The 144179-nt window shown below is 40.2% G+C and overlaps 7 protein-coding genes, 5 long non-coding RNA genes and 1 pseudogene across 14 annotated transcripts; 7 read left to right on the top strand and 6 right to left on the bottom strand.

Annotated features, from left to right (window-relative positions):
• Positions 1 to 4456: 4456 nt before the first annotated feature.
• Positions 4457 to 11014, bottom strand: LOC120436789 (tripartite motif-containing protein 16-like). The gene is made up of 3 exons (XM_039607650.1): positions 10804 to 11014; positions 10606 to 10669; positions 4457 to 5380 (listed from the first exon to the last, which is right to left on the bottom strand). Exons 1-3 carry the CDS (start codon positions 10987 to 10989, stop codon positions 4785 to 4787), a joined length of 846 nt encoding a protein of 281 aa, XP_039463584.1. The 5' UTR covers positions 10990 to 11014; the 3' UTR covers positions 4457 to 4784.
• On the top strand, positions 10632 to 12733 carry LOC120436799 (differentially expressed in FDCP 6 homolog). The gene is made up of 4 exons (XM_039607663.1): positions 10632 to 11156; positions 11279 to 11477; positions 11574 to 11664; positions 12499 to 12733. The coding sequence occupies exons 1-4, from the start codon at positions 11014 to 11016 to the stop codon at positions 12699 to 12701; spliced, it is 636 nt and encodes a 211-aa protein (XP_039463597.1). The 5' UTR covers positions 10632 to 11013; the 3' UTR covers positions 12702 to 12733.
• Positions 12734 to 14663: 1930 nt separating this feature from the next.
• On the bottom strand, positions 14664 to 18118 carry LOC120436795 (serine/threonine-protein kinase pim-2-like). 3 transcript variants are annotated; one of them, XM_039607658.1, is made up of 9 exons: positions 17005 to 18117; positions 16385 to 16620; positions 16135 to 16260; positions 15918 to 16012; positions 15732 to 15779; positions 15429 to 15647; positions 15160 to 15340; positions 14903 to 15073; positions 14664 to 14813 (listed from the first exon to the last, which is right to left on the bottom strand). In XM_039607658.1, the coding sequence occupies exons 2-9, from the start codon at positions 16431 to 16433 to the stop codon at positions 14722 to 14724; spliced, it is 981 nt and encodes a 326-aa protein (XP_039463592.1). In that variant the 5' UTR covers positions 16434 to 16620; positions 17005 to 18117; the 3' UTR covers positions 14664 to 14721. The 3 variants fall into 3 exon arrangements, with proteins under 3 accessions (XP_039463592.1, XP_039463594.1, XP_039463593.1); XM_039607660.1 differs by lacking the exon at positions 15732 to 15779 and having other exon boundaries at positions 17005 to 18118; XM_039607659.1 differs by lacking the exon at positions 17005 to 18117 and having other exon boundaries at positions 16385 to 16782.
• Positions 18119 to 34120: 16002 nt separating this feature from the next.
• On the bottom strand, positions 34121 to 35265 carry LOC120436798 (annotated as a pseudogene).
• A 2072-nt stretch (positions 35266 to 37337) lies between these two features.
• On the bottom strand, positions 37338 to 55098 carry LOC120436790. The gene is made up of 5 exons (XM_039607651.1): positions 54939 to 55098; positions 54643 to 54779; positions 54244 to 54447; positions 46110 to 46203; positions 37338 to 37345 (listed from the first exon to the last, which is right to left on the bottom strand). The coding sequence occupies exons 1-5, from the start codon at positions 55096 to 55098 to the stop codon at positions 37338 to 37340; spliced, it is 603 nt and encodes a 200-aa protein (XP_039463585.1).
• Positions 55099 to 55122: 24 nt separating this feature from the next.
• Positions 55123 to 62976, top strand: LOC120436791 (differentially expressed in FDCP 6 homolog). The gene is made up of 4 exons (XM_039607652.1): positions 55123 to 55265; positions 55386 to 55584; positions 55684 to 55774; positions 62912 to 62976. Exons 1-4 carry the CDS (start codon positions 55123 to 55125, stop codon positions 62974 to 62976), a joined length of 498 nt encoding a protein of 165 aa, XP_039463586.1.
• A 2328-nt stretch (positions 62977 to 65304) lies between these two features.
• Positions 65305 to 66333, bottom strand: LOC120436792 (serine/threonine-protein kinase pim-1-like). The gene is made up of 5 exons (XM_039607653.1): positions 66328 to 66333; positions 66163 to 66210; positions 65859 to 66077; positions 65589 to 65769; positions 65305 to 65502 (listed from the first exon to the last, which is right to left on the bottom strand). The coding sequence occupies exons 1-5, from the start codon at positions 66331 to 66333 to the stop codon at positions 65408 to 65410; spliced, it is 549 nt and encodes a 182-aa protein (XP_039463587.1). The 3' UTR covers positions 65305 to 65407.
• Positions 66334 to 72231: 5898 nt separating this feature from the next.
• LOC120436802 lies at positions 72232 to 73018 on the top strand. Its single transcript, XR_005610608.1, has 3 exons — positions 72232 to 72251; positions 72788 to 72875; positions 72977 to 73018. It is a non-coding gene; the product is annotated as an uncharacterized LOC120436802 (long non-coding RNA).
• Positions 73019 to 77240: 4222 nt separating this feature from the next.
• On the bottom strand, positions 77241 to 79629 carry LOC120436794 (E3 ubiquitin/ISG15 ligase TRIM25-like). The gene is made up of 2 exons (XM_039607657.1): positions 78747 to 79629; positions 77241 to 77377 (listed from the first exon to the last, which is right to left on the bottom strand). Exons 1-2 carry the CDS (start codon positions 79533 to 79535, stop codon positions 77360 to 77362), a joined length of 807 nt encoding a protein of 268 aa, XP_039463591.1. The 5' UTR covers positions 79536 to 79629; the 3' UTR covers positions 77241 to 77359.
• Positions 79630 to 90263: 10634 nt separating this feature from the next.
• Positions 90264 to 91022, top strand: LOC120436806. Its single transcript, XR_005610612.1, has 2 exons — positions 90264 to 90505; positions 90677 to 91022. It is a non-coding gene; the product is annotated as an uncharacterized LOC120436806 (long non-coding RNA).
• A 9099-nt stretch (positions 91023 to 100121) lies between these two features.
• Positions 100122 to 102003, top strand: LOC120436803. The gene is made up of 3 exons (XR_005610609.1): positions 100122 to 101408; positions 101516 to 101606; positions 101986 to 102003. It is a non-coding gene; the product is annotated as an uncharacterized LOC120436803 (long non-coding RNA).
• Positions 102004 to 102305: 302 nt separating this feature from the next.
• Positions 102306 to 103050, top strand: LOC120436804. The gene is made up of 3 exons (XR_005610610.1): positions 102306 to 102449; positions 102560 to 102650; positions 103033 to 103050. It is a non-coding gene; the product is annotated as an uncharacterized LOC120436804 (long non-coding RNA).
• Positions 103051 to 111001: 7951 nt separating this feature from the next.
• LOC120436805 lies at positions 111002 to 113135 on the top strand. Its single transcript, XR_005610611.1, has 5 exons — positions 111002 to 111016; positions 111853 to 111882; positions 112323 to 112391; positions 112600 to 112674; positions 113070 to 113135. It is a non-coding gene; the product is annotated as an uncharacterized LOC120436805 (long non-coding RNA).
• Positions 113136 to 144179: the final 31044 nt, after the last annotated feature.

Below are 144179 nucleotides of genomic sequence, written 5' to 3' on the forward strand. Positions count from 1 at the left end.
ACAGAGGGGGGTGCCTCCCTGCACCCTGGTGACACACCCCTCACCCCAAGGCCCTGCATGTGTGGGTGACTGTGGTGGAGGCGAAGAGGGAGGCAGCTGGAGATGGGGAGGGAAGGAAGGGAGGGTCAAGTGACCCCTCCTGGGGCCAGCTCCCCGCTGACCCCAGTAGGCACCCCCATACTCTGCAACCCGCCAGGAAAGGGGGCCCAGGCCCCATCGGACCGGGGCCCAGTGCAGCAGTGCCGCCCTGCCCCACAGAGCCCGGGACAGTCCACCTGACCCCACCACAGAGAAAACTACACCCACCCCATCATCCACTCATCTTCCAGACTACACAGGACAATAGACGCCCAGGCTGAGATCTTCCTCCACCTCTCCTGTATCTCCCCTCCTGCAGAGAGAGTTCCTGAAGAGAGGAAGGCTCCTGCAGGATGTGACAACCTCCCCACCAGTCGAAGAGCCCCCAGGTGGTTCGATGCACAGGCGGCACCCTGCGCCAGGACTGGGCCCCCATACACCCACCCGCCACAACCCCGGCAACACACCAACCAGGACCCAAGCCCTGAGGCAGGCCAGGGCCCCAGCCCAGAGACGGAGTGCCCCCAGAACCTCACGCCCATCCTGGACCCACCCAGGGGCAGCCAGGCTACCAGGTCAGTAACCCACGTCCGTCAGCACAGACCCTCCCTAGCCCTGCTGCACGCAGCCACGAGGAAACCGTCACCCAAGAGCCAACAGAGCCCCTAATTGGCCATGACCGCTACCCGGGTTGAGCCCCCAAGGAAGATGCTCCCGGGAACCCCCGATGCCCTAAGCCTGTCCCTACCCCACACCAATCACAACAGTGAAGGTGGGACCAAACTAAGACCCCCACCCCCACTAGGTGATGGAGCTGATCAAAGGAGCCCAGAGCAATTGATCTGATGTGGTGGCAGAGGCTGTATCAAGACTAATGTGATCTAATAGATAATTTCTATATTGGTTAGAATTAAGATTATTTTATTTTTCCAGTTCATGAGGACTGTTTTCTTGGCTATGCATAGGGCAGTGAAAACCATATGGGCTATATTCTTTTCCGTAGTGACATTATCTAAGCTGCCCAACAAACACACTAAAGGGAAGTTGGAATGTTACATTTCAGACACTTTGATAAGTCTTCACATATCTCGCGCTAAAACTTCTGAACTGGTGGACAGAACCAAAGAGCGTGGATATAATTGTCCGTGAATTGGTTTGGCAGTGTGAGCAGTTGTTGGTAGACGTAAAGCCCATCTTGAACATCCGATGACCTGTATAGTGTACTCTATGTAGTATTTTGTATTGAATTAATTGAAGACTGGGATTTCTAATTAGATGAAGGTTTTTGAGCAAATCTGAGACCAGAAGTTTTGGTCAAAGTTAACTGATAAATCCGCTTCCCATTTTGCAATAGGAAGTGATATTGATTCATCTGTTTTAGAAAGCATTCTGTATATTTTGGACAGTAATTTGGGGTTTTAAGAGTCAGAAATTGAACCACACTTGGTGGTGTTTGTAGTTCAACTTGACCCGGTTTAAATCTCTTTTTACTATGGATTTAATTTGTTGATATTCTAAAAATCTTTTCTTGCTGATCCCATATTGTGTAACTAGTCTGTCAAATGAAATAAATTCTGTTCCTTCTAGTATATGTTCTAAATATTTGATTCCTTTACTACTCCAATCTGAAAAGTTTATCATATTATTGTTTTGTAATATATCAGGGTTGTTCCAGATAGGTGTACGTTTGCATGGGATTAATGAAGACTCTGTCAACTTCAGAAACTCCCACCATGCTGTCAGAGAAGAGCTGATGTTGATGCTTTTGAAGCATTCATGTCGTTGGATGTTTGAGCTGATAAATGGTAGATCTGAAATCTCTAGATTACTGCAAAGTGCTTGTTCTACATCTAGCCAAGGTTCATCTAAGAGGGTATGTTTTGCCATCCTGAGATGAACTGAAGCCTGTTGGCTAAGAAGTAGTGCTGAAAGTTAGGTAGTTCTAATCCTCCTTTATCCTTGGTCTTTTGTAGTGTTTTTAAGCTTATACGTGGGGGCTTATTTTTCCAAAGGAATTTGGACATATATGAATCTAGAGATCTGAACCAATCTTCTTGGGCGGTTTAGTTGGGATCATTGAGAATAAATAATTTATTTTGGTAATACCATCATTTTTTATAGCGGCAACCCTTCCCATGAGTGATATGGGTAGACATTTCCACCTAGCCAGATCACCTTCTACTTTCTTTAAAAGTGGGATATGGTTTAATTTAGTTAGATCTGCAAGCTTGGGAGAAACATTAATACCTAAATATTTTATATTTCCCGATTGCAGTGGAGTAGAAGAGGAATTATGGAAGGAGCAATTAATCGGAAGGACTGTAGATTTTGACCAGTTAATTGAGTAATCTGATATTCTTGCAAAAGAGTTTATCAGTTCAATCACCCCAGAGATATTGGTTTGTGAATTTTGGAGAAAGAGTAATACATCATCCGCATAAAGGCTGATTTTATGTTCCACGTTCTTGCATTTTATGCCCTTAATTACTGAATTCTGTCTAATTGCTGCTGCTAGTGGTTCGATAAAAATTGCAAATAGTGAAGGGGAGAGTGGGCATCCCTGCCTGGTGCCCCTCAGGAGACAGAAGCTGGAGGATGTCTGGTCATTTGTTCTGACACAAGCTGTTGGGGAATTATATAATATTTTTAACCAGTTGATGAAAGAAGATCCAACACCAAATTTGTTTAAAGTTGTAAATAGAAATTTCCAGTTAACTCTGTCAAAAGCTTTTTCTGCATCTAAAGAAAATATTGTAGTTTCAAGGTTTTACTGTATGAGTAGTCTATCAAATTAAGTAATCTACGTGTATTTGTTGATGAGTGCCGACCTTTTATGAATCCAGTTTGGTCAGGATGAATTAAGAGGGGGTTATTTTCTCTAGTCTCTTCGAGAGAGCTTTGCAGATAATTTTGAGGTCTACATTTATAAGGGATATTGGACGATAGCTTGAGGGATATACAGGGTCTTTGCCTGGTTTTAGCAGGAGATTAATGTTTGCAGAATTCATATGGAAGTCTGCCATTTTCTTTGATTTCCAACAACGTTCTGTAAAAAACTGGTGCTAGAATCGTCCAGAATTCTTTGTAGAATTCTGCAGGAAAGCCGTCTGGACCTGGAGCCTTATTATTGGGCATACTTATCAGGGCTTCCTGGAGTTCACCTGGCATCAGTGGCGAATCCAGTGCCATTGCTTGAGAGTCTGATAATTTTGGGAGAGTTGTGTTGTCTAAAAACTGATCAATTTCCTTTTTAGATGGGTTTATTTGTGGTGAATACAACGTTTTATAGAAATCCCTGAAAATGTTGTTTATTTGTTTTGGTTCATATACTGTGTTCCCAGATGAATCTTGAACAGCACATATAGTTGTTTTTTCTTTATTTATTTTTAGCTGGTTTGCTAGAAATTGACCGGATTTATTACTATGTTCATAATTTTGTAAGCGTAGTCTTTGTACTAAGAATTTTGTTTTTTTATCAATTATCTCATTTAATTCTAGTTTTGTTTTGCGTATTTTGTTCTCAGGCTTGATGCCACGATGCAGTGTAGAAACCTGACAACCCTCTGACTCATGTTCAAATGTTCAAGGACATTTCTCAGGATCATGTATGACCCCTTTTTGAAATTTGGACTTTCATTAATAATATTTGTGTTTCTGAGTCATTTTTGTGGAGACTTCTGTCCAACGTAGTGTCCAAATGAAGCCTGAAGCTTTTCTTCAGCCTCTTGTCAGATGGTCAGCAACAAAACTTTGTTCCAACCAATGTCTGATAAGAGATGAGACACAGCAGCTGAGCAAATGATCATTTCATGCTGAAGACATCCTCAGACAGAATTAAATACATACATAAACACAGCCTGGTGCCAATAACACAGCTAATGACACTGCTGTATCACTGGCTTTACTGATTAAAGACCATATCTGAAGGAAATCTTTGAACACAACAGAAAGTGACCTTTTAAACCTGCGACACTGATGCTGCATTCAAGGACCATTAAAAACATCTGAAAGGACTTAAGAACATCAAGAACATGGGACTTGTTTCTCTGTAATGAAGCTGTTTTAGTGAAGAAAGTTGAAAGGTCACAGAGCGACTGCTGAATCTTCTGCTCTAAACATGAACTCTGAACTTTGTGATGCTTCAGGAGGAAAACTGCTTCAGTTATTCTCTCAGATTAGTTTCATATTTTCTGCATCAGATTTGAGTGAGATCCTGGAATGAAGACAGAAGAAAAGACTTTGTTCAAAGTTTGATTTATAGTCAAACCTTCCAGTTTATTCACACAATAAAACATTAACACAATATATGAATTCATTCATTAAAATCACAGTTTTTCCTCATTTGTTTGATGATTTTGACAAAACAAAACACAACACACACACATGGTCTGCCATACTCATAAAGAGAAATGTCGACATTTTTCAATACAAATATTCCAGAAACATTTAGAGGATAGAGAAGTTTACATTTTCATGTGGAGAAATATTTTAGTAAATCAAAATGATGATGAGCAGTGATAGCCTCCATAAACAGTCACAGGAAAGATCTCCTTTAAAAACTCAGAAACATCAAGAGAACAACTAGAAGATGTGGAGGTACCACCCATAATGTTTGACTGACAGCTGATCTCTGTGCAGAAATGATGGAGAGAAAATAAAATGAAACTAAAATACAGATTTAAACCCACAATATGAAAGACTTCAGTCTATTTCACTTTAATTAACTCAGCTGTGGCTCCATATTTATAGTAAAGCCAAAGTCCAGCATAGAGCGGCTGAGTGAATGTGGTCTGGACTCTGTGGAGGAGAGTCATGGTTTCAGAGACGCTGTAGAAGGACAAAATACCTGCTCTGTGATCCAGGTACACTCCTACTCTGGAGGAACGAGGACCTGAGACAGGAGTTTGGATGTTGTTGTACAAAAATGTATAACTGTTGATGTTACAATCTAACGACCAAGATTTGTCATTAAGTCCAAATCTACATTCATTCACACTCCCTGCTCTGCTGATATTCTTGTATGCGACTGCTACATCAACTCCTCCCCCTCTCCACTCCACCTCCCAGTAACAACGTCCAGTCAGACTCTCTCTACTCAGGACCTGAAACCATCCAGTGAATCTGTCTGGATGATCAGAATAAGACTGTTGTTCCGTTAATGTTACTTTTCTGTTCCCCTCTGATAATAACAGATATGTGTTTGCTGTGTTTGGATCCAGTGTGATTTCACATGAATACTTTAAGAATCCAGCTCTGGTCTTTGGCTCTGGTGGATCTGACAGTGAAACATCCACTTCAGTGACTGTCAGTGAGATGTTTGTCCATTCCTCTCTCAGAATGTCCTGTAGTTTATCTCTGACCTCTGACACAGCTGCTGTCACATCCTCAAAGTAGCTCAGAGGACGGATATTGATGCTGGATGAGTCTGTAGACTCACTGAGTGCTGACAGTGAGGGGTAGTTGTGTAGAAACTGGATGTGATCCTCTGTGTGTGAGAGCTGCTTCAGCTCAGCATCTTTCCTCTTTACGATCTTTTTATGAAGACACAGAGGCAGAGTTATTATTCATCACTTTAAAGATGATATTCGTTATATGTTCTTCACTCGTTGTCTAGTAAAGTCCAGAGAGATCGATCTCTCTCTCTCTCTCTCTCTCTCTCTCTCTCTCTCTCTCTCTCTCTCTCTCTCTAGCACAAGATTTAATTAGGCGCCACTAATGTTATCAGGGCCCTGGCTCTTGTTCACATTAACTGTATGAAAGGCCTTTTGGACATCGCTGAGTTCGGTGATGAAGTGTTGAGTATCTTTCAGTTTCTGTTTCAGTTCAGAAGAACTAAAACGAGCATAAAGCAAATTCAAATCTCTGTCTGGCTTAAAACCGTCTACAATGATCTGACTGCTGCTCTGGGGATTTTGAAACCCTGATATGGTTTTCATACAAGTCCAGGCAGACCCAAAACGTTTTGCAGCAAATTTGCTTTCAAGAAGCTTTTTGTGGATCTGTTTTGCTTTCAAGAGCTCGATTTTCAAGTCTTTGGTGACTGCCTGAAAGTCAGTAACAGCCCCCTCTTTAAAAGCCTGTCTCTTTTTCCTTAAACAGGATTTGATGCATTTGGTGACCCATGGCTTATTGTTAGGGTACACTTTAGCACGCTTAAGGGGTATAATCATGTCTTTACAAAAAACTGCATATGAGCTAACATCCACCAAAGCATCAAGACTGAATAAAAACTTCCCAATCTGTAAATTTAAAACATTCCTGCAAGGTAAGCACAGATTCTTCTGACCACATGATTGATTGATGATAACATAATTTAAGGAGTTGGCCGTCCGACTGCGGTCTGGAGTGTGGGGCCTCCTGCTGCTGCTGCGGAGTCGGGGCGGTCTGCCTCTCCCACCGCAGGGAAAAAGGGTAACACCACCTGGGTCTGGGTGCAGTTCCCCCTCCAGGGGCAAGGGTACCTAGACCCGGTTCGTAGAGTACGCTTGGGGAGTGTGATCATGTGTACAGCGTCTCTTTATGTTTGTCTCCACGTTGGTTGAGTGTGGAGTAAGTGCATATGAGAGCATGAGGGTGGGAATGGATGTTTGTATCTGTGTGTGCCTGTATGTCTGTGTCTATATGTCAGGTTGGGTATCAGACGCCACCTCTCTGGGGACATCTCAGGCCCTCCAAGGTTTGGAGGCCTATCTCCCCCACCACCACTTCCCCTGCCAGTGGCGGACTCCCTCAGACATCGGTGCGTTGGTGGTTCTTTGTGTCTGGGGATGGGCGCCCAGGTACACACCGGCTCACTCCTTGGCGGCCGCTTATCGGGGCCTGGAGCCTGGGGCTCGCTCGGGCCACTTCAGAGGTGGGGTGCCCTCAGCCTCTCGGCCTGGGGCTCGGTCACTCAGGCACAGCTGGCTGCCGGCGGAGCTCACGGGCACGTCACTGCAACCCCTGGCTTCTGCTCGCGGCTGCTGAGTGAGCCCTCATCTGGGACTCTCCTCAGCTCTTTCTGGGACAGTGGCTGGCTGCCCCTCTGTTGGTCTTCCTTGGTCTCTTGTGTTCTGAGGGCTTCTGGATGTCTGGAGTTTTGCTCTCCTCCATACCTGCGTCATGCCCTGGTGGACGGGGCTGTGGCCCCCCCACCCTCTAGCAGATCATTACATGAAGGAACCTTTTAAAAACAAGCGCGTCCATGCTCACAGGTGTACACACGGGTGATCACACCCACAAACTACACCCTTTTTTGGCTCCTACCTCAAAGCACACTGTGTGCTGTCGATCTTACGTGCTGCACAATAATGTTTAATATTTAGTATTTACTGTCATATTCCATATATCATTGTGATGTTGTTTATTCTATTACTCTTGTTTTCTTCTGCTTGTTTTCTTTTTTCTTTCTCAACAGGTGATCCAGGTGATCGATATATGTATTTTTTTTTCTTTTTTTTCTGTCCATTCTGTTGGTTTTTGTTTTTTGCCCTTCTCCCACGTCCCTCTTCTCAGCTGTTTCTCTTTCCCTCTTTCTTTCCCCCAGTCAAGTCTGTCCCGTATTCAGCAAGTGAAAATAAAATAAACAATAAAGGTGAATGAAATGGACCATTACGGCAAGGCTGGGATGGTCAGTTTGGTAAAGTAAATCCGTTGGGCATCTTTCTTTGCCTTTAGACAATAATTCTGATGGCAAAAGACCCAAACGGGACAGGCAAAAGAAGAAGAAAAAAGATGATAACATAATTTTTCACCCCAAAATTCATGTTCAAAGCAACATATCAGCCCGATATCACACAGAACTGTCACATGACATCAAACACAAGCTGTCAGCTCTGCAGAGTGGGCAATCATAATGAAGCAGTTCATTATAAGCTGCAGACTCAAGCTGCTCTTCATATATTTGTCCACCAGATGTCACCAAAGAGGACTGTGATGAAAGCTTCCAGTAATGAACCGTTTTTCATTACAAGCTTGGCCAACTGACTACAATCTACAATAAACTAATATGGCTTTTCAATCCTCTCTTCAATCACTTGGTACCACCAGGAACCTTTAAATGGGCACTCAAGCTGCCTGGAGACTGTTTTGTCGTGCACATCAGAGAAACCACAGGTAAGACAATCTTATCCAAAAGGTCAGTGTAACAGTATTGTTTTCACCAGCTTAACCAAACTTCCCACACTAACTGAAATTTCTTTTCTCAGGCAAACATTAAACAGCAGCAGCTGGAAAATGGAAAACCTAAAGCCAAATAATCAATAAAACATAACAAACTTTTGTATGAGTGAGTATTGATAAACTGAGCATAATTAAACCTCAGTGAAACCACATATAAGTTCTGGTAACTGGCACATATTTATGTTTAATATGTTGTTTTATATTTTGATCAGTTTCAGGTGTTTGTGCGACTGTGTTAACCATCAGTAAAACCACATATAAATCACACTTCTGTGTTTAACAATTACAACACTTGATGCTGTTTTTCTGATTCAGGATTATGTGTGTGATGAGTTGGCCACACAGTTCTTATCTTTCTGCTTCACACACACACAAAACTGCCGAGGTTGAAGCTGGCTTCAGTCTCTTTCTACCCCAGGTCTCACCACATTTCCAAAATGTAAACTCTGAGTCTCATAAGAAATGTGGTTCAAAAGATGTGCTGATCTATGAATGCATCCTTACTGAAAGCTAAAGATGTCCAGCAGACAAAAACAGCAGCTGAATGAACAGTTATCATGAGCGAGTGTACAAACACTATCACAGGAAATAACAGAAATAAACTGTAGTTTCCATTTATACCTGTAGTATTTTTCAGCATCTTCCAATATGTCAAAATATGATTTCATTGTATCTGAAACAAATACAAACTTCTTTCTTTTCCCAGAATTTAGACAAATGAACAAAAAATAAATGATTATTTATTTAGGTATTAAAATAGGAAAAATCAGTTTAAATTAGAGTTAAAACAAGAAATTAGCACAGAAATGCCAAAAGACAAAAACAGAACAATAAAGTGTCATTAAAAATGATTCAAAAACAGTTGTAGGAGCAGTTTTATGAACCATGTTCTGTTAATACAGGGAGTGCAGAATTATTAGGCAAATGAGTATTTTGTCCACATCATCCTCTTCATGCATGTTGTCTTACTCCAAGCTGTATAGGCTCGAAAGCCTACTACCAATTAAGCATATTAGGTGATGTGCATCTCTGTAATGAGAAGGGGTGTGGTCTAATGACATCAACACCCTTTATCAGGTGTGCATAATTATTAGGCAACTTCCTTTCCTTTGGCAAAATGGGTCAAAAGAAGGACTTGACAGGCTCAGAAAAGTCAAAATAGTGAGATATCTTGCAGAGGGATGCAGCAGTCTCAAAATTGCAAAGCTTCTGAAGCGTGATCATCGAACAATCAAGCGTTTCATTCAAAATAGTCAACAGGGTCGCAAGAAGCGTGTGGAAAAACCAAGGCGCAAAATAACTGCCCATCAACTGAGAAAAGTCAAGCGTGCAGCTGCCAAGATGCCACTTGCCACCAGTTTGGCCATATTTCAGAGCTGCAACATCACTGGAGTGCCCAAAAGCACAAGGTGTGCAATACTCAGAGACATGGCCAAGGTAAGAAAGGCTGAAAGACGACCACCACTGAACAAGACACACAAGCTGAAACGTCAAGACTGGGCCAAGAAATATCTCAAGACTGATTTTTCTAAGGTTTTATGGACTGATGAAATGAGAGTGAGTCTTGATGGGCCAGATGGATGGGCCCGTGGCTGGATTGGTAAGGGCAGAGAGCTCCAGTCCCACTCAGACGCCAGCAAGGTGGAGTACTGGTTTGGGCTGGTATCATCAAAGATGAGCTTGTGGGGCCTTTTCGGGTTGAGGATGCACAACAGGTGTATCTAACAAAGATGTGGCCAGTGAGTGTACATGGTACTTTTAAATGGACAAAATGAACTGCACTGGCAGCTGCCCAGTGCCACTATGAATTAGTTAAATAATCACTACCATGGATAGTTTGGTGCATGATGTAATTAAATAAATATTACAAAAAAGATTCTTATAGCCCTCACTTACCTTGATAATGTTTTCAATCTCTAAGTCCTGTTTGTCTTTCTCTTTTTCTGTCTTCTTCGTCTCATGGATAGTCAAGTCATCAGATTGGCTGCCCTGCTGCTGCAGCTGCTGCGGGCGCTCCCGCTGCGTTCCCGCTGACTGTTTTCCCGCTGGATCCGTCTCTTCAATTTGAGTTCATGGTGAAGGAAGACTTTCCTCACTCTGAAGACGGAGGGCAGTTTGAATGGCTGAATACCAGATGTAAAATCTTGGGTGTACTTTCCATTTAACTTTCCGAGTCAGACTGAATAGGATGGGTTATCTTAAAAAAAATGAGGACTGGTGTAGCTTTACAGAGTAATTGAATGCATGTTTCAGAAAATATGTTAATCCTTTTGGATAAAGTGGCTGACTGACCTCCACCTGCCGGAGCACCTCTCTGAGGGGTTCAGTAGCCGATGCCATCAGCTCAGTATGGAACGCACCACTGACTGGGAGAGTTTTGGTCCCGCATGAACTTTAGGCGCCGAGAGTTTTCCTGGAGGAAATCCAGAGCCTGAGAAGTCAAAGAAGACAGCAGAAATGACAAGAGCAGCTCTAACAACTTTTTTGATGGTTGAGAGAAGACAGAAAAGAGAACACAATAGATTCACGGTATATTAAAGCAGCAAGAATATATGAATGCATTACCTGCTGGTGCCCTGCAATAACCCTGCCATCTGGAAACAGGTAGTTGGCCACAGAGCACACAGGATTCTCCATCCCCAGACTCTTGCAGTGCTCTTTTGCCTGCAGACAGGCATAATTATACTGATCCTGAGGTCTACCAATGACTGACAGCATCCCACTGGGAACCAGTTCTGAGGCCTTCTGCATAGTCTCCGCTCGCACCAGGCTGAGATGCAGGTGAAGGAAAAGGAGGCTGAACAACAGAAGAAGAGGATCAGGGAGCTGGAGCTGACACAGCAGCAGCTGGAAGTTGCCCTTAATATGGAGATCCAGGCTCGGCTGGAGGAGGAGAGGGCCAGACTGGAGCTTGAGCGGTAAAAATGGATTTCTAACTCTTATTATGGCCCTTTATTATTTTATTTGTGATGGAGATCTGATATATCCATGAGAAGTATTAACATTTTCAGTTGCTTCTTCCCTTTTTCCCCTCCTTCAGGTTGCTGCAGGCTGAAGATGAAAAGAGGAAACATTTCCAGCTCCTCCAGGAGCAGCAACGTACAATGCAAAACCTCAGCCCCATACAGGAGCTGTCAGATGGCAGTCCCGATGAGGACACCCCCTCAGCCCTCAACTCTGCCTCTCAGGAGCTCCAGGATCTGCAGGCATCTCGCCAAAGAAGCCACCAGCGTCTGGAGGTGAACAAGTTTGTTTTGACTGGCTTTGTGAGCAGCATCTTATTTAGTGCTCTTCTAAAACAACACTGAGGATGCCTGCATGATTTTTGTTTCCAGGAGGTTCAGGAGAGGCTGAGGAATGCCAGTCAACATGTACGGCACTGGAACATCCAGCTGAACCGACTGATGACCCCCATTACTCCTGCAGGTGCCGTATTCACTTTGCCTCTTTGCAGCACAGACTTCTGGAACAGAGTGTTAGTATAGTTAATAACAGTGTAGACCATATAATCTGTCAGATAATTGCATTAAAATGCTACAAAAGGCACCTACCCCCAAACATGTCAAGAGATTCATTCAGTGACTTGAATGAAAGAATCTGACTGACCTCAAGTTAATTAAAATTAAAACTAAATCTTATTATGATTTAAACACGGAAATCTTAAAACTAAAAATAACCGCATGCACAGTTGTTACAGGCTGCAAACATGTTTTATACTGCTTTGAAGTCTGGGACAGCATCATAAGAGACATAACTGATCTCACCGTAGTCCCATGAAGACTCAAGATGAGTGTTTTCACGACTGCCATCTTGGTGTTTTGAAATCAGGCATGATGAATGAAGGAAGAACTGTCTGTTAAGGTTCTCAGTCGTTCAGGTCATCGAGTCTAAGGAGCTTGAAAGAAAAGCATCTGGACTTCTTTAAGTTTCTTGAAGAGCGTTTCACCTCTCATTCAAGAAGCTTCTTCAGTTCTCTGAAGAAATTCTGAACTGAAGAAGCTTCTCAGATGAGAGGTGAAACATCTTCAAGAAACTTAAAGAAGTCCAGATGCTTTTCTTTCCAAGCTCCTTAGACTGTAGTTAAACTTCACACACTGGACTTGTCAGTCACACATCCTTCGCCAGTAGGCATTCCCAGAATGATCTTTCCCCTTCTGACGCTTAGAATGACCAAATATGTGCAAAATGGACAATTCAACATGCCACCACGTCTTGCTGAGATAACAAAAATAAGAAATGTTTTGTGAATTTTCTTTGCAGAGCGACTGGAAAGCCGGCTGTTATCAAAGCCCACATGCCCTAAAAAGGAGGGCGCGCTGGCCAGTAATGAGTTCATCACTAAGTTTAAGATAAGAGTTGATCAGAATAGAGGCGATGATGAAAGTCTGGAGCATCAGTTGGAGGCTGCCAACCTGTCTGATGAATCGTTCGAGGCCCAGACAGAAGTCAACGGACTAATATGATCACAGACATTTAAAAAACGCGAGTTGAGAGTTAAGGGGAAAAATATTGTAATAAGTATATATTTGAATTGCACACTAAGATATAAAGTGATGGCAGCGAGCACAGTGTTGCAGGATTTAATTAAAACACATCTGACTAAGACCAACTGAAATTTAGAGTTGTGTATAATAAAGTTTATTCATGATTAATAAAACAAATCTGTAATATTTTTCTTTCTCTTTTGTCCATTTGAATCTCGCTACAGCTTAAATAAAAGAAAAGAATGTGTTTTGAATAAATTAAACTCTCTATTCTCTCTTTTCTTTCTTTTTTTTTTTTTCTTGGTGGGTTTTCATTTGCAATCAAACGCAACATTATACAATTATATAGTATAGTAAGAAATATCCTTTAACTTAATTTAGTATTTGTTTTTAATTTTTGTTTTTATTGTTTCCCCTTCAGTTTTGTGCTTATAACATGTTCTAATCTGACATATTATGCAGTAAATTATTTTTGCAATAACTTAACAGGCCATTGTGGGAGCCAACATTCACTTATCAAGGACATATTTGTATATTCTGTGGGCTGCTTTATGGTTGTGTCATTTAGAAACATAAGCCACAACAGACTTCCACCGGAGAGTACTTAAAATGTATTTTTATGTAAAGATATTTTAATTAACTACTATATTAAGAGCGAACCTATTGTTACATGGATTAATTGTACAAACTGTAGAGAAATAAGTTTAAGTGTGCAACTTTTTATTCATTTTTAACTGTATTAATGTTTTTATGTTGATACAGCCGCCTCATATCTGTTTCCTCAGTGTTTTTTTAAACCATGTACTCCATCTATGAGTAAGAACATGAATAAATTCCTTTCCAAATTTGTAGTTCTTTTTCCAGCTGTTTTTAGTATATATGTAACATTTCTTTACACACAAATGCAGGTATTCTTTTGCACCAAGACGTTAAAGAAATGCTAAGAAAAAATGAAAATACTACATTGCAACCTGTGTGTATATATATCTTTATCTATATAGATATAGATATATGTGTATTTGTACCCTTTTTTCATCATCTAGTTTCCTGTGCCAGATCTTCTACTGATCCACTGAGGCAGACATGTAAAAAAACATGAACTAAAGCATATTTCTGTATATAAACAGGACTTTAAATCTTTATCAACAGCTACTTTAGAGGAAATTCTTCAATAAACTGCAACCAAAGGCTCAACTCAGAGGACAAAATAGTGTGACAGCAAACTTTCTCTTGTGTAAAGTTACAAATAGGAGTAATTATCCACAGGAGCTTTTATACATAATGAAGTTATAATTCGTCCTGTAGAAATTGTACATTTAAGCTATATAGTTCCCGCTGTGATAACTCTGCTATGAATGCCTCTTATTAACTTTTATGCTTTTACAACCCACTATGAGCAAACACTCAGCAACAGTGGGAAGGAAAAACTCCCTTCTTGAAGGAAAAAACCTCTGGTAGAACCAGGAAATCTGTCTAAACTAGTTGGGGTTAGAGCAACAGATGCAAGTCTTCAGATCATTTGCAGTGTGACTGTCTTTGTGCACACTTTAACCTGATTCAGTTTTCTTATTTGTCAAAATGCACCATGGGTAAAAACAAACAAAACAAAATAGTAATGAAGGAGAATCCTCAGCAAAGATGAATTAAACAAGTTTTATTTTGATCAAATTTTACTTTAAGTAAAACACATCTTTATTTTAAAGTCATCAAATAAAGACAGTTTTGATGGAGCTCTGACCCAGCCCAAGCTCTCTATGAAGACGAGGAAAAACTCCCCAGGGGCCAGATCGATGGGAAGAAACCTCGGGAAAGCCCATTCAAAGAGAGATCCCTTTCCTGGGATGGCTGGGGGTTACAGGAACTCCAAAAAGCTAAATTTTTATTTATTTATTTTTAAGATTGACCCATTCTATCTATTCCTGTCCAACAGAAAAAGAAAGGAAGTTACTACAATGTATCATACTTATATGATAAGGTGGGAATTGTGTGTTTGTGTGTGTTATCTTAGCCAGGGGTGAAGCTGGAGCTCCTCCAGTGTTGGGCGCTTCTCCGGGACTATAGCTAAACATGCGTCCAAGAAATTCCGGCATTCTTGAAAGAAAGAAAAGATCAAAAAGATGAAGATGATAGTTCTAGTGATCCAAGGCATCAGTGAATCTGGAAGTGTGAAGTTTTCTTACCTGTGGACAGACGCTTTTTGATGCTCAGTTTCTTTGTGAGGAACCTCGCGGTACTAAAGTATCGTGCATGAAGCGCTTCATACAACACCACTCCCATTTGCCACACCGTGGTGGGTCCACACCTGTAGCAGCTCCTAATGTACCACTCGGGAGGGATGTGAAGAGGAGTGCCTAACAAACAGACACAATTGCAATTTCTTCTAAAACAAAAGACACAAATTGTTACATCTGTGAAAAGCAGGAGCAGAATATGTTACCATAGAAGATGCGATACAGAGATCGCTGTTTAACAAAGCAGCTCAGTCCAAAGTCAATGATGCGAACACGAGGCACATCTGAGCCGGTCTCAATCAGAATGTTTTGTCCCTTGATGTCCCGATGAAAGATGTGTTTATCCTCAAGTTCCTTTACAGCATCAACTAGTTGCTTCAGAATGACCTGGAAAAGATGAAAACACAATAATGAGTTCATGCTTTTCTGCCTTGATTGAATGCTGTACAGTCTAAGGTTCTTCCAGTCAACCTACCTTGGCCTTGTCCTCTGTTAAAGTTCTTCCATTTTCTGCTTTGTATTTTTGCAGGTCCACAGCGGGGACAGGTCTCTCCAGCACCAGGATCAGCTCTTTGCCAAGGTCGAACCACTCCAGCAAGGACACAGGTGCAGATATTCCCACTGACCCTTCTGCTTCACCTGCAAGTTTAACCATAATGGCCACTTCCACTGAGAGCTTCTTCCCGCTTTCATCCTGAAATATTACAACAAAGTGGATGATGAGGAACGCCGCATTCAATCCAGTAATGTAAAACTGATTCAAGTGTTGGACGCTTACCGCCACTTTGCAGTAGACTTTATTTTTGGGAATGTGTTTGATGGCAACCTAGAAGACACAGAGCATTGGTGAGCATTTCCTCAGTATGACATAATGAAAGGTGGAAACACAGCAGACGTCTCAGTTTACGATATTATCCATTATCTGCGTTACTGCCTGTCTTACTACCATCATCTGAACACTTACTGGAAAACGATCTTCTATCCGGTAGCCAGCAAACACTGCTCCGCAGCCTCCTTCTCCGAGCTGGTGCTCCTCCACATATCTGGCTTGGAATTCACCTGAACAGACAAAACAACAAATCTTGTTTTATTACAGCTGTGACACAAATTACTCTCCTCTGTAGCCTAAATGTTCCTTTTGCCCTTCCCTGAATATAAAACCCAAGCTGCTTGCTACTTACGTTTTGGTCTGCCACTGATTTTTTTGTCCTGGTCCACATTCTTTTTTTTTTTCTTGGGTGACTCTCTGTTGTCTCCCATGGCCTTTCTTTTGCCATTTTTTGCGCACACCTGTTTGTTATTCAAGTCTGGAGATGTGGAAAACACCAAAAGCACATCAGCTCACTGGATGATAGACACAAACACTAAACACTAATATCTTAAACCTAGCAACCACACTTAATCTACCCCTTATTCAACTAATTAGCCTACCTTTACCAGAGTCCAACAAGGAGGATGCTTGCTCCTTGTCACCGCTCATATGGTCGAGAAGTTTAGCCTTCTTTGCTTTCTTTGTTGTGCCCTCTTCATCTTGCACAACCTTGCGCTTCACTCCTTGACCACATCTGAGCTGGTGGAAGGACCAGCCTGCTCAGCGACCCTCCTCCTTTTTATTGGGGTCTTCTTTTCAGGACTGGCCTTTCTTTTAGCAGTCCTGCTCTTACAATCTATAAACGACAACAACACAGTGGTGAAAAAGAGTCCCCGACATCAGGACTGGAAGCAGTTTGGCAAAGAATTTGAAATTGCTTTTGCTTAAATTATCACAAGTTTATTCTTGGGATAAAAAAAACTGACCAGTGCGAATTGATACTAGGTTTACTAAGTCTTAGATCTTGATGACACTTGTTGGTCTGTTTTACTGTTGAGTCCAAGAATAAACTTATTACATTATTTTACCAAAAGACGGTAACCTTTCTTTGATTAGACATCTTGTATTAAAGCTATTTTCAATCAAACATATGATTCAGTTGCTCTAAAAATGATTCACACAGTGTCAACATTTCTAGGATTTGGATTTTACCAGGATTTGATTTTATTATTTTACTTACCTTGATCTCCTGAATCTTTCTTATCGGCTGGAGTGGTAATTTTCTTGTTTCCTTTTCATTGTAATTTCGGAGAACTTTTAAACTCGAAAATGTAAACCGTAATGAGTTAATATTGAGTTAATATTCCTTCAAATGTGCGCCCTTCAAATGCTTGACTTTTCTAACTGAATTCTGTAAGTGAGCTTTATAAGTAAACTCTGGAAACTACGGCAACACAACATAGAATCTTGCCTTTCAGTGACTTCACTGACTGCCAGTAGTTCAAAGTAGTTTACAGAAAAACACTCTGGCAGACAAAGCCATAATATTTCATATAATTCAATCATTTCATATCAATTAAACAGTTTCTTTCATTATCTTTCATCGTTTGTATAAAGACCTCATGTATGGATGACAGTATGAAGATTTGTGGTTGACCACACACTAATAAACACAGTGTCAGCTACATTGTCATCTGATTTAAAGTATTTATTATTGTACATTTAACTGTCATGGTACTGAGTCTGTGACCCAGTGTTTTGTGTTTGTTCATTTATATTCATTGATTATTCTTATGTATGTTTTTGGTTCTCTTTATTGTTTTCTTCTTGTGTTATATTCTTAGGCTTTAGGTTTCTGTTACTTTGCCTTGCCCCTGTGTCCCACGTGTCATGTCTCTGTGTCAACTCTGTGTCTTTGTAAAAGTCTCTTGTTTGCTGTTTTACTTTGATAGTCTTGTGTGCTATGTTAGTGTTTTCATGTCTGTGAAGGTTCTCAGTCATCTAGGTCATCGTAGTCTAAGGAGTTTGGAAAGAAAGCGTCTGGACTTGAAGTTGCTTGAAGATGTTTCACCTTCTCGGATGAAAAGAACTTAAACTTTGCTTGAACGTCTTCAAGCAACTTAAAGAAGTCCAGACGTTTTCTTTCTAAGCTCCTTAGACTATGTTAGTGTTTTCAGTTTTCCTTCCCCATGGTCTTGTTGTTTGTGATTTCTGGCAGCTGTGCTCTCATCCTGTGTCTTATTCCCTCATTTATCCCTCTGTGTATTTAAGCCCATTGTTTTCCTCTGTTTGCTGTTGGGTTGTCTGTGTATCATCCATGACAATTAAATAAAATAGCAAATGCAACTACAATTTCAATCAGATTCATTCCTGGCATTCTACTGCGGTGGCTGAAAGTAGACACCAAGCATTATCACTGTAACTGATGTAAATATTGGACTTGGAGGATTCATCTGATAGACTGATGCAAACATTACTGTGAGGAAAATTTTGAATCTCCCAATTTTCTTTTTTTCTGAAAGAAAGAAAGTCGGTTACTGTATCACATTTGTATGGCAAGATGTGAATTCAGTATGCGTGTGTGTTTGTGTCAGAGAGGAGTTTATCTGAGCCAGGGGTAAAGCAGGAGGTCCTCCAGCATTGGGCACTTCTCCAGGACTTTGTTAAAACTTGTTTTCAAGACGTCTGAAATGAAAGAAGGACAAGAGATATCGAGATGATAATTCCAGTGATCCAAGCGATCACATTGATTTTCTGCAAAATTTTCTTTTTGAGAGTCATTCGGCTGGGCAGGGGGTATAACACATCTGCAATGCAGCAACATCTGCTCTCTGGGCCTGTGTGAGAGTGTTATCTCAATGGCGGGAATGAGGATGTTGGAATTTGGCATCTCAGGCACCAACTCATCTCTTTCCTTAACCGGGCTCACTAGAGATTGGTTTCAGCCTCTCTCCATGCTTTAACCCTTTAAAGCCGGTCGGAGCGGGCACGCTCTGTTTTGCGTAACTATTTTTAAATCCCGGTACCTCTGCAACCACGTAAGCTAGCGCAATAATTTTTTTTGCATATGAAACCGGAGAAGTTGTACTTACATCTTATGCCATCAGCTTGTCCTAGGTCACGGTTTCCTTCCACATATAGCTTTGCAAAAACTGCATAAAAAGCGCTTGCAGCAACAAAAACATAATATTCCAGAAACACGCTTTGCCGATCCGATCAGCTGTTCATAACACTTCCTAGGTTGGAATAGAGGTCAGCGCGAACTTTCACATGTCCGCCATGACCTGCCCGGAACCGGAAGTGACGCCATTTTCATGAAATGTAGTCTTTTTACCATCAGGGCCTCATGAGCCTGTACTGGTGTTTTTTAAAAGTTATCTTTGACTTTATGACTTTCTGTGTCGTTTCTGGGATGCTTTGGACTTATTTTGCACTGTTGGAAATAGTTTATTTTGATGCATATGCTGCTTTTTTGTAAATTTGCACTATAATTTTTATTTTCGTTTTTCCTGCAATATTTAAAAATTGGTGTATCTCAAAAATAAAACTATGAAGACACTCAAAATAAATTTCCTGTGGTGGGAAACTATTTTGTGCAACTTTTGTATTTACAGTTTTGAGGATAAGCCTCTTAAATTTCTCTAACTAGAAATATATGTTAAAAAACAAAACGATTTTCAATTTTTTTTTTGTAGTTTATTGCACTTTTTGCAATTTATGTAATTACTATGCACTTAATCCATACATATTATTAAAATTTGGGCTATAACGGTTGTATTGATGTATAGCAACTTGAAATGCTCCCAAAAATGGCACTACAGCATGTAAAAATATAATATAAGCTCTGGCGGACTTGTGTGGCGATCGTGGCTCAAGAGTTGGGAGTTCGCCTTGTAATCGGAAGGTTGCCGGTTCGAGCCCAGTTCGGACAGTCTCGGTCGTTGTGTCCTTGGGCAAGACACTTCACCCGTTGCCCACTGGTGGTGGTCAGAGGGCCCGGTGGCGCCAGTGTCCGGCAGCCTCGCCTCTGTCAGTGCGCCCCAGGGTGGCTGTGGCTACAACGTAGCTTGCCATCACCAGTGTGTGAATGTGTGCATGAATGGGTGAATTACTGGATATGTAAAGCGCTTTGGGGTCCTTAGGGACCATAAAGGCGCTATATAAATACAGGCCATTTACCATTTACCATTACTTGGTTCTATGGTAGGTCTTAAAGGGTTAAGGAGGTTGAGTTGATAAATCTGACTGGCCCCTCCCCTGTCTGACCATATCTCTTCATAGTCAACACCAATGTTCTCACCGTGTGACCATGAACGGTCCTTACCACTTGGCAAGTAATTTCGAGCTAGAAGAAGGGAGTAAGACAAGCACTTTATGTCCCTGTTAAAATACAATTACATTTTATCAAATATCACTAAGCAGTCCTTACCTTTAAATACAGCCTGGTTTCTTTCCCTTTCTTTCTATATCTCTGAGTGAAGTTAGCTCTCATTCTTTTCTCTTCCGGTGAAATACAGCAAGTGGAGCTTTAGCTAGCAACACACTGTGACACAGTTAGTGTTTGTTGAGGTGATAGAAATGCTGCATTTGAAATTACCTGCCACAACATTTTACTCCCTTTATGTTCACTCCTTTTTTTCTGAAGTACCGCAAATTATGGGCACGTGGGGTTGTTCTGGTGTTGTGCTAAAAATAAATCAATCAAAACTACGGTACATGGTTTGCTCTTTCATCTCTACTGATTTAAACGCGACTGCCTTTCATGTGTCACTGTTTAGGCTCAAATCTCATTGTTTGAAGGCCTGCAGTGACGTGAAATATTAACTTCCCCCAAATGCGTTAAACCCAAAGTAACGAGTTTGTTTTGAAAATATCTGAGTGGAAACTACAGATATTTGTTTAAAATGTAGGGAGTAAAATTAAGTACAGCAAGGAAGTTTTTTTTAAACTTTTTACTTCCTACCTGTGGAGCCAATTAAGCTAAATTTAAGAAGCGCATGTCTGTGTATACTTAAAAGCTCTTATAGTTATTTTCACTTTGTAGACAAATTAAAGCACAGAAAAGAAAAACACGATACATTAGAGCATGACATACTTTGACCTGAGGTGGCGCTGCAGCGTGAAAGAGCCTGAACGTCAACCGGAAGAAGACGAGAATAAACTCCGTATAAACAACATGGCGTCTCCCTGTGAGGTGTCTTTTTTTTTTTTTTTTAACCTTTATTGAAAGAGATTTTCCATATACAAAGCAAGTCAAGGAAACAGACCAGAATTGTAACAATTTACATTATAAAGATGGTGAAGCAAGTCACTATAACTTTACAGGAGAGCAAAACAAAATAAAAATAAATTAATTAATTAAAAAAAATAAAAATAAATATAAATTCAGGGTAGAGTAATAAGGAACATAGACCTTTTGACACAAGCAGGCAAATTAGAATAGCAAGTATTTTGTGATTTTAGAGTATAGTACAGCAGTTTTTTATTCATAGCAGAAATAAGCTTAAGTGACTTAAAGTATTGACAAAAGTAATTCAAGAAGACAGTAAATATAGGGAGGCATTCTTCCACTTACATACATGAATAAAAACTTACATAGCACTATTACAAAATTGACAACATCTGAGATTTCAGAATCTAGATTGTCCATAAAGAAAAGAACATCCTTAGATGTGAAGGAAGGTATATTGGAAATCCTGAGTGAAACCCAACAGTGTATTTCAAACCAAAAAGCATTAACATACTGACAAGTGAAAAATAGATGCTCTAGTGTTTCTGGAACGGAAGAACAGAAAGCACAAAAGTCGGCCTTAAAATTAAACCTTTTACACAGGAATTCTCCTACTGGATAAATGCCAGATATGATTCTGAAGTGTGTTTCTTTCATTTTAGGGGCAAGTGGGTATTTTAAGTAAAAAGAAAATGACTTTTCTTTCAACACGCTATCAAGGTCATGTCTTACATTGACATTATAGTTACAGAATACTATTTGCTTGAAGGTATTAGAGATTAACTTATTATTAAATTGTTTGTCCTTTATTGAGGTATTACCTATCGTCAGTGAAGGTAAGCATGTTCTTATTAGTGAATACTTTAAAGTATTTACGATAAGATTTAACAACGGTTTGGGTAGTGCTTTACAAACCTTGTTAAAATTATTAAATGAAACGTCTATTTTATGTTTATCAATAAATTCTTCATAAGATAGCAAGTTTCCATTTTTATCAAGCAGATCAACAACATAACACACACCACTATTATACCAGTCTGATTTAAATAAGGACTTCTTATTGATGACTATAACCCTATTATTCCACAGCACAGAATTGTGAGGTGAATAATTGTGGGTGAAAATTAGTTTCCCAAAACTCAAAGCTTGCTTATAGAAACTAGACAACTTAAGAGGAATCTTAGATATTTCATAATCACATCTGAGCAAAAAATCTAACCCCCGACCTTATTAAAGAGTTTGTTTGGAATATGGTACCACATAGAATGAGGATAGGAAATGCAGTCTTTAATCCATCTGAGCCTGAATGCAGCAATAATGGATTCAAAGTCTAAAGCTTTCAAGCCCCATTTTCATAGTCTTTAACTAATTGGGATTTGCGTATATAATGTGTTTTATTCTTCCAGATAAAGCTGAATATAATAGAATTGGACAGTTTAATCGTTTTAGGAGATGTAAAATTGAATAACAGGGGTATATGAATCTTGAGAGTCCTTCTGCTTTAGACAGTAAGATACGACCTAATATGGATAAATCACGAGTTAGCCAATGATTAAATATTTTTTAACTGCATTTAATCTGGGAGTTATGTTATTACTCTCTCGATCATTAGTATTTTTACTGATTATTAAACCAAGGTATTTTACCTCCTCTTTACTGGAATATTGTTAATAATACTTTGGTTACAGCTGTTTACAGCTAAGATTTCACATTTTGAAGATTTAGTGTTAAGTCGGATGCTTTTGAAAATGAAAGGATTTTATTAATTGCAATAGAGACCATATTTGCATTCCTTAGAAATAAGGCAGTGTCATCAGCAAATTGACTAATTTTAAATTCTTTATCAAGAATGTTTATGCCTTCTAGATCTGAAGAGAGTTTGATATAAACGGCAAGCATTTCTGCTGCAATAATAAACAATAACGGGCTAATAGGGCATCCCTGCCGTATGCCAAGATTAATTTTAAAACTATTAGAAAACCCTTGATTGAGTGCAGTACTACTTGTTATATCTCTGTACAACATCTTCATTATACTAACAAATCTGGGACCAAAACCCACAGCCTCCAGAGCTTTAAATAAAAATTATGCTCCAAAGAATCAAAAGCTTTAAAGAAATCAAGAAATAAAATGAGGCTATCATGAGGAATTAAATGATTGTAATCCAACATATCTAATACTAAACGGGAATGATGATGGATATGACGTCCTTTTATAAAGGCTGACTGTGTCTCATCTATTATTTGAGTTATTCCTGTTTTTAATCTGTTGGCATAGACATGAGCTAACAATTTGTAATCACAGCAAAGAAGTGTGATAGGTCTCCAGTTATCTAAAAGGATAGAGTCCTTGTTAGGTTTAGGAAGTAAAGAAATTATTCCTCGTTTCATAGTTGGAGATAACATTTGATCATTTATACATTCATTAAATACCTCTAGTAATAAATCTCTAATATCACTCCAGAAATACCTGTAAAATTCAATTGTGATTCCGTCAGGACCTGGTGATTTACCACTCGCCATTTGGGAAACAACAGTATCCAATTCAGCTAAAGTAATTTCAGACTTATTGAGATTTTTAAAGTCTGCGTCAATTTGAGGAATTTTTTCATGGATAGAGCTAAAGAAAGAAATAGTCTCCGAACTAGAATAATTTGTAGAGTAGAGGGCTGAATAGAATTCTGTAATATAGTTGTTTATAGTCTGTTGGTCTTCAGTTAGGGTATTATTAATTTGTAACTTCATTATAGTTTTTTTTGTTTGTCTAGTTTTCTCCAGATTAAAGAAATAAGTAGAATTCTTTTCCCCTTCCTCAATCCATTTAGCCCTTGAACGAATGAAGGCACCTTTTGCTTTGTCTATGTAAAGTTCATCAAGTTTGTACTGCAGCTGGTTTAGTTCTATAGAATTTTCCTCTGTCAGATGTGATAAATTGCACAATGAACTTATTTTTGCGGTAATTTCAGCCTGTTTCTGTCTCCTTTTAATAGCCATTAATTTTCCTTCTTGACTGGCAATTTTTTTGACATTAAACTTGAACCATTCCCATTTACTAGTAGAAGAAAAATCCTCCATTGCTTTTACCTCTCCTATTAAGGATTTAATTTTTATACAGAAAGATGAGCTTCTTAAGAGGTTACTGTTAAACTTCCAGTGAGAATTCTTCGGTTCTGATGATCTATTATCCGGGGAGATTGAAAGTGTTATGGCACAATGGTCAGTAACAGGGGAATGAAGAATCTTACAGTTGGATGACAGGGGGAAAAGACTACCAGTTATTAAGCAATAATCTAGTCTTGAGCGTTGAGGCGTTCAGAATTACTCCAGGTGTAATGCAGTTTGTCTGGGTTTAACTTTACGCCAGATATCGATTAGGTTGAGGGTGCAGGAGAAATCCATTATTGTTTGGTTAAAGTGAGGAGAGTTATATTTAGTAGGAAATCTATCCTGTTTTTCATCTGGTACCATATTAAAGTCACCTGCAACAACAACCTTTTCAATTGAATAGATGATCTTCCATTCTTCTATCATTTTTTCCAAATCAGAAATTAATTTCCGGTTTTTGGCTCTATTGTTGAACCCATAAACATTTACTAAAATGTACTTAGTATCATCCAACTCTATGTTAACCATTAACCAATGACCTTCCTTATCACCTTTATGATCAATAACTCTTCCATTAAAACGATGTAGAAAAATAGCCACTCCTGCTGAATGAGAGGTACCATGAGATAAATAAATATCACCGCTTCCCCACTGCTTTCTCCAAAATATATGATCATCTTCACTACTGTGTGTCTCTTGAAATAAAAAACAATTAGTGTTAGGCTGTTCCTTACAAAAAAGAAAAATTGCTTTACGCTTTATGTTATTTCTTAAACCTCGAACATTTAAAAAAAATATTGAAAGAACCATTGAATATAGCTTGAGAGTGCTTTAATAACTAGAGTAGGGCAATGGAACATTTTACCTCCTATGAACTAATAGACTCAGTCATATTTAAGGACCACTGAGCAAGTTACCTGCTTAAATGTAGTTGAACAGTTATACCTTCTTATCTAAGTCGTTATAAAGTTCTTTCATTCTTTGATTTGACGACCATCGATGACAGCATATCCTTCCTTTAGGAAAGCTTTGAGCCCTCTGCTCCTTGCTTCCTCCACCCTCGGCCACAGACGTTTGCGGGCTTCTCTGTCTTCCTTACAAAAGTCCTCTCTGAACCGAATCTTCATCTCCTTGCAGAACTTCGCCTCCTTGGACATCTTCCACACTAGGTCTCGAACAGTTCTCATGGCAAACTGTATGACGATCAGCCTGGGTTTGTCACCGACTCGTCCCTTCTGCCCCAGCCGATGCACTGTATCTACTGTGTTGTACAGCTGCTCGGCGTTTGCAGGAATTATCTTGGTCAGAATTCTGATTATTTCTTCTCTTGTGTTCTCACCCTCCTTTTCGGGAACCCCAGTTAGCAGCAAAGACCATCTCCGTTTGTATCTAGCATGCTCCAGACACATTTCACGAAGAGCCTCGTTCTCTTTTTTCAGCGCCGCCATCTGCGTTTTAATACGCTTCACATCCTCCACCACAGATTTAACAGCTTCCGTATTAGCATCCACGGACTCCTTTACTTTTCTTACAGCGCCGGTGTTTTCTTGCAACTGGAATTCATAACTCTTTAAATGCTCACTTTGGGTGTCGAATTGACATACCAACTTTTGGATAGCGTTGAGGAGAACTGTGTTTGAAACTTCGTTTTGCGTCTGCGATTCGATAGCCTTCATTTTTTAGGATTTGGACTTTTAACCGTGTGTGGTGACGATCAGTTTGCGGTTTGTCTTTGCGGTAAGTCGTGCTGCTGTTCCATCCATTCAATATCTTCTTCGTCCGCACGCCTGCCGAAGAGCCGCTAGGTGGTAGCCATGATCTTTGTTAATGTTAGCCATTTCGTAGCTTCGGAGAAGGTGGCCAAAAATGATGGAGAGAAACACCGGGAGGAAATTTTTGAGTCTTAGAGATGAAGTATAACTATTCTGTTTCTAATTCCGGCTTACTTGATTGCGGTCATGACATAAAGGAGGTTATTTTCAAGAAAAGCCTCGGAGCCCACTCAAGTTGAACCGCTCACTCCGCCATCTTCCCAGAATCCCCCTCCCTGTGAGGTGTCATGCCGAGCAGATGTCAGAGTTGAGTTCAAGCAAAGTTGACTCTTTCGGTGATTACAGTTTGTCCGGGCGGGCTGTGCGTCTTATTTCATCCGCAGACACGTCGTTGGATGAGGAACAGCTCATGTTGGCATCAGTGGCAGTCAGGATGACAGCATCTTCCAGAGGGAAGGTCAGGTCGCTGGTCTCTCTGAGCAGGACACTGTCCACCAACAAGCCCGGTTCCGCGGCTGGAGATTACCCTCCTCCGGCTGAAGCCCCGCTTCTCCCGAACAGCGAGCCAGCCGCGGCGCCTCAGCGGAGACCCAAAAAGACCCTAGCGGCTGCTCCGTGCTCCTCTTCCCCGGTCAGGGCAGCCAGTTTGTGGGCATGGGCAGAGGACTTTTGAAATACCCCAACGTTAAAGAAATGTTCACCGTAGCCCAGAAGATCCTGGGTTACGACCTGTGTTCCAGATCTACTGGCGTTTAGATCTACTGGCGTTTAGATCAACTGGCGTTAGTCGAACAGATGTGTGGCAGTCTTGCGTTTCAGGAGCTGCTACCGACAAACCAGCAAAAACGCCAAATGTGTCACCTGTGACACTTGTGAGGTTATCTCAAACACACTCCGTCAGTCTTGATGCTGTTGAACAACAAAATGTTTAAAAATGTGGCGAGTTTACCTGGTGATATCCTCACGCAGCGACGCGATCGCAAAAACAGCAAACAATTAACACCACGCCGATGTTGTTCACAGGACACCAAGAGTAAACGATCGGGAGACTCTTGTCGTCGTTATCGTCCCTCGCACGGTTTATTTCTCCGAATTCAGCGTTTTGCTTCACAAAGCGAGCAGTTTACTTTTGTGCACTAACATGGAGTCGAGTCAACCAGCGCCACCTCTGGCCAAGTGCCACAGCCTACAGCCAGATCAACTTGTGACACACATCTGCAGCATGTTTGAATTCGTTTCATGCACAACACATTTGTACCTTTCAATTGTGTCTGTTTGTGCGTCATGCAAATAAACCTTTGAAAAGAATGAAATGATATCATATATTTATTATTGGCCTACATTTGTTCAAAATTCCAAATTATATACACAAAGTCATAGAAATCACCACTCCAATTGGTCATCATGATTTTGATATTCTCTTTTCCATAACAATGAAATATGCCTTGGACAAATATGACACATCAATATTTCATTAGTGTTGTCACATCACATCCTATAAGCAGGGTCTGCCTGTGTCTTTTCTCTGAAATTAATATTTCCAGCCAATATAGGCAATCCATCAACATGGCTGGGGAGTTGGTAGTTATATACAGTCTGTATAAGTGTGGTTAATCCAATGAAGATTTGTAAGGAGATGGCAGTTACTGTGAATTCACAGCAGTTACACAGTGATTAGTAATAAACAGAGCCAGTGAGAGTGAGTGGATTTAAGAAAGTCAGTGACTCAGGTGTGTCACTTGGTTTGTCATCTGTTTGTGAGACTGGAGGAGACGTGAGAAATCTTTTGTTTTAAATCTTAGTTAGGAAGATTCCTGTTTGAAAACAAGCACTTTTTGTGAGAAATGCAAGAAGTACATCTGCAGAAAGCACACAGTTACATTCTGTCCATCATGTGGACAAAATTGAAAATGTTGAGCATTGAAAAACTGAGAACGTTGGGCAAGTTCAACAGAAATGTGTTTGTAAGAACGAAAAACCAAATTGTTCTTAAAATAGTTATGGAAAGTCTAACTGTTGTATGTCTGTGTTCTACATGTTTATCTGATGGAAAATAACGTTGCTATTGTTTTATTGCAGTTTTTGGATAATTCTGAGTGGATTTACACAGTACATATCTAAATGACCCGCAACAAAATCAATGTCATTTTTTTGTTTTTCAACATAATACAAGGGTTAATTTCCAAAACGTGCATATGATCTTCAATTTGTAGCAGATCCACTATCACATAGCAGCTGGAGCAGTCTCCAATGGAGGTCAGTCCACTGCTGCCACCTGTGGCCAAGTACCACAGCCTACTACTAGATTAACTTGTGACACATCTGCACCTGCTGCTATGATCACATTGAGTAGAGGCTGAGTGGCTGCACTTACCCTGGTACATCCAAATCTACCCACAAACATGTTGAAAGATGCAATGGCAGCAATGTGGATTGTCAACACTAAAAACAATCAGTAAGCAAAGACAACAGGGATCACTTTTTTCTGTTTATTTAGCACCCACAACATTTGTAGTCGCCTTCTGCACAGGGGAAGTCCACACACTGTGTGGTACCACTTTCCACAGAAGGTGCATTCAATCTGCAAGACTGAATGAGATTGTCAGGGTCATTGTCTGACTGTTTATTACTAATCACCTGCTGTACATTCACAGTAACTGCCATCTCCTTACAAATGTTTATTAGATTAACCACACTTATACAGACTGTATATAACAACCAACTCTAAAATGTTTGTTCGCAGAGAAAAGACACAGACAGACTACGCTAACGACATGTGATGTTACAACACTAGTGAAATATTAGTGTCATTTCATTCTTTTCAAAGGTTTATTTGCATGACGCACAAACAGACACAATTGAAAGGTACAAATGTGTTGTGCATGAAACGAATTCAAACATGCTGCAGATGTGTGTCACAAGTTGATCTGGCTGTAGGCTGTGGCACTTGGCCAGAGGTGGTGCTGGTTGACTCGACTCCATGTTAGTGCACAAAGTAAACTGCTCGCTTTAGTTGTGAAGCAAAAACGCTGAATTCGGAGAAATAAACCGTGCGAGGGGAACGATAACGACGACAAGAGTCTCCCGATCGTTTACTCTTGGTGTCCTGTGAACAACATCGGCGTGGTGTTAATTGTTTGCTGTTTTCGTGATCGCGTCGCGCGTGAGGATATCACCAGGTAAACTCGCCACATTTTTAAACATTTTGTTGTTCAACAGCATCAAGACTGACGGAGTGTGTTTGAGATAACCTCACAAGTGTCACAGGTGACACATTTGGCGTTTTTTTGCTGGTTTGTCGGTAGCAGCTCCTGAAACGCAAGACTGCCACACATCTGTTCGACTAACGCCAGTTGATCTAAACGCCAGTAGATCTGGAACACCTGCAGTCTCTGTGTCTGGAGGGCCCCGAGCCGAGGACGAGCTTTCTTCATACATTCTTATATAGTTCTATATTGTGTATTGTGTATTTTGTTGTACAGTTATTTTATTTTTTAACTTTAATTTATATATTTTATTTTATTCCTTCCTAGTTAAATTTACCCCTTTTTAATTTTCATATTTATTTCCTATCTTATTCATAGCCTTTTCTTTTTTCTTTAGGTCACGAGCAGTTGTCTAAGCATTTCACTGCATATCGTACTGTGTATGACTGTGTACATGACAAATAAAATTTGAATTTGAATTTGAGCTGCAGAAAACGGTTCACTGTCAGCCGGCGGTGTTTGTCACCTCCCTGGCTGCTGTGGAGAGACTCAACCAAGAAAACCCCAAAGTAAGTGCCAGATAAATGTCTGGAAAAAGGACAATAACTGCAGGTCCTGCCTTCTTAAATGTGGCCATTTTATCTTTTTAAAAAAAAAAAAATACTGCTACAGTAATATTAATTTATATTTAAAATGTGCGCACATTATGTATGAAGGTGTGGATGAATGATGCTTGTTGTAAGAAAGCATTTTGAGTGCCCAGTAGAAGAGCATCTTTCAAATGCAAAGTTTCTCATTTCAACTTTAATTACTGCACCTGATTAAAGCGATAGAGTAAATAAGGCTTCCAACAGTGGTTATTTCTTATTATCACATCTTGTTTTTATTGTTTTTATCAGTAGATTGTTGTTTCACTCCCACCAAAAACACCACGTAAATAATCTTCTGATTCTGAATGACCATTTAAAAAATAAACAAATTGTTCTGAGTTAATTTCAGTTACGGATGTATCAGTGACATAAATGATATATTGGTCATAATCGGGAGGCTGTTACATTTTTATTTTTATTTTTTTGACTTGTTTCCTGCTGTACACAGGCCATTGAGATGTGTGTCGCTGCTGCAGGTTTCAGTGTCGGAGAATTTGCTGCTCTTGTCTTTTCTGGGCGATGAACTTTGCAGAAGGTAGAAAGAGACTTTTTTGGGGTTTTTGTGCATTTGTAAAAGGTGTTTTAATCACAACTTTGGTTAATATTCTGTATTTACTCCTTATGCTGCATAAGGAGTAAAGGCAGCTCAACTCCCAGTCCTACTGCCAGTTTCTGGAAGACACCTTCTTCAAGCAGTGGTACAGGAAGAAGTCTGCATCCTTCAAGAAAAACATGATTTTCATGCAGGACAATGCTCCATCACACGCGTCCAAGTACTCCACAGTGTGGCTGGCAAGAAAGGGTATAAAAGAAGAAAAACTAATGACATGGCCTCCTTGTTCACCTGATCTGAACCCCATTGAGAACCTGTGGTCCATCATCAAATGTGAGATTTACAAGGAGGGAAAACAGTACACCTCTCTGAACAGTGTCTGGGAGGCTGTGGTTGCTGCTGCACGCAATGTTGATGGTGAACAGATCAAAACACTGACAGAATCCATGGATGGCAGGCTTTTGAGTGTCCTTGCAAAGAAAGGTGGCTATATTGGTCGCTGATTTGTTTTTGTTTTGAATGTCAGAAATGTATATTTGTGAATGTGGAGATGTTATATTGGTTTCACTGGTAAAATAAATAATTGAAATGGGTATATATTTGTTTTTGTTGAGTTGCCTAATAATTATGCACAGTAATAGTCACCTGCACACACACAGATATCCCCTAAAATAGCTAAAACTAAAACCAAACTAAAACTACTTCCAAAAACATTCAGCTTTGATATTAATGAGTTTTTGGGTTCATTGAGAACATGGTTGTTGTTCAATAATAAAATTATTCCTCAAAAATACAACTTGCCTAATAATTCTGCACTCCCCTATATACTGACTAACCAGCAGCAACACTCTGACTCAGTGTTTCCATCTGTGTTTATTTCCATCTTTACAGTCAGGCATAAACATCTCACAGCAGCTGGAAAAACCAGTGAGCACACTTTAGAGGAAAAAAGTGAAAGTTTATGTTCAACTGTAAAATATTCTCTGTAATGTAAATTGTTCTGCTCTCTGACAAACCATCAGAGGTGCAGCACGTGTATCATTTGGTGTTTGAAGCAGAAACAAAAGCAAAGAGTTAAAGGAAGACACATTTGAAGAAGAAGGAAAATGAAAACAAGACGTCACTGAGCAACAACCTGACAGAACGCGAGCCAACAGTTTACTATCAGAACTGAGGCTGATCATTAACAGGGAGCAGCAGGTAACAAGGTCATCAGCAGTGGAGGAAAGTATGGAAGTAATACTCAGCTTCATATTTGAAGATACTCGAGTATCTTAGCTGCAGGTCTGGAACAATGGTTTTATTTCCTTTCCCATTGAACATCTCACACAGCCCCTCATCTGTGACCCTTAGCAAACCCACTGGATATCTACCTGTACATAAAGGAGATCAGATCAGTTCCATCTAGACCAGCTGTAACAGGAAAATGCTGCTTACACTTTGATGCATCAGTTTCAGTTTGTCATATAAGACAATATATCAGATTGAGGCATTATTTTCCTGCAGTGAGTAAATCTACTTTGTACTTTACTCTTTTCTTTTAGGTAAAGGGTCTAAACAGTACTTGTACACTGTGGAAATCCCATAAGAACGTCTCCTGAACTCTGAAAAATAACAAAACAAAGACTAAAAGGAGGTCATGGGTGCTGATGATGATGATGAGGAGTAGCATGCATTTAAAAAGTGACTGATGTCCTAGAATACAACAGAACAGTGTCTCTACAAACTTATGAAAACATGACAGTCTTCCATTAGTTTGTATTCTTATGGTTTCAAAAAACGAGGGAAAAATCTCCTTGAAATCCACAATTCCTTTTTGTTATTTCTTAGTGTGTGACGTATTTTATTGCCTTTATGATTGGTGCAAACAGTTTCCAGATTCATAATGGAAATAGATTTTAGACACAGGAGGAACACGCAGTGATCAGCAGGAGCAGCTTGAGTCCAGTCTTCTTCACACTGAGGAGGGACATATATGCAGGAACAGTTGTCATAACTGTTACAACCACCAGATGGCGAAAGAGTCCCACTGCAACTTTAAGCCATGAAGGATGTGTCTTGATGTTTGCTTGTGATAAATCTGCTTTATGTGAGTCTTTTTCAGAAAGTAACAGTAATATGTCTGATTATATGTCTTTAATCAGTAAAGTCTCGCTTTGCTAGAAATAAATAAATAATAAAATTGTAAACATGCAGCTGTATGTTAGAAGTCAAAGGGTCCTTAAGTCTTCTGTAAACTGACGGGGATCAAATGAACGACACAAGTATCTGTTCTTACTCTAATAAATGCTGCTTTAATATCCAACAGACTATTTTCCTTCCTCATCAGCAGTAAACAGCTCGACTCCGTCTGTGCATTTGTGTCCTCCATACTTGTTCACACAGACATCTCAGGCTTGATGCCACGATGCAGTGTAGAAACCTGACAACCCTCTGACTCATGTTCAAATGTTCAAGGACATTTCTCAGGATCATGTATGACCCCTTTTGAAATTTGGACTTTCATTAATAATATTTGTGTTTCTGAGTCATTTTGTGGAGACTTCTGTCCAACGTAGTGTCCAAATGAAGCCTGAAGCTTTTCTTCACCCTCTTGTCAGATGGTCAGCAACAAAACTCTGTTCCAACCAATGTCTGATAAGAGATGAGACACAGCAGCTGAGCAAATGATCATTTCATGCTGAAGACATCCTCAGACAGAATTAAATACATACAAGTTTGATTTATAGTTAAACCTTCCAGTTTATTCACACAATAAAACATCAACACAATATATGAATTCATTCATTAAAATCACAGTTTTTCCTCATTTGTTTGATGATTTTGACAAAAACAAACACAAACACACACACATGGTCTGCCATACTCATAAAGAAAAATGTCGACATTTTTCAATACAAATATTCCAGAAACATTTAGAGGAAAGAGAAGTTTACATTTTCATGTGGAGAAATATTTTAGTAAATCAAAATGATGATGAGCAGTGATAGCCTCCATAAACAGTCACAGGAAAGATCTCCTTTAAAAACTCAGAAACATGAAGAGAACAACTAGAAGATGTGGAGGTACCACCCATAATGTTTGACTGACAGCTGATCTCTGTGCAGAAATGATGGAGAGAAAATAAAATGAAACTAAAATACAAATTTAAACCCACAATATGAAAGACTTCAGTCTATTTCACTTTAATCAACTCAGCAGTGGCTCCATAATAATAAGGCAAAAGTCCAGCATAGAGCGGCTGAGTGAATGTGGTCTGGACTCTGTGGAGGAGAGTCATGGTTTCAGAGACGCTGTAGAAGGACAAAATACCTGCTCTGTGATCCAGGTACACTCCTACTCTGGAGGAACGAGGACCTGAGACAGGAGTTTCAATGTTGTTGTACCGAAATGTATAACTGTTGTTGTTACAATCTAATGACCAAGATTTGTCATTCCATCCAAATCCACATTCACTCCCTGCTCTGCTGATATTCTTGTATGCGACTGATACATAAACCTGAATCCCTCTCCACTCCACCTCCCAGTAACAACGTCCAGTCAGACTCTCTCTACTCAGGACCGACCACCATCCAGTGAATCTGTCTGGATGATCAGAATAAGACTGTTGTTGTTTCATTAATGTTACTTTTCTGTTCCCCTCTGATAATAACAGATATGTGTGTGCTGTGTTTGGATCCAGTGTGATTTCACATGAATATTTTAAGAATCCAGCTCTGGTCTTTGGCTCTGGTGGATCTGACAGTAAAACATCCACTTCAGTGACTGTCAGTGAGATGTTTGTCCGTTCCTCTCTCAGAATGTCCTGTAGTTTATCTCTGACCTCTGACACAGCTGCTGTCACATCCTCAAAGTAGCTCAGAGGACGGATATTGATGCTGGATGAGTCTGTAGACTCACTGAGTGCTGACAGTGAGGGGTAGTTGTGTAGAAACTGGATGTGATCCTCTGTGTGTGAGAGCTGCTTCAGCTCAGCATCTTTCCTCTTCAGCTCAGTGATCTCCTGCTCCAGCTTCTCCTCAAGCTTTTGACTCGACTCACTTCAGTTTCCTGCTGGGATCTGATCTGCTGCTTCACATCAGAGCTTCTTTTCTGGATGAGATGGATCAGCTCAGTGAAGATCTTCTCACTGTGCTCCACTGTTTGATCAGCAGACTGGATTGATGGCCTCCACCTCCTGTTGAAGCAGCTTCACATCTTTCTCTCTGTCCTGGATTCTCTGCTGGATGTGTTGTCGACTCACCTCCAGCTCTCTCTGCCTCTCAGTCCTTTCTGCTGCAGCTGAGACTGTGTCGTGGCCTTTATGTTCATCCACAGGGCAGAGATAACAGATACTTTGCTGATCAGCACGGCAGAACATCTTCATCACCTCATCATGACGAGAGCAGATGTTCTCCTGGAGCTTCTTGGAGGGCTCCACCAGCTTGTGTTTCTTTAATTGAGCCACATCATAATGAGTCTGAAGGTGTTTCTCACAGTAAGATGCCAGACAGACTAAACAGGACTTGAAGGCTTTCATTTTCTTCCAGTGCAGACATCACAGGCCACATCTTCAGGTCCAGCATAGCAGTGATCAGCAGGAGCAGCTTGGAGTCCAGTCTTCTTCAGCTCCTCCACTAAATCTGCTAACATGGTGTTTTTCACCAGGACAGGCCTCGGTGTGAAAGTCTGTCTGCACTGAGGGCAGCTGTAGATTTTCTTCTTTTCCTCTTCATCCCAGAAGCTTTTAATACAGTTCATGCAGTAGCTGTGCCCACAGGGAATAGTCACCGGATCCTTCAGTAGATCCAAACAGACTGAACAGCAGAATTTTGTTTGGTCCATTTGATTCATGTGCTGTGCCGTTTCACCGTCTCTCAGTGACTGTCAGACAGTTTGACTTTCTCTGAACAGAAACAACCTCTGTGCTCTGAAGGGAAACAGATCTCTGCTCTTGTTCACCTCCTACAGGAAATGAGGCTCACCAGCAACTGCATTTACACCATGTTGTTTAGGCCCATCCTGATACAGACACATCTGTGAAAGGAGGCACTAAAGAAATATTCTTACAGAGCGACCAAGAGCCAATCACATGATGCAGGCTGTGGTATGTTTGATTACAGCATGCAGTAACAAGTCTGACCCAGTTAAACTTTAATAGTTTATCTTTACTTGGTGCTTTGAAATGTGACAGTAAACACTCAGTGAGTTCATTCTATATTTCAAAAAGTTCAGCAAAGTTTAGGATGCTGTGATGAATAAAAATAAATGACACTTTATATTTTGACATTTTCTAATCTTAGTTCGTTCTCACACTTACAGAATGATGCATGGGAACAACTGCCTCCACTAAATCAAACCTATGTTCAAATTAAATTACTGTTATTATATTATATATTACTATTATTTTTTAAATAGTAAAATATATGTAAAAATATTAAAAAAAACAAATACAGATAGTTTTCTAATTCTACATTCTTTAGTAATTTTTCCTGTGTACCAACATGGATTTCGAAACGATACATTAATATGTGCTTTAAATGCAGACACTCAAATAAAACTCTAAATTTTTTTTAAAACTAATTCAACATTCACACTGAAGATACACAGTAGACATAAGAATCAGTTTTCATGCCCTTTGTTTATTCTTTCATTTAATGTCTTTGTGGTAAAGATCATCATAATTACCCGTTAACTTTCATGTACAGCTTAAATGTTTCACTTCACTGTTGGCAGCAAAGATTACACAGCAAAGCCGATTAAACTTGAAGCTAAATGACTCTTCAGTCCTCTTTTGGAAGCGGTCTTTAAATGGGGACAAGCATTAACTTTTGTAATAAACTGTATAACCACCAGATGGCGATATTAGTTTGTAAAGTAATAAAACGGCATCAAAACAAACCGTTCTCACTCCCGAGGCGTAACATCCCGACGTTTTGTCACGTCCCGTAGCGTTCCTGAGGAACGCGAAAGGTGACCTTCCACGTTGTTATGGTACGCGGCGAGTTCCAGCCCTGTATTGCAGCCCTAAACCTAACCATAACCGTATCCCTAACCATAACCTTATTCCTAACCTTAACCAGCACTTTAATGAGGTGAAATAGTGTTTTCCCAAGCGATTTTAAGGGAAAAAGCGAAGATGTGTAGATTGAGTCCAAACGGTTCTCATGTGTTCGCAGTTTTCCGATGTCGTCACGTAGGAAGGCGTTGGGTGCCCGAAAACGTAATATGTTGACGATTTGTCACCTAGCGTAAAATGTTACGCTTAGGGAGTGAGAACGTGTTGACCTGAGACACAGCTCCTGAACGAATGATTATTTCATGGTGAGGAGATCCTCAGACAAAATGAACTTAAATACAGATTAATAACAGTTTGCTAAAGATGGAAACTCACTGCAAGGACAGAGTACTGCGTTCTTTTCACTTTGACATTTTTGTCTTCACATTGAACTTGAACATTTTTCTGTTATTTTGCAAATTCCCCTATTTTATATATTTCAATAGAAAACTCAGGAGAAATTCTTTGGTAAGTTAAACATTTTTTGGCAATAAAACTGTTTCTGAGGGCAAAGCCAAATATTCATCCAATTTCACTAACTGAGAAACATCCCCCACAGCAAACAGGTTTCACAAATTTACATTTCTCAAAAAGTAGCTCACCAAAAGTCTTTACACGTCTCTTCTGTTAATCACTGTCTAAAAGTGAATCGACACTTTTAAGGTGTATTGCTACTCTCAAGTGTCAGTAAAACATTTAATCTATTTTTACATGTTTTTGTTTTATGGAAGTATGTTTTGTGACCTTCAGTAACTCCATGTTGTGGACAAAACCTCCACCAACAGCAGGGAACAATTTCAATAATTTAACATTGTCTTGGTCATGATGTGCTGTGCAGCAGACAGAGGCATAAACCCAACATGCAGATACTCAGATGCAGAAGTGAACCTAAAAGGCAGCTTTATTGCTGGACTTGCAGGCAACCATAGTACAAAGAACTTCACTAGGAAACTAGACTACAACACAGACAAGACACACAGTAAGGGTGAGCTCATGACAAGGACAGAAGGAAAGTAAGGGCTTACACACCTGAGGCAATCAGGGAGATGGAAAACACCAGGGAACACAGGTGAACTAAATCTGACTGATGAGACAGACGAAGCAAAACTGGACATACTCACAGGAGACAGAAAACTAATAAAATAAAGCAGGAAGTGACTCACACTGAGACTCAGACATGTGAGCTTGATACTGGGACTGGGGAATAAACAGATCCAGAGACATGACAGACACAGAAGACAAAAGGACAAAACACTGATGATATCAGACAGATGACAACACAAAGATGAGACAAATACAGACTAGATATGAAAAGGGGACAGACATGAACAGAAACAAGAACCAAAACCTAGAAACATATGCAAAAAAAACCTCAGAGGCTCTCAAAGACTGAACATAACTATTTCATAATTCTGAAGAATGAATAAAATGTCCAACAAACTCAAAAACCTGGGTCAAATACCAGGAGCATGACAGTCACACATTAACCTTTTTCATTGAAAGGTATTCTGTAAAGTTCAGTTTTCAGATTCCACTTGAAGAGTCTCTTAAAAGCACCTGAAGGTAACTTCAGATTATCTTCCTGTTTTTAGGGCAGAATGATGGTCTTGTGTTATCAAACCTCAGGCTGGTGCCTCCAGTGTCCATGCATGCAGAAGCTTCTGGTTCATGTGTCAAACCATCCAAAACAGGAGTTTCCAAAGCTGCCGGGGTGCAGTCTGTTCAGTGTTTCATGTCATCCCTGCAGAGCCAGACAGGAGCACCAGGCCTCCTATTTTCAGTCAAGGAAGGTGAGACAAAACCAGTAACCATAGTGCTCTGTGTCAAATATTTTCTATTCTATTGTTTCTTTTCTATTCTTTCACTGTGTGTTAACCCTTTGCAGGGTGAACTCTGCCTTTTGCCCAGTGAAACCCGAGGTTGATGGATGTTACTGAGTATTACTAGTCATGTCACAGAATCTATAAGACAGGGATGTCAAACTCACTTTACACTGTGGGCCACTTACAGGTAACTTTGATCATAAGTGGGCCGGACATGTGAAGCTGCACGATTAATGTGGAAAATTACAGAAAAGTTCTGGTAGTTGATTCCCCAGACTGTCCTGTAATTATAAAATATAAAGTCTTTCATTAACTTAAAAAGAATGTCCTATTTTTCAATGACTCCACTATAAAAAAAAGACAAAGAAATAACTTACAAATTTAGTGGGGAAAAAAACAGGAACTTTAATTGTTTAACTGTCACCTAATGACTTTGGTGTAGTATGAATAGCAACTAAGGGGGATTCTTTATAATGTCAAGAAAACCTAAAATTGTTATTATTATTATTATTAGTGATAAATGTTAAAATTCTATGCATTTCACATTTTCCAGTTTCTGTAGGCTGATTCTGGCCCCAAGCTTTATGTTTGAAACCTTTGTTATAAGGGATCTAAATATAATAAATGAGGAATATTCATCGCCTTTATCAGAAAAATTATATTGCTATACAACATGTGCAGATACAATTTAATAAATCTTAAAAGATTTTTTGCAAAAATTAAGACATAAGTGAAGTGAAGTTATATTGTATTAATAGAACAAAATGCTTGACATAATTAGAAATTAATTACAAATATTAATTAATTAATTACAAATTCCTCCAGCCAACCTACAAAAATACCTTGCAGATATTTTTAGGCCCCTGCAGGTCAAAAAGGATTTCGCCTTATAGGAAAGTCTTATTTAGTTAATCTGTTCTTTATTTTCTCAATAATCACTTCACCGGCTGGTCTAAGGAACTGATCTGTTTCATCCAGCCTTCAGTGCAGTACACACTCCAACATACACAATGAAGCAAAGCACTAAAGAAAAGCTGCAGGATTGAGATTTGAGGAAGCAGAAATAGAGAAAAACTATTCAAAACTATTCAAACAATAAACTCAGTCATTAAAATTGAAGCAGATTAATTTTCTGGCTGTAAATTAACTGATTCATCTCATAATCATTTGAGCTATTCTGATGTTTTTGTCTTTATTGAATGAACTGAGTTTGACAGAGCAGGTGGATTTAAGTAAATGCTTTCCATCGTCATGTATAAGCTTTAAACTGGAGATGTGCTGATAGGACTGGAGGAGAAAAGAGCTCGTCTGTAGTCTGTGGCTTCTGACTCTGACAAACTCTTTGTGCTCCAGGAAAAAACAGATGTTTATACCTCTGGAGTCCTCAGCAGGAACTGAAAGACTGAAGATTTGTTTCATAAAACTGAGCAGGCACTGAGTCGTCTCCAGCTACGGTACATTTCTCATCTGCTCTGAGCTGCTTCTCAAAAGCCTGCTGATGGATTAAATTTCCTTTAATTGTAGCTAAAGGTGCTGACTTTTTGTTGGATGCGACAGGCGCGATCTAAAGCGACTGTTGCAGTAAACGCCTTTATTTTCCATAAATCTGCAGACGTTGAGCTGCAGCCGTCTGCAGAGGCACGGTCATGTTAAAGCTACATCTGATAAAATGAAGCGTTCACAGTAGCAGCATGGGGATGTGCAAACGTCTCCTCAACTTCTGCCTCAAAACTTTTAATACTCAGTGATAAAGTTTTATTGAGAAAGTGACTTCCCAAACTAGGTCATGTTCTTTTCTTTTTTACTTTAAGTACAGCTGCATGAAGAAAGTTATTTATACTTTATTAAGTATATTTTACCACTTTCTGATTGTGGCACAAAAAAGAGATTAAAGATAAAAAGAGTCATTTATGGGAAATGACAGAGACAGACACCTTTTTATAGGCTCACTGTATTAAAACCCAGCAGCACTGTCACCAAAGCATTTGCTCATAAAGGTCATATGATTGTTGAGGTTTTCTCTGTTTTCTGTATTATTGTAGGTTCTTTACTTTACACTAGAAAAGGCATTGAGGCAACTGTAGTTGTGATTTGGTGCAATATAAATAAAACTGAATTGAATTGATAATGATTTGTAAAAAAAATCTCTTAAATAGTTTCAAACTTACTTAAAGAACATCAATCTCTAAGTAAAAATTAAACTCCAGAAAGAAAAACAACATATTTTCAGTCGTCTGGCTCATCACGACAGGTTTGATGAGCCCTGTGGTGTTCAGGTGTATAATGTGGTTGGAGGTGTGTATGCAGCAGCACCGAGGTCCTCAGCTGATGTGAATTTCAAATATCTGTCTTGGGCGTAACTTTGTTTATGGCAGCCTGTGTGATTCATGCTGTATTCACCTTGCACGCTAAGGTGCTGGCCAATTACATCACCAGGAAGGCCGATGAACACCCAGCAGGCTGGATAAAGTTTGATTAAAATCTGCTGCACAAGATAACTGTGAATTCTGACAGCCAGTTTCACATGTTAGTGTTTCAGTCACTAAAGACTGGCAATAAATGGAAATGTCAAATGATTCATTACAAGGAGCTGCCAACTTTAGAGGCTGGTTAATCGTGACAAATCTTTTCCTTCACTCAGGATAGCTAGTAGATTGTGGCTCAAGCAGCGAACACATGTTATCTCTATTCAGACTTCCCCAAGTGTTCTTTATTTCTTTGCTCTTGCTGTTTTCTTTTATTAAGCAGCTTTAATCTTGTCCCAGCTGTGGTTCAGGTGGTACAATTGGTACCAATCACAGGGTCAGTGGATTGGTCCACAGTTTCCTCCAGTCCACATGCCAAAGTATCCTTGGACAAGACACTGAACCCCAAGTCCATTGTGGTCGCAAATTTTGAAGCCATTCTGATAACCTTCTCCCACCAACGATGTGGAGATCCAAATCCAATTAAAACCAAGACACTCAAAAAGATGCTCTGTAAAAGAGTAGAATTCTTGGAACAGAGTTTAATACACTGAATCATATGAACAGCAGGAAAAATACATACAGACATTTAGCAAGAGAGTTACATAGCAGAAAGCAAGCAAAGCAAAACCCGGGGTGTACAGCCTTAGCACAGACAGCAGAGCAACACAGAGACGGACAGGTAGCAGCAGCAGGAGGAAAAAGAGCCCTGGGGGCGTCCTCTGGTCCCCTAATATAGGGACCAGTATCGCCGCCCCCTGCTGCTGGGTAACTTTCCCACACGCCTAGCACAGCTGCTGGGGTCAGGTAGTGGCCAAGGTCTTGGCCAAAGGCCAGTCAGGACTCTCAGTACCCCTTGCTCTGGCTTATCACAATAGGTCATGACACGGTCAAAGGTCACACATTAATCCTAATTATTAAATCTTATACAGCAAGTGGCACAATCTTATAACATATAATACACAGGTTACATGCTTAAAAACACTTCAGTGTGGGTTCAAAGTGTGTGTGTGTGTGTGTGTGTGTGTTTATTTTGTATGGTATTTTATCGTGATGTGTTCAGGATCTCTGTTACAATGTTACTGTTTTGGTTGTGCTGCGTTAAAAAGACGTTGAGTGTGTATTAGGGAAGGTTAGTTACCGGAGAGTAAATTATTCAGGAGAACTCTCCCCCTACATTAACTGCCCTGTTACTGTACCAACTTAATAAACCACGGTGAAGCAAAAATGTCTTGAGACTCTACATGAAAGTTAAAATATATATGTTCAGTGCGCATAGATATATAGTGTATATAGTTACATAGTTATACATATCAAACAAAAATCCACCACACCATCAGCGTGTGTGTGAATGTTGGCTAAAGCCCTCAGGCACAGATAGAAGTGCTGCATGAATGTGTGTGACTGAGTACATGAGACATGTAGCAGAAAGTGCTGTGAGTAGACAGGACCTATGCAAGTACGACACCATTTACAAACAACCAACACTTTTCATTTTCACTTATTTTTCACTTTCATTGTGTTTTTATTTTGCCAGGGTGCATGCCTTATTTTCTCTCATCCAGTGTTATGTTGAATTATTCATCATTCAGTCTTATGTGGAGTTCAGGTCCAGAGATAATAATTGAGGCCAAACGCCACTTTTAAAATTGGGTATAAAACTTTCTTTTTAAATAAAAAGGGCAGTGATGCTAAACCAACCTTTAGTTATGCTGCTATCTCCTTAAATCTAGTGTTGCTAGCTATTTCCCAGGTTAACTGCTGCTCAGTTCCCCAAAACAAACAACCACTGAAAAGTTAAAAATGTGCTCTGTTGAAATGATCAGTTTGGCTGGACTCTCTGCTGTTGCAATAAGGTAATAATGTCTTAACATCCATCCATCCAGGGTTTCTGGAGATGAGAGGATTTAGAAGTTAGCAGTGAAATAGCTCGATAAAGGAGAATCCATGTTCTAGTATTTCTGAAACAAACAAACAAAAACATGGAAAACCATCTAAACTTTGTATGAAATGTAAGGAAAGTTGTGTCTGGTCATTTATTTCTTTGTTGTAAAAATGCTTCTTGGCAACAAATCTTATGTCAGTTTACCTAATTTGACATATGTAGTAGCAAATAATAAATAAATAATAACCTGTGGTATGCTTACACTTGATCTACATGCAACTATACAAACATGTCAGGATTATTATACTGACTGCTTGATCTACTGCAGTGACAACACTGAGGCCTCAAACCTCTCACGATCCTGGATCATTGACCAGCGTTTTCAGTTTTCTTGTGTTTTGATGTCATTTTGTATTATGTTTCATGTTTAAGTCGTCTTTGGTTAAGTTGATTCTCTAGTGCCGAGGTTGTTCCTGTTTAGATGTGTATTAGTTAGTATTTCCCCCCTTGTGTCTTTGCCCTCTGTGTCTCCCTCTGTGTGGCTGTGATTGTCTTTGTTGTGAGTTCTTGTTTCCCTCATGTTTCATCCTGTGTTCCCCTGCCTGTCATGTTATCCATGTTTCCCCAGTCATGTTCTCTGGGGCTGTGTCCAAATTCAGGGGTAGCATGCTTCGAAGGACCCGACCTACCCGGTCCACATAGGGCGGGTCCTTCAAAGGCCAGGTAGGCCGGAAGTGAGCTGCTGTGAAATTGGACAGTCCTCTACCCTTCAGTAAAGTCTGCACTCACTTCTGTGTTTTTCCGGTCGCTAGCGCCAAAGCGTGACAACTTTAAAATGGACCCAGAAATGTCGCAGTGACTGAATGATTGCTGGTCATTCGTGCACATTTACTATATTATATAAAATATGTGAACCAAATCTCTGTGAAACTTATAGAAGAACATTTTCTATTTCTGTTTATTTTCTATTATTCATTTGATCCTGTAACTGATTTGTGTGCATAGATGGCCCTGGAGTGTCCTCAGGGAGAGAGGGAATTAGGACAGGAAGCAAATCAATACAACACAACTCTTAGTAATTGCATTTATTAACTTGTGTTCTTAAGAATTATCTTCTTGATATCACACATACATACTTTGTATTTTTAAGATATCCCATTTCCTTCTGGCCTGCAGGGGGTGACTTTCCCCTGCAGGCCCATCTTCTCCAGAATTTTTCTGATTACACACAACAAATAAGAGACGAGAGAAAATTGTACAACCACCAGATGGCGAAAGAGTCCCACTGCAACTTTAAGCCATGAAGGATGTGTCTTGATGTTTGCTTGTGATAAATCTGCTTTATGTGAGTCTTTTTCAGAAAGTAACAGTAACACAAATGTAAAAGGAGCCAGTTTTTATTTCTTCATTTTTAGATGTACTCACTCAGGATCAGTTTAAACCATAGGTTGAAACAGTATGTAGTTTAAATTTAAATATTCACCTGAAAGCTCTGAATTATTCACCTGAATGAAATAAATATGAACTCTTTAGAATACTGGCTTCTGATTGTTTGAAAAAAAAAGCTTTTGAACTTCAGATAAGATCAAAGATAAGTTAAGGCAACTTCTTAATCACAAACACAGACATTAGAATAAATAATTAAAATTAATTATTTATTAATTAAAATATTAATTAAAATATTTAAAAAACAAAAAGAACAAAAGCTAAACCTGCAAAATTCAAGCACCCAGAAATTGCCCTCTGTACTGTGATGTATTATATATAGAAATGCGGTTATTGTTCATCAGTTTTGAAGTGATGTTCATTATATGTCGCTTGGTAGAAAAAAATAAATAATAAAATTGTAAACATGCAGCTGTATGTTAGAAGTCAAAGGGTCCTTAAGCCTTCTGTAAATTGACGGGGATCAAATGAAGGACACAAGTATCTGTTCTTACTCTAATAAATGCTGCTTTGATAAGAGATGAGACACAGCAGCTGAGCAAATGATCATTTCATGCCGAAGACATCCTCAGACAGAATTAAATACATACATAAACACAGCCTGGTGCCAATAACACAGCTAATGACACTGCTGTATCACTGGCTTTACTGATTAAAGACCATATCTGAAGGAAATCTTTGAACACAACAGAAAGTGACCTTTTAAACCTGCAACACTGATGCTGCATTCAAGGACCATTACAAACATCTGAAAGGACTTAAGAACATCAAGAAAATGTGACTTGTTTCTCTGTAATGAAGCTGTTTTAGTGAAGAAAGTTGAAAGGTCACAGAGCAACTGCTGAATCTTCTGCTCTAAACATGAACTCTGAACTTTGTGATGCTTCAGGAGGAAAACTGCTTCAGTTATTCTCTCAGCTTAGTTTCATATTTTCTGCATCAGATTTGAGTGAGATCCTGGAATGAAGACAGAAGAAAAGACTTTGCTCAAAGTTTGATTTATAGTCAAACCTTCCAGTTTATTCACACAATAAAACATCAACACAATATATGAATTCATTCATTAAAATCACAGTTTTTCCTCATTTGTTTGATGATTTTGACAAAAACAAACACAAACACACACACATGGTCTGCCATACTCATGAAGAGAAATGTCGACATTTTTCAATACAAATATTCCAGAAACATTTAGAGGATAGAGAAGTTTACATTTTCATGTGGAGAAATATTTTAGTAAATCAAAATGATGATGAGCAGTGATAGCCTCCATAAACAGTCACAGGAAAGATCTCCTTTAAAAACTCAGAAACATCAAGAGAACAACTAGAAGATGTGGAGGTACCACCCATAATGTTTGACTGACAGCTGATCTATGTGCAGAAATGATGGAGAGAAAATAAAATGAAACTAAAATACAGATTTAAACCCACAATATGAAAAACTTCAGTCTATTTCACTTTAATCAACTCAGCAGTGTCTCCATATTTATAGTAAACCAACAGTCCAGCATAGAGCGGCTGAGTGAATGTGGTCTGGACTCTGTGGAGGAGAGTCATGGTTTTAGAGACGCTGTAGAAGGACAAAATACCTGCTCTGTGATCCAGGTACACTCCTACTCTGGAGGAACGAGGACCTGAGACACGAGTTTGGATGTTGTTGTACAAAAATGTATAACTGTTGTTGTTACAATCTAATGACCAAGATTTGTCATTAAGTCCAAATCTACATTCATTCACACTCCCTGCTCTGCTGATATTCTTGTATGCGACTGCTACATCAACTCCTCCCCCTCTCCACTCCACCTCCCAGTAACAACGTCCAGTCAGACTCTCTCTACTCAGGACCTGAAACCATCCAGTGAATCTGTCTGGATGATCAGAATAAGACTTCCGTTAATGTTACTTTTCTGTTCCCCTCTGATAATAACAGCTGTTTGTTTGCTGTGTTTGGATCCAGTGTGATTTCACGTGAATATTTTAAGAATCCAGCTCTGGTCTTTGGCTCTGGTTGTGACAGTAAAACATCCACTTCAGTGACTGTCAGTGAGATGTTTGTCCATTCCTCTCTCAGAATGTCCTGTAGTTTATCTCTGACCTCTGACACAGCTGCTGTCACATCCTCAAAGTAGCTCAGAGGATGGATATTGATGCTGGATGAGTCTGTAGACTCACTGAGTGCTGACAGTGAGGGGTAGTTGTGTAGAAACTGGATGTGATCCTCTGTGTGTGAGAGCTGCTTCAGCTCAGCATCTTTCCTCTTTACGATCTTTTTATGAAGACACAGAGGCAGAGTTATTATTCATCACTTTAAAGATGATATTCGTTATATGTTCTTCACTCGTTGTCTAGTAAAGTCCAGAGGGATCGATCTCTCTCTCTCTCTCTCTCTAGCACAAGATTTAATTAGGCGCCACTAATGTTATCAGGGCCCTGGCTCTTGTTCACATTAACTGTATGAAAGGCCTTTTGGACATCACTGAGTTCGGTGATGAAGTGTTGAGTATCTTTTCAGTTTCTGTTTCAGTTCAGAAGAACTAAAACGAGCATAAAGCAAATTCAAATCTCTGTCTGGCTTAAAACCGTCTACAATGATCTGACTGCTGCTCTGGGGATTTTGAAACCCTGATATGGTTTTCATACAAGTCCAGGCAGACCCAAAACGTTTTGCAGCAAATTTGCTTTCAAGAAGCTTTTTGTGGATCTGTTTTGCTTTCAAGAGCTCGATTTTCAAGTCTTTGGTGACTGCCTGAAAGTCAGTAACAGCCCCTCTTTAAAAGCCTGTCTCTTTTCCTTAAACAGGATTTGATGCATTTGGTGACCCATGGCTTATTATTAGGGTACACTTTAGCACGCTTAAGGGGTTTAATCATGTCTTTACAAAACTGCATATGAGCTAACATCCACCAAAGCATCAAGACTGAATAAAACTTCCCAATCTGTAAATTTAAAACATTCCTCCAAGGTAAGCACAGATTCTTCTGACCACATGATTGATTGATGATAACATAATTTAAGGAGTTGGCTGTCCGACTGCGGTCTGGAGTGTGGGGGCCTCCCTGCTGCTGCGGAGTCGGGGCGGTCTGCCTCTCCCACCGCAGGGAAAAGGGTAACACCACCTGGGTCTGGGTGCAGTTCCCTCCAGGGGCAAGGGTACCTAGACCCGGTTCAGAGATACGCTTGGGGAGTGTGATTGTGTGTACAGCGTCTCTTTATGTTTGTCTTCACGTTGGTTGAGTGTGGAGTAAGTGCATATGAGAGCATGAGGGTGGGAATGGATGTTTGTATCTGTGTGTGCCTGTATGTCTGTGTCTATATGTCAGGTTGGGTATCAGACGCCACCTCTCTGGGGACATCTCAGGCCCTCCAAGGTTTGGAGGCCAATCTCCCCCACCACCACTTCCCCTGCCAGTGGCGGACTCCCTCAGACATCGGTGCATTGGTGGTTCGTTGTGTCTGGGGATGGGCGCCCAGGTACACACCGGCTCACTCCTTGGCGGCCGCTTATCGGGGCCTGGAGCCTGGGGCCCGCTCGGGCCACTTGAGGTGGGGTCCCCCGGCCTCTCGGCCTGGGGCTCGGTCACTCAGGCACAGCTGGCTGCCGGGCGGAGCTCACGGGGCGTCACTGCAACCCCCTGGCTTCTGCTCGCGGCTGCTGAGTGAGCCCTCATCTGGGACTCTCCTCAGCTCTTTCTGGGACAGCATGCTGCCCCTCTGTTGGTCTTCCTTGGTCTCTTGTGTTCTGAGGGCTTCTGGATGTCTGGAGTTTTGATCTCCTCCATACCTGCTTCATGCCCTGGTGGACGGGGCTGTGGCTCCCCACACCCTCTAGCAGATCATTACATGAAGGAACCTTTTAAAAAAAAGCGTCCATGCTCACAGGTGCATACACGGGTGATCACACCCACAAACTACACACCCTTTTGGCTCCTACCTTAAAGCACACTGTGTGCTGTCGATCTTACGTGCTGCACAATAATGTTTAATATTTAGTATTTACTGTCATATTCCATATATCATTGTGATGTTGTTTATTCTATTGCTCTCGTTTTCTTCTGCTTGTTTTCTTTTTCTTTCTCAACAGGTGATCCAGGTGATCGATATATGCATTTTTTTTTTTTTTTTTCTGCCCATTCTGTTGGTTTTGTTTTTGCCCTTCTCCCACGTCCCTCTTCTCAGCTGTTTCTCTTTCCTCTTTCTTTCTCCCTTCTTTCCCCCAGTCAAGTCTGTCCCGTATTCAGCAAGTGAAAATAAAATAAACAATAAAGGTGAATCAAATGGACCATTACGGCAAGGCTGGGATGGTCAATTTGGTAAAAGTAAATCCGTTGGGCATCTTTCTTTGCCTTTAGACAATAATTCTGATGGCAAAAGAGCCAAAGCAGGACAGGCAAAAGAAGAAAAAAAAAAAAAAAAAAAAGATGATAACATAATTTTTTCACCCCAAAATTCATGTTCAAAGCAACATATCAGCCCGATATCACACAGAACTGTCACATGACATCAAACACAAGCTGTCAGCTCTGCAGAGTGGGCAATCATAATGAAGCAGTTCATTATAAGCTGCAGACTCAAGCTGCTCTTCATATATTTGTCCACCAGATGTCACCAAAGAGGACTGTGATGAAAGCTTCGAGTAATGAACCGTTTTCATTACAAGCTTGGCCAACTGACTACAATCTACAATAAACTAATATGGCTTTTCAATCCTCTCTTCAATCACTTGGTACCACCAGGAACCTTTAAATGGGCACTCAAGCTGCCTGGAGACTGTTTTGTCGTGCACATCAGAGAAACCACAGGTAAGACAATCTTATCCAAAAGGTACGGTGGCCCTGAAGTGCAAACCACAAAAACAAATCACAACACGCACAACAAATTGAAAAGCGCAAAAACAAATTGAAAAGCGCAAAAACAAATCACAAAACGCACAACAAATTGAAAAGCGCAAAAACAAATTGAAAAGCGCAAAAACAAATTGAAAAGCGCAAAAACAAATTGAAAAGCGCAAAAACAAATCTCTTAACGCAAAAACAAATTGAAAAGCACAACAACAAATCACAAAACGCACAACAAATTGAAAAGCGCAAAAACAAATTGAAAAGCGCAAAAACAAATTGAAAAGCGCAAAAACAAATTCACTTAACACAAAAACAAATTGAAAAGCGCAAAAACAAAAACCAAACCGGAAGAGGTAGGTACCAATGCTGCAACAACAGGCATCACTGATTGAATGATGGATCCGGTAGCCTTTTGAACCGGAAGTTGTTCTGCCGAACGTGGTTATGAGAAAGAGCAGTCAACGGCTGTATCCCAATTCAGGGTCTGCAGCCTTAAAAGCACGCAGCCTCAACGATCCTCAAGGGCGCGATTTAAAAACGCGCTAAGGCCGGAAGTGCGAGGCTTGTGAAATGGGACGGTCTAGCCTCCGTCGCGCTGCCCAGGTTGCCTAGCAACCATAACACCAACCGCTGGAAACGTTTCATACAGCTTTGACGGAAATGAAGGAGAACATATTTTGTTCGTGTGTTTGTTTCTACACGAGCTTTGTGTGATTTAATACGTATCTGAGGCTGAGACCACAGGACTGTAAAATATCATTGCTGGCCTTCATATCTGTACTGAACAGTCATATAAGATTAGCTAGTAAATAACAATTAGCTAATGTTGTTCATGAGACTAAAGTCAGTGTAAATATGATATGGCCAATATCATAGTTATTATATTAATCATAAGTTATTACAGCAGTGAGTTTGAACTCTCAAATCAAATCACTTCTATTGTCACATCACATGTGCAGGTACACTGGTACAGCACATGTGAGTGAAATTCATGTGAGTGAACTCTGTGTCTAATACTGAGCTTCAGTAAAGATTCAAGTTGCAGTTATTTATATGTCCTATCACCTTAAATCTTCACTCAAAGACAAGTATCTTTGACAGTGTATATGTAGATGTATTATATATAAGAGACAAATATTGTCCGTTTAATATGTTGGCATTACTAAATTTGGCTCAATGCTTACATATATGTGTAAAAAGAAAATGTACGAGCTGTGATAACTGTCTGATAGAATGAAGAGTAGACTGATATATTAAATATTCCTTTATTGGGTGAGAAAATCAGACCATGTCATAACTGCTTTAAGTCATACAGAATAGATATCAGAGCCATAAACAGGCTGACTTCTGCTAAATGGGTCAAACTGGGCAGAAAGTATACAAGCACATAACATCCTTATAGAATATGATGTAACACTACAGATCAACTGACCTCAGAATATATAAAGCATATAAACAATTACAGCAATATGATGCAACAAACACAGCAATACTACTAATCCAAAATACTCAAAGCTTCATAGAACTGAAACAAACATTTATTTTTAGCTCCATTCTGCTGCTGATACATACTTTAGGTTTCTGAATATTAAACTTGTTGCTGCCTTTCATAGTGTGTAACTTGAAGGCTCTGAGTACTTTCTCCCACACTGAAAACACTGGAATGATCAAATTATCTGAACATTACCTAATAAGACTGATTCAGGACAGACAATTAGTTATTTTAAATGTTTCTAGCAGTCCTTCACAAACAGGGAACAGTCTGTCTATTCTCTCCATCTGTCAGCTGCTGCTGGCTCTTCCTCCTCCTCTTCCTCACACACTGCTGAGTTTGTCCTGGTGGATCATCAGGGGTGCAAAGCCTCACAGATGATGTGCAGCAGTGGGTCCCTCAGTCTGTCCTCACTCTGGACACTTGCAGTTGTCACACATGGAAATCAAATGTGTGATAAGCTGCAGGATTCAAACACAAGTGTAACTTATAAATACATGTTCATACTTTTATTCCACAATCAGAGAGAAAGAAACAGAGAGAGTGCAGGACAGACAGACAGGTGACAGTCTCAGGTGTATACACTGCTACAAAACAGCACAAGAGAAGGAGGATTTAGTGTTTGTGTTATTATGAGTGCTAAACAAGAAGAGTTCCCAGATGGTCCAGTGGACACATGTGTGACTCCTGTGATTAAAGCATCTTCTTTCAGCTTAACGAGTGAACCGTCAGCTCGTTCAAACACACGTTAAAGTCCATTTGGCTCGACACCACCGAACAGAGGCAGCAATATAACATAGCTAACATTAACAGTGCAGTGAATCCTGCTTGTGCCGTGATATTCAGGACTGCAAACCGAGCAGCATCACTGACTTTCAGCTTGTTGTGTTTGTGGATATATGACTGACTTTAATTATCCATAAAATCATCACATTCTCTGTAAGATTAAGGTCAACTATTGTATTATTATATTTTAAATGCTTTAAAACAAAGTAAACGCTGAAAGTACAAACATCGCTAATGGCAAATAACTTTGCCGACATGTGGCCAACAGTAGTGTTTTAATGTTCCTCATTATTAAACATTTGCACATAAAAAGTGACATCATATTCAGTACTTACGTTTAACAGTTTACTCTTCGGTCACACGCTTTCTGCCGTCTGCGGCAAAATTATCCACAGTGACTGCGCGCTATAAATTGTGGGATATGTTGGGCCACGAAGTCTACACCGCCACAGCCTTAAAATTCAGGGAAATGAAGGTCGAATTTGAGGGCCGCATTTCGAGCAGCCTTTGAATTGGGACAGCCTTCAGCGCGCGCTGTGACGTAATCGGCCTTAAAATGCAGCCTTTAAGGCTGCAGACCCTGAATTGGGATACAGCCAACATGTTTTGTCCAAGTTGTGGAAAAAAGTTGGTAGAGCAGTCACCAAACTTCCGAACAGAACAACTTCCGGTTCAAAAGGCTACCGGATCCATCATCCAATCAGTGATGCCTGTTGTTGCAGCATTGGTACCTACCTCTTCCGGTTTGGTTTTTGTTTTTGCGCTTTTCAATTTGTTTTTGTGTTAAGTGAATTTGTTTTTGCGCTTTTCAATTTGTTTTTTTGCGTTAAGTGATTTGTTGTTGTGCTTTTCAATTTGTTTTTGCGTTAAGAGATTTGTTTTTGCGCTTTTCAATTTGTTTTTGCGCTTTTCAATTTGTTTTTGCGTTAAGTGATTTGTTGTTGTGCTTTTCAATTTGTTTTTGCGTTAGTGATTTGTTTTTGCGCTTTTCAATTTGTTTTTGCGCTTTTCAATTTGTTTTGCGCTTTTCAATTTGTTGTGCGTTTTGTGATTTGTTTTGCGCTTTTCAATTTGTTTTTGCGTTAAGTGAATTTGTTTTTTGCGCTTTTCAATTTGTTTTGCGCTTTTCAATTTGTTTTTGCGCTTTTCAATTTGTTTTTGCGCTTTTCAATTTGTTGTGCGTTTTGTGATTTGTTTTTGTGGTTTGCACTTCAGGGCCACCGTAAAAAGGTCAGTGTAACAGTATTGTTTTCCACCAGCTTAACCAAACTTCCCACACTAACTGAAATTTCTTTTCTCAGGCAAACATTAAACAGCAGCAGCTGGAAAAATGGAAAACCTAAAGCCAAATAATCAATAAAACATAACAAACTTTTGTATGAGTGAGTATTGATAAACTGAGCATAATTAAATCTCAGTGAAACCACATATAAGTTCTGGTAACTGGCACATATTTATGTTTAATATGTTGTTTTATATTTTGATCAGTTTCAGGTGTTTGTGCGACTGTGTTAACCATCAGTAAAACCACATATAAATCACACTTCTGTGTTTAACAATTACAACACTTGATGCTGTTTTTCTGATTCAGGATTATGTGTGTGATGAGTTGGCCACACAGTTCTTATCTTTCTGCTTCACACACACAAAACTGCCGAGGTTGAAGCTGGCTTCAGTCTCTTTCTACCCCAGGTCTCACCACATTTCCAAAATGTAAACTCTGAGTCTCATAAGAAATGTGGTTCAAAAGATGTGCTGATCTATGAATGCATCCTTACTGAAAGCTAAAGATGTCCAGCAGACAAAAACAGCAGCTGAATGAACAGTTATCATGAGCGAGTGTACAAACACTATCACAGGAAATAACAGAAATAAACTGTAGTTTCCATTTATACCTGTAGTATTTTTCAGCTCGATGTCATCTTCCAATATGTAAAAATATTATTTTATTGTATCTTAAACAAATACAAACTTCTTTCTTTTCCCAGAATTTAGACAAATGAATAAAAAATAAATGATTATTTATTTAGGTATTAAAATAGGAAAAATAAGTTTAAATTAGAGAACCATTAAAACAAGAAATTAGCACAGAAATGCCAAAACACAAAAACAGAACAATAAAGTGTCTTTAGAGATGATTTAAAAACAGTTGTAGGAGCAGTTTTATGAACCATGTTCTGTTAATACAGGGAGTGCAGAATTATTAGGCAAATGAGTATTTTGTCCACATCATCCTCTTCATGCATGTTGTCTTACTCCAAGCTGTATAGGCTCGAAAGCCTACTACCAATTAAGCATATTAGGTGATGTGCATCTCTGTAATGAGAAGGGTGTGGTCTAATAACATCAACACCCTATATCAGGTGTGCATAATTATTAGGCAACGTCCTTTCCTTTGGCAAAATGGGTCAAAAGAAGGACTTGACAGGCTCAGAAAAGTCAAAAATAGTGAGATATCTTGCAGAGGGATGCAGCAGTCTTAAAATTGCAAAGCTTCTGAAGCGTGATCATCGAACAATCAAGCGTTTCATTCAAAATAGTCAACAGGGTCGCAAGAAGCGTGTGGAAAACCAAGGCGCAAAATAACTGCCCATCAACTGAGAAAAGTCAAGCGTGCAGCTGCCAAGATGCCACTTGCCACCAGTTTGGCCATATTTCAGAGCTGCAACATCACTGGAGTGCCCAAAAGCACAAGGTGTGCAATACTCAGAGACATGGCCAAGGTAAGAAAGGCTGAAAGACTCGACCACCACTGAACAAGACACACAAGCTGAAACGTCAAGACTGGGCCAAGAAATATCTCAAGACTGATTTTTCTAAGGTTTTATGGACTGATGAAATGAGAGTGAGTCTTGATGGGCCAGATGGATGGGCCCGTGGCTGGATTGGTAAAGGGCAGAGAGCTCCAGTCCCACTCAGACGCCAGCAAGGTGGAGGTGGAGTACTGGTTTGGGTTGGTATCATCAAAGATGAGCTTGTGGGGCCTTTTCGGGTTGAGGATGCACAACAGGTGTATCTAACAAAAATGTGGCCAGTGAGTGTACATGGTACTTTTTAAATGGACAAAATGAACTGCACTGGCAGCTGCCCAGTGCCACTATGAATTAGTTAAATAATCACTACCATGGATAGTTTGGTGCATGATGTAATTAAATAAATATTAAAAAAGATTCTTATAGCCCTCACTTACCTTGATAATGTTTTCAATCTCTAAGTCCTGTTTGTCTTTCTCTTTTTCTGTCTTCTCCGTCTCATGGATAGTCAAGTCATCAGATTGGCTGCCCCTGCTGCTGCAGCTGCTGCGGGCGCTCCCGCTGCGTTCCCGCTGACTGTTTTCCCGCTGGATCCGTCTCTTCAGTTTGAGTTCATGGTGAAGGGAAGACTTTCCCTCACTCTGAAGACGGAGGGCAGTTTGAATGGCTGAATACCAGATGTAAAATCTTGGGTGTACTTTCCATTTAACTTTCCGAGTCAGACTGAATAGGATGGGTTATCTTAAAAAAATGAGGACTGGTGTAGCTTTACAGAGTAATTGAATGCATGTTTCAGAAAATATGTTAATCCCTTTTGGATAAAGTGGCTGACTGACCTCCACCTGCCGGAGCACCTCTCTGAGGGGTTCAGTAGCCGATGCCATCAGCTCAGTATGGAACGCACCACTGACTGGGAGAGTTTTGGTCCGCATGAACTTTAGGCGCGAGAGTTTTCCTGGAGGAAATCCAGAGCCTGAGAAGTCAAAGAAGACAGCAGAAATGACAAGAGCAGCTCTAACAACTTTTTGATGGTTGAGAGAAGACAGAAAAGAGAACACAATAGATTCACGGTATATTAAAGCAGCAAGAATATATGAATGCATTACCTGCTGGTGCCCTGCAATAACCCTGCCATCTGGAAACAGGTAGTTGGCCACAGAGCACACAGGATTCTCCATCCCCAGACTCTTGCAGTGCTCTTTTGCCTGCAGACAGGCATAATTATACTGATCCTGAGGTCTACCAATGACTGACAGCATCCCACTGGGAACCAGTTCTGAGGCCTTCTGCATAGTCTCCGCTCGCACCAGGCTGAGATGCAGGTGAAGGAAAAGGAGGCTGAACAACAGAAGAAGAGGATCAGGGAGCTGGAGCTGACACAGCAGCAGCTGGAAGTTGCCCTTAATATGGAGATCCAGGCTCGGCTGGAGGAGGAGAGGGCCAGACTGGAGCTTGAGCGGTAAAAATGGATTTCTAACTCTTATTATGGCCCTTTATTATTTTATTTGTGATGGAGATCTGCTATATCCATGAGAAGTATTAACATTTTCAGTTGCTTCTTCCCTTTCCCCTCCTTCAGGTTGCTGCAGGCTGAAGATGAAAAGAGGAAACATTTCCAGCTCCTCCAGGAGCAGCAACGTACAATGCAAAACCTCAGCCCCATACAGGAGCTGTCAGATGGCAGTCCCGATGAGGACACCCCCTCAGCCCTCAACTCTGCCTCTCAGGAGCTCCAGGATCTGCAGGCATCTCGCCAAAGAAGCCACCAGCGTCTGGAGGTGAACAAGTTTGTTTTGACTGGCTTTGTGAGCAGCATCTTATTTAGTGCTCTTCTAAAACAACACTGATGAGGATGCCTGCATGATTTTTGTTTCCAGGAGGTTCAGGAGAGGCTGAGGAATGCCAGTCAACATGTACGGCACTGGAACATCCAGCTGAACCGACTGATGACCCCCATTACTCCTGCAGGTGCCGTATTCACTTTGCCTCTTTGCAGCACAGACTTCTGGAACAGAGTGTTAGTATAGTTAATAACAGTGTAGACCATATAATCTGTCAGATAATTGCATTAAAATGCTACAAAAGGCACCTACCCCAAACATGTCAAGAGATTCATTCAGTGACTTGAATGAAAGAATCTGACTCACCTCAAGTTAATTAAAATTAAAACTAAATCTTATGAGTGTTTTCACGACTGCCATCTTGGTGTTTTGAAATCAGGCATGATGAATGAAGGAAGAACTGTCTGTGAAGGTTCTCAGTCGTTCAGGTCATCAGTAGTCTAAGGAGCTTGAAAGAAAAGCATCTGGACTTCTTTAAGTTTCTTGAAGAGCGTTTTACCTCTCATTCAAGAAGCTTCTTCAGTTCTCTGAAGAAATTCTGAACTGAAGAAGCTTCTCAGATGAGAGGTGAAACATCTTCAAGAAACTTAAAGAAGTCCAGATGCTTTTCTTTCCAAGCTCTCTAGACTGTAGTTAAACTTCACACACTGGACTTGTCAGTCACACATCCTTCGCCAGTAGGCATTCCCAGAATGATCTTTCCCCTTCTGACGCTTAGAATGACCAAATATGTGCAAATGGACAATTCAACATGCCACCATGTCAGTCTTTTATTAAATATGACATGAAACAAATGACTGAGCCATTAAATTTGTCACAAAGGTGTTCACCTAATTCCAGGCAAATGGAATAGACTCTATGGGACCATAAGTCTTTTGCACTTTGACATTTGTTTTACTTTTCAGATCTGTAACCTATAACTTTTCTACTGTATGTGTTTTGATCATAGGAGTCTCACGGGGACTTACTTACTTTTAGCACGTTTAGCAGTTGATGTTGGCTTCTTTTTCAGTACTGGAGCTTCCTGCTCATTGAAGACTTTTTCTAAAAGGAAATGCTTAATCCAAAATGGCGTTTTAAGGGCTTGGATTAATGTCAATTTCAGCAAATATTCTTTCTTATGTTAAAAGAACATGGATCTCTGTCAGTGATAAAATCTGACTTTATAAGTCAAATTTTAAGAGAGAGCTTCACTGCTAAGCTCTCATCTGTGTGGGTGTCACGGTTCGCTTGAGGACTCACACGCAGGACTCAGAGGCACAGTCAGTATTTATTACAGTTCCACCAGGTGTATATACAAACAGTGCAGGGGATAGTGCTATATACAAAGCGGTGACAGGGAAAAGGCTCGGGAAATCCAGGTAGGGGAAAGACACTTGCTCCTCTTCTGACTCTCTCCAAACACTCACACAAAAGGGAATCCGCTCGGGGAATGCAGAGTCGGGTCCAGGGGATCTATGTACAGAAGGAAACACACGTTAGAGGTTTTGCACAGGTCCAGTCCAGTCTCAGGTGAAGCTGGACGAGTTTGACTGCGAGAATATAGGATATAATTGGAATGAAAATTGAAGCGGGAACTCATGATTGTTTAGTGATGTCCACCACATCACGTTTAAAAGAGGTAAACACGAATAGAAAACACACATATACAAATTGTTACATGTGAGATTATTTTTGAAATGAATCAGAAGTGAGATAGTTTGAATTTAAAAGCTCAGTGAAAAGATGCATAAATTAAATATCAATACATAAAAATGCAATGAAGAGCACAATATAGGATGCAATGAAGATGCAGCTTACACTTAATTAAGATGATCACATGCCCTGCAACGAAGAAAGCAGCTTACACTCAATTAACATGAAATGCAACGAGGAAAACGCTTACATTCATATTCATGACATAAACATGACATAATTGGTATTTGTGACAGGAGAAAGAGAAAAGGGGGTCGTTTAACCACTCGTGATAATAATGAAAATGTCTTAGTTTGTTATTTTTAGGAGCAAAGCAGACCCGGACCAACTCTCCAGATCCAGCAGTTGGAAGAAAATTGTAGGTTAACATCAATGGATATGTTAAGGCAAGTTTCTGGTTGAATTGTTCACAGAATGATGTGTCCATGAACCTGAAAAGCAAGCCCTAACACCTGGCTGAAGACCAGGAGGGCGGTTATTCAAGGTGGGAAATTAAAATTTGGGCTAGTAATTCTGGGAAAGAGAAAACTGACTGCTTAATTGGAGAATTGGGAAGGAGTTTGAAAGACTGCGAAGCCATAGATGCAAAAATAACACATGCAAACAGAAAATGCATTAACCTTACAAAGACAAGCTCATGAAGCTTGATGCATAGAGAGATTGATTGAAAACCTGGCTAAGAACACAAGCATATGCAATGAAGATCAGCTTGCTGCTTGTATGAGTGAGAGAATGGGGTGAATGTTTAATATAATAGATGGAAAAAACAAAAGAAAAGTGACTAAAGTAGTTTAAAAGGGTGACTTAGGAGTGCTCTTGCACTGATTGATCAAAGCAAGTGATTAGTATAGAAAGAAAATGAAAGTAATTCAATAATGTGATAAGTTTTAAACATGTATTTCTCTTGCCAAGTTAACTTGTTGAGATGTCACTCAGTATGCAAATTCGCTGGAGTGAGCAGTGTCAGAGGAGCTTCCTGTGTGTGTGTGATTGAGGCCTTAAGGAAGGGAAGCAAAGTAGACGGTTCAGAGGTGCAGATTTGGACAAGAAATTTATAATTTAGTGTTGACACATTGTTGTAACGTGTTTATATCTTAGGCTGAATCTGAGTATGGTAAAGTGCTTAAAGGGGGATATTGTTGTGTACAAAACGGTGCAGCTTTTGACGAGGTTTTCAGTGTGTTGAACGGGTGAAATTTCAGATTGTTGAAGATTTTTGAGGTTGTTGTTTTATTTTTAATAGAGGGAGTTTTAATAAACATGGACATATCTAAAAGGACCCATAGTTTTTGTAACAGTGCACTTAGAAAAAACCTGTCAGGTGATTTTGTTTTGTACTTTGATGAGCTAATAATCAGCTCTCTTTTTTCTCATTTTTGCTCTAAGCAGGCCTGGAAGAAAGTGAACTAACAGCGCTGACAAAATTTCCGGACAAACAAATATGAGGTGACTTTTCCAGATTACAATGGGCGAAGGAAAGGCTACCTGTGGGGACCTGATCAGATTGAAAGTCCCTGTCTAAAAGATTGCCGCGAGCCAATCCAGACAAAACCATAAAGAACTATTTTCTAAAAAGAGTAAACAAAATAAAACAAATGAATGAGCTCATGTTGCTGAGAGTGAAGACTCTGATTATTTGCGAGGGAGTCCACACTATCAGCAAGACCTGATGTTAATGCATGTGAGTCAGTGTGTGACTGGACCAAGGTGGGGATGAATAAAATATTGACAAACAGGAGGAGTGGAAGACTTAAATCTGGGGATGCTGATTTTGGGATATTGATGTTTGCTTGGAGGGAATTTTTGTTTTATTTATTGGGGTTGGATTATGTTATTACATTATGAAATGCTAAATGCTAAAAGGGAAACATTTTTTGATATAACTTACGTTACCATTAACTGAAGAAACACATGATTGATGACTGCTCTGTTTTAAGTTTTCTTTTATAACACAGGTTGGATCATAAGTGGGGAAACTGAGTATGAAATGTGAAGTTCTGGTTAACACACAGGTTTTTGTTTTTAGGACGTTTCAAGGATGTAGGCTGTGGATGGAGCCAAGAAAAGATTTGACATGATGATTAATTTGATTTCATTCCTTAAACACAGGTTTGAAGGTCCGGAGCATGTAGACTTAATATGATATGACTAACCTTTTTCTTTTAATTTCCTAAGCTCGAGTGAAGGATTTTGAGTTTGTAACACATGAGATGTGTCACAAAAAAGGGGGAGTTACAGGATTTAAGGTTTAATTTGAAAGGGGTTTTAGGATTACTTGATGACGTTTGGGGTTTTTGATAATTTAGGTATGGTAAAACTGAGGCAGAAATTGTTGTTTTCATGTTCTTTTTGATTGCTAGAATAAGAGGTTATAATTTAGGCTTGCACATACAGATATGTCAAAGGAAAATTGTATATATGTGATTAGCTACATGGAATGTGCTCTTTTAGGGTTACTAAGCAAATGTCTACGTGACTTTTACCTAATAACTTATGTGATGATAAAGTTGTTTACCGACTAGCAGCTTGCTCTCTTATAGAGCATACAGACTTAGAAAAGGGGAACTTCAGCTCTGAGTTCTGAGAATAACTCTGGTATTTTTGTAGGTAGACAGGAAACACGTCGAGACCGCCGTATAGGGCAAATGTGGTAGAGCTTGTAATTAAATGTGGGCTTGAAAAGAGGAAGCAAATTTGGTATAGGACGTGCTTGAGATGATCAGATGAGAGAAGGGGAAGGTCAGGAATAGTTTAGATTAAGATTGAAAAATTAAATTGGGTGAAAGGGGGTGTAGCAAGTAGATTCAGGGCAGCTCACAGCCTGGCGTAAACGCAAGGTGCCGTCACACAGCTTAAGTTATTTGTTTGATTTATTTTATGACAAAATAATATAGAAAACAGCACATGTAGTGAGAGAACACTCACTAAAAGTTCTGACTACACATAGTGTGGTGGCTTATGTGAACTCGCAGGCGTTCACTATGACATCATTAGCACAACAGAGACTGAGTAAAGTTTTAGACGCTCCAAATCTGACATTTACACATGAAGGAATCAAGATGGCAGATTTAATGGGATCAGGAGAACCTCATGATTGTACTAAGAAAGCAGAACTTGAAGGGAAAGTCAGGGAAGATTTAAAAGCAGAACCTGTTGGGATTTGGGATTTAGAGATTCTTTTATTGCTATCATATAATCTGCCTTATGATGACTGCATTAATAACATGTTGTACAGTATTATTTTAATAGTATTGAATATGTTTGTCATCACAGTGACGTCTCTATTTATAGGGTGAGTTCATTTTATACACAATGCATATCTGTGCCTGTTTAGAGTTGATGTTCCGTCCAAAAGGGTTTTAAGCTTCACTGGTGAGAGTGTCCAGGTGATACATGTTGAGGGAAGATGAGAACATAGCAGGTTAATTGCATGCACGCTTACAAACACATGATTTAAATATAGGCCAGGCCAAAGGCCTGGACTTTATGTAGCTTTTAACTTTACAGCCCCCAACTTGCAGGAATGGCGTGGAGTGTAATGAATGAATGCAAAATATGCTTACAGACACAAACATGACAGGGGTTTATTTTATAGGGTAAAAGGTGGACCACATGTTGCTTTGTTTCTGCTTAGCAACTGATGAGATAAAAGGGGTTAAAGATAAATATGCAATACGTGAACAGGAAACGTGTGAGGGTGAGACGGGTGAAACAAAATGTTGTAGATAATGGAAACTTGTCTAACTGGCATTAACAGTAACTTTTGCATGTTATGTATATGCTTGAAGCCACAAGAGGCGTAAATCCTGATAGAAAATTTTGAAGTGTGCTTTCTGGCGGAGATTTAGGCTGACAGGGGGATGGTGTGTATTTTACTCGGGGTGTGTTTGATAAAACTAAAAGCGTTGCTCACACACATAAAGAGTATTGAGATTAAATAAAGTTAATATAATGGATAGAGCCCAGAACATGATATTGTGAATCAACTTTGAATAATTAAAGGAACCTTAGATGAACACAGTAGGTTAGTGAGGTGTAGCAGAGAAAGGCTGTTTGTTTTCTATCCCTTACAGGAGAAGATTTCCACTAGAGAGGGTAAGAGCGAAGACAGTGGACTTGGGAATGGTGGTTTCGGCGCCTATGGTGCCATTAATGGATCTAGAGGTGACAGAGTGGGTCGAGGAGTGACACAACACACAGTATGGTGACCTCTTGTGGTCAAGAGGTCAAGAGAGGGGATTGTAAGATTTAAAGAAATTAGTTTACTGCTGAACTGTATATAACCATCATCCTTATCATTGCATCAATTATCATTCATCAGAGCATTGATTGAAGCTGCTGCCATTAGGTTATAATTTGTATTACAGGGGTTATCATAATCAAATATTAACATGTTTATTATAGGTGCAGTTATAACCACTTTAAAATGATTGAGTTAAATATATATATCAAAACTCATATGCTGAGTATATTGTTACAGTAAAATAGTAGCTGAGCAAAGGCCTGAATATATTCAGCAACCTGCTGCACTAGAACTTGCTTGCCAACAGGTGAAAGAAGAAGTTGTCCAGTCCATGGGGACCTCAAAGGCCTGAGATCATCACCATATTTGAAAGAGGATGCCAGAAAGGGGAACTTCTGTGTCTGCACTTATCTCTTAGAATAGATCATTATCTGTAGAGGAGACAAACAATGTTCTTAAGATGCAAATTATGTGCTTGTGAACGCATGAGGGGGCGTCATAATACCCTGATGTTATAAAAGCAATCTGAAGTGTATTTTTGGTTGGGGATTTACAACTGATGTGTTGCAGTTTAGATCTCCCCACGCTGCGTGTATTCATTAAAAATCAATTGTTTGATCGACCTCTTTTGGACCATGATTGTTTTACTCTCGTCCTCAATTTCGAACCCGTAACAGAAGCAAAAGAGAACTTGCTCAGAGCACTGACGCGAGTCACACACAACGATCCAGCGATGAGTAGAAGCCACTCCCTGGCTTAAATGCTGGCTGCACTGATGAGGCCCAGGTGTTTCCTCTTCAGAGGGGCGTGGGCCGAGGGCGTGAACCCACCATGAGTTCCGCCCTGGCGAGAGAGAGAGAGAGAGAGAGAGAGCGCACGAACGAACGAACGAACGACTAGTCAGCGGCCTGCTGATCCCCTGGCCGTGACAGTGGGGTTCAAATCCCTTATTCAGATTAAGATTTTATGTGACATTACATTGGCAAAAATTAAATTTACTTGAATAATGTGAGTATTGGAGTAAGTACTTGAGTAATTTTGAATAACTTTAATTTTGTAATGTGCATATTTTATGAATAATGATGTTTCAATACTTTAATCTACTGAATAAGTAAGAATTAGACTTAATAATCTTTTACTTTAAAAGGAAATTGTGTACAATCTTTTATTCTCCAAAATGCACATAATAAAAATGTTTTGGGGAATGTATATGCTTTTAAAACCAATTGCTTCTTACCTGATGCATGCTATAACTTTCAGCAAAACTGAACTAAAATTTGTTAACAAGCTTACCAAATAAGAAATGTTTTGTAATTTTCTTTGCAGAGCGACTGGAAAGCCGGCTGTTATCAAAGCCCACATGCCCTAAAAAGGAGGGCGCTGGCCAGTAATGAGTTCATCACTAAGTTTAAGATAAGAGTTGATCAGAAAAGAGGCGATGATGAAAGTCTGGAGCATCAGTTGGAGGCTGCCAACCTGTCTGATGAATCGTTCGAGGCCCAGACAGAAGTCAACGGACAAATATGATCACAGACATTTAAAAAAAGCGAGTTGAGAGTTAAGGGGAAAAATATTGTAATAAGTATATATTTGAATTGCACACTAAGATATAAAGTGATGGCAGCGAGCACAGTGTTGCAGGATTTAATTAAAAACACATCTGACTAAGACCAACTGAAATTTAGAGTTGTGTATAATAAAGTTTATTCATGATTAATAAAACAAATCTGTAATATTTTTCTTTCTCTTTTGTCCATTTGAATCTGCTACAGCTTAAATAAAAGAAAAGAATGTGTTTTGAATAAATTAAACTCTATTCTCTCTTTTTCTTTCTTTTTTTTTTTCTTGGTGGGTTTTCATTTGCAATCAAACGCAACATTATACAATTATATAGTATAGTAAGAAATATCCTTTAACTTAATTTAGTATTTGTTTTTAATTTTTGTTTTATTGTTTCCCCTTCAGTTTTGTGCTTATGACATGTTCTAATCTGACATATTATGCAGTAAATTATTTTGCAATAACTTAACAGGCCATTGTGGGAGCCAACATTCACTTATCAAGGACATATTTGTATATTCTGTGGGCTGCTTTATGGTTGTGTCATTTAGAAACATAAGCCACAACAGACTTCCACCGGAGAGTACTTAAAATGTATTTTATGTAAAGATATTTTAATTAACTACTATATTAAGAGCGAACCTATTGTTACATGGATTAATTGTACAAACTGTAGAGAAATAAGTTTAAGCGTGCAACTTTTTATTCATTTTTAACTGTATTAATGTTTTTATGTTGATACAGCCGCCTCATATCTGTTTCCTCAGTGTTTTTAAACCATGTACTCCATCTATGAGTAAGAACATGAATAAATTCCTTTCCAAATTTGTAGTTCTTTTTTCCAGCTGTTTTTAGTATATATGTAACATTTCTTTACACACAAATGCAGGTATTCTTTTGCACCAAGACGTTAAAGAAATGCTAAGAAAAAATGAAAATACTACATTGCAACCTGTGTGTGTGTATATATATCTGTATCTATATAGATATATATGTGTATTCGTACCCTTTTTCATCATCTAGTTTCCTGTGCCAGATCTTCTACTGATCCACTGAGGCAGACATGTAAAAAACATGAACTAAAGCATATTTCTGTATATAAACAGGACTTTAAATCTTTATCAACAGCTACTTTAGAGGAAATTCTTCAATAAACTGCAACCAAAGGCTCAACTCAGAGGACAAAATCCAACCTGTTATAAATAGTGTGACAGCAAACTTTCTCTTGTGTAAAGTTACAAATAGGAGTAATTATCCACAGGAGCTTTTATACATAATGAAGTTATAATTAGTCCTGTAGAAATTGTACATTTAAGCTATATAGTTCCGCTGTGATAACTCTGCTATGAATGCCTCTTATTAACTTTTATGCTTTTACAACCCACTATGAGCAAACACTCAGCAACAGTGGGAAGGAAAAACTCCCTTCTTGAAGGAAAAAACCTCTGGTAGAACCAGGAAATCTGTCTAAACTAGTTGGGGCTTAGAGCAACAGATGCAAGTCTTCAGATCATTTGCAGTGTGACTGTCTTTGTGCACACTTTAACCTGATTCAGTTTTCTTATTTGTCAAAATGCACCATGGGTAAAACAAAACAAAACAAAAAAACAAAACAAAATAGTAATGAAGGAGAATCCTCAGCAAAGATGAATTAAACAAGTTTTATTTTGATCAAAATTTTACTTTAAGTAAAACACATCTTTATTTTAAAGTCATCAAATAAAGACAGTTTTGATGGAGCTCTGACCCAGCCCAAGCTCTCTATGAAGACGAGGAAAAACTCCCAGGGGCCAGATCGATGGGAAGAAACCTCGGGAAAGCCCATTCAAAGAGATCCCTTTCCTGGGATGGCTGGGGGTTACAGGAACTCCAAAAAGCTAAATTTTAGTTATTTATTTTTAAGATTGACCCATTCTATCTATTCCTGTCCAACAGAAAAAAGAAAGGAAGTTACTACAATGTATCATACTTATATGATAAGGTGTGAATTGTGTGTTTGTGTGTGTTATCTTAGCCAGGGGTGAAGCTGGAGCTCCTCCAGTGTTGGGCGCTTCTCCGGGACTATAGCTAAACATGCGTCCAAGAAATTCGGCATTCTTGAAAGAAAGAAAAGATCAAAAAGATGAAGATGATAGTTCTAGTGATCCAAGGCATCAGTGAATCTGGAAGTGTGAAGTTTTCTTACCTGTGGACAGACGCTTTTTGATGCTCAGTTTCTTTGTGAGGAACCTCGCGGTACTAAAGTATCGTGCATGAAGCGCTTCATACAACACCACTCCCATTTGCCACACCGTGGTGGGTCCACACCTGTAGCAGCTCCCTAATGTACCACTCGGGAGGGATGTGAAGAGGAGTGCCTAACAAACAGACACAATTGCAATTTCTTCTAAAACAAAAGACACAAATTGTTACATCTGTGAAAAGCAGGAGCAGAATATGTTACCATAGAAGATGCGATACAGAGATCGCTGTTTAACAAAGCAGCTCAGTCCAAAGTCAATGATGCGAACACGAGGCACATCTGAGCCGGTCTCAATCAGAATGTTTTGTCCCTTGATGTCCCGATGAAAGATGTGTTTATCCTCAAGTTCCTTTACAGCATCAACTAGTTGCTTCAGAATGACCTGGAAAAGATGAAAAACACAATAATGAGTTCATGCTTTTCTGCCTTGATTGAATGCTGTACAGTCTAAGGTTCTTCCAGTCAACCTACCTTGGCCTTGTCCTCTGTTAAAGTTCTTCCATTTTCTGCTTTGTATTTTTGCAGGTCCACAGCGGGGACAGGTCTCTCCAGCACCAGGATCAGCTCTTTGCCAAGGTCGAACCACTCCAGCAAGGACACAGGTGCAGATATTCCCACTGACCCTTCTGCTTCACCTGCAAGTTTAACCATAATGGCCACTTCCACTGAGAGCTTCTTCCCGCTTTCATCCTGAAATATTACAACAAAATGGATGATGAGGAACGCAGCATTCAATCCAGTAATGTAAAACTGATTCAAGTGTTGGACGCCTTACCGCCACTTTGCAGTAGACTTTATTTCTGGGAATGTGTTTGATGGCAACCTAGAAGACACAGAGCATTGGTGAGCATTTCCTCAGTATGACATAATGAAAGGTGGAAACACAGCAGACGTCTCAGTTTACGATATTATCCATTATCTGCGTTACTGCCTGTCTTACTACCATCATCTGAACACTTACTGGAAAACGATCTTCTATCCGTAGCCAGCAAACACTGCTCCGCAGCCTCCTTCTCCGAGCTGGTGCTCCTCCACATATCTGGCTTGGAATTCACCTGAACAGACAAAACAACAAATCTTGTTTTATTACAGCTGTGACACAAATTACTCTCCTCTGTAGCCTAAATGTTCCTTTTGCCCTTCCCTGAATATAAAACCCAAGCTGCTTGCTACTTACGTTTTGGTCTGCCACTGATTTTTGTCCTGGTCCACATTCCTTTTTTTTTTTTCTTGGGTGACTCTCTGTTGTCTCCCGCGGCCTTTCTTTTGCCATTTTTTGCGCACACCTGTTTGTTATTCAAGTCTGGAGATGTGGAAAACACCAAAAGCACATCAGCTCACTGGATGATAGACACAAACACTAAACACTAATATCTTAAACCTAGCAACCACACTTAATCTACCCCTTATTCAACTAATTAGCCTACCTTTACCAGAGTCCAACAAGGAGGATGCTTGCTCCTTGTCACCGCTCATGGTGGTAGAAGTTTAGCCTTCTTTGCTTTCTTTGTTGTGCCCTCTTCATCTTGCACAACCTTGCGCTTCACTCCTTTGACCACATCTGAGCTGGTGGAAGGACCAGCCTGCTCAGCGACCCTCCTCCTTTTTATTGGGGTCTTCTTTTCAGGACTGGCCTTTCTTTTAGCAGTCCTGCTCTTACAATCTATAAACGACAACAACACAGTGGTGAAAAAGAGTCCCCGACATCAGGACTGGAAGCAGTTTGGCAAAGAATTTGAAATTGCTTTTGCTTAAATTATCACAAGTTTATTCTTGGGATAAAAAAACTGACCAGTGCAAACTGATACTAGGTTTACTAAGTCTTAGATCTTGATGACACTTGTTGGTCTGTTTTTACTGTTGAGTCCAAGAATAAACTTATTACATTATTTTACCAAAAGACCGGTAACCTTTCTTTGATTAGACATCTTGTATTTACCAGGATTTTATTTTATTATTTTACTTACCTTGATCTCCTGAATCTTTCTTATTGGCTGGAGTGGTAATTTTTCTTGTTTCCTTTTTCATTGTAATTTCGGAGAACTTTTAAACTCGAAAATGTAAACCGTAATGAGTTAATATTGAGTTAATATTCCTTCAAATGTGCGCCCTTCAAATGCTTGACTTTTCTAACTGAATTCTGTAAGTGAGCTTTATAAGTAAACTCTGAAACTACGGCAACACAACATAGAATCTTGCCTTTCAGTGACTTCACTGACTGCCAGTAGTTCAAAGTAGTTTACAGAAAAACACTCTGGCAGACAAAGCCATAATATTTCATATAATTCAATCATTTCATATCAATTAAACAGTTTCTTTCATTATCTTTCATCGTTTGTATAAAGACCTCATGTATGGATGACAGTATGAAGATTTGTGGTTGACCACACACTAATAAACACAGTGTCAGCTACATTGTCATCTGATTTAAAGTATTTATTATTGTACATTTAACTGTCATGGTACTGAGTCTGTGACCCAGTGTTTTGTGTTTGTTCATTTATATTCATTGATTATTCTTATGTATGTTTTGGTTCTCTTTATTGTTTTCTTCTTGTGTTATATTCTTAGGCTTTAGGTTTCTGTTACTTTGCCTTGCCCTGTGTCCCACGTGTCATGTCTCTGTGTCAACTCTGTGTCTTTGTAAAAGTCTCTTGTTTGCTGTTTTACTTTGATAGTCTTGTGTGCTATGTTAGTGTTTTCATGTCTGTGAAGGTTCTCAGTCATCTAGGTCATCGTAGTCTAAGGAGTTTGGAAAGAAAGCGTCTGGACTTGAAGTTGCTTGAAGATGTTTCACCTTCTCGGATGAAAAGAACTTAAACTTTGCTTGAACGTCTTCAAGCAACTTAAAGAAGTCCAGACGTTTTCTTTCTAAGCTCCTTAGACTATGTTAGTGTTTTCAGTTTTCCTTCCCATGGTCTTGTTGTTTGTGATTTCTGGCAGCTGTGCTCTCATCCTGTGTCTTATTCCTCATTTATCCCTCTGTGTATTTAAGCCCATTGTTTTCCTCTGTTTGCTGTTGGGTTGTCTGTGTATCATCCATGACAATTAAATTAAATAGCAAATGCAACTACAATTTCAATGAGATTCATTCCTGGCATTCTACTGCGGTGGCTGAAAGTAGACACCAAGCATTATCACTGTAACTGATGTAAATATTGGACTTGGAGGATTCATCTGATAGACTGATGCAAACATTACTGTGAGGAAAATTTTGAATCTCCCAATTTTCTTTTTTTTCTGAAAGAAAGAAAGTCGGTTACTGTATCACATTTGTATGGCAAGATGTGAATTCAGTATGCGTGTGTGTTTGTGTCAGAGAGGAGTTTATCTGAGCCAGGGTAAAGCAGGAGGTCCTCCAGCATTGGGCACTTCTCCAGGACTTTGTTAAAACTTGTTTTCAAGACGTCTGAAATGAAAGAAGGACAAGAGATATCGAGATGATAATTCCAGTGATCCAAGCGATCACATTGATTTTCTGCAAAATTTTCTTTTTGAGAGTCATTCGGCTGGGCAGGGGGTATAACACATCTGCAATGCAGCAACATCTGCTCTCTGGGCCTGTGTGAGAGTGTTATCTCAATGGCGGGAATGAGGATGTTGGAATTTGGCATCTCAGGCACCAACTCATCTCTTTCCTTAACCGGGCTCACTAGAGATTGGTTTCAGCCTCTCTCCATGCTTTAAGGAGGTTGAGTTGATAAATCTGACTGGCCCCTCCCCTGTCTGACCATATCTCTTCATAGTCAACACCAATGTTCTCACCGTGTGACCATGAACGGTCCTTACCACTTGGCAAGTAATTTCGAGCTAGAAGAAGGAGTAAGACAAGCACTTTATGTCCCTGTTAAAATACAATTACATTTTATCAAATATCACTAAGCAGTCCTTACCTTTAAATACAGCCTGGTTTCTTTCTCTTTCTTTCTATATCTCTGAGTGAAGTTAGCTCTCATTCTTTTCTCTTCCTGTGAAATACAGCAAGTGGAGCTTTTAGCTAGCAACACACTGTGACACAGTTAGTGTTTGTTGAGGTGATAGAAATGCTGCATTTGAAATTACCTGCCACAACATTTTACTCCCTTTTATGTTCACTCCTTTTTTCTGAAGTACCGCAAATTATGGGCACGTGGGGTTGTTCTGGTGTTGTGCTAAAATCAATAAATCAAAACTACGGTACATGGTTTGCTCTTTCATCTCTACTGATTAAAACGCGACTGTTTTCATGTGTCACTGTTTAGGCTCAAATCTCATTGTTTGAAGGCCTGCAGTGACGTGAAATATTAACTTCCCCAAATGTGTTAAACCCAAAGTAACGAGTTTGTTTTGAAAATATATGGAGTGGAAACTACAGATATTTGTTTAAAAATGTAGGGAGTAAAAATTAAGTACACAGCAAGGAAGTTTTTTTACTCTTTACTTCCTACCTGTGGAGCCAATTAAGCTAAATTTAAGAAGCGCATGTTTGTGTATACTTAAAAGCTCTTATAGTTATTTTCACTTTGTAGACAAATTAAAGCACAGAAAAGAAAAACACGATACATTAGAGCATGACATACTTTGACCTGAGGTGGCGCTGCAGCGTGAAAGAGCCTGAGCGTCAACCGGAAGAAGGCGAGAATAAACTCCGTATAAACAACATGGCGTCTCTCCTGTGAGGTGTCATGCCGAGCAGATGTCAGAGTTGAGTTCAAGCAAAGTTGACTCTTTCGGTGATTACAGTTTGTCCGGGCGGGCTGTGCGTCTTATTTCATCCGCAGACACGTCGTTGGATGAGGAACAGCTCATGTTGGCATCAGTGGCAGTCAGGATGGCAGCATCTTCCAGAGGGAAGGTCAGGTCGCTGGTCTCTCTGAGCAGGACGCTGTCCACCAACAAGCCCGGTTCCATGGCTGGAGATTACCCTCCTCAGGCTGAAGCCCCGCTTCTCCCCGAGCAGCGAGCCAGCCGCGGCGCCTCAGCGGAGACCCAAAAAGACCCCAGCGGCTGCTCTGTGCTCCTCTTCCCGGTCAGGGCAGCCAGTTTGTGGGCATGGGCAGAGGACTTTTGAAATACCCCAACGTTAAAGAAATGTTCACCGTAGCCCAGAAGATCCTGGGTTACGACCTGTGTTCCAGATCTACTGGCGTTTAGATCTACTGGCGTTAGTCGAACAGATGTGTGGCAGTCTTGCGTTTCAGGAGCTGCTACCGACAAACCCAAAAACGCCAAATGTGTCACCTGTGACACTTGCAGAGGTTATCTCAAACACACTCCGTCAGTCTTGATGCTGTTGAACAACAAAATGTTTAAAAATGTGGCGAGTTTACCTGGTGATATCCTCACGCGCGACGCGATCGCGAAAACGGCAAACAATTAACACCACGCCGATGTTGTTCACAGGACATAATAGGACGTAATGTGAAACTCACAGAGAAACTCGCGGATTCTTCCACTGACCGCCGCGGCACACCTGCACCAGGGTAAACCTCCGCCTACCCCACTCCCGCTTTACAGGTGAAAATAGAGCAACAGGGCCGCTGAGTCTTTGATTTTATTTATTTTCTGCTGTGTTTTACTTTCATCTATTTGAAAGAGTGAGTGTAAACACAAAAAAATATTTTATTTTATGTGCTGGAATGTGCAGAAAATAGGTTTAAATGTTAAACAAATTTCTTCCAGTCAGAGAATGTTGCATATAATTAAGTTTTTGCTTGATACATAAAGTTAAAAGATTTAAAGTTTTAAAAAGAGACGTTTCCATTTGATTACATTTTGTATGATGGATTATGCAGAAAAAGTAGAATTGGGCTGAAAGATCTATCGCTTTATCACCTATTCAGGTTGTAAATTGTGTTTTTAAAAAGTAACTAAGTAATTAATTACTTTTGAAAATAAGTAATCAGTAAAGTAACGGGATTACTTTTTGGGGGAAGTAATCAGTAATTAGTAACTGATTACTTTTTTCAAGTAACTTGACCAGCACTGCTCCTCAGTAAGGAAAATCGCTATTGGCTGTCCTAAAAGTCGCTAGAAGTTGCTAAATGACGTCATCGCCTAATTTGCATAATTGGTCATGCTAATCTAATTGTAACCTATGTTGTTGGAGAGAGAAATAACATCGTGGAAGAGACATAAAGTGAGTAAAAAACGTCCTAAATGCATTTAGAGTTTATTTAGAACTACAAATTAAATTTCTTTTAGCAATTATTGTTTTTTTTAATGTCACAATTCCAACCCTGCTCCTTTACCCGGGCTTGGACCGCAAAAGTGACCGAAATAGGCACTCTGGTGGAGTTACTTTGTGTGTGTGTGTTTATAAGTAGTTTTAAACCTTGTGATCCACAAAACAGCAAAAGAGTAAAGAAGAACTGACTGCGTTACAGCACCCGCTGCTTGTTGAGAGTAAAAGCGATACCCGCTTTCACGTCTTTTTTTAGCGACTTTTTTTTTTTTAGAAATAAAGTCGCTAAGGGGTCTGAAAACTCGCTAAATATAGCGACAAAGTCGCTAAGTTGGCAACACTGCCCCGAGGACGAGCTTTCTTCATACATTCTTATATAGTTCTATACTGTGTATTGTGTATTTTGTTGTACAGTTATTTTATTTTTTAACTTTATATATTTTATCTTATTCTTTCCCAGTTAAATTTACCCCTTTTTAATTTTCATATTTATTTTCTATCTTATTCATAGCCTTTTCTTTTTTCTTTAGGTCACGAGCAGTTGTCTAAGCATTTCACTGCATATCGTACTGTGTATGACTGTGTACGTGACAAATAAAATTTGAATTTGAATTTGAGCTGCAGAAAACGGTTCACTGTCAGCCGGCGGTGTTTGTCACCTCCTGGCTGCTGTGGAGAGACTCGACCAAGAAAACCCCAAAGTAAGTGCCAGATAAATGTCTGGAAAAGGACAATAACTGCAGGTCCTGCCTTCTTAAATGTGGCCATTTTATCTTTTTTTAATAAAAAAAAAAAATACTGCTACAGTAATATTAATTTATATTTAAAATGTGCGCACATTATGTATGAAGGTGTGGATGAATGATGCTTGTTGTAAGAAAGCATTTTGAGTGCCCAGTAGAAGAGCATCTTTCAAATGCAAAGTTTCTCATTTCAACTTTAATTACTGCACCTGATTAAAGCTATAGAGTAAATAAGGCTTCCAACAGTGGTTATTTCTTATTATCACATCTTGTTTTTGTTGTTTTTATCAGTAGATTGTTGTTTCACTCCCACCAAAAACACCACGTAAATAATCTTCTGATTCTGAATGACCATTTAAAAAAAATAAACAAATTGTTCTGAGTTAATTTCAGTTACGGATGTATCAGTGACATAAATGATATATCGGTCATAATCGGGAGGCTGTTACATTTTTATTTTTATTTTTTTTTGACTTGTTTCCTGCTGTACACAGGCCATTGAGATGTGTGTCGCTGCTGCAGGTTTCAGTGTCGGAGAATTTGCTGCTCTTGTCTTTTCTGGGGCGATGAACTTTGCAGAAGGTAGAAAGACTTCTTTTTTGGGTTTTTTTTTTGCATTTGTAAAAGGTGTTTTAATCACAACTTTGGTTAATATTCTGTATTTACTCCTTATGCTGCATAAGGAGTAAAGGCAGCTCAACTCCCAGTCCTACTGCCAGTTTCTGGAAGACACCTTCTTCAAGCAGTGGTACAGGAAGAAGTCTGCATCCTTCAAGAAAAACATGATTTTCATGCAGGACAATGCTCCATCACACGCGTCCAAGTACTCCACAGCGTGGCTGGCAAGAAAGGGTATAAAAGAAGAAAAACTAATGACATGGCCTCCTTGTTCACCTGATCTGAACCCCATTGAGAACCTGTGGTCCATCATCAAATGTGAGATTTACAAGGAGGGAAAACAGTACACCTCTCTGAACAGTGTCTGGGAGGCTGTGGTTGCTGCTGCACGCAATGTTGATGGTGAACAGATCAAAACACTGACAGAATCCATGGATGGCAGGCTTTTTGAGTGTCCTTGCAAAGAAAGGTGGCTATATTGGTCGCTGATTTGTTTTTGTTTTGTTTTTGAATGTCAGAAATGTATATTTGTGAATGTGGAGAAGTTATATTGGTTTCACTGGTAAAAATAAATAATTGAAATGGGTATATATTTGTTTTTGTTGAGTTGCCTAATAATTATGCACAGTAATAGTCACCTGCACACACAGATATCCCCTAAAATAGCTAAAACTAAAAACAAACTAAAACTACTTCCAAAAACATTCAGCTTTGATATTAATGAGTTTTTGGGTTCATTGAGAACATGGTTGTTGTTCAATAATAAAATTATTCCTCAAAAATACAACTTGCCTAATAATTCTGCACTCCCCTATATACTGACTAACCAGCAGCAACACTCTGACTCAGTGTTTCCATCTGTGTTTATTTCCATCTTTACAGTCAGGCATAAACATCTCACAGCAGCTGGAAAACCAGTGAGCACTTTAGAGGAAAAAAGTGAAAGTTTATGTTCAACTGTAAAATATTCTCTGTAATGTAAATTGTTCTGCTCTCTGACAAACCATCAGAGGTGCAGCACGTGTATCATTTGGTGTTTGAAGCAGAAACAAAAACAAAGAGTTAAAGGAAGACACATTTGAAGAAGAAGGAAAATGAAAACAAGACGTCACTGAGCAACAACCTGACAGAACGAGAGCCAACAGTTTACTATCAGAACTGAGGCTGATCATTAACAGGGAGCAGCAGGTAACAAGGTCATCAGCAGTGGAGGAAAGTATGGAAGTAATACTCAGCTTCATATTTGAAGATACTCGAGTATCTTAGCTGCAGGTCTGGAACAATGGTTTTATTTCCTTTCCCATTGAACATCTCACACAGCCCCTCATCTGTGACCCTTAGCAAACCCACTGGATATCTACCTGTACATAAAGGAGATCAGATCAGTTCCATCTAGACCAGCTGTAACAGGAAAATGCTGCTTACACTTTGATGCATCAGTTTCAGTTTGTCATATAAGACAATATATCAGATTGAGGCATTATTTTCCTGCAGTGAGTGAATCTACTTTGTACTTTACTCTTTTCTTTTAGGTAAAGGGTCTAAACAGTACTTGTACACTGTGGAAATCCCATAAGAACGTCTCCTGAACTCTGAAAAATAACAAAACAAAGACTAAGGAGGTCATGGGTGCTGATGATGATGATGATGAGGAGGAGTAGCATGCATTTAAAAAGTGACTGATGTCCTAGAATACAACAGAACAGTGTCTCTACAAACTTATGAAAACATGACAGTCTTGCATTAGTTTGTATTCTTACGATTTCAAAAAACGAGGGAAAAATCTCCTTGAAATCCACAATTCCTTTTTGTTATTTCTTAGTGTGTGACGTATTTTATTGGCTTTATGATTGGTGCAAACAGTTTCCTGATTCATAATGGAAATAGATTTTAGACACAGGAGGAACACGCAGTGATCAGCAGGAGCAGCTTGGAGTCCAGTCTTCTTCACACTGAGGAGGGACATATATGCAGGAACAGTTGTCATAACTGTTACAACCACCAGATGGCGAAAGAGTCCCACTGCAACTTTAAGCCATGAAGGATGTGTCTTGATGTTTGCTTGTGATAAATCTGCTTTATGTGAGTCTTTTTCAGAGAGTAACAGTAATATGTCTGATTATATGTCTTTAATCAGTAAAGTCTCGCTTTGTTAGAAATAAATAAATCAATAAATAATAAAATTGTAAACATGCAGCTGTATGTTAGAAGTCAAAGGGTCCTTAAGTCTTCTGTAAATTGACGGGGATCAAATGAAGGACACAAGTTTCTGTTCTTACTCTAATAAATGCTGCTTTAATATCCAACAGACTATTTTCCTTCCTCATCAGCAGTAAACAGCTCGACTCCGTCTGTGCATTTGTGTCCTCCATACTTGTTCACACAGACATCTCAGGCTTGATGCCACGATGCAGTGTAGAAACCTGACAACCCTCTGACTCATGTTCAAATGTTCAAGGACATTTCTCAGGATCATGTATGACCCCCCTTTTGAAATTTGGACTTTCATTAATAATATTTGTGTTTCTGAGTCATTTTTGTGGAGACTTCTGTCCAACGTAGTGTCCAAATGAAGCCTGAAGCTTTTCTTCAGCCTCTTGTCAGATGGTCAGCAACAAAACTCTGTTCCAACCAATGTCTGATAAGAGATGAGACACAGCAGCTGAGCAAATGATCATTTCATGCTGAAGACATCCTCAGACAGAATTAAATACTAGAGATGGCACGATACCACTTTTTTATGTCCGACACCGATACCGATATCATAAATTTGGATATCTGCCGATACCGATATGAATCCGATATAGTGTGTTTTTTAATCAATAAAACTGTTTTTTTAATATCTTGCTGCATTTTGTATAAGTTCATACTCAAGTTTAAATAAACAAACAAACTAAAGCTATTCTGTTATACCTGTATGTAAAAAAATACACTGCACCCAAAATATTTCATAGTTCAGCAACACTGATCAATCTAATAAACTTAAACCTACTCCATCCTCCCTATTCTGGTATTTTAAAGACTACTTAGCAGAAATATTAAGCAACCTAACTAATAGGGTTGCCAACTCCCAGCAAAAAAAAAGGGGAACCACCCCCCACCCTCCACCTCATGATTCTTAATCGATGTAATCAACTTTAAATTTATGCAGTGTGAAAAAAGAATGCACAGAAATAAATTATTTTTCAAGAATAATTAAATGGATTCAACATCTTTCTTCAACAGAATTGCAGAATTCACAGATGGTACCTTCCCAAAGGAAAAAGTACTATAGCTTACTAGGGTATATTAGACTTAACAGTTACTATATACAGTAATGGACTTCTATACATTTTACATCAGGTTAAAACTTTGTTCGCAAGATTCAGATAATTATTTATTAAAAGCTAGACATTTTAAATGAGAATAAGAAAGAAAAGTATGTCTTTGTGCCCCCTTTTCCCTGTTGATGCCCTATTGGCCCCCCTGGCTAAACTTTGCTAGATCCGCCCCTGCACAGTTACCAGCCGTCAGCTACGTAGAAAAGGATCCTGGTGTAGGAAGTAATATTAAATAAATTCTAACAACTGTTTATCAAGCTGAAAGGTGCTGCTGTTGTTCAGCCGCTGGTTTCCTCTTTCTGGTGCAAAGTGGGCCAAAAACAAAGGAGAGAGACGGACTCGCGACAGAAAAGCCGATCAGCTGATCATTGATCAGTTTCACAATTGAAGTAGCAGCAGGAAGGTGAGGGAGAGAGAGGCAGTTGCTCCATATATCGGTTGTTAAGCTTAACATGGGAATGCTTTACAAACATTCAGAGATGAACTTACGCACTTGCTTTACTTCTCTCTGGGATAACTTCCTCGAAGATGAAATGCTGGATTGGTAGCAGGCTACAAACACACACAGCCGCTCTATCACGTGATGCATACTGCTCCGACGTGCTACGGTTATGAGCAGAGTTACGCGTGTAGCAAGTTTTGTGAGGTGTTTTTTTGATATTTAATGGATCGGATTACATTTTTTATTTCTCGCCGATATCCGATCCAGTAATTTAGGTCAGTATCGGACCGATACCGATATGTAATATCGGATCGGTCCATCTCTATTAAATACATACATAAACACAGCCTGGTGCCAATAACACAGCTAATGACACTGCTGTATCACTGGCTTTACTGATTAAAGACCATATCTGAAGGAAATCTTTGAACACAACAGAAAGTGACCTTTTAAACCTGCGACACTGATGCTGCATTCAAGGACCATTACAAACATCTGAAAGGACTTAAGAACATCAAGAAAATGTGACTTGTTTCTCTGTAATGAAGCTTTTTTAGTGAAGAAAGTTGAAAGGTCACAGAGCGACTGCTGAATCTTCTGCTCTAAACATGAACTCTGAACTTTGTGATGCTTCAGGAGGAAAACTGCTTCAGTTATTCTCTCAGATTAGTTTCATATTTTCTGCATCAGATTTGAGTGAGATCCTGGAATGAAGACAGAAAAAAGACTTTGTTCAAAGTTTGATTTATAGTCAAACCTTCCAGTTTATTCACACAATAAAACATCAACACAATATATGAATTCATTCATTAAAATCACAGTTTTTCCTCATTTGTTTGATGATTTTGACAAAAACAAACACAAACACACACACATGGTCTGCCATACTCATAAAGAGAAATGTCGACATTTTTCAATGCAAATATTCCAGAAACATTTAGAGGATAGAGAAGTTTACATTTTCATGTGGAGAAATATTTGAGTAAATCAAAATGATGATGAGCAGTGATAGCCTCCATAAACAGTCACAGGAAAGATCTCCTTTAAAAACTCAGAAACATGAAGAGAACAACTAGAAGATGTGGAGGTACCACCCATAATGTTTGACTGACAGCTGATCTCTGTGCAGAAATGATGGAGAGAAAATAAAATGAAACTAAAATACAGATTTAAACCCACAATATGAAAGACTTCAGTCTATTTCAATTTAACAAACTCAGCAGAGACTCCATTATCATAACAAATCCTCAGTCCAGCATAGAGCGGCTGAGTGAATGTGGTCTGGACTCTGTGGAGGAGAGTCATGGTTTCAGAGACGCTGTAGAAGGACAAAATACCTGCTCTGTGATCCAGGTACACTCCTACTCTGGAGGAACGAGGACCTGAGACACGAGTTTGGATGTTGTTGTACAAAAATGTATAACTGTTGTTGTTACAATCTAATGACCAAGATTTGTGATTATGTCCAAATTCACATTCATTACCCCATCCTTTTCTGCTGATATTCTTGTATGCAACTGCTACATAAATTCCTCCCCCTCTCCACTCCACCTCCCAGTAACAACGTCCAGACAGACTCTCTCTACTCAGGACCTGCCACCATCCAGTGAATTTGTCTGGATGATCAGAATAAGACTGTTGTTGATTCACTCCAGTTGCTTTTCTGTTCCCCTCTGATAATAACAGCCGTGTATTTGCTGTGTTTGGATCCAGTGTGATTTCACATGAATATTTTAAGAATCCAGCTCTGGTCTTTGGTTCTGGTGGATCTGACAGTAAAACATCCACTTCAGTGACTGTCAGTGAGATGTTTGTCCATTCCTCTCTCAGAATGTCCTGTAGTTTATCTCTGACCTCTGACACAGCTGCTGTCACATCCTCAAAGTAGCTCAGAGGACGGATATTGATGCTGGATGAGTCTGTAGACTCACTGAGTGCTGACAGTGAGGGGTAGTTGTGTAGAAACTGGATGTGATCCTCTGTGTGTGAGAGCTGCTTCAGCTCAGCATCTTTCCTCTTCAGCTCAGTGATCTCCTGCTCCAGCTTCTCCTCAAGCTCTTTGACTCGACTCACTTCAGTTTCCTGCTGGGATCTGATCTGCTGCTTCACATCAGAGCTTCTTTTCTGGATGAGATGGATCAGCTCAGTGAAGATCTTCTCACTGTGCTCCACTGTTTGATCAGCAGACTGATTGATGGCCTCCACCTCCTGTTGAAGCAGCTTCACATCTTTCTCTCTGTCCTGGATTCTCTGCTGGATGTTTTGTCGACTCACCTCCAGCTCTCTCTGCCTCTCAGTCCTTTCTGCTGCAGCTGAGACTGTGTCGTGGCCTTTATGTTCATCCACAGAGCAGAGATAACAGATACTCTGCTGATCAGTACGGCAGAACATCTTCATCACCTCATCATGACGAGAGCAGATGTTCTCCTGGAGCTTCTTGGAGGGCTCCACCAGCTTGTGTTTCTTTAATGGAGCCACATCATAATGAGTCTGAAGGTGTTTCTCACAGTAAGATGCCAGACAGACTAAACAGGACTTGAAGGCTTTCATTTTTCTTCCAGTGCAGACATCACAGGCCACATCTTCAGGTCCAGCATAGCAGTGATCAGCAGGAGCAGCTTGGAGTCCAGTCTTCTTCAGCTCCTCCAGTAAATCTGCTAACATGGTGTTTTTCTCCAGGACAGGCCTCGCTGTGAAAGTCTGTCTGCACTGAGGGCAGCTGTAGATTTTCTTTTCCTCTTCATCCCAGAAGCTTTTAATACAGTTCATGCAGTAGCTGTGTCCACAGGGAATAGTCACCGGATCCTTCAGTAGATCCAAACAGACTGAACAGCAGAATTTTGTTTGGTCCATTTGATTCATGTGCTGTGCCGTTTCACCGTCTCTCAGTGACTGTCAGACAGTTTCACTTCCTCTGAACAGAAACAACCTCTGTGCTCTGAAGGGAAACAGATCTCTGCTCTTGTCCACCTCCTACAGGAAATGAGGCTCACCAGCAACTGCATTTACACCATGTTGTTTAGACCCATCCTGATACAGACACATCTGTGAAGGGAGGCACTAAAGAAATATTCTTACAGAGCGACCAAGAGCCAATCACATGATGCAGGGTGTGGTATGTGTGATTACATCATGCAGTAACAAGTCTGACCCAGTTAAAGTTTAATAGTTTATCTTTACTTGGATGTTTGAAATGTGACAGTCAACACTCAGCGAGTTCATTTCATATTTCAAGTTCAGCAAAGTTTAGGATGCTGTGATGAATAAAATCACACTTTATATTTTGACATTTTCTAATCTTAGTTCATTCTCACACTTACAGAATGATGCATGGGAACAACTGACTCCACTAAATCAAACCAATGTTCAAATGAGATTATGATCATTAAATAGTAACAAATATTTAAATTTAGCAGATCGGTCCACAATGTTTACAAAAAACAAACATACATCATTTTGCTGTTTTTCCTGTGTACACAGTCACAGTGGATTTTAAATGAAAACATCAAGATGTGATTGAAATGAAAATTTTCAAGTTTAATTCAAGGTTTTAGTAAAATTTTGCCTGAACTGTTTAGTAATTTTTCACAAAGTGTCCATGTCAGTAAGTCATTCAAACGTATTTTGGTCTCAAAAAACAAGGAGCACAAGAGTCCAAAAACGCAGGAACGCACATCAAAAACAAAACTAAACTAAAGCTCAACGAGAGTCCATGAGAAGCTCAGGGGGTCAACCCAGAGGTCGGCCAGACAGGAGCCAAAACAGGTCAGGGGGCCGACCGTGCACACGGCAACGGCGCAGGCGAAACCAATCAGGAGGCCGACCACTTGGAAGGTAGTGGCGGCCACTGAGCAGATCCGGAGTCCGGCCGCGATGCCAGCGGCGGCGACGAACTGTCTCAGGAGGCCGTCCTCGACGGCCATGATGCCAACTTAGAAGCCTGGAAAACGGCCGGCAGAGGCGAGGCGGAACAGGAAGGGCCGGGTCCCATGATGGTGTGGCAACCGCGGGACCAGGCGTGGACGAAGACACAGAGGCTGGACTGGCTGCGGAACCGGGCAGTGGTGCGGATGTCACGGGGGATGATTCAGCAGGTGACGGCTGAACAGACCTCCCCGGACCCTCAGCTAACGAGGTGTGGCTTGAGGCTGGACGGGCGACTCGGGCCCTCCAGCTGGAGTGGACGCCTGCGCTACAGGCCGCTGCTGAGCAGGGAACACTGGAAACTTAGCTGAAGGTGGCTGCTGAGCAGATAACTGAGCTGACACGGGCTTAAGAGTCTCTGGGATGACACACACATTGTTTGCTCTCACGGAAGTGTTGAGTTGAGGATGAACAGCAGTCACTACATGCTTGACGGGTTCAGGAGCATGATAATCATCCAGAACTTTTTGAGGCATAGAGTCATAGATCTCCTTGGTTTCATCAACAGGTTTAGAAAGGTGAGGTATGGGACAGTCTAAATAGTGCAATGAACTGGGAGAATTGTCCTTCAAATAATCAGTCCTTTCATTTACAGTTCTTATTTCAGCAGGGGGCAAAAGAGTAGCCCCACCACTCACCCTAGCCGGCTGTTCAGAAAAAAAATCATAGGCTCCCGCTGTAGCTGTGAATGCTGGCGGCGTGTCTGCCGTTTTCCTGTCGAAGAGGGCTTGGGACTGGCTGAGGGTGACGTGGCAAAACTCTGCTGCGGCTGCTCCTCCTGCGGTGTGGAAACGCTGGGTGAGTCGGGTGGCACAATAATGATCCCTAACATTTTGTAGAACGCCTGTGCAGGCGTAAGCTGGTTGCTTGCAGGCTCGTAGTAGTCCTCCCAGGAACGGCTGGAGCGTTTTCTGCAAGACCAGGGCGTCCGAGGGGAGGGAGCAGACGAGTGGGCCGAAGGGTAGGCTGCTAGCGAGGAACAGCAGCACGGAGGCCCTCCAAGCGCTAGCCGGGTCCCATCAAAACGGGAGCTGCGCTTCCACAGTGAGTCCGCTGGATCCATTACTGGTCGCGTCGTTCTGTCAGGGCTCTGTGTGCGGGCAGGTGGAGATGTGGATCCAAGTGCAGGACTCAAACACTAACTTGAAACTCAAAACCTCAGCTTTATTGCTGGCAAAGCACAAAACATGAACAGAACATGAACACTGAGAACCAGGAACACACAGGCATGATCTGATGGTACGACACGACACTGGGTTGAGGAGAACACAGGGCTTAAATACACAGGGTAGTAATGAGGGAATGAGCAACAGAAGGGAGACACAGCTGGGAGAGATCAGGGCTAACGAGACGGGGGAACCAAGCTGCACACACTAACATAAGACAAAGACTTTCACAATAAAACAGGAAACATGAATTACTGAACAAGCACGCAGACTTAACACTGAGAGACAGAAAATAACACATGGAACTCAAACAATACATGAAACCACAAATCCTTAAGCACGGATAAACAGAAACAAGAAACTCTAATAATAATAATCATCACCACCACAAGCACTACAAGAGAATAAGAAAAGAATCCATAATACAAAATTAAACCAAAATATAAGAAACTCAAAATGCTGGGTCAACACTGACCCAGAACCGTGACAATTGTTGTTTTGTTTGGTGCGATGGTTCTTTTTATTTAAATAATTGATGATAATTTGATGTATTTGATTATTTATTACTGGTGCAAACAATTCATTTATTCATGGTGCAAATATATAGTAGACTCAGGAGTTTAACTCAGTTTTCTTGGCCTTTGTTTATCGTTTCATTTAAAATCTTAATGGGTAAAGATCATCATACCCATACGGTAAAAAAATACATTTTTCCTGGCCAAAATATATTTCAAATATATGGTAAATATATTTTGTATTTGTGATGCTCCAAAAAAATATATTTTTGAAATTGAAAATATATTTCTTTCAAACCAAAATACATTTCAAAACATATTTTAGGGTGAAGAAAATACATTTCCAAACTTACAGTAGAATGTATATCAAAGTATCCTTTATTTAAAATGTATTTAGTGCAATAATGATGATAATGATAATAATACTAAAAAGTAACATGTTTTATGCACATCTGCAAAAAACAGTTGGATTCAAACAAAACAGAGTCAAAGGTCTAGCAAGAATTAGGTTGTTTATTCATTTGCTTACAGTATTTCACATTACACAATATTTCACTATAATGTAGCGTTCATTGACTTTGAAATTATCTGTCAGTGATACAGTAAACAAGATACAACAACTGCTATGTACACTTTAGTTTTTGACAATATATACAATATAGTACTTAAAGGAACACACTCCACTTTTTTTTGAAATAGGCTCATTCTCCATCTCCCTCAGAGTTAAAAATGCAGTGTCTTCTTTCTAGATCCGTGACGTTAATAGGGCTCTGGAGCGTGATCTTACGGGATGGGGCGAGCCAGGATTTTTGGTCGAGGCGCCATATTAGCAGGCCAAACAAATGCTTGCTGTGTGGCCGGTTGTAACGTTAGATTGCACTACCGGCAAAGGAATAAGCTTGAAAACAGGCTCTCTTTTCATTGTTTCCTCACCTGGAAGCATCATGAGGGAGCTTATGTGTTGGATGTTACCAAAGAAGGCGTCTAGCCTGGATAGCAGCTGCGAGACGAGCTGATATTCAGTTCTCTACCATCCACAGATATCTGTTGGTGTGCTTCAGTATTTTCATTCAGGTAAGTTCTAAATAAATTCATATTATTCTTTATAGCCTGTTAGTTTTATTTTCAACGCTCTGAGGTCATAGCACAAACTTAGAACAACCATGCAGAATTACCTTCTATTTATAGAATTGCTAATTATTTGGCATTATTGCAGCAAACCAGCCTATGAAATGAAAGAAACAAATCCTGACTGGGTTCCAACACTACACATGGGGCACTACGAAATCCCTGCTTCAAACTACATGCTACATACCACCATACCAATCAGATTACTTCTTCCATGTGTAGGTAAAAAGGTGACCCTTGTGGATAAGATGGCAAAGGTTTGCTGCGTTTTGGTGAACATGTGCCCCAGTGTGGCAGTAAAACCAGGGAAAAATGCTCTTGTTAAATACTTTTAAAAGGCTTGTGCTGTTTATGTAGTGATAAGTTTTCAAAAGAGACCGTAAATTACAGAATGCTAGTAGTGGGTGATATTATTTAAATGCTGTCATGATTTTATGTGAACATTTTGTCATTTGTAAACTATACATAACATTGATTCTACATTGTAACTGATTTGATGTTCTACAAAGTGCTTTTAATTAAAAATAGGCAAACATTTCTTTGTTTCTTTATTCAACTTTTGAACAGTGGTACTTAGTAAGTACATATTCAGTAAATGCAAATTATTTACATGGCCCCCTAAATTAAAACATTATGGGTTATTCAGAACAGAACTATGTTTGGAAAAATATTGTCCCATCAGTTGATCCAACTCCTCCACAGCAGCAGGTGGAACTTTTCTTTTCTGAGGATGGCTTCTTTTACCTGTCACAACGAATGGTCTGTTTATGTTTTGATCAAGAACCTTTTTGGGCAGCTGAAGAGGAGAAGTCTATCTTATGGCCAACCTCTGGCTGTGTCTTGGTCATATTACCAGGCAAAACCCAGTATGCAGGTTCATCTGTAAAAGTCCTTGTGCCACAGATCAACACTGTTGCTTCTACATTAAACAAAAGAGCAGCGACATGGCTGCAGGTCTCCACGACCGCCATACAGGTGCAGTGGGTGGCTTCAACCTTCCTGTGATGCTCACAATGACCTGTGGCTGCAATGCTGCAATTCAGTCTTTAAGAGTGCAGTACCTGAAACACACACAGACAAAGTTCATTTAAAGACAAGAGCTTTAATAAGCCAAGGCCGACACAAATGTGTTTTATCTACTTTCAAATCCATTTATCATAAATGTAACAAATAAAGTGTTTTTATGCATCCCCTATCATCCATCTATAGAACGCTGCATGTTATATTCTAAATCTGCCTGTTCTCTTTCAGAAACCTGCCTGCAGAAAATGAACCTAAAGTATGTAATGCAAGGATGTAATCACTTTCAAGAGGAGAAAACATAATGTTCAACTTTAAGTGACAATTATGGACACCTAATATGATAAGGAGATTCTGCAGGTCATTAATCAATGTATAAAACTAAAACAGAATGTATTTTTAGTGACACAGGACACAAACAAGGAAGCAAGATGTGTAATTAGGATTATTTATAATAAATATGAATTAATTAGGGCAATTTCTTTAACCATAAAGAATAACTAAATCCTTCAGGACAATGTCACATCAATGCACTGAACTCACTATGTTATCCCCTAACAGCCTCCACATGTTCTCACTGTAATTTCCCCTCATGAATGAATTTATGCTGCACTAATCTGAATGTTCTGGGGAATCAAACGCATTTTACTCGCAGTACTCAAGCTGACTTACCTTTGCTTGAATGACGGCGTACTCACAACGTGGAGGCTTAAAATAGCCAAATCTTGTACCCAGTCCTTGGTGAATTGGATGTGCGCCTCCAGAGATTTATAATTGCGAAATTGGTGCGCCGTGTATGCGCTGACTCCACAGACAAGGTACCAGAGTAGATCATGCTAAGTCAATAGCGGTTTGGTCTTCAGGGTTTCTACTCCACGGCAGTATTTCATACGGGTCCACATTTCAACAATCAAGTACCGTCTCTTTGCATCTGGACACAATCTGTCTCTATACCGTCATTTTTCTTTTGAGCTACGTTTCGGAATGGTTCGTAGCAATCTTGCTTTGATTCGTGGCCAGCCAAGATGGTGCTGCGCTCCCACAATGCATTGCGGCATTACGTCAACTCCAAAGCCCTGTGCGTGAAGGAGAGTATGCGCATGCGCATTGCCATGGTGATTTAAAAAAATAAAGATATAATGAAAAGTAATTAATAAAAATTTAATATTTAAACATTCCCACAAATGTGCAATGAACGTGCACAAACACTGTTTATTAGTTGTTGCTGTTTCTTTCTTTGTTCCTTTTTTTTTTTTTTGAAAAATAACGACGTCTCTGAGGCGCGAATTCCGACAGCGAGAGGAACGGCCGGATACAGGAGACGGGAAGAAACAAGCCGATTATGTTCGCGTTAATTAGGTAGTTGGAAGATGTAAAATTCTCAATTCTGCCAACTGAACATATACGAGATTTTAATGAGGATGAATAATCAGTCGGCATGGAGGAAACGGACCTTTATTTGGTGGAGTGGCGACAAGAAGCCAAAAGACGGGTGGCCGGTCTATGAAGCCTCCATCATCAAGCTAGCAGGTGCCTTTTCTCATATAATTATGTGTGCCTATGCCAAGAGGCACACATATTACTATTCCTCGGATTTATTATTATTGTGTGGATGCTTTAGGCATCCACACTATTGAATTCCTGTTTCTCTTTATTGTGTGGATGCTTTAGGCATCCACACTATTGAGTTCCTGTTTCTCTTTATTATGTGTGCCTATGCCAAGAGGCACACATATTACTATTCCTCGGATTTATTATTCTTATTATTATGTGTGCCTATGCCAAGAGGCACACATATTACTATTCCTCGATTTATTATGTGTGCCTATGCCAAGAGGCACATATTACTATTCCTCGGATTTATTATTCTTATTATTATGTGTGCCTATGCCAAGAGGCACACATATTACTATTCGTCGGATTTATTATTCTTATTATTATGTGTGCCTATGCCAAGAGGCACACATATTACTATTCGTCGGATTTATTATTATGTGTGCCTATGCCAAGAGGCACACATATTACTATTCCTCGGATTTATTATTCTTATTATTATGTGTGCCTATGCCAAGAGGCACACATATTACTATTCCTCGATTTATTATTATGTGTGCCTATGCCAAGAGGCACACATATTACTATTGCTCGGATTTATTATTATGTGTGCCTATGCCAAGAGGCACACATATTACTATTCGTCGATTTATTATTCTTATTATGTGTGCCTATGCCAAGAGGCACACATATTACTATTCGTCGGATTTATTATGTGTGCCTATGCCAAGAGGCACACATATTACTATTCGTCGGATTTATTATTATTATTATTATGTGTGCCTATGCCAAGAGGCACATATTACTATTCCTCGATTTATTATTATGTGTGCCTATGCCAAGAGGCACACATATTACTATTCCTCGGATTTATTATTCTTATTATTATTATTATTTTTCCTTTTTTCCGCCTGAAATTTTGCAGCGATCTCACCCCCGCAGTTTTGAGACAAGCTTCATATATGTTACCTCATTTTGTGCGGCTGGATCTGGAATGGTGTGCTATGACTTTTGGTGTTTATGAGTATTATAGTTTTTTAAATATTAATATTTTAGTGAAAATTTTCCCGCGCTCCTCTGCCAAACAATTTTGACAATAGGGTTAGATATGTTAGATCATTTTGTGCGGCTGGAGCTGGACTAGTATGGTATGACTTTTGGTGTTTATAACTTTTATAGTTTTTGAAATATTTAGATTTTAGTGCAAATTTGGGCCAATTTCTAGGCTCCTGAGAAAGATTCTTCTTTTGGCCCCATAGAAACAGACTTCATTTGTGGTGTGTTGGCTCTCTCTAGTGGTATAGCCGGAGTAGTACAGGTGAAAAGTTGTATGCTCGGTGGAAACTCCATATCCCACAATTCATAGCACGCCTCTACCACTGAAACAATGGCGGACACCACTTCGTTTTATATGTCTTTTATTAGTGTTTCTAGGTCACAAAATAAACTTTTAAGATATTTTCAGGCGAGAATGTAGGTGTGTAAACTTCAAATATCTGCTCGTTTTATCAAGACATGGCATATTAGCGACAGTTCTCTTACGTGTTGCTAGATAGCCGGCTAGCTAGCCAGCTGCCGCTAAGCGTATGACATACACGACACTAGCAATGGCGACACTATCAACGGGCGCGTCTCTTCGCCCCTCCTCCGCTTTGAAATTGACCGTCGGCGTGATTTTGTAAGACAACGTGGCTATCGTTTCACCGGTAACCGTCTTTCCCCTCCTCCGCTTTGGACTTGAACTTACAGTGATTTTCTGAAGTGTTTACTAAGACACACCGTAAGCTTTTACAAGGTAAGTGTATCTCTCTCCCTCTGGTTTGAAATTTAGCTTTGAAAGTGATTTTTTTTTATGTGTTTCTTTATCGATTTCTTTGTTTCGGCACGTTCGGCACGATGCTAAAGCCAGTTAGCGGATAGTCAGCTAAGGGCAAGCGTTTCTGTCCCTCCTCTGCTTTTGAAATTGACCTCTAAAGTGCTTTTCTGTGTCTTGACGCTGATATCTACAAAATGACTGTGATTTTATTCCAGTGGTATCGTTTGTAATTAAACCTTTTAAGATACAACTCTCAAAAAATAGCTTCGTTGCAGTCGCGTTTCACACATCTCTTTGTCTCGTGGTGTTTTGTTGCTGGCTAGTTAGAGGATATTAAGCGTCTCCCAGTTTGAAATTGATTTTGAAAGTGATTTACTATGACAAGGTAAGCGTGTCTCTGGTTTGAAATTTAGCTTTGAAAGTGATTTTTTTTTTTTTATGTGTTTCTTTATCGATTTCTTTGTTTCGGCACGTTCGGCACGATGCTAAAGCCAGTTAGCGGACAGTCAGCTAAGGGAAGCGTTTCTGTCCCTCCTCTGCTTTTGAAATTGACCTCTAAAAGTGCTTTTCTGTGTCTTGACGCTGATATCTACAAAATGACTGTGATTTTATTCCAGTGGTATCGTTTGTAATTAAACCTTTTAAGATACAACTCTCAAAAAATAGCTTCGTTGCAGTCGCGTTTCACACATCTCTTTGTCTCGTGGTGTTTTGTTGCTGGCTAGTTAGAGGATATTAAGCGTCTCCCAGTTTGAAATTGATTTTGAAAGTGATTTACTATGACAAGGTAAGTGTATCTCTCCCTCTGGTTTGAAATTTAGCTTTGAAAGTGATTTTTTTTTTATGTGTTTCTTTATCGATTTCTTTGTTTCGGCACGTTCGGCACGATGCTAAAGCCAGTTAGCGGATAGTCAGCTAAGGGAAGCGTTTCTGTCCCTCCTCTGATTTTGAAATTGACCTCTAAAAGTGCTTTTCTGTGTCTTGACGCTGATATCTACAAAATGACTGTGATTTTATTCCAGTGGTATCGTTTGTAATTAAACCTTTTAAGATGTGACTCTCAAAAATAGCTTCGTTGCAGTCGCGTTTCACACCTCTCTTTGTCTCGTGGTGTTTTGTTGCTGGCTAGTTAGAGGATATTAAGCGTCTCCCAGTTTGAAATTGATTTTGAAAGTGATTTACTATGACAAGGTAAGTGTATCTCTCTCCCTCTGGTTTGAAATTTAGCTTTGAAAGTGATTTTTTTTTTATGTGTTTCTTTATCGATTTCTTTGTTTCGGCACGTTCGGCACGATGCTAAAGCCAGTTAGCGGATAGTCAGCTACGGCAAGCGTTTCTGTCCCTCCTCTGATTTTGAAATTGACCTCTAAAACTGCTTTTCTGTGTCTTGACGCTGATATCTACAAAATGACTGTGATTTTATTCCAGTGGTGTCGTTTGTAATTGAAACTTTTAAGATACAACTCTCAAAAAATAGCTTCGTTGCAGTCGCGTTTCACACATCTCTTTGTCTCGTGGTGTTTTTGTTGCTGGCTAGTTAGCGGATATTAAGCGTCTCCCAGTTTGAAATTGATTTTGAAAGTGATTTACTATGACAAGGTAAGTGTATCTCTGTCCCTCTGGTTTGAAATTTAGCTTTGAAAGTGATTTTTTTTATGTGTTTCTTTATCGATTTCTTTGTTTCGCACGTTCGCACGATGCTAAAGCCAGTTAGCGGATAGTCAGCTAACGGCAAGCGTTTCTGTCCCTCCTCTGATTTTGAAATTGACCTTTAAAGTGCTTTTCTGTGTCTTGACGCTGATATCTACAAAATGACTGTGATTTTATTCCAGTGGTATCGTTTGTAATTGAAACTTTTAAGATACAACTCTCAAAAAATAGCTTCGTTGCAGTCGCGTTTCACACCTCTCTTTGTCTCGTGGTATTTGTTGCTGGCTAGTTAGAGGATATTAAGCGTCTCCCAGTTTGAAATTGATTTTGAAAGTGATTTACTATGACAAGGTAAGCGTGTCTCTGGAAATTGATTTTGAAAGTGATTTTTTTTTTATGTGTTTCTTTATCGATTTCTGTGTTTCTTGACGCTGCTAAAGCCATAGCGGATACAAAATGTCCCTCCTCTGCTTTTTGACCTCCAGTGGTTTCTGTGTCTTTGCTGAATTACAAAAACTGATTTTAAGATGTTTGTAATTAAACCTTTTAAGATGCGACTCTCACCGCGTCGAAACAATAGCTGCGTTGTAGTCGCGTTTCACACCTCTCTTTGTCTGTCTTTATAAGGCATTAACTACAGCAGCCTTTTATACCTCAACTCTTGATTCAGCCAAGGTAAGTGCCCCCCTTATATTTTCTATGTATGTGTTCAGCTGATATTTAGAAAAAATAGGTGTGTTTAGCGCTGGATGTCATTTTATTCCAGAGCTGTTGTTTGTAATTAAAACTTTTAAGATTAGATGGTACAGTGTTTTACTCCCTTCCAAACAGTAAAGTTCCTCTTTGTCTCTCAGTAGGAAATTTAAACCAGACAGTACAAGGCTACATTTCAGTGTTACAAGCCAATCAGTTTGCTAATTGTTCTGTGAGATTTGTTTGCAAAGTTTAAGGTGTTAAGTAGGACTGTGAACATCTGGGTCTGCTTGCTGCTGGCATTCTGCCAGAGCCCCAGCAACAAGACCGCCTCCCAGCAACGAGACTGCCTGTCAGCCTTGCAAGGTACCCAATTTTCCAATTACTCTATAACAAAACTGTTGTGGGCAACAAGACTGTCTCCTAAGTTTGCAAGCAATCACTTTGCCAAATGTTCTTGTAAGATTTGTTTGAAAAGTTTGAGGTGGTAACTGAGCTGTGAACATCTGGGTTTGCTTGCTGCTGGCATTCGACCAGCGTCTCAGCAACAACACTGCCTCCCAGCTTGCAAGGTAATTACTTTCCCAATTACTGTACACCAAAACGAAGTAACTGTCTTGGTCAACAAATCTGCCTCCCAACTTTCAAGGTAATCACTTTCTCAATTACAATATACAAACTGTTATGGAACTTTACTTAACAAAGCCTTAAGACCGGGTAGTGACACTATCAATATGTCAATTTAAAGAAAAGAGATTTTTTTTTTTGTTCTTGTAGTCATCTTGTCTGTCAATGTATCAGAGGGTTAAAATAACAAATTGCTTGAAATGCCAATAATTAATATTCTGTTTTATGTTGACATTCTACCAGATGCCGAAAAAAATAAAAGATCCCAGGCACAAAAGAAGCGCTGGAAACCACTTGACCTGGTCGATCCTGCTGTCCCAATACTCACTGGCCACACAACCAAGATGAGGCAGTCAGTAGTTTTCCATCTGACCAGGTAATGAGGATATGGTAGTGATCACAGACAGTTGAACAGTTTTCAAAACACGTTTGAGACAGTTAAGAACACTTACCCATGCAGTTTAGGATTTTTGTTATAATGTCACACAACTGGCATAACAGTGCATGGTATACAGAACATTTAAATGAAATGAATGTGTCAGGTCACTTAATGTCTTCTATACCCTTTTTCCTGGGTTAGCAGAGCGGCACCAGCCGGGTTATCTTTGGAAACACAGGATAGACCCACCTCCTTATGTTCCCCAGGTACCAAGGTAAATATCAAAAATATTCCTCTATTAAGAAATTACAAGGTATGCCCACCCATAGGGCTGCTCGATTATGGCAAAAATGATAATCACAATTATTTTCACTGAAATCTAGATCTCCATTATTTGACAATATTTATTTAACAATAATAATAATTAACAATTGAATAATGACTTTAAAACATGTATGTTTAGTGAACTTTACAGTGTTGCTCCGTGGTGCAGCTACGACATTGTAGCAAAGTTTACACTTACCCATACAGTTGACCATTTCTATCTTGTAATGTTACCCAACTGGCATAACAGTTCATGCCATGCATTGCATTGTAAAGTGAAATTAAAGTGTCAGGTCACTTAATGTCTTAACATTATATTCTTTTTTTTTGGGTTAGCAGACAGCACCAGCCAGCTTGTCCTTGGAAACGAAGAATAGACCCACCTCCTTATGTCCTCCAGGCAGCAAGGTAAATTTAAAACAGTATTCCTCCATTAAGGATTTATAGTGGACAGTTACATTACCATTAAATGTTAAAGACATATGGTTACATGTTAGCCTTATGCAAACAGTAAGAATTTTGTTTTCTCGCTTCTGTTAGTTTTGTTTAAAGTTTTTAAAGTTACACTAACCTTCAAATTTCTTAGTAGTTATGCAAACAGCTTCAATTTTTTTTATTGCTTTGTAAGTTTAGTAACCGCTACTGTTTCATGTTTTCTTTAAAGTATCCAGTGTTACACTCTATTTCAAATCTGTTAGTAGGTTTTCTCATTTTGATTAACTGTATTATCAGAGTTCAGAAACTCGTCCACCAGCAAAAACGAGTCTGGGCAACCGATGATTTCCACATGGCATCAAATTCTCCACCTAAAAGGTATGCCCACAAATGTCTATAACCAATTAATATACATGTGATGTTTGCTGTATAATCACCAGGGTTGATATTTAGTCTTTCACCTTAAGTATGCTTGCTAACTCGTACTAAATATACTAAAATGTTAGACTAAACATATACATTTGTCAATGTCTTTCATCACATTCCTAAAATGCAGACATCTCAACAGCTATTTATGTCTGTCTATTTATCTATTTCTATATATATTGTTCAGAATAAATACAAACATGGCTTTGTGACACATCTTTTATCAAGATGGATGTCAATGTATTTTGTTTCTATCACATTTAACCTGTAACTGAATTTTGTGTACTTTCTTTACAAAACGTAACACAACTATGTCACATGTACAGAACCATCTGGTTTAATCTGAAATCTGTGAATGAATTACATCTGATTTAAGAGCATCTGAGATCCTCTTACAAATAATACGTAAACATGATTTCCTTTCATATGTTTGTATTTAGGCTGCAATTTAGTAGATGTTTGAAGGCTGACAGCAACCTAAAATAAAAGCTGTGTCCCAAAACGTTGGTTGCATCCTCGGAGGCCGCATTTGAATTCATAAGCGTGGCCCAGTCAAATTCCAGGTGCCAACAATAGCGGTCGCTACTAAGTTTTCAAATTAGTCTTATTAATCTTTCTGGGTCATAAGATGAACTTTTAACATATTTTCATGCGAAAAAAAGTAGCAGTGTAAATTACAAATATCTGCTTGGTTTATCTATCGTATATTTGCAAAAGTGTGCTGACGTTTTGGGGAGGCGTCTGTTACCCACCCACTCGATACCAAGCTGGGGGGGGGGCGGCGGCAATGGTCACTCCAGCCGGCAAGAGCAGCAGACTCCTAAATTCATCGTTTTCGCCGTTTTCAGGCGCCCGCTCTTTTTCTGTTTTATTTATTCAAGTTCGCTGAGATCAAAGGTTAAACATGATATTATAAGTCACTTGGATAACTCCACGAGAGACAGTGTCCTGGTAAACTCCACCGAGACAGTGGTGACGCAAATCTGCAGGCTAGACCGTCCCATTTCACAGCCTCGTACTTCCGGCCTTCTCAGTCTTGAAGGACCCGCCCACATAGACAGCGTAGGTCGGGTCCTCCGAAGGATACAGCCGACATTTTAGGAAACAGCTAATATGTTATATGTAAAGTAATTAACTGCTTGGAAAATATAAGGAGCAGAAAGTACAGATATGACTTTTATAAAGGTCATTAAAAACAGCACTCAAGCAAATTGCAGATATCTAAAATATTCGTCATTTTTACTTCCCACCTCTGCTCTCTCTCACTGTTCCTGTCACACTCTTTCTACCAGTTTCTGGCTTATCTGATGCTGTGTATCTTTAGATTATGCTGTAATATGTTTGAAGAGTGATATAATTTGGCTTAATTTGCCTGAACATTGCTTCATTGTTTTACCATAGTTAAAAATGTTTTTCTTTAAAGAAAATCTTTATTTATACAACCCTTGCCACTTAAAAATGTCTTACATCATTGTACCAAGAGTTGCATATGTTTTTGCTCAACCTTGAAATGCTTATCATTAAATACTAAACAATAACATGTCACCTTTACCATTCCTTGATCAGCCTTTCCACAACACAAATGAACAACTACTGACAGAGGAGCTACAGAGCAACGCAGTTCATCACTTCTGGTGTGTCAGTGCAACTCATTGTCAAAGTGATGAAAGGTACACAGAATTCTCTCGAAATCATCAGTGCACATGTAATGCCCTCACATTCCTGGCCTACCTTAATGAGGAACACCAGTTCAACACAGCCCGACTTGATAAGGTGCTTGAACAGGGAGATGCACTCTACTGTTGGATTAAAACAAATCTTCAGCAGGGAGGCGTTATACACAAGATCATCTGACCATGGAGGACCTGCCCAAAGAAGTTCATGCTGACATAAATGTCTACAGTGTGAAAATGGACAACATAAGGTACGGATACCTGAAAGCAGAGGACAAAACTTATCAAAGAAAAGGATGGTGGTTGCCTCTTGCTAGTCGCCTTGTATGTCTGTCAACAGATGTGAACTATGCTTTGCTCATGGTTTCGCCTCAGTGCATTGCAGTTTTCCGTGACAAATCTGGGAGGTATGGATTATTTGATTCACATTCAAGAAGTGCAGCAGGTTTACCCCAGCCAAATGGAACAGCAGTCATGCTCACTTTCACTCATGTGAATGACCTGATCAACCACCTGCATAACCTTTTCCAAAATCAAGGCAGGTATGCAAGATATGAGTTTGTGCCTGTTTCTTTCAAAAGAGTCAGCACTCACAACGAACAGCCTGCACAGTCAACTCAAGCAACACCAGCAGCAACAGCTACATCATCACCACAAAATGATGAACCACAAATCACAAATTCCACTGTGCAAGTGCCTCAACCAGAATCAGCCCAAACCTACATGACAATGTTAGAAAGTGCTTTAAACCCACAACAAGACAAAATGGCTTCAAATCAAATTTGTGAACATCAACTTGAAACATCTGTTGATCCAACAAGCAACATCCAGAAAGAACAACAAGAAATTGGCCTCAATAATGAAAGAGATAAAGTAAAAGATAAAACCCACCAAAAAGCAAGAAATGTGAGCAGATTAAATAAAGGACGACGTGGGAAAGCTATTCGTCAAGCTCAAAAAAGTCAGAGGGAGTATGTAAAAGCTAAAGACAAATCTTCAACTGAAGAAGTGGCAAAGAAGACAAACAAAAAAAGACACGAAAGAGAACGATATGCCTGCTGTCGTGAATTTCGAATGAAAAGATTACAGACTATGAAAATTCAATATGCTGAAAACTGTCATTACCGTAAACAAAGACTATTATCAGCCAAAAATTATTATGCAAATCCTCATATTCAAAGAAAAGTAAAAGCCCACAAGGTGAAGAGATACCAAAGTGATCATCATCATTTTCAACAAAAATGAGAAACTACATTATCAGAAGATATACCACAGATCCTGACTATCAAACCAGACAGAAACAATATGTGGTCCAGAGGTACAACACGGATGCCAGCTTTCAAACAGACAGAAACAATATGTGGAAACGGAATACAGAAACAATATGTGGTCCAGAGGTACAACACGGATGCCAGCTTTCAAACCAGACAGAAGCAATATATGGTCCAGAGGTACAACACGGATGCCAGCTTTCAAACCAGACAGAAGCAATATATGGACCAGAAATACAAAGAGGATCATGTCAGAGAAAAGAAGAAGGCATACATAAGAACAAAATATGCATCGGATCCAAACTACAGGCACAAACAAAAAAAAATCAATTCATGCCAGGTACCACAATGACTCACAATTCAGACTGCACCATATACAGCGCTGTGCCCAGTACCAGAGACACAAAATGGCTACCACTGCATCTTTCGCCATTTATAAAAAGTTGTGTGCACAGAGAATAAAGAAGAAATACAGCCGACTAGTAACACAATTCCAGCAGGGTCCACAGTCTGAAGCACAGCCCCAACTTGTAGTGAATAGTGTGATGCAAGCAGCCACATTAGCTTTCCGTGAAAGAATTAAGTTAGGACCCACCCATGTCTGTGCGGGTGTGCCACAGAACTCTGTTTCCTAATCAAGTTCAACACTGCAAAAGATCAAAGTATGTTAAAAATAGTCACGTTGTTGACACTTGCTTGACAGGAAAATTTGTCCATGTTTGTGATAGTGAATGTACAGCTAATTGTACCTTTCCAAAACAAAGAATGCAAGAGTGGATTTGCTACAACTGTGACAGCCACCTACAACGAGGAAAGATCTCTTCCATCGCAGAGGCAAACAATTTAGCACTAGCACCCATTCCAATTGAACTGAGTCAATTAAATGTACTAGAACGACAACTGATTGCTAAAATTCTCCCGTTTGCCAAAATCATTGCATTACCAAAAGGACAGCAAAGAGCCGTACATGGGGCTGTTGTTTGTGTACCGTCGGATGTGGAAACCACAGTAAACTCTCTTCCCAGACCTTGCAATGAAGCCCAGCTCCTGCAGGTACAACTGAAAAGACACATCAGATTCAAAGGATACCAACACTTCTACACTGTGAACATGAAGAATGTGTTAGCAGGCTTATCAAAGCTAAAAGAGATGCATTCAGAATACAAAGATGTATCTATTGATGATGACGCTACTTTTGCTGATCCCACAAAAATCAGATAATCGAGACGGAACATGACACTGCTGATGCAGATATTCAAGATGCACTGCCCAGAAACTTCGACAGCCAAATTCTACCAGAAAGAAGAACCACTGAGGATACAACAGCTGGAATACTTGAGCCATGTCATGATGTAAACGAACTATTGGAGCCTGAACAATCAAATGGAGAGCCCTTACAAGATATGGAGAAAGAAAAGGAAGAACTTCGCCCCGGTCTTGTTCTAGACACCTGTATGCAACCACCAGATATAGCACAGGACATTTTATCATATGGTGAAGGAATATTTAGCATTGCACCCGCCCAAAGAAATAGACCTGTTGGCTTCTTCTCTGTTCCTAAACTTGAAGCCATGGCCTTTCCTGTGCAGTTCCCAACTGGACAGAACACATTAGATGAAGCCAGACAAGTCAAACTGTCCCCAAGCATGTATTTTAATACACGGCTGTTCTCTGCAGATACACGGTTTGCAACTGACCAAAGCTACCTATTCTTTGCACAGTTTGTAACAGAAACACACATGGCTACGAACAGCATGTCCATCCAATTGCGCAAAGGTAAGGCAATCACCAAGGATGGACGTAGGATTTGTAACAGAATGCTTCAAAATAAAGACGAAGTGGAGAGACTGATAAATAACAAAGATGCAACACGCTTCATGAAACCTCTGAGAGGTACTCCAGCCTATTGGGAGAAGGCACTGAAAGATCTCCATGCTATGGTCAGACAGTTAGGAAAGCCAACTTTTTTCCTGACATTTTCAGCTGCTGAAATGAGATGGCCTGAGGTTGTTGAGGTCATAAAAACTCAACAAGGTGAACAAGTGGATTTTTCACAACTTGACTGGAACACAAAGTGTGAAATTCTCCAAGCAACCCTGTGACTGTGATGCGATTGTTTGAAAAAGAGTTGATGCACTAATGACAACACTGATCCTGTCCCCAGCACAGCCCATCGGTGAAGTAGAAGATTACTTTTATCGAGTGGAGTTTCAGGCCAGAGGTAGCCCTCATATCCATTTACTGGTTTGGGTCAAAGATGCACCTAAATTTGGAAGTGACCTTGAAGACCACGTGTACAAATTTATTGACAAGTACATAACATGTAAGATGCCTGACCAAAATGCCGATCCTGAACTTCACAAAATTGTGTCTGAGGTTCAAGTCCACAGCAGAAATCACTCCAGATCCTGTAAAAAGGTAATGTGTCATGTAGGTTTGGGTTCCCCAAACTACCCGTGAGACCAAACAATGATCACTTTCCCAAGCCCAGATGATGACGATGATCACAATGATAAGCAGCATAGCACAAGTAAGGAGAAAGGCACAAATGAAAAACAAAAGCAAAAAAACAGACAAATGGCTCATAAAAAAAAAACAGAAAGAGGCCAAAGAAAACTCCAGCCATTGAGAGATTTGCTCTGTGACCCAAATTCCTCGTTTGAAGACTTGTCTGAGCTGCTTCACAAATGCAAATTAACTTATGAACAATACTTGGATTGTGTCTTCAATTTAAGCAATGGCCATGTCATCCTCTTAAAGCGTGAACCTAATGACTGCTGGGTGAATGCATACAATGCAGATCTGCTGAGGCCTGGAATGCCAACATGGACATCCAATATGTCATTGATGACTACAGCTGCCTGATGTACATGATGTCTTATGTCTCTAAACCTGAATTTGAGATGACACAATTTCTTAATGGAGTCATCCAGGAGGTAAAAAGTCCAATGTCAATGAAAGAGATGAAATGAAACAGATAATGCAGGCATATGCTAAACACAGAGAAGTCAGTGCCCAAGAATCTGTGGCAAGGACATGCAGCCTGCCACTAAAAAAAGTGTTCACGCAGTGTGGTGTTCATACAGACTGATGATGATGCCCTGAAAATGAGTCTCCCGATGAGCAGGTTGCAGAGCATGGCACCAGATGATGAAAATGTGTGGATGTCTGGATTGCCAGAAAAATATGCAAACAGACCCAGAACACCTGAGTTTGAAAGAATGTGTTTGGCTGAATTTGCTTCAGAGTACAGGATTCTCTACAGCCGTCAAACAGAGTCAAAAATGCCATCCCTCTTTTGAATAACATGGGTTATATTCAAAAGAGAACAAGAGGGAAACCTGCAATAATCAGATATCCTCGGTTCTCAGAAAAGAAACAACCAGAGAAGTTTTATAGCAGACTACTAAAACTTTATTTTCCACATCGATCAAATGATGACCTTAAAAACACAAAATACCCCACATCCGAACAGTTCTACAAAAGTGGAGCAAAACATGGTTTTGCAGTACGCCAATTGTTACCTTTAACAAAAAGCGTTATGAAAGCCATGGCAAAACAATGGAAAGGGCACTGGAACAGATTGAACAACAAGGCCCACTTATCAATGCATGGAACACCTTTGCACCTGAGGTTGAAGTAGATCGTTTAGAGTGTGTGGCCCAACGACAATCCAGACATGACACTGACGAAAATGAAATGGACATTGTTCCAGACTACCAAGTCAGTGGTAGCAGCAGTGGAGCCATGCCAGCAATCATAGCACCAAAGCTGAGCCCAGACTTTGTCAGAAAAATGTACCAAAGTCTGAATGAAACTCAAGCATCCATATTCTACGCAGTGCGTGGTGGTGTTTCAAACTTGTGTGGGTCACTGTCCTGAGCAGTTCTTTTATTTTGTCTCTGGAGGAGCTGGCTGTGGAAAATCACATGTTATCAAGTGCATATATGAGGAGGCAACAAAGATTTTGCACCAACTCCCCAGATTCCGTGACCAAGCAGACATGTCCTACCCTGCAGTCCTGCTGGCTGCATTTACTGGGACTGCAGCTTTTAACATATCTGGGAAAACACTGCACTCTCTGCTAAAGCTGCCAAAATCTTTAAAACCGCCGTATCAGGGACTGGGGAATGCACTGGATGAAGTGAGAGCTTCACTTTCAAATGCAGAGATTCTGGTCATTGATGAGATATCTATGGTTTCTAAAGACCTTTTGCCTACATCCACTGGAGACTTCAGCAGATCAAAGGAAACAAGAAGCCTTTTGGTGGGATGTCTATCCTTGCAGTAGGAGACTTTTACCAGCTGCCACCCCTTGGAAAAGCCAAACCACTCTGTGTGTACGAGGACAATGTCCTTGATCTCTGGAAAGACTATTTCCACATGGTCAACCTGACAGAAATCATGCGACAGAAAGATGATCATTCTTTTGCTGAAGTTCTGAACAGGATAAGAGTAAAGCAAAAACAGATTCTCTTGAAGCCAATGATAAAGCCTTGCTCACACAGGCTATCCATGACATAAAAGACTGTCCATCTAATGTATTACACATTTATGCTACAAACAAAGAGGTGGACAAACACAATTCAGCAACTGTAACTGCTCTTCATTCTGATATCATAAATATTCAGGCCGAAGACTACAGAAAAGACCCACGAACGGGTGAGATGGTCCTGCTGGCAGATATGATGAAAGGCAACAAAGAGATTTACCTGATAACATACAAGCTGCACCTGGAGTGCGTGTTATGATTATTAGAAATTTGGATGTTGAAGATGGGCTTGTTAATGGGACATTTGGAACAATCACGAACATTGTGACAACCACACAGGATGGATGGAAAAAACTGTGAATCTCATTGGACTTACGCTGGACAATCAAAATTCTGGGCAAAAATTTCGCAGAAAAATACAAGGATCCTCAGACAACCTGGTATATATTGAGAAATGTGAAGAATCTACAAGTAAAAAGGAGTTCTTCGCAGGCAATTTCCAATGAAGTTGGCCTTTGCATGTACAGCTCACAAAGTACAAGGCATGACAATGGAGTCAGCAGTAGTATGTTTGAAGCGTGTTTTGAACCTGGAATGGCCTATGTTGCACTCAGCCGCACAACCTCACTTAAAGGACTCTACATCACAGACTTTGATGAAAGGAAAATCTATGCTGATCCTGCCATCACAGATGCACTCAAAAATATGAGACATGCATCATTTGAGAATGCAAGACCACTGTTGCAATTCTTAAAATCAGTTGTTCCCACAGTCCCCACGTTGACAATTATCCATCACAATGCACAAGGTCTCCCAACTCACATGGAGGACATGAGATGCCACCATGAACTCAGCCTTGCTGATGTTTTATGCATAACAGAAACTCACTTGTCTGGATCATCAGTTTCTCCCGCTTCCAGCTCGAACAGTACAACATGGCCACACGCAACAGACACGTCTCTTACACAAACCATACAGACATGGCAAAGGTAAATGGCGGTGGAGTTGCAATGTACTACAAAACAGTTCTTACAGCAGAGTCTCGAAAATACCTGCAAAATGTGACTGACCTTGAATTTGTTGTTATCAAGGTTGAATCGCCAGTCACAGCTTTGATAGCAACTGTATACAGGCCACCAAATTACAGCCACGTGAGGTTTTACCACAAATGCAATGTCTTTTGGACTCATTGGAAATGATGAATTGCCAACCAATTATTGTTTGTGGAGACTTCAATGAGGACCTTATGAGCAGAGGAAAAAACCCATCCAAGAACTGTTTCAGTCAAGAGGATATGCACAACTTATTACTGCTGCAACTACCGAAAAACACACATTGATTGATCACCTTTACATATCACAGCCATACGCCTGCCTCCAATCAGGTGTTCTGAATACATATCACAGTTATCACAACCCCATTTATTGTGTAATTCACTAACACAAAATGACTGCAAGGTTGTGAGGGATATGGACTTGCCAAGTGATCTTAGTGTCTTTGCAACTGAGCACACTCTACCACCAACAAGGACAGCTCACCAGTGGGAGCTGATACATAAGACTGCTCTCATCCATTGAAGAGCTGACCAGAAACGTGAACAGAGAGACTGCAACTGCACCTGATGGGATCCCTGCCATAACAGGTAATTGTATTTTGTTTCTTACTTTATATTGTAACATTTGATATTGTTTGAAACAAACTATAATCTCATCCATTAATTAAGTCATCCATTCATTCATAACTCCTCAGATGTGTTCTGTCCAGTGAAGGCAGTGGAGAAGCCCTACACTGATCTTGAAACTGTGCCACGCTAGTAGAGACCGGCTACAAGGATGGGCAGGTATAGTGAAATTAAAATGCACCTTTTGGTTCAACAGGTTTATATATACAGTCAAGTGATCAAAAGACACCAGTATTAAACCCATTTAAACCAACTACATGCTTGGATTGGAACTGTATACAGGCCACCAAATTACAGCCACGTGTGGTTTTTACCTTAAATAGCAACTTACCCCATCCAAAGACACCAGTATTAAGCAAATTTTTTTTTTTTACTACCTTTTAATATAGTTTTGGGTCATTTAGTTCTAAAGTTAGATTTGTTTTTCCAATTATTTTTAGAACTTCATTACTTGCCATTTCGCTAACTGAAGAGCTGCGCTTTGTGATGTCTCTTGTTTTATTGTTTTAAATTGTGTTTTCCTTTTATCTGTTTCTAGCTGTTTTCGCAAAGTCAGCCAACCACTTGCTTCCAAATGACCCTTATCCAGAAGTATCCGTGAGTGCCTCATCAACAGAAAATAAAGTGGAGACCTACCTCTCAGAGAAAAACACACACATAAGAAAAGCCGACCCACTTCAGTACTGGGAAGAACATCCTAATCTGTTTCCCTCTATGGCTGCTGTTGCGATCCCAGTGTGCCCCTGTAGCTCTGTGGACAGTTTTGGATTTGTTTACATCTCACCCAACCGCTCACGGCAGATGGCTGCACCTCTCTAAGCCTGGTTCTGCCGGAGGTTTCTTCCTGTTAAAGGAGTTTTTCTGAACACACTCTACCACCAACAAGGACAGCTCACCAGTGGGAACTGATAGATAAGACTGCTGATGTGCTCTCATCCATTGAAGAGCTGACCAGAAACGTGAACAGAAAGACTGCACCTGATGGGATCCCTGCCATAACAGGTCATTTGTATTTTTTTCTTACTTTATATTCTAACATTTATTGATATTCTTTGAAACAAACTATAATCTCATCCATTCATTAAGTCATCCATTCATTCATAACTCCTCAGATGTGTTCTGTCCAGTGAAGGCAGTGGAGAAGCCCTACACTGATCTTGAAACTGTGCCACGCTAGTAGAGACCGGCTACAAGGATGGGCAGGTATAGTGAAATTAAAATGCACCTTTTGTTCAACAGGTTTATATATACAGTCAAGTGATCAAAAGACACCAGTATTAAACCCATTTAAACCAACTACATGCTTGGATTGGAACTGTATACAGGCCACCAAATTACAGCCACGTGTGGTTTTACCTCGCATGGCGACTTACCTCATCAGAAGACACCAGTATTAAGCCAATTTTTTTTTTTTTTTTTACTTCATTTTAATTTAGTTTTGGGTCATTTAGTTCTAAAGTTAGATTTGTTTTCCCAATTATTTTTAGAACTTCATTACTTGCCAGTTTGCTAACTGAAGAGCTGCACTTTGTGATGTCTCTTGTTTTATTGTTTTAAATTGTGTTTTCCTTTTATCTGTTTCTAGCTGTTTTCGCAAAGTCAGCCAACCACTTGCTTCCAAATGACCCTTATCCAGAAGTATCCGTGAGTGCCTCATCAACAGAAAATAAAGTGGAGACCTACCTCTCAGAGAAAAACACACACATAAGAAAAGCCGACCCACTTCAGTACTGGGAAGAACATCCTAATCTGTTTCCCTCTATGGCTGCTGTTGCGATCCCAGTGTGCCCCTGTAGCTCTGTGGACAGTTTTGGATTTGTTTACATCTCACCCCAACCGGTCATGGCAGATGGCCGCCCCTCCCTGAGCCTGGTTCTGCGGAGGTTTCTTCCTGTCAAAGGAGTTTTTCCTTCCCACTGTCGCCAAAGTGCTTGCTCATAGGGGGTCATATGATTGTTGGGTTTATCTATATACATTAATGCTTGTATGCTTTTCATTTATACTTTTGCCTTACTCTTCAGTTCATAATATAAAGTTGAATGGTTTCCTTTTCCTTTTTATTTTATATTGCTTTGCTATTTACCACAATCTAAATATCATGTTTAAATGTCATACATTATTGTAAATGGTATCTGTACAAAATATTGTTTGAATAACATGATACATTTATTAGTCCCTAACGGAAATTTCATAATTTGCATGTGGTATTTTCCCCTTGACATTAAAATACCTTTGAAATACAAATTGAATACCGCATAATGGACATTTTTTTTTCTACCACTTTAAACGACTCAAAACTGTAAAATCTATATTGTAACTTCTCTTGAACACCTGACACTAAAGCATAATTTATTTTCTTTTATATCTATTAACTTATTTTGTAATCATGTAACTGGAGCATCTTTCTCTCATCTCTGTATGCCGCATATAACAGAGATCACAATACAGCTTACTTTGCTTTAAGTTGAAAATCAGCTGTATTCCATTTCCTCCTTCTTGTGGTATAAAAGCAAACTATGCTCATGTTGCATCTTGCTCCCTCTGGTGTTATAAATGGCAACCGGCACTAATTGAACCACATTAAAGGCAAACTACACTCATTGGCAGTAGCATAGGCACACTTAAAATTTCTTCTGAAATTTTCGCTTTCTAGTTCTTATTATTATGTGTGCCTATGCCAAGAGGCACACATATTACTATTCGTCGGATTTATTATTCTTATTATGTGTGCCTATGCCAAGAGGCACACATATTACTATTGCTCGGATTTATTATTCTTATTATTATTATTCTTCAGTTTCCGCCTGAAATTTTGCAGCGAATCTCGCCCCGCAGTTTTGAGACAAGCTTCATATATGTGACCTCATTTTGTGCGGCTGGATCTGGAATGGTGTGCTATGACTTTTGGTGTTTATGTCTATTATAGTTTTTTAAATATTAATATTTTAGTGAAAATTTTCCCGCGCCTCTCTGCCTAACAGTTTTGACATTAGGGTTACATATGTTAGATCATTTTGTGCGGCTGGAGCTGGACTATTATGTCATGACTTTTGGTGTTTATGACTTTTATAGTTTTTGAAATATTTAGATTTTAGTGCAAATTTAGGCCAATTCATCTTTTGGCGTAAATAAACAGACTTCATTTGTGGTGTGTTGCGCCATCTTTTGGTCCCATTGAAACAAATTTCAAACTTCATTTGTGGTGTGTTGGCTCTCTCTAGTGGTATGCCGGGAGTGGTACAGCCTGTCTACCCTTATTTGGATACCGTAATGATGACAATATCAATGGCGCGCACAGCCCTCGCTGCTTTCAGGAACCATTGGAGGTTTTAAGGTTGCGCGAACCATTCAATAGTTACGGTAAACACAATGGCTTCTATGCTTGGTGGAAAACTCCATATCCCACAATTCATAGCACACCTCTGCCGAGTTACACAATGGCGCCACCACTTCGTTTTATATGTCTTTTATTAGTGTTTCTAGGTCACAAAATCAACTTTTAAGATATTTTCAGGCGAGAATGTAGGTATGTAAACTTCAAATATCTGCTTGTTTTATCATATTAGCGACAGTGCTCTGACGACCTCGGTCCTGCCTGACAGCTAGCCGGCTACCTAGCTAGCTGCCGCACTTGGCTGCAAATGCACAGCGAGGGACTCTCTCTCTCCTTTCACCTCCCGGTCTCTCGCAAATGCTCGCACAGAATCGGAGTTACAGCTGGATGTGGAAAAAAATAACTGAGTTGTTTGGTGGTGCTATAATGCGGAGCTACAACAGTGGGCAGCTATCCACGGTGTATGACAGAAAGGACATGTCGCGACCGCGACCGATCGACCGGTGTTTGCTAACGCAGAGGTCAATCGTGGATCAGGGAAAGCGAAGGCAGGGCGTGAGGTGCACGGAATTTCAGGTAAGAAGTTATGACCTGCACTCTATTTGGGTCAGATATAAACCGAGTTTAGGTGTAGTTTATTTAGCAACATTTCTCTTACGTGTTGCTGATAGCCGGCTAGCTAGCTAGCGCCGCTAGCTTAGCCAGCTAAGCGCTGCTAGCGACCCTTCGTGAAAAACCACCCAGGCTTGGCTGATAGTGAGGTGGCTAAAATTTGTTTCATCGCCCGATCGCTCGGCAAGGGTCTGTGTCTTAGCTGGACTTATTTTTCATTTATATGGGCCGATGATGCTGGTCGATGTGGGAAAAAATAACTGAGTTGTTTGGTGGTGGAGCTACATCAGAGGGCAGCTATCCACCGTGTGTGACAGAAAGGACATGCCGCGAACGAGACATACAAGGCGGTGAGGCTACTGCCGATTGACCAGTGTTTGCTAACGCGGAGGTCAATCGTGGATCAGGGAAAGCGAAGGCAGGAGCGTGAGGTGAACTGAATTTCAGGTAAGAAGTTATGACCTGCACTCTATTTGGGTCAGATATAAACCGAGTTTAGGTGTAGTTTATTTTCATTGTGTTGACTTTTTTCAATCACTTACAATAACTTCGTACTGCGTGCTAGCTAGCACGACGGAGACGGAGTTTGTATACAGCTGTGTGCACGCTAAGTTACCGATGTTACCGATGTTGAACTTTATGACAGCCTCCCTGTCATTCTCTCGCCTGTTGAAACTTCAGTCATGAAACTGATCAATGATCGGCTTTTTCTCTCTTGTTTGTTTATCGCGCTAAACAACAGCAGCACGTTTAAGCTTGATCAGCTGTTGTTAGAATTCATTTGCTTTTAATTTCTAGTATCAGCTGATGTTTGCTGCAGCCACAGCTGTAAAACGGCTGTTCCAAACCAGATGTCCTTACTGAATCATCAGAGCTGAACTGGTGATGGAGAAACAGGTTTACCCTTAGGTGACATGAATGAGTTGAAGGGAAATTATGAACTGTTTCTGAGAGAGGAATATACACCAAGCTCCTTTTTTTGTGTAGCTGACAGCTGGTAACTGTGCAGGGGCGGATCTAGCAAAGCTTTTGCCAGGGGCCAGGAGGGCATTAACAGAGAAAGGTGGACACAAAGATATACTTTTCTTTCTTACTCTCATATAAAATATTTAGCTTTTATTAAATAGTTATCTGAATCTTACAACCAAAGTTTGTATAATAATACACAAGATTGGCTGTAGACCATTGTTAATCATTCAGAACACTGTGTAAAAAATAACAAAAAACAAAAAGTGAATGCAAAAGTGCATAAATATTTATTTTACGTGTTTGATGTGTGTGGCGGGCGTGGTCTGCAGTGCCGCTGCAGGGGAGGTGGACCCACCTGAGCGGCACCTGCAATCACGCCCTCGGGCGTAGTCTGTGCTCTCGGCTGTTTTGGGTGTGTGTTGGGCTGTGAGTTGAAAAAGCTACAGCTGGCTGGATGGGTACACCAACCATGTGTGAAAAGTGGTCCATAACGTACTGGTTCAAAGCGTGTTCGTGCAAACATTGTCGTGTCTGCCGTGGTACAATGGAACTTCTGCTCATGAACCTGTGTGCACAGCGTCTGCAAATCGGGGCTGTACAAAGTCACTTCATCTTTACCCAAAACTGTAAACTGTCATCTGTGAGGCATGAGCGGTGTTTGTTTTACCATAATTCATGGTGGAGAATGGCTGCTCTTCTGAGTTTTGCTGTCTGTAGCTGTATGAATGGCAAACTACACTGATTAGCAGCGGCATAGGCACACTTAAAATTTCTTCTGAAATTTTCGCTTTCTAGTTATTATTATTATTCTTCAGTTTCCGCCTGAAATTTTGCAGCTAAACTCGCCCGCAGTTTTGAGACAAGCTTCATATATGTTACCTCATTTTGTGCGGCTGGATCTGGAATGGTGTGCTATGACTTTTGGTGTTTATGATTATCATAGTTTTTAAATATTAATATTTTAGTGAAAATTTTTCCGCCGCTCCTCTGCCAAACAGTTTTGACAATAGGGTTACATATGTTAGATCATTTTGTGCGGCTGGAGCTGGACTAGTATGGTATACACTTTTGGTGTTTATGACTTTTATAGTTTTTGAAATATTTAGATTTTAGTGCAAATTTAGGCCAATTTCCATAGAAACAGACTTTATTTGTGGTGGGTTGGCTCTCTCTAGTGGTATACCGGGAGTAGTACGGCTGAAAATCTGTATGCTTGTTTTTACACTCAATATCCCATAATGCATAGCACGCCTCTGCCGAGTTCAACAATGGCGGACACCTCTTCGTTTTAAACGTCTTTTATTAGTGTTTCTAGGTCACAAAATAAACTTTTAAGATATTTTCAGGCGAGAATGTAGGTGTGTAAACTTCAAATATCTGCTTGTTTTATCAAGACATCCCATGTTATGATAGCCGGCTAGCTAGCTAGCGCCGCTAGCATAGCTAGCTAGCTAGCGCTGCTAGCGACCCTTCGTGAAAAAGAACCCGGACTTGTCTTGCAGTGAGGCGCCTGAAACGTTTCACCACCCGATCGCTCGCCAACAGTCTGTTTTAGCTGGACTTTATATGGGCCGACGATGCTGGTCGATGTGGAAAAAATAACTGAGTTGTTTGGTGGTGGAGCTACAACCGAGGGCAGCTATCCACCGGTGTGTGACAGAAAGGACATGCCGCGAACGACACATACAAGGCGGTGAGGCTCCCGCCGATCGACCGGTGTTTGCTAACGCGGAGGTCAATCGTGGATCAGGGAAAGCGAAGGCAGGAGCGTGAGGTGAACTGAATTTCAGGTAAGAAGTTATGACCTGCACTCTATTTGGGTCAGATATAAACCGAGTTTAGGTGTAGTTTATTTAGCAACATTTCTCTTACGTGTTGCTGATAGTCGGGCTAGCTAGCTAGCGCCGCTAGCTTAGCCAGCTAGCGCTGCTAGCGACCCTTCGTGTGAAAACCACCCAGGCTTGGCTGATAGTGAGGTGGCTAAAATTTGTTTCATCGCCCGATCGCTCGGCAAGGGTCTGTGTCTTAGCTGGACTTATTTTTCATTTATATGGGCCGATGATGCTGGTCGATGTGGAAAAATAACTGAGTTGTTTGGTGGTGGAGCTACATCAGAGGGCAGCTATCCACTGGTGTGTGACAGAAAGGACATGCCGCGAATGAGACATACAAGGCGGTGAGGCTACCGCCGATTGACCGTGTTTGCTAACGCGGAGGTCAATCGTGGATCAGGAAAGCGAAGGCAGGAGCTTGAGGTGAACTGAATTTCAGGTAAGTTATGACCTGCACTCTATTTGGGTCAGATATAAACCGAGTTTAGGTGTAGTTTATTTTCATTGTGCTGACTTTTTCAATCACTTACAATAACTCGTACTGCGTGCTAGCTATCACAACGGAGTTTGTATACAGCTGTGTGCACGCTAAGTTACCGATGTTACCGATGTTGAACTTTATGACAGCCTCCCTGTCATTCTCTCGCCTGTTGAAACTTCAGTCATGAAACTGATCAATGATCGGCTTTTCTCTCTTGTTTGTTTATTGCGCTAAACAACAGCAGCACGTTTAAAGCTTGATCAGCTGTTGTTAGAATTCATTTGCTTTTAATTTCTAGTATCAGCTGATGTTTGCTGCAGCCACAGCTGTAAAAACGGCTGTTCCAAACCAGATGTCCTTACTGAATCATCAGAGCTGAACTGGTGATGGAGAAACAGGTTTACCCTTAGGTGACATGAATGAGTTGAAGGAAATTATGAACTGTTTCTGAGAGAGGAATATACACCAAGCTCCTTTTTTGTGTAGCTGACAGCTGGTAACTGTGCAGGGGCGGATCTAGCAAAGCTTTTGCCAGGGGCCAGGTAGGGCATTAACAGAGAAAGGTGGACACAAAGATATACTTTTCTTTCTTACTCTCATATAAAATATTTAGCTTTTATTAAATAGTTATCTGAATCTTACAACCAAAGTTTGTATAATAATACACAAGATTGGCTGTAGACCATTGTTAATCATTCAGAACACTGTGTAAAAATAACAAAAACAAAAAGTGAATGCAAAAGTGCATAAATATTTATTTTACGTGATTGATGTGTGTGGCGGGCGTGGTCTGCAGTGCCGCTGCAGGGGAAGTGGACCCACCTGAGCGGCATCTGCAATCACGCCTCTCTGGCGTAGTCTGTGCTCTCTCGGCTGTTTTTTGGTGTGTGTCGGGCTGTGAGTTGAAAAGCTACAGCCGGCTGTTTGGGTACACCAACCATGTGTGAAAAGTGGTCCATAACGTAATGCTTCAAAGCGTGTTCATGCAAACATTGTCGGATCTGCCGTGGTACAATGGGACTTCTGCTCATGAACCTGTGTGCACAGCGTCTGCAAATCGGCGCTGTACGAAGTCACTTCATCTTTACCCAAAACTGTAAGCTGTCATCTGTGAGGCGTGAGCGGTGTTTGTTTTTACCATAGTTCATGGTGGAGAATGGCTGCTCTGCTGAGTTTTGCTCTCTGTAGCTGTATGAATGGCAAACTACACTGATTACCAGCGGCATAGGCACACTTAAAATTTCTTCTGAAATTTTCCCTTTCTAGTATTACTTTATTCTCGCTTATTTGGCACGGAAGCGTAGAGCTGCCACCCAGGCAAAAGAGAAATATAAGTATATCACGTTATAACGTGAAAGATTTATCGTTCTAACAATATACTATCATGTTTATACAATATACTTTTCATGTTTGAACATTGTGCGAGCAATGTACATAATTATCACGTCCGCACAATATTGTGCGAACGTGATAATTATGTATATTGTAATAACGTGATATTATATTATACAAACATGAAAAGCATAATGTTAGAACAATAAACATTTCATGTTATAACGTGATATAGCTCTATTTTCTTTTGCCTGGGTGGCAGCTCCACGCTTCCATAATGTGGTAATCAAAATATGTAACTTAATTAATTATGATGTGACGACTTTTGCCTTTTCTTATTATTTTGCCTTCTCAGAAAGGGAAAAAATACAAATAAAACTGTTTACACTTGTTATATACAATAACTATCAAAACCTATTCACATTTAATTTGGCTTTCACAGAAATCCCACCTCTCCTTCTGGCTACAGAGCACTTACTTACTAAGGTTAGAAACAAAGCACAGTTATGCTTTATTAATGTTCGCTAATTACAATGTTCCACATTTCCTTGCTTTTTAAGTCATTTTAGGCTTTTTAGAGTTTTGGGGTTTTTAGCAGTAATGTTTCTGCCTATTTATTTCAGCCCATGAAATCGAATGCAGATCTTCCTGATGTGAGATTTACATAAATGTAAGTAATTTTGTTTGTCATTGTCATTAATGTTGTTGCTGTTGTTGTTTTTGTGCAGTTTGCAATCATATAAACCTAGCAAGCATCAGTCAGCACAGTGACGAACCTAAACTGATTCTTGCTTTATTCACATATATTATATGTAATTATATATACCTGCACATTGTACCTAGGGTTGCAGCCACTTGGCCCCACCCATTGTTGTGACAGCCCTGATTGTACTTATACACTGCATCTGCCACATTAATGTATTTTTAAGTGACTTGTTTGTAATACATGAATTTGTTTCTTACAGATGTCAAAGTCTCAACCTCATGCTGCCCTCCCCATCCTCCTAAAGTAAGTATTTGTTGTTGTAGTTTTTATGCAGTGTCTGTGTCACATGCTAATCATAATTACTGAAATAACTGTTTTCTAACAGATTTTCCAAAACACTAGTTATGTTTGTTGTCATTCAGACTAATACTACTGCTTAGACATTGCTTAGTGGTCATGCATGTTTGACAAGCTTGTTATGATACCAAAACTGTAGGCCTGTCACAATAATCGATATATCGACTTAACACACAATACATGTACATGACCTCAATAATTGTTAATGATGCAATTTATCTGCCATTATATTTACAAAAATAAAATATAATAATAACAACAAAATAACATTAAATAACATTGTTTTCTATTTGTTAGAAAATTTACTATTTATTCAAGTTTTTATGGTATCTAATATTTTGATACCTAATTTCCATGATCTAAATATTTTTAGAATTAGATGTTGGTTTGTCAATTGAAAGTGTGTAGATCTTGCATTATTATGGTATTATATTATGATTATACATTCAAAGACATAAAATGGTCTTAAAATGACAATGACATAACTTGTTGCAGTTGTTTATGGGGCAATATACAGACCAACAAAAGTTGTTATTGTAACAGGCCTTCAAAACAGACGGTTTTATGATTGATAAATTCAAAAATAAATACATTTAATTTCTCTGAGATTCTCTAATATTCGGTTACAGTTCACAACACAGCTACCTGTACATGCAGTATTATACTGTAAATATAAATCTCTGCATTTAGCATCCCACTAGAAGAGTCACAGTTACTGCCTTTTTTTTTTTTTTTTACAAATACCTGTACTATTACTAACACATTTACTGTTTTACTTTTAGCCTGTGGATACAAATGCAGATTTCCTTAATGTAAGTTGTGCATTTTAATTACATCATGTTATTTTTATTATTATTTATTTATTTATTTTATTTTACATTCAAATACGATTGCTAGTAGGTAGGTAAAGAATAGTTCACCTATAATTGATATTCTCAATTAATTTCTCACCTCTGATTGAATGCCTTTGTTTGTTTGCCTTTTTTTTACTATAACAAAACATTTTGCAGGATATATATGGTGAATTTATATGCATAGATACAGTCGTAGTGCTTGACACATGCACACAGCAGTAGATGTACTAAAAGGAAATAATTACAATCATGATGTTGATTGCTGATGTCAGTATATATATTTTAGAGGAATGTTTTGTTTTTCACCCAAAATGAACTATATTGCTTCAGAAGAGATTTATTAGCCTACCTGACTCTTATATATTGTTCTGTTTTTTGTTTGTTTTTGTTATTTTCAGGTTCAATGGTGCGTGTTCTTCTAATGGCCACCTTCCCACTGGAGGTTTTGATCCACAGCAATTTAAAAGGTAAACAGCTTTGAAAGTCAGTTCAAATGGTTAGCTAATAGTATTCTAAAAAAGCCTACAACTCTGTCACCAGTTTCTTTACCAAAAAGTACCCATAAAAGTATCTCTCAATAGCATATCATTGTAGTTCAAATGTTTAGTTGTACAAATGTCAGATTTTTGGAAATCTAAAACTAGTCAAACACTCAAATGTTCATGCTTTTTATAGGAGCACAGATCAAAACGGACATCGGCGCAGAGTGAAGAACTGCCCTTCACAAGGACACTATGACAGCCATATATAGTAAGTGAAGACTTTCTGTGTATCTGAAATTGCATACAGCACAAGTAACTTACTTTGCAACCATTAAAATAGGTTGTAAAGTAAGTTACCAATACAAAAAGGTGATGATGCATTGTAGTGGTTGGTCTCAGACAAAGAAGGTCAACAGATTTATGAATGCTGGAGGGTAAGGAGAGACAACCAAAAGGGGTGTTAGCATTACTGTAATGTGAACTGGATAGACTTTCCATCTAGGAAAAAAAAGGGGTAAAATTATGCGTAAAATATATCTGTATTAATATCTGTATCTATATAAACAGAAATATCTGTTTGCTAAATGAAGCCAGCTAACATAAATCATATTTTTATTTTAACTCTGATAAAAGTAATAGAACTGTGACTTTTGTTTGTTACAGTGGCAGTAAGGAAGAGGTTTCCCAATGTGTCCAGAAGGGCTTTGAGGATTGCAGTGAAAGCTGGGGAACTGAGACTGCTGGAAAAGGAAAAGAAATTAAATTTAAAGTATGTTGACTTATGTTCACACAATCACACACACATATACACATACACACACATATGTGTACATATATATATATACACACATATATATGTGTGTCTGTGTTTCTTTAGAATGTTTAAGTATGTAATGAGAATAAAATTATAAAATGAATATTCCTTGCTTGATTGATATGCTATATCTATGTTTTAAACATCAAATAAAGATTTCTTTCAGCTGTTGCATGTGAATGTGTTTTCTTAGAAATATATGAAGGGTTAAATTTATATATTTTTGAATGATTTTAAATAAGTTTAATTGTATTTTGAAATATATTTTATAAATATATTTCAAAATATAAAAACAGCCAAAAAAATATATGTGTTAAAACACATTTCAAAATATATTATAAATATATTTTTGAAATATATTTAAAATATACAAAAATGGCCAAAACATATATGTGTTAAAATATATTTTAAAATATAAATATATTTTAAAATGTATTTTAGCACACATATATTTTTGGCCATTTTTTTATATTTTGAAATATATTTCAAAATGTATTTTAAAATATATTTTTTACCGTATGGGTAATTACATATGAAATTATATGTACAAATTATGTGTTCCATTACACTATTAACAGCACAGATTAATCCCTGATCCTGTGAGTCTGACCCAGTAGATAATATTTATATGATCATATTTATGCCTTTGTTGTTTCACAAAGGGTTAAAACATTCACAGGTTGGACTGTGGTTCTCCTTTAGCGTCTCTGCTGGTTTTTTAACTGTGAACCTCTTAGATCCAAACTTCTGAACTGCTCATCTCACAGAGGACAAAAGGAAAGAACCCCGAATCTCTTCTTCACCTCACTTTCATACCTGCTCACCCTTTCTCCCCCCTTCCCTCACTGGACGTCACATCTTCACACTTGGGCCAATCAGGTTGTTGACATTTGATCATCTGACATCTACCCACACCTCTTCTCTCTCTCTCTATCCCTCTCTCTCTGACTTGCAAGATTTAACACAAAGTTTAAACTTTAAAATCACTTCATTACATTTTCTTTCTTATTCTTAACACAGAAAATTCACATTCAAAAACTTAACACAGAATAAAACAGAGTAGCCCAGTAGTGGGACATGGTTCCAGCAACTCTGATGGTGACGGCCCGTTTGAAGCTGAAGCTCCGGCACATGTGTCAAAAAAATCAACACACTGCTTCAGAAACGCTGTGCTGAGGCTTAGTTTGTCTGAACAGAGTCACGTGATCAATGACGTCTGAAGCTTCATTCAGCACGTCACTGCTTCAGTACCTGATTCAATGGTTTATAAGGAATTGAATCATTGGTGGGATTTGTGCTGTGTTTTGTTGATTTTGTGAGAGTGAATCAGTGTGCGACATAATTATAGACATGGAGCTAGGAAGAGAGGACGCTCTGCCTGTTCCTGAATAAAAACCAGTTCATCAGCATTTCTGCTCCCAGGTCTAAAATGTACATAAGAAATATGATATACACATAATTATAATGATATAACTTATAGTATATTATATATAAACGTACCAGTCTGCTGGTTAATTACATAATCAGGTGGAGGCAGTGACCTCACAGCACAAGCATACTCACAACCTATTATAATATTGTGCTTTACATTGTTATATATAGTGTATTTTTTATTACTAACAAACTACAAGAAGTCACAAGCAACAGGAGAACACACCATGGCACATGTTTAAACAAGAACGTTTTATTCATCTAAATTATTTATTATTAAAATCGTCATAACAGAATTTTTTTCACCTAAAACAAATACATGTTCAAAGCAACATATCAGCCTGATATCAGACACAACTGTCACGTGACATTAAAGAGAGTCTGTCAGTTCATCTCTGCAGAGTGGGCAATCATAATGAAGCAGTTCTTTATAAGCTGTAGATTCAAGCTGCGCTTCATAGTTTTGTCCACCAGATGTCACCAAACAGGACTGTGTTGAAAAGCTTCGAGTAATGAACCGTTTTTCAATCCAAGCTTCAGAAAGCTTCATTTGGACATCAGAGGCCGTCTGATGTTAACTGGCAGCCCTTTATAGACTGCTGCTAATTTACCCTGAAGCCAAACCACTATCTGGGGTTACATACTGAACTAAGCTACACGCACATTTCACACACAATCAAGAGAAATCACAGGTAAGACAATCGTATCCAAAATTCTTGTCTGCAAGCAAAATACAATAACATAAGAACAAAAAGCAAAATATAAGAACAGGTAAATCTGAGGATTATAAAGCCAAACATTCAATAAAACATAAACTTTTGTATGAGTTAAATATCAATATTAAAACCACCCATGTGTGTTTATATGGTTAAGTAATGAAGACGACCTTCATTATACCCTCACACACACACACACACACACACACACACACACACACACACGGCTGTGTGAAGCCTTGAGAAATGAACGTTTTGTGAACCACTTGGCTGGAAGACTCAACTTCTTCTAGGTACACATGGAGTAAAGGCAGGAAAGGCACACACACAAGCTAGCTGCTTAGCCTAACCATCAAAAATGAATGCCTAACCCTGACCCTTACCCTAAACCTAACCATAACCTAATTGTAACCCTGACACTAAAACCAAATTTTGAGTCTCAAAAATGCCTTCAAACACTTGTGGACTGGGATTTTGGTCCCCGTGAGGCCTGTTTGTCCCCACGAGTATAGTAAACTACCAAGTTTTGGTCCCAACGAAGATGTTAATACTCTCACACACTGACTCTCTCTTTCTCCCTCACACACACACACACACACACACACACACATCAAATTAATGATTGTACATTAACATATGTTACTGTGGAAACTGCTATCGGGACCATACTGAATTTAACCAGATAAATATTTGATATAGTGAAAAAAAGAGTAAATGACAAACAGCCATTATAATTCATCATACATTGAGAGTAGCAGACAAATCAATAAAACACCTCTTCCAGTTAATCTAATAATTCATTCAGCGTCCATCTGTTTGTTTTTTTATGAGCTTTGTTTGATTTGATAAGTATCTGAGGCTGAGACCACAGGACTGTAAAATCGAATAAATATTATGCTGAACAGTCCAAAAGATTCAATAATCTTTTAATCTTTTGGAAATGTTCCCAATTCCTACTAATGAATGTTATCTTGCTTCAGGATACATAATACCTGCCGTTATCTAAAGACACATCTGCTTACCTGTATCTTTCGCTTGTTTCTCCTTATCTGTTTTTTTCTAAACCGAGGACCTGATGGCTTCGACCTTTTCTTGTCCATTTTTGTCCATCAGCAATTTTGCACTCCAGTATCAACACCTAATAGACCTACACCTTGTATAGGTTTTTCCCCCCTGGGGTGGAGGGTTATTCCAAGAAGATATCGTCTTTCTCTCATATATAACATCTTACTGGAACCATTATGTTCCAGATATCAACTGGAAGACAGTCTGGATGATCCCAAATAAATCTCTGATTGTAAGTCAGGTGAAGGAAGTTTCATTTAAAATTCTTCATAAATGTTACCCAGCCAGTCACTACATGGTAAAATTTAAAAGACACATAAATTAGTGATGTGTCAGTCGCAAACGAAACGGCTCTTAGAGGCGGATCTTTGGAGTGAACGACACGAGCCGAGTCCTTATTGGGAGCTGTGGGTTTTTTTTTTTTTCCTTTCTCTCACCCTCTCTCTTGCACTTTTTTTTTGCTTCACTCCGCACGCGAGCCTTGTGCTTTGTGCTGGGCAGAGGGGGGAGGGGCGGTAGTTACACTCGCAGTAGCACAGGAACAGAGCGGGAGGGAGAGAGAGAGAGCCAGGGACAACAACGTCACATTAGAAAGGTATAGTAATCATCCACAACTATTTTCATTTGCGGATGATAAAGGATTCAGAAAGTTTATTCATGCAGGCCCATATAACAGAGAATATGCATCTTCTTTTTGTTTTCATATTTTAATTTCTATTTAATTGTGTTGTGGTTTGCAGTGTTTTGTGTTGTTTCACTTTAAATTTGTTTAAAAGAAAAAGCTGAAAATTTAAATAGTTAAAAGTTGAAATGTAAATAGTTGGTTTTTGTATTATATGATTTATTTATTACATTTTATGTGGAGTGAATAAATAAAAGTATATTTACGGTGGCCCATAGAGACAAAGCACGTACAAAACACAACAGAAGTGCTCCAGGATGCTAGGGGCCATGTTGAGCTTAGTACGTGATTTGTCTCTAGGGGCCACCGTATATATTTATATCTAAACATATATAAATAAGACTAGAATTTTTTTAACATTAGTAATTCCTTTTGTGCATAATTTCATATTTTTCTTGATAATAAATTAATTAAAGCAACAAAACAACCTGAAGAGCCGGCTGGGAGCCGAAAGAGCCGGTTCTCTAAAAAGAGACGGAATTCCCATCACTAACATAAAAATTAATTGCACTTTCTGTGGGGATCATCCAGAAACTGTGACACTGTCACGGTTCTGGGTCAGTTTGGACCCAGTATTTTGAGTTTGTTATATTTTGGTTTACTTTTGCATTATGGATTGTTCCTTATGTTTCTCTGGCACTTTGTGTTTCAGTTATCTTGGTGTTTTGGATTTTCTCATTTTGTGGTGATGGTGGTGATAATGACTATTGTTATTGAGTTCCATGTTTCTGTTTATTGGTATTTAGGATTTGTGTTCTCATGTTTTGTGTGGGTTTAGTTCCATGTGTCATTTTCTGTCTGTCTCTCATTGTCAGGTCTGCGTCTTGGTGTAGTGTTCTCATTTCCTGTTTTATTGTGAAGGTCCGCGTCTCATGTGAGTGTGTTCAGTTTTACCCCTGTCTCGTCTTGTTGATTATTCCCAGCTGTGTTCCCCACCTGTGTGTGCAGTGGCGTGTCTAGAAAATTTTTGTTTGGGGGGGCCAGGTAGGGGCACAGATTTGGAGAAGGGTGACAGATGTAATTGGCAGATAATGTTAAAAAAAAAATTCTACCAACCGTTAACCATAATTCAATAACCCTATAAACCTAATAACCAAATGCGCTTTTAACTCTTATTAGAATGAGGTTTTAACCACTATGGTGCAAAGTTTTTAGATACTGCGTTGATGAAGTAGAAAAGATACAATCAGTTCTTTGTCAGTGTTTATGTCATGATCCTGGGTCTATGACCCAGCGTTTTGAGTTTATTGTTATTATTTTCCAGTTTCTGCTGTTTTGTATTTGTTCTTAGGGTTTGAGTTGTGTTTCTATCATCCCTACCTGTGTCTCTCCTCTGTGTTCTGTTCGTGTCCCCAGTTGGTTGTGTAAAACAGTCTGTGTGTTTCCTGTTTTACTTAGGTTTGTGTCTCGTTATGTCCATTAGTTCCAGCTGTTTCCCCTCCTGTGTGCTATTTCCTGATTACCTGATGTGTGTATTTATACTGCGTCTCTGCTTGTGCTCCTCGTCACGTCGTCTGTGTTTCTCTGTGAATCTCTGGGTACTCCGCATTATCCCGTGTTTCTCCATGTCTCTCTGCTCCTCGCTCCGTGTCCTCCTTTTTGTATTAGTTTTCCCAGTTTAGGTTTATGTTCGGTTCTGCTCCACACCTTGGTTTTGTGCACTGTAAATAAAACCCACTTGCACCTCCGCCACTGTCTGCTATTGGATCCTCCTTTCTCACCTTCATACGACTGCTGCCCCAGTCGTGACAGTTTATTCAGCATTCAAGGACCACAATATTTGCATAGTATTTTTACTGACATAGGGCACATATGTTTTGGGCAAAAACATTTTTGAATATTAAAATACGAACATTTTTAACATACAATTGGCAAATTAGCCAATGCCAATGCAAAACTTTATCTGCCTATTAAAAAAAGAAGATAATCTTCTTACAAACTGGTGTTTGATTTTGAAACAGGAAAAAAGTGGGGAAACAAATGAAAAGACTAACATTTGAATAAAAAAGCAAGTAAATACTTTCTATACTGCCTTATGATAAACTTTGGTAATATTGATGTATAAAGAACAACACTGGCTGATGATGAAATACAGTCAGCTGGCATGGGGACACTGCCAGTATTCAGAGGTGGGACCAAGTCATTGTTTTGCAAGTCTCAAGTAAGTCCCAAGTCTTTATCCTCAAGTCACAAGTCAAGTCTCAAGCAAAGTCAAGCAAGTCAGAGTCAAGTCGCAAGTCAAGACAGACAACTTTCAAGTCAAGTCCCAAGTCCGAAACTTTGAATTTCAAGTCCTTTCAAGTCTTTTTTTTTAACCCTCTGGGGTCCTGGGTATAATTGGTCGTTCTTGACTACTTTTGATTTTACTTCTATATTTCACTTTAAAATATGTTTTTCTTGCCTTGTTTGGTATCATTATTTACAGCACAACCTCAAATATCTGAAATTTGAGTTATTTTTCATTTTGGTATACTATATTAGCACAGTTGATCTAAATTCAGACAAAAATTCAGAATCCGAGTAGAAAAAGTTATATTTTTTTACATGTTTAATGAATCATTTTCATAACTTGAAATGCAAATAGAAATTGTATATTTCTAAAAATTATGCACAAGTTTTGCAAACAACAAAGTTATATGGTACTATTTACCTAAAAATGCAGCCAAGGCCTCAGGCGTTTTTATATAACCATTTAAATCTATTTACAGAACAATCAGGTGTGCTGCATCAAATAAGAAGGCACACAAATTATTTGTGCCAGTCCAAAAATGTAGTTTGTGTTCAGTATAAGACAGAGGAGAACACCACAGGCCTAAACCCTGCAGGTCTGACAACTGGAGGTGCAACAGTCCAGTTTTCTATGTGGAGACAGCGTTTACACTGGAATCTGCCTTTGACAGCTTTTTTAGATCAAATATGAAATTCAGCAGTCTAACTGACACACAATACAAAACAATAACTACACAACAAACTAACTATAGCCTCCAAACACGCTAAACGTCACTAATGTCTCACATATGAAACTCTCTCTCTCTCTTTCTTTCGCTCGCCCGCTTTCCGTCGCGGGTGTCACTCCTAAAACTTCCCTTCTCCTAAACAACCAAATGTCATGTTTGCCTTATCATTTTTTTGATTGGCTGACATGGTAAACTCTAACACCAATAGGAAGGAGTGTTTTTCTTTTCTTTTTCACTTGCAAGTGGAGAGCGTATGCTAGGCTGTCTGTAGAAAACACGTTTTTTGTCTAGCATCCCTGTTGAGAATAACCTTTGCAAATAAACAACAGCTAATAATATAAGATCAAAGTATTTTATTTGATGTATTGACATAAATGACAGAAGAAAAAGGCCATGTATAGCAGGACTACTCAATTACACACTAAGGTGGGCCAGATTTTCTAACCAAAAAGAAAAAAATTTTCCTGGCTCAGACATGCAAAAGTTAAACACGACCATACACTAATTGCAAATTAAACACAGTTATTTTGAATTGTGATGTGATGGTAAAATAAATATTTGTCAGTCTAAACTGGGTTAAATCTACGGGGTTAATGATGGGAGGAGACGAGAGAGACTGAGTACAGCTACAGAACCCACTTTCTGAAACGGACCCTGCTCACCATTCACCGACAATTCTGAGCTAACAAGTTGCATGTTATTCTTGGATGCGCTTGCAGGACCGGATTTAAAATAGCATGACAAACATATCATACCTGTTAAAGCCAAACAGTATCATCAACGTAGCTTCAAGAACATTTACTAATAAGATGAAGTTAGCTGAGTCAGCTGTCTCATCGTAGCAAAAAAAAAAAAAAAAAAAGCACCACCTACCGTTCTTTATGCAACTTCAAATGTCGGACAAAGTTGGAAGTTGTTCCATCTCCGTCTGTGATTCTCTTCTTGCATGTTTTGCATATTGCATTTCGTTTTTTTGACTGACTACTTGTAGTTTATGTACCGAAAGAAATTACTCTTGGAAGCATTTTTGGCTGGAGCGTTTTTGTTCTTGTTTTTTCAAATCTGGTTCATTTGATTGGCTGTGCTACAGCCCACGCTCACATACATACATGGAGTGTGGTAAGAATGAATGAATGAATAAAGTGAATTAATGGTCCGCACTTTTTATATAATATGTATGTTAAATTTTAGATTTGGGTAAAATATCAAGTCTTTTCAAGTAAACAGGTTCAAGTCCAATTCAAGTCCCAAGTCACTGGTGTAAAAGTCCAAGTCAAGTCACAAGTCTTACAACCTTTTTTCAAGTCAAGTCTAAAGTCATAAAATTAACGACTCGAGTCTGACTTGAGTCCAAGTCATGTGACTCGAGTCCACACCTCTGCCAGTATTAACCTGCAGGGCTGGACTGGGACAATAAATTGGGCATTTTTACTACAGACCGGCCCACCAGGTATTAAAGCCATGAAGCCTTTGAATGAAAACAAATGCTGTTGTGACAGTGATGTACACTGTCTTGTTGGTATATGTATGATTTCTATAAATTTTACGTCAGATAAAAACTTTGTTTGCAAGATTCAGATAGTTATTTAATAAAAGCTAGATATTTTAAATGAGAATAAAAAAGTATTTCTTTGTGCCCCCCTTTCCCTGTTAATGCCCTACCTGGCCCCCTGGCATCACTTTGCTAGACCCGCCCCTGCACAGTTACCAGCTGTCAGCTACTTAGAAAAGGATCCTGGTGTTATTTGTCTCTCAGAAACAGTTCATAACTTCCCTTCAACTCATTCATATCACCTAAAAGGTAAACCTGTTTCTACATCACCTGTTCAGCTCTGATGATTCAGTAAGGACATCTCCTGGTTTCATCTTCATGTTTCCCTCTCACCACATAACCAAACCGACATCATGACCAGCAGCTTTACAGCTGTGGCTCCAGCAAACATCAGCTGATACTAGAAATTAATATTAAATAAATTCTAACAACAGCTGATCAAGCTTAAAGGTGCTGCTGTACAGACAGAATAACTCCAGCTTTGTGTCTTTTTTTTCATTCTAGCTGAAGTACGGGACAAACTGCGTCTCTCTCAGCTCAATACGAAACGTGTAATATTTTCTCTGAATGAGGGACCATTCCATTTTTTAAGGAGCCGTTGGCAACTCTACTAACTAACCTTATGAATAAAATAAAGTTCACTATCAATAACATCACAGCACCCACCCAGCTGTATAGAAACTCCGTCATGCTAGCTAGTACGCAGTAATCCACCACCTCTCATTGTTCATGCCGTTACAAAAAAAAAAAAAAAGTCATCAGCCCACCGGGCAAATGCCCGGTATGCTCGATGGCCAGTCCAGCTATGTTAAACTGTTAATCTTTCGCCGAAAAACTGTTTTCTGTGGTGCCGTCTTTCATGCTTGGCTCTCCTACCTTTGCTAACATGACGCTCATAGCGCAGCAGCCGATGCTGCATTCACTTACACTCGGATATCTGAGCTTCACTGTGAAAGCATAATCGTATATTTGATATTTCATTGACTTTTATTGTTTTAGTTTCGGGGTGGCACCTGGGGTGGCCAGTCTGGTTGGGGGGGTGGCCTGTCTGACACGCCACAGTCAGTGAGGGCACTAATGAATGTCACAAAGGCACATTGCAGTGTAAACACTGTCACTAAGTAGAAAACCAGGGGAGTGATACACCTCCTGTTGTCAGGCCTGCAGGTTTAACCCTGTGCTGTTCTCCTCTGTCTTTTGGTGGAAAAACTTTTTTTTACTGGCACACATAATTTGTGGGGCATCTTATTGCAACACCTGATTGTTCTCTCATTTTAGTTTTAGTAATATTTTTAAATGGTTGTACAAAATAAAAAAAAACGGCAGGTGTATTGGCTGCATTTTTAGATAAATAGTTGTATATGTTTTGTAAAGAGTAAATATTTGAACAAGACATTCTTCAGGCGAAATAAAGACACTCAAAACAGTTTGGATGGTAACAACGTGCGCAAGACGCTGGGTGAGCGCTGCTGTCTCAGGCTCACAACCAGCGTATGCGGCAGTTCTTTATTTATAGCGTTTCAGAGTATGTGTGTGTGTGTGTATGATCTCAGAGTGTGTGTGTGATTCTGAAGAATGGGCCCTCTTGGTATTTGGGAGTGTATAGATAAGAACGTCCTGCTCTCCACTTCCTGGGAGTGAAACGGCTCAGAGAACCAGGTACAGAGGAGATGTCCTGGGTAAATCATATCTGAGAACACTATGCTTTTGTCTTTACTTCAGCTTCACTTCTAGTGAAGCAGTAAAATACGATTAGAAACAAAGAATAAATGGGTAAACAACTATTAACACTGAAATTAAAGATAAACTTTCAATAACGTACAAATGGCAGTGGGAATAATACTTGAAACATTTGAAAATCTCTTAACATATCCCTCCTGTTGTTAATTTGTTTTACACATTTTAACTTTTATCAGCATACAGTCTCTTGACAGTGCATTTTTAACTGTTGCTTCATTATTAACAGGAGTGTCTTTTTTCTTTTAGTTACAGGTTGTTTCTTCATCTTCGCCGCCGGTGTTTGAGTCAGTGTCAACGTGCTCCAGCAGTGTCATAATTTCTTTTTGGCCAACAGGGTCCGGTGTAATAGCTGTGGCTATCAGTCTGTTGATCATGGATCTTATGCAGGAATACAACAACAGCCACATGGGGTCAATATGGCTGCAAAAACAGCTATTGACACTAGGATTGATGACACTAGGCTGCGGTACTTTCCAAACATGTCCATCCAGCTGTCCCACATGGAAGTGTCCACCCAGAATGTTCTTTCATTCTCTCATTCAGGGTCTTCAGTCTTTCCAGGGTCTGGTCAGACTGCCGTCAGCTGCAGTGTTGTTAGGTATGAAGGTGCAGCATTGTTCTCCACTTCTTTGTTTCTCGTTGCGCCATGCGTTCTTCTGGGCATAGGCTGCAGCTTAAAATGGTTCCCCTTTCAGGACACGTCACATTTGGAGCCTGCCGGTAAACTCGGGCAGTGTGGGTCACATGGGTTGCTGGTGCAGGCCGTGTTCATGCCTACCAGGGCCAGTGATAAGAATACTGTGAACACGAGCATGGAACACATCGTTGTGACAGTGGTCAGTTGGCATCCTCTTGTCCAGCATCGACGTCGTCTGTGCGGTTTCTCACCCTCAGGGGCATCCTGGTTTGCATTTAGTATTTCCATCTCCATCAGGTCTCCCTCTGTGAGCGTTTCTCCTCTTCTCGACCGTGGACACACCCTTGGCCTCCAATGAGTAGACACCCAGCAAGAGGAGCGAGTGTCTCAGTGTTGCCACTGATAGCCCTTCTCCCCACCGAGTGAACACCAGAGGTTAGAGCGGTCTACAGTCTAGACTTTATTGCTCACTTTTCTGCTCGGGAGTTTGTGGTTCTTGGATTGGTTCATTAACATATGACATCTTATATAGGTATGCATGTGAACAAAGAATACCCTGAGTGTGTGTATCTATGTGTGTGTATGGGGTCAAGATGTAACCCCAGGAAGACTCCCCATAGCTGGTGCCAGGAGTCTAGCGGTACATCTGAACAAAAGGCTCTTAGACTCAAACAGATATACGTGTGTTTGCTATACCATATATCAGCAAGAGAAGATACGACCTCTCCTAGGAGGTGTGTGATCTATGCCAGAACACTCTGAAGAGGAGTGAACGCACTCCCCTCTTCATGCTACACAGAGTTGTTACAGACCTCCTAGGATGAGACATTCTTTCAATCTACAAATGATTATATACTTCTAAGCATAAATGACAATCACAATACAAATCTAACATTTCCCCCCTTTTGGCAATTATGCTAGAAAAGTACCCAGTTATGATCCCGTCATGTCTGACAGTGTCAATGCAAACATTTTTATACTCAGCATATGTAAACGCATACACAGTTTGACAAATATATTAGCAGTTATCCAAGTTCTCATTGATCTCATTCAATGGTAAACTGCATCCTACAAGCAAACAAATGAATTGTTAATGGTCATAAGAGAAATTAACATTTTCAAGAACACTCCAGCTTGGTGGTGCTCCTCTGCAAGACATGTAAATCGCACGTCTCTCTGCAGAGTGGTTTAAGTTCTGCAGGGCGTCATAAATGTCTCTTCCAGTTGTTTCCATCACTGTTCATAGAACCAGAGTCCAAATGTATGTAGAATAGACATTCAGACATACCAGTTGAGTTTGCCGTTTGTCAACATGGGTCTCAGCTATTGTGAGAGCTGCAGACCTCTTCAGCACTCTAGTTTTATGGCCTCTGCCAACCCCCATCACCTCACTTCAGGCCTCTGTACTGTGGGGGATACATATGACTCCTCCATTGTCCATCCTCTGCAGGAAAACCCTCTGTGGAAAGGGTGCTGGATCCAGTTATCTTACTGCTGTTATGATCCCAGCAGTCTTCAGAGTGTCATCGTATGCACAGTACAGTGACACAGCATTGGATGATGTTCATAGGAAACTGCTGTCATCACCACCATAGCTTCTGGTTCCTGTGCTTTTCACAGAATCATGATGCCATCCTTGGACTCCCCTGCGCTGTCGGTGGAGCTTGGCACGCCCCTCATCCTTCAGGTGCCCGCCTGTTGTCCACAATCTCCTCTGTTGGCCTCTGGAAAGCCCCCTTGGCACAGCTCTCATCCTTCGCAGCTTCGTGGTCCTTGCTGTGGCTCCGACGTCTGATCTCATGATGGGCCCCAAACAGCTCGACCTTTGACCTCAACCACTGCCCGGACTGTCAGCTATGCCTGGAATGGGTTGCTTCTCACTGGGCCTCAGAAGATTTCTCAGGAGATTCCTTTCAGCAATACTCTGACTGCTGCACCTGTATTTCCTTGCTAGGAGGAAAAACTCCTATTTTGAAAGCATGTAAAGCATCATCAAACCACATTCTTTAGTTCAGTGAGCTTCATTTATGGACCATCAAAGCCTCATCTGAACACGGATGCACCACTTGCATAGGTTTAATACCCGTCTGAAATGTTAATCACAAAGATCACACAAAAATCATAAAAACATAGTTCAGAAAACATAGAAAAGATAGTTTCATGTAACTGTGTAATTCTGGACCCCTCCTCTTGACGCATGGACACTCCCATGAGTCAACTCATCAAAACCAAATTCCTGTCTTAAAGAAAAAAGTTAGCTAGATCATGTCCCAGGCAACATCAGGGCGTCTCCCCCTCTGGAGCAGCACCACCCCGGACCTATAACCCTGCAATAAAAGCTGTTAGTGTGTTTTGCATAATAAGTTTGCTTCACATCTGGCTCCGCCTGGAGCCTGCATACACACCATCATGGCCTGGAAAACAAGATCTGGAAGTGAAATCAAACTTCACACTTATAAACAATTGTATCATAAGTAGCAATAAACTACTCAGCATCAACAGGACAAGTATCATGTGCAGGTTTCTCAAATCAGTAAACTACAATTATTGGCATAATTTGGCTCAGACATGGATCATCCCATGTCTCAGTTAACATTAGTGTAATCGGTGACTTCCCTTAAGCAAAGTCACTCCATGTATTTAACACTAGGAGCTCAGTAGTGGCCAGCTAATGAGCCCCATATTCCACAAACACTGCATCTCTTAGTTGCTTTCTCATGTTACTTGTCCGTCTCTGCTGAATCCTCTACATGCACTCTTAGACAAACAAACATTAGCAACACACATGGACAATCCTGGTGGTCAGGTACAAATTGACAGGGTCCAGAGGTGCTATAAAACGACCATAAAACCATAGCTGTGGACAGAAGTGGCACTAGTTTCAACACAGGAATGTTTTACATGTTATTCACATCGTCAAAGTAACCTTCACATTTCTCCAACAACACAGTGTAACAGCATCACCAACTCATAACCTGTAAACACAGTTTTCTTCACACATAAACCCAGAAATCCTGTAGTAGAAGACATCAACCAGCTATCCTGGTATAAATCACATGATCAAATCACATGAAGAACTGTAATGCTGTAGAAATGTTAGCGCTGCGCAGGTGTACACACACTTTCTCACAGTCACCTCTGTGAGCAACACAAGGTAGTGAATGACACCCCTGGTAGATGCACAGACACAGAAAGTGGCATTTAAAGGTTAAATCATCACGCAACCTCGAATGTTGCTGTCATCTTTCCGCTCCCGTAAAAAGAAACACACATAGATTCATCTGCACCTTTATCAGGTGGGGTTAACCGCACAGTGATGTCAGTCAGTCTGTCAGCTTCTGTCCGCTTTTACCAGTCAGTCAGTTTTATTTTCTCTCACTCATTCATTCATGCATTCATTCGTTCTTTGCTGACAGTGGGAATTATTGTCGCATTTTCATTTCCACTTCTCAGCAAAATGACGTCATTTCAAAAAGAAAAGAATTTAGACTGGATTTTCTCGTTTAATCCTTTTGGACAGGAACTTATTTTCTAATTGTCCCAGATAAGTGACTTCCTCCTGAGCCCATTTTAATGTGGAGAAACTCACTTGCAACAATTTTTCTCGACGACGCGTCAGATAGCGCTCTGTTCTAATCGTGCAGATCTGCTTAAACAGAGATCATCAAACAAAACTTTCAGTGCACTATGAAAGTATCAAAATAAAAAGGCCTTGTTCAGTCATGACACATGCTCCTCATCTCAGGAGGGTAAATCATACCATTCGCATGGTTTATCATACCATCATACTAATTGGCATGCTCAACTTCACAACAAAAGAAAAATCATCAGCTAGATTAACTCCAAACCAACCATCAGCCGCACAACACACAACATAAGCCTCATGTCTCATTAGCTATGAATTTTAATCCCCAGGACTGTACTTTTCACTCATTTAGGCCACAAATTTTATTTAGTTTTCCTTTTTCCCGTCATCATAAAACATGTGACATGTTGTCATGCACTTCACAAAAGACGTTTGTTATGTATTCAGAGTTTGGTATCTGGGTGCAGGATTCACTCGCACATCACAACAGGAACCTCAGTGTTTTAGAGTCTCCACTTTAACAAACTCCAACACATCTCATTCACTCGTACTAGAATTCAGTCACCTTTCATTAATCTAAGAACCATCAACCAATTTGCATATCAGCTATTAACCCACTAAGCTGACAGGACAACAGAAATGCATGTTCAAAATATTATCACAAAATAGAATTTTCCTCATACAGTAAAATATTTTGTGCTGCATCAATCAGGCAGAAAGCATCTCCCAATTTACTATATTACCAACTAAATTTATTTTCTGATCACTGGTTGGTCAAACCACAATCTTTTTTTTTTTTTTTTCCACAAAAGTTAAACTGTTGTCCTGCAACCTAGAGAGTTAACTGTCAGCATTGGATAAATTCAGCATTTGATAACAAGTCTCTGTTAAATTTACACTATTTTAGCACTGATGAGAGATAACAAGCTGATTTCCATTGCATGTATGTTTGTGTTATTAGGCAGGTTTAATCAATGTCTGTGGAGCTGCATCTCCAGCAGGGCATGTTCTTAAAGCTGCCTTTCCTACACACTTTTCTGCTATTATTTGATCATCATTTTCAACTAATGTGCTATGAGTCCACTGATCTTTGCATCACTCTGACTTGGACAAAATGATAAACAGACTCACATGCTTAAGATGTTGTCTAATCTTCATGAGCTCTCTTGTGTTTGTGTTAGTAGGGTTAATGTATATTCTGCTTGTGTGTGTGATTTTGTATATGTTTCTTTTTGCAGTGTTTCAGATTCCTTCACAATTTTCCACTTAAGCAGTCAGTTTTCTTTTCCCCAGGTTTGCTAACCCAAATTTTGATTTCCTTTGTGTCCTTACCTCCTCTCACTCTGTTGTCCTCTCCCACTTCAACAGTCCAACAGCCGGCAGTTCTTCTTCAGCTTTGTCCTGTGTTCCACTGTCTCTTCTTGCCATTTTACTCCGAAAGTGGCAAATGTCAAACTCCAACAGTCTCCTCGGTTCTCCTCAAACGTTCTTTTCACAAGCACAGTGACTTTGCAGCTTGTTGGAAACACAGTGTCATTCATCCAGTCAGGATGATGGTTTGCTCTTCTTCTCCACTGCTGTTTGTCCACACTGCTGCTGCTTGCTGGGTCTCTTTGCTCAGGACTTCGCTGCTGTCTCTTTATCTGCCATGTTATTGCTCTTTGGAACTGCATTCCTTGTCTTCAGGGAGGAGTGAGAGCTCACTTGTGAGGATGAGGGACACATGGAGCTGTAAATAAGTCAGCCAGAAATTGGCCTGAACATTTCCAATGGTGTTAAACTATAACTTTCTTCCGACTGCTGCATATGGGAAATTGATCCAGGTCTGCGTTTCATCTGAAAGTGACAAAACTAAGACATTTCCATTATTATTCTCATTACTTAACCGACACACAGAACTCTCTCTCTGTTTTTTGTGCTCTCCTTTCTTGAAAGCAGAAAATGAGATTGTAGCTGTTCTTGGCTAATAAACACAAAACCTTTTTCCTATGATTTTCATCTACAATGTAGATTCTGTCTTTTTACTCTTTTTCCTTTACACTAGCTGGTGACCTGCAGAATCACCACTCTCACAATTGGAGACAATTACGTTTACACAACGCACACACACACTGCGACGTCAGACACATTCACACTCACTTTTTTCATCTGCATAAATAAAACATATGGCTGATGATATGTGCCATGGTGATCCATAAGTATGATCACAAGTTTATTTAATTATTTTTCAACCCAACAAAACAAATAAACAAAACATGATGCTGATGCTATGAACACTCTACACACATGAATCAAGATCCAGGAAAACTGCTGCGCATCTGAAAGAAGAAGCTGAACTCACGGATACGCTACATACTCGAGTTATCATAGTTCTCTTCCCCTTTCTTTGATGAGTTCTCAGCAGCTCCTGATCTGATAATGTGTAGCTTGCTCATCAGCTCAGAAGAGACCGCAACACAACCTCACACAGTGGTTGTGTGCTTTGCCCACAGTGGCAAAGACTTACATTTTCATATTCAACTCAGCTTCTCCATCATGTAGTTTTCAGCTGTTTCACACAGGGTTCAGCATAATAGTTGTTTTCACAGGCGTACTCTATATCTCAACAATGGCTCATAATAAGATGACAGTTTTCAAACAGGTCAAGTGCCTCTATGCACGTCATTAGTTAAAATATTTGCCTATTTTTTGGGCTTAGAGTTATCAATAATATTTTATTGTAAATTGCTTATAATTTTATTTTTCCTATATTTTATTTTGATTTATTGTATTTGGAAACACCTTGTTTTGCTTTTTATTTATTAATACTGCCAACATACACTCTGTGTGACCTTCGCTGATATTAGAGTCGGGAGGTTATTAAGGCAGCCTTCTACCCTGGTCTAGACCCAGGGCGGCCTTAATTTTATGCGTTGAAGCGCAACCTTTGACCCCTTCTCACCAGTACATCGGTCAACACAGGAAACAGTAAGAGTGGTGCAGAAACCTGTTGTTTCTATTCAAAAGGTCACTCACTCTTCAACAACACATAAACTTCACACGCGGTACTATAATCCTATTTTAATTGACACGTTCTTTATTTTCATTCACTCGCGAGAGTGAGATCCTTTATTTTCATTCACTCGTGAGAGTGAGATCCCTTTATTTTCATTCACTCGTGAGAGTGAGATCCCTGACTTCCAGCCTTTTAATTGCGGAACGAGTCCCCCAGGGGACTGCCAGTTCCGTCTTACAGGCGAGTCCTTTCACTCGTAAGAGTGAGATCCCCGACTTCCAGTCCCTAAGGGACGAGTCTCTTAAGAACCGTGTCAACCTAAAAACCGATTTTAGCCGCAATGTGTTCTTGAGTGTTTATATTCACCTGGTTCAGATGAAAATGCCGGTCGGAGAGAATCCTCCTCGCTCCCTGGAATCGTGGACCTCTTGCTAAAAACGCTGGCCAATGGCGAATTCACGTAGTTGGTCTTTACTGTTTCACTAGAAACAGGCTGTCGACAGACTTTGCAGCGTGGGTTCACGAATCCAGGAAACGACGAGGTCACTCTGTTGGAGCACAAGATTAGTTAAAATTCAATGTCCACATCCGGCTCGGAGGACCAAATAAATGTAAAGAGTAAATATTTGAACAAGACATTCTTCAGGCGAAATAAAGACACTCAAAACAGTTTGGATGGTAACAACGTGCGCACGCTGGGTGAGCGCTGCTGTCTCAGGCTCACAACCAGCGTATGCGGCAGTTCTTTATTTATAGCGTTTCAGAGTATGTGTGTGTGTGTGTGTATGATCTCAGAGTGTGTGTGTGATTCTGAAGAATGGGCCCCTCTTGGTATTTGGGAGTGTATAGATAAGAACGTCCTGCTCTCCACTTCCTGGGAGTGAAACGGCTCGTAGAGAACCAGGTACAGAGGAGATGTCCTGGGTAAATCATATCTGAGAACACTATGCTTTTGTCTTTACTTCAGCTTCACTTCTAGTGAAGCAGTAAAATACGATTAGAAACAAAGAATAAATGGGTAAACAACTATTAACACTGAAATTAAAGATAAACTTTCAATAACGTACAAATGGCAGTGGGAATAATACTTGAAACATTTGAAAATCTCTTAACATGTTTACAAAATGCACAATTTATATTTGCATTTCAAGTTATAAAAATTTACTCAACATGCCTGTGGTTTTTTTTTACAGTAAAAAATACTACTAGGGTTTTAAGTTCTTTGTGTGATTTCAGATCAGTAATACTAATGCAATATGTCAGTGAAAATAACAACTAAATTCAGTTGAGCTGAAAAGAATGATACCAAATAAGGCAAGGGGGAAAAAATAAAATGAAACAATCTGAGGGTGAAATACAAACGTAAACTCAAAAGGAGTCAAAAAATGGGAAGTTGTATTTCAGACCTCAGTGGGTTAATCCAACAAATCATGAAAAATTAGGTTTAAATTTTTGTTCATGACAGTGCAGATTTTTGACATTTTGTGTAATTTAAGCTGTAACAATGTGATTGTTTTCTAACAAAAAACTGTGTGAAACTTAAGTTAGACTTGTGTTTGTAAATGAACCGCCCCATGTTGTGTAGCTTTCTGGATTTTATACTTATTGGGCTACATATTTATTTATTATACAGGCTATACAGTACATAAGATCAAAACTCACATGTTTTATGTAACTAAAGTGTGTAATTATGTGGGCTACAGACAATAATTAAGTTATAGACTATATTTATATGAAAAACGTGCATACTTACTGCATTTGAATTATTTTAACCATATGTAACCACCTGCATATGTGTTTGGGGGAAAAAAAGGCTTTGATTTTGCCACCCCATTTGATTTCTTTGCCACCCTCATGCCACCCTAAGAAAATTTCTCTAGATCCGCCCCTGTCTGTAGGGCTCTGTGCTTGCACGCGTGGCAGCTTCCGTACCAGACTGTTTACATAGCTAATAATATACAATGTAACCATGGAGACAGAGTCAGTCCCGTGAGGTAGCGGTGCATGTTTACTACAGTGAATAAGGTGATTGTGTGCACAGCGTCCACACGCTGCACAGGGTAAAGACATTACTTCAATATGTTTTCATATTTATATATATTTACTTCTGTTGTCCATCACCTCAGGTTCCCCATTACAGTTTCAGCCTACAAATGTACACTGTCGAAATATGAACACATTCAAAAAAATAAAGTTGTTTACAAACATTCATGTCTCAGAAATAAGCACAGCTGTTTAAGTTTTCCAATTATAGTTTTATTTGTAAGAAAATTATGAATTTCATATTGTGTATCTAATCAAAGAACATTTGACAAGTCTGAGTCATTCCTTTGCCCTGTGAGAGCTGGAATAAATATATATCCTGACAGTTACAGTTGTGCAAACTTCAGTGAAATCTTCAAACAGTAGAGAGCGGTAGAAATGGGATTAGATTAATCTTTGCTTGGTCAGATACCTCGTGTGCTCAGTCCATCATATTAAAAAAGAAACAATAGCACGATCTGTGTGATTTTGCATCCACTTTCAAATCGTACTCAAGCAGCCCAGTCTGATAAATAGGTAACAGAAATGTCTACAATGTAGACGTGTACAGTGTAGTGCAAGCATTAAAAAATCATAAAGGAAACACTAACATTTATGTCAAACTAATTTTAATAAAAAAATGAACAGGCGCTTTAGAGTTTTAAAAAGAACGAATCTGAAAACAACACTTTTTTGGTCTAAGTGGTCATCAAAGTAGAAAACACAACTGAACAATGTTCAGTAACAAACCGTAGCATGCATTAATATTACATATCTCACAACAATACATATTTCAACCTTTTTGATCGTTGCGGTGAACAGACATGTTGCATTTAAAACCACATGCAGTGTGTGATCATGATCGGCACACTGTTCACTGAGACCACGAACTCAGTCAACTCGGCTCAACATTATTGACACTCGCTGACTTTTAATAGTCATTCTATAAATGCTGTCCGTTTAAATGGCCTTACCTGTAAACACTGCTGTAACCACCGGATTCCAGCCAGAGGGGATTTTGGAGTCTTCCCATGCTCCTGTTACTGATCCTCCATCTGGATGGTTGATGTAGCGAACCCCCGCGAATGAAGGATGACAGTTTACTGATGAAGTTTTGAAGGTTTAATGGCAGTAAACCATCAATCTCACCGTAAGAGCTGGGGATGTATACATAGAAACAGCATGTAAGCAAAAAATCCACACTCTTACAATCGTAAAACTTATAACATAAAGTAAGTTTCAACATAAAATTTAAGAAATGTAGCGTCTGTCTGCTTTAGTCCAACTGCCTCATTAAAGTTACACAACAGGCTTTTTACATTAAAGCCAGCAAGTCCATTACATACTCCTTCTGTGACTCCATGATCTCTTAAATTAACCTCTAAGGCTTTTTTTTAGATCTGAAATACTGTGCACATTCTGTGTATATGTAGTGGACAGCAATTTACCCAAAAAAGTGCAAAGTTTCCAAGTCCACCTCATTTAAATGACAAAGACAGATGTGATCATCTAGACCTGTGAAAATAAATTAATGACAAACCTGCAGTTATGGATGTTATTACAACCACAAGACCTAAACAGTCTGCTCCATTGCTTTTGTCAATTAATCATTTGTTGGTAGCACGTCTGAATATTTAGTTTATGCCACCTGCATGTGATCATCAATAGTGCAATATTACTTCTTAAGAAGTACCCTGACACTACAATCTTTATATCATTTGTTCTACAGAGTTATTAAGTTACAATATAATCTGTTGTGTTTCCAGTATGAAAAAATACACAAATGGTAACTTACCATTTGACTCCACTGACAAAAATAAATCCCCAGCATCAAGTTTGGCTCCACAGACCTAAAATAAGTAAAATAAAATATATGTTATAATTATATTGTTGTCGCCATTTATGCGTGTTTGCTAATTTTCTGACATATAAACAATGTTAGTTTTGTTACAAAACAGGGAATGCAGTTAAATTAAAAGGTAAATTATGCAAAAATAAATAAATAAATGAATAAATAAATCAGAAACAACCCAAGGGACTTCTGCAGTATACCATGCCAAAAGTCAGTGTCTCTTATGCCAATTATTTTATCACTACAGCTCTTTCAGTTTGGAAACTCACACAATTTGGTCATACTGATCACAAGAGTTCAAAAATAAGTCAAACTGGAGCTGTTGTTAAGCATAAAGCATTTCAGGGTAAGAAATAACTGCACAATATAATTACTGCAAGAAATTAACACACTGGAGGACTATCTGATAAAACTAATATAATGCTGGTTTGTAGATGTGGGGATTATGTCATTTTTATATCATGTTTATTCTTTTATATCCTTTTTATTAAGCTTTGAGTAGTGGTATTTGATTAAAACATTTATTCAATATATTACACATATAGTTTCAATCATGTTATTACACATATTGCAAAATGTGCTTAGAAAAGTGGGCCTTCTGTCTGGTAAGAGGTTACAAGCTTTATCTGGCGAGGTGAGAGGTGAGACAGAGTGGAGTGAGGTCGAGACAGCTCGCCTGCATACACAGACAGTATATAGATTCATTTCTAGGTAAGAGTTAAGACATATTTTGCTTGTAACTGCATTTTGTGCCTGCATAAACAACAGTTTTTTTGTAGAATGTGCTTCTGATGTTCCAGAGATAAGTGAGAATAAGAAGATCGACAGGAAGCACCTGGCGTGGAGACGGAGAAAATGTCTTTTTGAGTGTGTGTCAAAGGTTGTCAACAGAAGAGCTGTGGTTACTGTAACTTATGCATGTTATGTATCTACTTGACGCAAGAGGGGGCGTTATACCCTGACGTATAAAAACATTTTAAGTATGCTTTCTTGGGGGATTTATGCTGAGGATTGTGACGGTGTATTTCTTCCACACGTGTTTAATAAAATCATTGTTTTGACGCACTTGGACCAGTGGTCGTTTGTCTCTCACCTCAATCACAAATTCGGGACATAGACCATATTTTGTCTCAATCCTCAGTGCACTCTTGCAGCTTAGCATGCAGCAGTTAATAACAACTTGATTACATAGGGGTAAACAGATGACAACAAGCATTGGAGTCCTGCCAAAAAATTATTTTTGAACCCAGCCAGTTATTGGAAATATTGCCAAAATGAACTTCCACCAAAATACAACAGCCTGTGAACTTGAAAGAAATTTACAAGTACAGAGACAATATGAAATAAGCTTTATTAATTAGCTGAGTTAGCTTGCTAATATTGCAACAGTGGTTGAGTGCACAACCTTAAAGCTAGCGGCACAATACTTGTGATTTGGTCAGTGCCACATTAAACCCATAAAAAAGGCCATATGTCAGTTTATTAGGTTTAGTTTGGTCATGACACACAAGCTGGACCTTGTCGGCTAAAGTTACATTAGCTAAAGCAAACATTTCGGTAAAAGAGAAAAACACACGTCATGCCATGAATTCAAAACACGTTCCAACTTTTGTAGCTCTCTTTCCTTATAGTTATAACCAATGTTACTCACCTTGAAGCAGATTCCAATGAAGACGATTAGAAAACGTCCAAGTAAAGTGAGCATGTCCTTAACCGCCAATTCCCCATGATGCACCTCGACAGCAGTCACGTGAGGCACTTTTGAATCCTGCTGTACTCAACTTCCCCACATTGTCAAGTTCACATAAGTTGCTGATTTAGCTGGACATGAGTTTTCAAGTTAGCTTTTTTTGGTGTAATTGGGACGTTTTTAACTTGTAATTCTATGTTATAACAACAACTTCAGTCATCTATCGTCAAACTGATATAGAATAATATTGTAGCGGGCCAGGGCTATTCGGGGTTCTGTTTACAGTTATGTTTGTTCTGTTGCCATGGTTACAGGTGACGCTCCCTCTGCGACTGTGTGTTTCCGGGTGAGAGAGCGCCATTTTGTGTGTTGTTATTGCTGTGTATGTTGCCGCGCGGAGCAGTTGGCTCGCGGCAGTGTTCCCCAAAACTGCGAATAAACGGCTGTGCTCCCTGGCTAACACGGCGGGAAGCAAGACCGAACGAAACCTCTGTCTCCTCCTTGTCTGAGCTCGCCACATTGGTGTCAGAAGTGGGATAGCTCACCCTCGCCGGAATGGAGAGAGACACTCAGAGGCTGGAGCAAGCCGTCGAGGAGAGTATTCGCTGCTTGGGAAGTGGGCGAGTGAAGAGAGAGCAAGCGAGCGGCCATGTAAGTCCCCCGACGGGTCCCGACGGCGCGAGCGCACCGATGCTAGGGCAATGCTTCATGGGCTGCCTCTGTCGGCCGACACACCGGGCCCCCGACAGCGAGCAGTGATGCCTGCAACGCCAGCTAAGGTACCGAAATATAACGGGCTAACCCCGCTAGAGCCCTACCTCTCACAAGTACGGCTAGCCGCGAGACATAATGGCTGGAGCGACGAAGAGGCTGCTACACACCTAGCGCTAGCATTGGAAGGAGATGCACTGCAGGTACTCTCTGACCTAGCCCCGTCAGAGCAGCATGAGCTCCAGGCCCTCACCATAGCACTCGAGAGGCGATTCGGGCAGCGGCACTCCACTGATCAGAGCAGGAGCAGCTGACCAACCGGAGCCGTGGGCGGGGAGAGCCTGGGCACCTTTGCAGCGGATGTGTTGCTGTATGCTCGCCGAGGCTACCCAGAGTTCCCAGCAGCAGCCCGTGAGGAGCTTAGCCTGCATGCATTCCTGCGAGGACTTTTCCCAGAGCGACTACGCCAACACGTCCGCCTGGCCATGCCTCAGATTCTCCGTGAGGCGCTCCTTGAGGCTGAAAGGGCCGAACTTGTGCTCACCTCGCGACCTGACCAGCAGTTGCGCCCCCCAAACTACTCTCAAATCAGAGCCGCAGACTGCGACAGTGAGGGGAGGTCGCGGGGATATGCCAGCCGCAGCCCTTGGTGCCCTGGGCGCCCCCGTCGACCGACCGACCGCTGCTACCGGTGCGATGAACCTGGCCACGTGGCGGCGCGACTGCCTGGCGCCTGCCCCAAAGGCCAGAACTATGTGGCCTCAGGGGATGAGAGGGGAGCGGTACAGCGAGGGGACCACCGCCCAGCTTCCTGCCCCTTCCAAGAACGATGCACGGTGGCGGGCCTAGTCGGGCACCTCAAGGGACTCTACCTGAGCTGCTGTGTTGAGGACCAGCCCTGCCAGGCCCTGGTGGACACGGGGTCCACCATTTCGCTAATCACGACCTGGTGTGTTTCCTGGAACATCTGGGCCGCTTGTGATGGGTTGGTCGCCCACCGACACCCAGCTGATGACAGTGACGGGGAGAGAACTGGACATGCGGGGTAAGAAACCGTTGCGGATCCGAGTGAAGGATCTGGAGCTGGTGCACGACTTCAGGCTTCCTGACATCCAAGAACAGTGCATCATCGGCCTTGATCTGCTGACCAGCTGGGGGGCCTGTGTTGACACCGCGAAGCTGGCTATCACTCTTGGTACAGAGACTCTGGACCTCCAGTGCGGTCAAAAGCAGGGAACCGGAGACTGCAGGCAGACGCGGCTGGTTCAGCACACCATCGACACTGGCTCTGCTCAACCCATCTGTCTGCGCCACGCCACCTGCCCCCTCGAAGCGGCGGCAGGGAGAGCGGGCCCGGGGAGGCACGGGCGTGGCTACTGCTCGGGCCACAGCCGGCGGAGGGGATGGCTCTTGTTGACCATGCAGCAGCTGAAGCAGGAGGCTGATGCGACGTTGGTTCAGGTGGGGGCCTGGCTGGAGGCAGCACAACGCCCAGGCTGGACAGGGGTGTCAGGACAGGGGCCCAAGTGAAGGCCTACTACTCCCAGTACAACAACCTGGAGACCCACGACGGCCTCCTGTACCGGAGATGGCGGGCCCCGGGCAGGGCAGAGATCTCCTGCAGCTGTTGGTGCCTCGGACGCTGCAGTCGCAGGTGCTCGAGCTTGTCCACGGCTCGGTGGGGCCGGCCACTATGGGAATGCCAAAACTCTCCGCCGTCTCAGGGACAGTTCTACTGGCCTGGTTGTCGACGGAAGTGGAACTTCATGTGCACTGCTGTGACACCTGTGCGGCACGGAAGGGCCCCACTCAACGCTTCACTGCCCCCTACAGCAGCATCGGGTGGGGGCCCCGATGGAGAGTGGGAGGAGACATCCTAGGGCCTTTCCCGTCCCCCCGAGGCAGAGAACCGGCGCGTGTTGGTGGCCAGGGACTGCTACAGGAGGCTGAGGGGCGGCGCCAGGCCCAGGTCAGTGCCGAGCACGACAGAAAAGAGCCTGCGACACCAGGTGCTGAGGGGGGAGCTTCGTGCCTGGCGACAAGGTTTGGGTGTACTGCCCGGTTCGCAAGAGAGGGTGTCCCCAGGCTGTGCGGTCACTGGCAAGGGCGGCGGAGGTCGTGGGGCGGCTAACAGAAGTGGTGTACGGATCCGCATGCGGGTCCAGGGACGCGTGGCGGTGTTGCACCAGGACAGGCTCTCACCATACTGCCCGCCCGCTCCCACAGCTGCCAGGGCAGGGGATGCTGGTGGCACCCCAGGTTCTCATCCAAGTGACTCTTCCCCTGCTGGTCGAGATCGGCCTGCTACCGCGCGAAGGAAGACACATGGACATTTGCAGGACTTTGTGTTGGGTAATGGGGTTGTCGGGGACGACTGACCCCTTAGGTGGGGGCTATGTAGTGGGCCAGGGCTGTTCGGGGTTCTGTTTACAGTTATGTTTGTTCTGTTGCCATGGTTACAGGTGACGCTCCCTCTGCGACTGTGTGTTTCCGGGTGAGAGAGCGCCATTTTGTGTGTTGTTATTGCTGTTGTTGAAAGATTTTTATTATGTTTATGTTTAGAAGTACATTTCATTTAAGGTTTTCTAGATGTGTTTGCTCTTTTACTAGAGAAGTTATGTTGTGCAAGCTTTGTGTGCTTTCCAGAGCTCTCTGACTTTCACACCCACATCCTGGGAGCATGGGAGAGGTCACACCTTGTCTTATTGTTTATTGCCATTTATGCTTAGAAACGTTTACTCATATATGCTTAGAAGTATATAATCATTTGTAGATTGAAAGAATGTCTTATCCTAGGAGGTCTGTAACAACTCTGTGTAGCATGAAGAGGGGAGTGCGTTCACTCCTCCTCAGAGTGTTCTGGCATAGATCACATGTCTCCTAGGAGAGGCCGTATCTTCTCTTGCTGATATATGGTATAGCAAACACACGTATATCTGTTTGAGTCTAAGAGCCTTTTGTTTAGATGGACCGCTAGACTCCTGACACCAGCTTTGGGGAGTCTTCACGGGATCATATCTCACTTAACACACACACACACATAAGGTATCGTCATATGTTAATGAAACTATGCATATTCATGTAACCACAATAAAAGAGTAGTGTTACGGGAGGGGGACGAGAGCAACTGAGGTCAAGCGAAGGGCAGCGCCTGTCCAGTTCTCTCCGTGCACGTTAATTTGTAAAACCTGTCTGAGTGTCACTTATTCCAATCTGAGTTGCATTACAGGAAAACTCCTGACATTTTTTGGTCCTTCGAGCGGATTAACATAACACTTTTGTGTGATCCCACGGGAAAACCTCATCGAGTCCTGGCGTCGTGAGAAGCCGCGCTGAAGTCTGTCGACAGCTCCTGTCTAGGTACAGGATAAAAGACCAGAGGCGTGAATTCGGGTTCTGGCCAGCGTTTTTAGAAGTGGTCCCACGACGGTGGGGGTCGATGAGGCGGACCTGAGAAACCGGCAGTGAATCAGCAACCAGGTGAATATTGACACTCTGAGACACATTGCGTAAAACCGTAAGTAAGCTCGCCCAGAGAGGCTGGTAGCATTTTAAAATAAAGATAGAGCTCGTCTGAGACTGGTAGCTCCCCGTAGTGGGTAAAGTTAGGCTTGGCATAAAGGTATTTATTGTTTTGTTTTGTGTTGATGGAATAAGTTGATTTTACAGCACAATAAGGAGGCTGAACTATTCCATTAATTTGTTTACTGTTGGTCACCCAAGTACTGGTGAAGAGAAAAAGGTCGTGTTTTATCACATAAAGATGACACCGCTTTCAAGAATAGCTTGAAAGTAGAAGGCCGTGTCAACTACTCTCTCGATTCTCGTACCAGAGAAGGTGCCGCAGTTGTGTAGTTGTAAAGGATTAAAATGGGAAACGAAGTTTCAAAACTCACTGCTGATGAGCAGTGGTTAGAGAAAAAAAAATGTCCAGGCGCCGGACAAATTAGTGCATGTAGATGGAGAAATAAAAAAAAAAAAACTAAATGCCCCACATGGGAGGGAAAATGTAGCCCTCTGCATTGACTAAATTAAAAGAAACCCTCCAAGTAGAAATAAATACTGAAAAGAATCCTAAAAAGAAAACAAAACGTATTCAAGAGTTGCAATATTTTAAAGCATGGAAAGAGGAGGAAGAAAGACGTAGTGAAAATAGACAAAAAAACAAAGAAAAAAGAAACAGCGTTACAAAGCCCACAGCCACCCCTTATGTATCAATGCCGTCAGCACCAGAACCGCAATCAAAAATCCGTTTTATTAACCAACCTAATCCCTATGCGCAAGCCCGAAACGCATTAAACTGTATGACTGTAAATAAAAATCCACAGGAAAACATAGGGAAAGATCCGTCAGGCAGGGACATGGGAGGAAGTGTTGACCCCCCAGGACCCTCTGAATTATTTCCAATGATAGCCACACCTAATCCTAGATTTGGACAGCTGACCGGTGGTGCAAATAATGAGCGAGATGAGAACCCAAACATATTTGTTTTTAGACCATGGTCACAAAAAGATAGACAGAATGTACTCAAAGATGTCCCACCTTTAAATGAAGGCTTCATGCAATGGAGAGAAGCTGTCGAGTTAATTAGAAGACAGTGGTATTTAAATGGCCATGAAATGCTCCAAGTGATACAAGACTTGCTAGGATTAAAAATGGGAACAGTGAGGGAAGATTTTACAGGATCAGACGAACATGGTAGGGCCCTAGCTCCTGTATCTGCTGACTTACAAACTGCCATAACACATTTATATGAGCGGATTAGAGTCCGCCTGGCCCCCAGAGCAGATTACGCAAAAATAGGAGAAGTAAAACAAAAGGAAGCCGAGAAAGCATCAGACTTCCTCGACCAGCTGCGCCCGGCTTTTAGACAGCATTCAGGCTTAGATTATGAAGAAGGCCCAGAGAGACCATACCAACAGCAATTAAAGAATGCATTCTTAAATGGTCTCCTTCCCCAGTTAGAGCCCATGTTGAAAAACACTGGGTGACAATGAACACCGGTAACCTAACAGATGCTCTGCAGTATGCAGAACATGCAACCCGTGCTAAAAAGAAAGAGAAAGGAGGGTTTTCACTGTGGATCCTGAAACAGGATTCGTGGCATTTGCTGGTGAATACAGAGGACAGAGACAGGGCAGCAGAGGAACAGAGGAAGGAGAAAAGCAGGCTTCAGAGGAGATAGAAGGGACAGAAATGATAGAGACAATCGCTGTTATAACTGCGGAAAGGAAGGACACTTTGCAAGAGACTGTAGGAATAGAAGTGAGGATCAGAGTAAGTGACTAGAACAGGAAACAGAAGAGGAAACAGAAATTTTCAACATAGAACAGTTGCTCCTAGGTTCTGAACACAAACCCACAGTAACAATCCATGTCAGTGGCCAACCTATAACTATGTTATGTGACACTGGAGCATGTAAAACCGTGTTAAATCAAAAGCCCCAAAATTTAAAATATTCAAGTGACACCCTGATAGTCAAATCTGCATCAGGCCACACCAGTGTTAAAGCATTAACAGAAGGATTGTTGCTAGTACACAAAGAAAGCGGCAGAAGTTGTAAGAACCAATGTATATATGGCCCATCCTGCCCAGTCAACCTTTTAGGAGAGATGCTTTAGAAAAACTAAAGATCGGTGTAGTGCCAGGGCCAGAGGGCATGTATGCTAAACTAATGTTGCATGAAGAGCAAAGTCCTGAGGCCCGTCAGCTTACTGTGTGTGAAGAACAGGGTGAACCCCATTATTATTGGACACTAGACCTGCCTCCATTAGAACCCTTGCAGCATATAGCAAACCGCTATTTGCCACCTCATGCAAGAAAGCTAGACTTTACTGATTACCACAACACCTTAAGGTTCAAACAAAGCCCAGGTCATGACCTCATGTATGACCAACAAGTGCACAGACTAGGATCATGAGAAACTCACACTGCAACACCTTTATGTTACCCATAGCGGCAACGCAGTGTGTTCTGTAATACAGCCAGAAAAGGTACAAGAGCTAAACAGGATGCCAAAACCACACGTGTCAGTGGCATGCAATAACAATACAGACTGGAAAGATTTAGGCCACATCCTCACTCAGGTTGAAAGGGACAGATATGAGAAAACTGAAGAAACACATGAAGGGTGGTTTCAGGGCCGTAGAACAGGATGTATGAGGTACACATTAGAGTGGGTACTTACAACACAGCCAGCAACCCACATGACTGACTGCGTTGATGCACACATGCATGAAGTTAGTGAGGATTGATACACACTCTCTTTAGAGCAACATCCAGAACTAGAAGAATTACCTGCAGAGCTGTGGTCTATAGGACCAACAGACGTAGGACTAATTAAAGGAGCAGATCCTGTTGTAGTAAAACCACCACAACTTACAGGCCAGTAAAGCCACAGTATCCCCTCACAACAGAAGCCAAAGCAGGAATAAAACCAGTAATAGTAGACATGGAAAAGGCAGGCATTTTAATAAAAAACAACTAAAGTAACCTGTAACACGCCCATTTTCCCAGTGAAGAAAGCCAATACGGGGAAAGTACCGTCTTGTACATGACCTCAGAGCAATAAATGAAGTAACAGAACAAATCCCACCTGTGGTAGCAAATCCACACACACTCCTGAATCAAGTGACCCCCAAGGAACAGTGGTTTTCAGTTATAGATTTGTCAAATGCATTCTTTTCTGTACCACTGCACCCTGATTCGCAGCATCTGTTCGGGTTCACCTTTGAGGGTCAAAAGTACACATATACGAGGTTACCTCAGGGTTTTCAGAATAGCCCCACCCTGTACGCAGAGGCTCTAAAAAAATCTATGTCACTGTGCACACTCCCCGCGCCGGGGCAGTTTCTCTTGTATGTAGATGATATACTCATCACAGGGAACACAAAAGCAGACTGCAAAGCGAACACAATGACAGTGTTACACCATTTAGCTGAGCAGGGTCATAAAGTCTCACAGCACAAGCTACAGCTGTGGAGCCCAAAGGTCACATACCTCGGACACACACTCACAGGGGAAGGGAAAACACTGTTAGACAGCAGAAAACTAGCAGTACAAAATGCTCCAAAACCACTCACGAAGCAACAAATGATGAGCCTTTTAGGTCTCTGTAATTTTGTAGAAGTTGGATACCTGAATATGCTTCCTTGGCTCAGCCTTTGCAGAATCTAATTTATGGTAAAATCTAGCACTGAAAGATAAATTAGAATGGACACCAGAAGCAGAAAAAGCGTTCAGCAATCTAAAACTCGCACTTCAAACAAGTACAGTTTTAGCATTGCCAGATTATGACAAACCTTTCTACTTGCATGTAGACGG

The sequence above is a fragment of the Oreochromis aureus genome, unplaced genomic scaffold, assembly GCF_013358895.1.
Source record: "Oreochromis aureus strain Israel breed Guangdong unplaced genomic scaffold, ZZ_aureus HiC_scaffold_23, whole genome shotgun sequence".
Lineage (NCBI taxonomy): Eukaryota > Metazoa > Chordata > Actinopteri > Cichliformes > Cichlidae > Oreochromis > Oreochromis aureus.

Excerpts from the sequence above, each read along its gene's own strand:
- LOC120436789 (XM_039607650.1), bottom strand. The coding sequence starts at position 10,989 with ATGCAGAAGGCCTCAGAACTGGTTCCCAGTGGGATGCTGTCAGTCATT. Across the intron at positions 10,670-10,803 it reads TTATTGCAGGGCACCAGCAG|GCTCTGGATTTCCTCCAGGA; the intron begins GTAATGCATTCA and ends TTGACTTCTCAG. Across the intron at positions 5,381-10,605 it reads GCGGGACCAAAACTCTCCCA|TCACTGAAGTGGATGTTTCA; the intron begins GTCAGTGGTGCG and ends TCTCACTGACAG.
- LOC120436799 (XM_039607663.1), top strand. The coding sequence starts at position 11,014 with ATGCAGGTGAAGGAAAAGGAGGCTGAACAACAGAAGAAGAGGATCAGG. Across the intron at positions 11,478-11,573 it reads GAAGCCACCAGCGTCTGGAG|GAGGTTCAGGAGAGGCTGAG; the intron begins GTGAACAAGTTT and ends TTTTGTTTCCAG. Across the intron at positions 11,665-12,498 it reads GACCCCCATTACTCCTGCAG|AGCGACTGGAAAGCCGGCTG; the intron begins GTGCCGTATTCA and ends TTTTCTTTGCAG.
- LOC120436795 (XM_039607658.1), bottom strand. The coding sequence starts at position 16,433 with ATGAGCGGTGACAAGGAGCAAGCATCCTCCTTGTTGGACTCTGGTAAA. Across the intron at positions 16,261-16,384 it reads CTTGTTGGACTCTGGTAAAG|ACTTGAATAACAAACAGGTG; the intron begins GTAGGCTAATTA and ends CCACATCTCCAG. Across the intron at positions 15,780-15,917 it reads GGATAGAAGATCGTTTTCCA|GTTGCCATCAAACACATTCC; the intron begins GTAAGTGTTCAG and ends TGTGTCTTCTAG.
- LOC120436790 (XM_039607651.1), bottom strand. The coding sequence starts at position 55,098 with ATGCAGAAGGCCTCAGAACTGGTTCCCAGTGGGATGCTGTCAGTCATT. Across the intron at positions 54,780-54,938 it reads CAACTACCTGTTTCCAGATG|GCTCTGGATTTCCTCCAGGA; the intron begins GCAGGGTTATTG and ends TTGACTTCTCAG. Across the intron at positions 54,448-54,642 it reads AGGTGCTCCGGCAGGTGGAG|AGTGAGGGAAAGTCTTCCCT; the intron begins GTCAGTCAGCCA and ends CTCCGTCTTCAG.
- LOC120436791 (XM_039607652.1), top strand. The coding sequence starts at position 55,123 with ATGCAGGTGAAGGAAAAGGAGGCTGAACAACAGAAGAAGAGGATCAGG. Across the intron at positions 55,266-55,385 it reads GCCAGACTGGAGCTTGAGCG|GTTGCTGCAGGCTGAAGATG; the intron begins GTAAAAATGGAT and ends CCCCTCCTTCAG. Across the intron at positions 55,775-62,911 it reads GACCCCCATTACTCCTGCAG|AGCGACTGGAAAGCCGGCTG; the intron begins GTGCCGTATTCA and ends TTTTCTTTGCAG.
- LOC120436792 (XM_039607653.1), bottom strand. Across the intron at positions 65,770-65,858 it reads TAACAGAGGACAAGGCCAAG|GTCATTCTGAAGCAACTAGT; the intron begins GTAGGTTGACTG and ends CATCTTTTCCAG. Across the intron at positions 65,503-65,588 it reads TCTGTATCGCATCTTCTATG|GCACTCCTCTTCACATCCCT; the intron begins GTAACATATTCT and ends TCTGTTTGTTAG.
- LOC120436794 (XM_039607657.1), bottom strand. The coding sequence starts at position 79,535 with ATGAATCAAATGGACCAAACAAAATTCTGCTGTTCAGTCTGTTTGGAT.